The sequence below is a fragment of the Takifugu flavidus genome, chromosome 1 (genome assembly GCF_003711565.1).
Source record: "Takifugu flavidus isolate HTHZ2018 chromosome 1, ASM371156v2, whole genome shotgun sequence".
Taxonomy (NCBI): Eukaryota; Metazoa; Chordata; class Actinopteri; order Tetraodontiformes; family Tetraodontidae; genus Takifugu; species Takifugu flavidus.
Window position 1 is genome coordinate 26,066,967 of NC_079520.1, and position 138,464 is coordinate 26,205,430.

Genomic DNA, 138,464 nt, shown 5'->3' on the forward strand with positions numbered 1-138,464 from the left:
GTTCATCATTAATTCATTCATTCGATTCAGTTATTTTTAATATCCTCTGCAGAGAACACCCATCATTCACTGACTGCAGGGTTTGGATTTGACCTTCGGGTTATGTTGCCTTTTTTAGACTTAGCGAACCGATGAGCTACAAGAGGGCTGATCAAGTGAAGAATGAAGGCCGTGCAGAGCCCAAAGATCTGTCCTCAGGTCATGAATCCTGCTCCGGTTAGTAGATCCGTACGACCAAGTGAGCGAGTGAGCTACAAAGATCATGACTGAGATACACCAGAACCAAAAATGTCAGATAAAAATACTTCTGATTCTACCACGAGGAAGAAAAAACCTGGCAGCAATATCAACAGAAATACTGAGTCTCTTAAATAAACTCTAATTTATCCCTTTAAGTTATTTTTATTTTATTTTTTTAACCAGAAATTAATGTTCAAATAACAAATCAAAGCTAACTGCAAACTTGGTCTGGGATGCTAAATGTTGGCTAACTGAGAAGGCTAAAGCTCTCTTCCTCTTTTGAGCGGTTTAGACCAAACTTATATGTTATTATTATATATTATATAGTGTCAAAAACATTTAATCATATAAACCGAAGCATTTTTGATCAAAACCTGTCAAACTGCAATTCAAATAGCTGGACCAGTTATCACTGCTCACATTTAATTCCCAGATATATATTTTAAAAATTCTGTATGAATGTAGAATATGTTTATTAAAACCAACAACTCACACAACTTTCATAAACATGTTTTATTTACTGTCCGTTCTTTTAAAAAACAAACATCTTTAGAGATTCACAAACATCCGTGAAATGATCTTAATGAATCCATCATGGTTGAGTATTATTACTAATGACCCCCGCTGGTAATAAAGGTCATTTCTGGGGGGGTAAACAGCGCGTGGGGGCAGGTTTCCCGCAGCAAACAGGTTGCAGTTGTTTGGCGCCCCCCCCCGCTGCAGGGAGCAGGAGCCGCCTGCAGGGGGCGCAGCGGAGCCGGAAATACAGCCTCCTGGTGACAGGTGACCTTTGTCACAGCGCGCCTCTCAGGGCAGCAGGGGGCAGATCCCAGATCAGATCCCAGAGGTCCACTGGGACGGTGCTGGAGGCCACCTCACCTGCCGCCCCGTCACCACCGAAGAAGACGATAAATATTAAACGCAGATGATATCGCCAAACGCTCGCCGAGCAACGTGAACGGCTCCAATTACAGTGAAACAAATGGTTGTTGAGAGCAGGAAACCGTGAAGCTCCGCCTCCTCCTCGCTCTCTCCCGGTTACCTTTCCTGGATTAATCATTCATCCGCAGGTTTGCAGCAGGCCCGGGGACGACGATGTTCCCTTCAAATAATAATAGGAGGACGTGTCCAGAGTCTCACAGGCCTACGTGGAGACACCCGTGGTCCCCCTCGGGGCAGATGTCAGGTGGAGTTGCCCAGAAAACGTCTGAATCCGGGATTTATCGTCCCTGAATCAAAGAATCCCATTCAAGCTTGGAAACAAGGCTTCCTGCTTTGTTCTCCTCATCTGAGCTGCAGAGGATGCAGCAATGAGATGCAGATTCACCTCCAGGCGCCGGTTCTGCAGCACGCAGAAGACGTTTCGCCTCCTAAAACAGACGGGAGGCGGCGTGTTTTATTTAAGAGCGTGATTAACATGGAGATTAGGGAGTGGGCGGGGCTTCTGGGGACGACGGGAAGAAGAAAGATCAGCCAAGAAAGATCAAAAACCAGGAAATACAGTGAAGATCAAAGCAGCTGATGAGGTCCCTCAGTTTGGGCCTGTGTTGGACATGGTTGGACCCAAACATCTGCGTCGCCCCCTGGTGGACAGCTGCAGCTCACAGATTACTCACAGATTGCCTCCATATGAATTATGGCCCCCCAGGAGGTCCCCATAGGACTATATAACCAATCCAAGGCAGCGGTCGGGCGTGTTTGGCCCCGGTCGTCTCCGTCCACCTTTGTCCTCGCGGCGTCCACTTCCGGCGTGCGTCCGGTCCCCTGTCCGGGGCTCCGGCCCGCTGCGACTCCATCCTCATCTCTAATGGCTCCTGGAGCTGAGAAACTGTCCGGCTGACATTTACGCGGAACAACAAGCTCCGAGTCGGTGCGTGATAATTAATACGTGAGGAGCCCGCACCCCCCCGCACCCCCACCCCCCCGCGTCTCGGCGAGGCGCCTGCTGGGCCCGTTTTATTTTTAGCGGCTTGGTCTTTGATTAAAATACGACTCTCCTGCTGACCTTCATACCTGCAGCTCTGCCGGGTCCTCGGGAGCGTCGCCGCCTGATAAATAAAGACCTGCCAGCAGAACCGCTGACAAGACATAATCAATTCTGCTCATAACGGGCCAGAACCTGCCGCTGGGGGGGGGGGGCGCGCTTCCTCCACAAATCCGTCCTCCACCACCGCGTCGGCGCCAGGAGGAACCCAAGCGACGGTCTTGACTTTGCCAGTCCTCTAAGACCACGTTGTTGCCGGGAGGAGGGTCGTTTCAAGCTCCTCGACATCTCCAGCATCCGCGGATTCGGTACAAAATATCCAAACGCGTTGGAAGTCCCTAAAGCGGCACGGAAAAGGGCCCGAAATTCCCGAATTCCGACCACAATCGGGACTTTTCTGGCCTCGCGGCTCACGACGGGCTGTTTTTTCGTTGTTATGGGTTACAAAAAGGAGGATTTCAGAAATGTTATTGATCCGTGCAGGCGGATTAAGGACAGCTGACGGATGACAGGGGACGGGGACGGGAGGGGGGTGACGGGGGTGGGGGGGTGTTGACCAGGCCGGAGGAGCGCCAGGCGACCACGGCCGGCGCTTCATTACTGGAATGGATGAAGGCGGCGGAAACGTGACAAAGGTCATTTTTATTCCCGCTGGATGACGAGCGCTCATCCCCCCCCCCCCGTCCCCCCGTCCCGCGCTTCCATCGTTCATTCTGTCAGTGTGGGATTCTTTTACACGTCTCCGGCGTCTCCAATGTCCCGTCGCCATGGAGGCGTGTGTCCGTCCCTCGGGTAAACCTGGAAATCTGACGGGAATGCCTGTCAAATCTCCGGCCTCTGATTGCGTTTTCGCTCCCTCACACACTCGCCTGCGCTCCGTTGTCATCGGCGACCATATCATGATGTAATTCAAATGTCCTCCCTCCAAATATGACTGACAGGAAGTGGTCCCCCCCCCCCCAAGAGGACTAGAGATGAAGCGCTGTATAATTCCACACCCTTCATTGAAGAATGCTCCAGTGTGATCACATAACAATAATCCTGCAGGACCCTCTGGCCTCTGCCCCCCCCCCACACACACACACACACTCACACAGGACAGAAAATGTCACAGCTCTTCACATGTATGAGGGCTATGCTAATGAGGCCACTCCACTTGAATTAGGTGTAAATGAACCCAGAAAGGTTAGCGTGTAGCGGCGAGTCTTTGTCCGGCAGCCTCGTTAGCATGCGCGCGGCTCTCTCCTGCTCCGCAGGTGCATCCCGCTCCATCACGTAATCAATACCTCATCCACCGAAGTCGTCATTAATAACTGGGACGGGCTATTGGGGCCGTCGTTCTGCTCGAGGGCCGACGCCTGTTGTTGTTTACAGCATCGGTTGCGTCTTTGTTTACTCCTCACACATCTGTCCTCGTGTGTGTGTGTGTGTGTTCACATTTACCACATACTGAGCACCAAACTCTTCATTCTACTAGCTAAGTAGGACCATCTTGATGCTCCTCACAACTTCAAAGGACTGTTTGAGGGTAAATCATCTTTCCTATAAGTTCCCGTAATCCTTTTTTTGGCATTTGGACCGGACGGGAAGGGGGGGGGGGGCTTATCCCTCAGCATAGGAACCCTTTAGTACATCTCATGATTTCCACCCAGGGTAGCCATCGTCTCTCTTAATCTTTAAACACAGCCGTTCTAATTCCTGTAATACCTGTTGTTTCCATCAGATGAAGCCTCGGTCTTGGACGCCATCTGTTCAAGGCTGTTCAAAATCTGACTTTGTCTTCTGACTTTTCCTGCCTCTTCATTCAACATCAGAAAAATCGATCCCAACCCAGCAGAAACCCGACCGCTGGTGCCAGTCGCGGCGATGTGGTGAAGCTGCGTCGGGGGGGTCCGGAGTGCGGCGGTGCGTCAAGGCCGCTGCTGCCGGTGGAGCTCCACTGGCTGGGCTCTAGATGGATCTGGTCCCTCTTCACTCCTTCTCCTCAAATCTCCACTCTTGATTGTGTCTCTCACTGTAAGTCATTAGGTGGATGGAAGTCCCCAAACAGATAGGAATGTGAGGATGTGTGTGTGTGTGTGTGTGTGCGCGTGTGTGTGTGTGTGTGTGTGTGTGTTGCTCTTGTTTTGAGTTGTTGCCACACCTGTGCACTGTGTTTTACTGGCACGTTCATAGCAACACATGAAGCGCTTCCAACAATAGCAAACACCAGGCTGCTTAATGCACACACACAACCACACACACACACACAACCACACACACACACACCCAACCACACACACACACACACACACACGCTGCATTTTTCTAGGTCACCATATCGCTGAGTGACTTGACAAGTTTTCCTATCTCAGAAAGCTTTTAAAGTTTTTTTTAATGTGGCGACTGAATTGAGGATTATGCAAGTTTCCCTGCTGACAATTCGAGGACTTTAAAATTGCTTTAGTAAAAAAGGAAAACAACCCAAAATAAAAAAAACAACAACAACAAAACCAACCACCAGAAACAATTTCACCTCCACATCTCCGTGATGCTGGCTCGTGTAGGGCTGCGGAGGTGCTCGCATCCTTCCTCAAAGCCAACAAATGGGAGCTTGAACAGAAACTGGATGGAAACTCTGGAGTTTCCTCACGTTAGCGCCTCCGTGGTCGCGGGCTAACACCTGCTACGCTAATTGCCCTGATTCCGCACATGCTACTTAGCGCACCAGATTCATACGACTCTTCACATCTGGAGCGGAAAGCTCTCAGCCATCAAAGGAATCACACGACCCAAATGTTTCCCGTCACCCCTGACACAGATCAAAGCAGATCAAAGCGGTCCTGCGCTGACCGTTGATCTTTAAACCAGGGTTTCGGGTTTTCGTTTCCTATATTTTAGTGGCGAGGAGGCTCCAGGAGAGCCGAGCCGTCCTGTCCCTGTGCACCTGTTCCTGACATTAATCCCGGGCCTCCTGGACGCCCAACGCCAGATTGTTCTACGGGCCAAGTGGCAGCATATGGCCGCATCCCTCCTGCGACGCTTCTGTTTCACCCTCACGCAGGACTCGCCACTTTCAGCCGACGCCAGCTCCCAATGCTCAGAGAGAACACGATCCTCATTTCCGTTGCCAGAACCCTCCGACCTACCTCGGTTTAAACACCTTAAAACCTGTCATTTTCCTCGGATTCGGCTCCAAATTCAGCGGAAGATGCGGAAAATTGAGGCGTTGTAGGTGCGGCAGGACAACGTTGTCACCTTTTTCTGAGGTTTGGGGACGTTTTCTTGGGTCAATCCATCTCAAAAATTCTGCTTGGGATGCCTCCTCGTGTCCAACTGGGAAAAGACACATGGCAGATTCAGCAGGGGATTATGTTGGAAGGATTATGCATCCCATCTGGCCTGGGAACACCTCTGGATCCCCCAGGAGGACCTGGAACAGGCTGCAAGGAAGAGGGAGGTCCAGATCCCCCTCTGGGCTTCACCCGACGGGAGAGCGGAAAACGGAGGCTGGATGAGGAATTCTCAGTTCCAGCCTCTGAAATCCATAATCAATAACAGATGTTTCACCTTACAAACTGTGTGTCTGAGCAGGTTAGCGAGCTAAGCTAAGGCTAAGTCAGGGGTCGGCAACCCAAAATGCTGGAAGAGCCATGCTGGACCAAAAAAAACAAACAAATCTGTCTGGAGCCGCCTTATATTGGGCTCATAATGAAGGCAACACATGCTGTAAGTGTCTGTATTAGTGGTATTAGCCTACTTTCCAAATGATAAGTGGGCTACAGATACATAATGAGCATTCATGACTGTAGCTACACTGGTCCAATGAAATAATGGCCACATCATACAGATGTCTTTTTAAAAGTTTTACTCCCAACTCTCGCTCTGTTACTGCACCGCCTGACCCACGATGCCACGGGTGCGACCTCTGAACCCTACACGCGACCTATGACTCTATCAAAGGAAACAGACATAAAGAACAACGCATTTTTAAGCCATTTCGATTTGAGACATTCAATGACCGTTTTAAATATGTAAAATAAATATTGACTGAATTTTTCAATTAACATGTCTCTCCGATAGTTACACTGATGAAATGTTTATTTTCCCTACAGCACATCCTGGAGAGAATGACGCCCCATGTGACCACTCTGCTGTACGATGGCGCTTTAAGTTTAACTTCCATTATAATGAGGTGTTGAAATTAAATATTTATTATTCACATTTTTACAGCAGTGGAAACTTGTTTGTCACGTTTTTCCTCCTACAGAAATTATATTAAAACAATTTCCACTTTTTTTCCAGAGCCGCGGTTTGCCGACCCCTGGGCTAAGTTAAAAGGCCTTCTGATGCTAACGCTAATTGCCGGTGTCCTGTCGACACCGGTCGACGGTCAGTTTTCTTTAAACTAGCTTAAATAAATATATGAATATATCCACTTCTCCCTCACACAGACTTAAATATTATCAATTCATGAACACAAACCGCTGCGCTAAAGCTATTTCGGAGCCACTGACCTACAAAGAAGCATTATTTAATCAGACGTGACAAGGCGACGCCCAGGCAGAACGTCAGCGGATCAAAGAAAACGGCTAGGCTAATATGCTAATGCTAATAACCCGAGGAAAAGTTGTATCACGTGCATCTGTGGACTCGATGAGTCGGCGTGGCGCCATCAAAACTGGAGCGGCTGGAGGGGAAGGACGACTGGAGCCGAGGACGCCACCATTCCGATCGGGGAGGCCCTCAGGTGATCCCGCCAAAGGCGACGGAGGGGCGGGCCCTTCTTTTAGGCGCGGCGCCGGAGTCGTGCTAGCATCAGCCGCCTCGTTCATGCTTCACGACAGCTCGCACGTTGATCCGCAGCGGCCAGATGACGACTTGTGCGCTCGCAGTCCCGCAGATGGACGCCGCTCGCGTGACGAGGCGACCGCAGATCCTCCGCAAACATCCGCGCTCCTGCCGGGCCCCCCGCCGCTCCAGTCACGACGAGGCGCGGCCACGACACCCGAGCCGCTGACAGATGGCGTGCATCGATCATCTCGCTGCTCCGCTCTATTCTGCTGGGAAACGCTGGATTCCGGCATGTGTGCGAAGTTCCCCGACCCGTGAAACCCACTCAGCCGTGGTCACGGTCACGCCACTGACACAGACGGGATGATTGGCACCTCGCCACTCGCCCCTGCTGTGCTAACGCGGCGCTGGCGGATCGTCTGAAATCATCTGCATGCGCAGAAAAGACACTTCAAACGGCGCCACGGCTGTTTACGGCCCCAGCTTCCCTGGACGCCGCATCTGTCTCTGCATCTGCCTCCGGGTTGTTACGGCAACGCTGCGGTGACATTCAGGCTAACCCGGCGCTAACCTAGGCCGCTAATTGGTGTTTGCGCTCCGCTTTTGTGAGGGCCCCTGTGTCACACCTGTGTCACCGCCGCTCCTGGCGCTTGTCACGCCCAAATCTGGTGGCGGTGGTTCCGGTGGTGGTTCTGGTTCTGGTCAGGCGGCGTGCACCGACCTGGCCTTTAAACTCCGGGGATAAATGAGTTCTCCTCGAGCGGGTCCGTCCACGTGTTCCGTCGCTCCTCTCCTCACTTCACCTGTCAGCCGCGTTAGCCTCGCGGCTGATGGCGGCGCGTGTTGCGGGCCGTGATGGCTGGAATCTTCCGTATTTAGACGCGTTCCCCCGGAGCTCCACCTTCGGGGGCCCGGGGGCCTCGGGGGCCGCGGGCCCGCTAATGCGGAACGACAGGTTTTATCTAATGGGCCTTCAGAACGTGACGTTAATTAAAACGCATCGGTTCAATTATCGCGCAAACATTTGCTGAGGTTCCTCCGGAAGACGGCCATAACGTTGCGTTTAAATCCACCGCCCACCCACCCACCCACGCACACACACACACACACACACCCACACCCAACCCCCCAGGAAGAAGAACAAAGATCTTGTCTCTTCCTGTTCGTGCCTGCGTTGTCCTCAGGCCTGTGGAGACGTCTCCAGCTCCATCGGCCCTGCACGTGTGGGCAGAAGGTAAATTGAGCCTGGGATTAGAGGGGGGGGGGGTGAGGAGGTGTGTGTGTGTGTGTGTGTGGGGGGGGGGGGGGGGCGCGATGGACAGCTCCTACGGCTGCAGGAAAGATTAGAATGAACATCCAACACAACCATGAAGACCAAAACGAATGGTTCCACCGCAGCATGCAGGGTGAGCAGCACCTGTGCCCCCCCCCCCCCCCCCACCCCACCCCACCCCCACAAACACACACACACACACACACGGACAGGTGAGCCTGCGAGTGGGAACACTGTGTCCTGCACGGTTCACACTAATGATACAAATCAGCATATAAACCGGTTGTCCACAGCCTGTCGCCACTGCTGAGCCTCTATGGGGGGTGGGGGGGGGGTTAGGGTGTGTGTATGTGTGTGTGTGTGTTGGGGGGGGCACTGTCACTTTGGGTTAAAGCATCTGCTGAATAATGCCTCCTTGTATGTCAGTGACTCTGGAGAGCTCCAGTACAGAAGCACCCAAAGACTTGGCAGCACTGTATGTGGACATGAGCCCCCACCCCACCCCCAACCTGCTGGTGAGGGAATATCATGTCATGTTGGCGTAACGTGTACCATAAAATATTGAGTAGGATTTAAACAAGAGGAGCGGGACTCGTCCCGTAGATCATTCTCATCACGCATTCATGAGCGGATGAATTTTTCAAACCCTCGGGACAGAAAATAAATGAAATAAATCTCATCAAAATAAGGCAAAGGATCTGAATCTGAATCAAACGATCGAAGCCGAGCGGTCCGGACCTCGCCGAGGGCCGCTCATCGCTCAGGGAAGGCCAAAATAAAAATCAAAAAATCAAATCAAATCAAATATTCCACGGTTTTATCGCAGAAGTTAAACAACCTGTGATCAATAGTGTTTCCGATGATTCCGCTGAGACTAAAGTCGCCTTCTTTTGGTTTTTTAATCAAGAGGATCCTGCAGAGCCAACAGCAGCTAAAATCCAGCTATTGATCCCCCGTCTCCCATTAAATCGCCTGTTATTGAAGCAGCTGCAGCACTAAAATGATGATTTACGGAGGCGTTTGTCCTCCGCTTCCCCGTAAATCACAGGAAAAGTGGCGCTCCGCTCGGCTCCGCGTCGCCCTGCCGAAATCACCACTTATAATGTGGTTAAATGACGCTTCGGGGTAATAATTGACACATCGGAGAGCAGCCAGATCATATCTCAAATCAACAGACGTGCACGGAGGAACGGAAACGCGGGGCAGGAAGTGCAGATCCGCCAAACTTCCCCCATTCTGACAACTGGGCCGACATCTGCTTTGATCCAGTTTCTTTCATTTCTAACGGGGAGGGGGGAAAGTTAGGGACAACGCCGGCTGACCGGGATCTTCCACGTGGTCAGAGATCAATAAGGCTCCTTGGGACATGACGGATGGAGCAATAAACCGTCTGATATACGCTCCGCGTGTCTGCAGCCATCTTCGGCTGTTTTAACCATTTTCCCCCCGTTTTCATGCAGTTGGCGTAAGAGAATTGTTAGTCTGACCTCTACTAGGTGCACTCGTGACCCCGGAGAGGACCATGACCCCCCGGTTGTAAATTAGTAACCTGGCGGGTGACTTTGGTCTGATTTATTTAACCATCTAAGTCAGGACGTCTGTGTGGGAGCATGTGGTTTGGCTTTTATAATTAAATATATATATAAAAAGCTGTGTGGATGGGAAATTGTTAACCCACTAGGACCCATCTGTCCTCCGGAGCCCGGAGCCAGATCTGTTTCTGTGGCCTCAGCACTCATCCAGCTGAAAACGCGGACGCGCCTTCCGACGCCTCTTTTTTTTACGCGCTGATCCCGCAGGCATCCATCTCCCCCCCAGGTCACAGATGAACTTTCTCCTGGAAAAGGACGTTTAGATCGCGGATGGAGGACATCGTTGCGTAATTAACTTCGCGCTGAGGAATCGAGGAGTTGCTCGTCGCGTCGGAGTGGCCCAACGTGGGCGGCGCGTCGGGGAGGGAGGCGCAGACCGCAGCGGCGGCGCGCTGGAGTCAGAGGCTGGACGTGAAGCGGCGGGGCACGGCGGGGAAGCTGCGGGAGCAAGCGCGCACCTAGACACGTTCTGCGTGCTGGGTCGGGGCCAAAATCGAAAGGGGAGCGTCCGTAGGATGGTGCGCGTCCTTCCGGAGGAGGGTTCGGTTCCCAGTAGCGCAAAGTGACTTCGCTGGAGAGACCGCGCGGGGAGCTCATCACCTGCAGCCCGGCTGACACATCTGCGGTCCCGGACGCACCATCTGATGATCCCGCCGGATCCTTGATCCCTGAAATTACCCGGACCGCTCGGACCTGCTGTCGGGATCTGGCTGCGCGCCCTCGGCTGTTGACGGAAAGTGACAAATCCCAACAGAAAAGACAGTTTGCGCCCCCCCCTCACGGCTCTCCTGCCGCTGCGAGTTTGATTTCCACGCTTGTTCTGGACGGACCGTCCGCGGAGTGAGACCACATTAAAATACCGGAAAATTATGTAAAAGGGGGAAAAATCCGGAGATGCGTCGCACACGCTTCTGCCTTCTCCAGGTGAGTCCTCCAGAGGCGCGCGCGTCCAATTAAAACAGCTGCATGTGATCAGCGTCATTCCCGCGGGTTCCAGATGACTTTTAATCGCGACGGGAGGGGGATTAACCCCGTCACCTCCCCTCAGATGTCACTTCGGACATTGTCTCAGTCTCGCAGCTATTTAAAGAAATATCTGCTCGGATGACGGATTAGAAGCGGGGCTGTAATCTGAGAGAGATTTAGCGTCCGCAATCTCCATCCTGTCAGTTTGGGAGTCTTTCTTGAAGAATCCCAGAGGAAATGATTCTCCTGCTGTCAGGAGGCTCAGCTCCAGATCCTGTCAATGGGGGGGGGGTGGATTTAAGACCGTGGAGATTAAAAAAATGTTCAACGTTCAGGGAAGTGACCAAATGTTCTCCGAGATGAGTCATCTGCTGCACCCCGACTGGATCTGATAGACGCACAAAAGTGTCGAAATATCCCAAAAATCCGCGTCTCCCGTCGTTTCCGGACCTTTTCCGCACGCTCGGGTTTGAAAAATGGGACTTTGTCCCTCAGGATCACAAGATTCAAGAAATCTGGCTCCGGGTTTTTCCCACGACGACATCATCTTCATTGATAAATTCAAAGCTGAGCTGGTTCAGAACCCCCCCCCCCCCCCCAATCCCCGCTGGACACCCGTCCAGGATCTGATCCGTCTCGCTTCTTGGAACGTCTTTCCGGTCCTTTTGAAAGCCAACAAACAGCAGAAGGCCAACAGCAAAGCTAGCATTAGCATCCTCAAAATGTTGCCGAGGGAGTTTCGCTGGGGGAAAATCACCCCCCCCCCCCCAGAAAGACAGTTTGTTATTGGCCAGGATGCATTGAACAGCTAATGTGAACCAGGGACGAAAGGACAGAGGCGCTGACCTCTGACCCCAGTCAGAGAAAAGATGACATTTGAAAAGAGTAGCGTCAGGAGATTCGGGGGACCTGAGCATCGGGGACAGCCGGGGTGGGGGGGGGGGGGGGGGGGGGGGGCACTTCAGACGGCACTTTGTTGGCTTTAAAGGGGGGGGGGGGCACATTTGTCTACAGGAAGGAAACACTCGTGCGGCTGCTGCTGAGTCACTTAAAGAATTTATTGCTCTCGGTCCTGAGGCCGGGCATTTTAGAGGGTATTTTACCCCCCCACCCCCCCATCCCCCCACCACCATCATAGAAGCCACTGGTGGGTTCCTCGTTACTATGGCCTCCTGCGTCGCAGCTCCCGGAGACGCGGACGCCAACAGTGCGTTCCCTTGGATAAACATTCCATCTGCGGTGTTGACGCTCGTCATTATCCTAATTATTCCTGTATTCTCACGTTGGCAGAGGTTCTCCGGCGACACGCAGGAGCCGCCCCCTTTCTGGTTTGGACGCTCTCCAGCTGTTTGCTCAGGCGAGAGGAATCCGGTTGAGAAAATAGTGCAGATGAAACATTCACACGTGATGAGGTTTAATGGCAACCGGGGATCCTCGCCTGGGTCCTGTCCCGGCACAAACAAACACAAACGCCGTTTGGCCGACCGCATCGGGGCGCGCCGGAGTTTCGTCTGAGCGTTATTTGAACTCTCCCTCCGCCGACTCGCCTGTAAATTGGGTTGACTTCACACATTCACACGCAGACACAATCCCCACCTCCTCGCACCCCTTTGTGTTTTATCGAAAAAAGCCTTTATCCGCAATCATGAAAGGGTGTGAAAAAGGGACGGGGAAATGATTCCAGGCTGCAAAGTGCTCTGAATTAGCATTCCGCCCGAGGCCAGAGCGGCGGCGCGCACTGTTCAAACGCTAGCATGAGCCTGGACTTTGATTCCCGGGTAACGTCTGACCTTTTCTCCGTGCAGGTGTGCGCCCTCGTGAGCCTGCTGCCGCCCGGCTCCTTAGCCAACCTGACGTGCGAGGCTCTGCTCATGCTATCGGGGAACGTTTCGCGTAAGTAGAAGACAAAACGCAGCTGCGACGCGCGAATCCCTCGAACAACGTTTCACTCTTAAGACACTCGGGAGGACGGATTGATTTTCAGTCTCCTCCACTTGGTGCCCGCTGAATGTCAAACTTTAGCCTCCCGGCGGACCTCTCAGACGCCGGTTGTTGGTTATTATTACTACACACGCCCAGAAAACACACACAAACAAGCGTGCACACGGATATCCTCGTTGGTAATTAAAGCGCACTGCTAACTGCGGCCTTTGTGCGCTGTGATGACACGATTGTGCAATTCGTTGCATCAGGCGTTAGCAAGAATTGTGCGCTGCTGTTTGCGAAGGTTCCATGTTTTCATTTACAATTAATTGTCACTCCTACGCTGTCATGGCGGCGGCGGCGCCTTTTAGGCCCAAGCAAACAGCAGCGCTTCCATCTCCGTTGGGTTCAATTAAAGTCACCCCCCCCCCCTCCATGTTGAGGCGTCAGGACGCTGATTAGAAGACCACCAGAAACGTGTTAGCCTGCAGCGCGTAACCTCCTTATTTCCGCCTTTCATCCAAATCCTGTAGTTATGGTAGAAGTAGCGCGCTGACCCCCCCACCGGGGGGCACGTCTCTGGTCATATTTGCCAGGGGCGGCCGGTTATTGCCTGGGGAAAGGTCTGTCGCCGCTGTTTACCGTTGCCCTTTATTGGTCACCTCTTGTAGCCGTTAAGAGGAATGTAATGGGGGTTTTTGCTAACGCGCGAAGGTTCCTGACCGTCGTCTCCTTCCTGATTGCAGTTCAGTCTCTGGCCGCCGCCTGGAACCAGAGCCTGATGAACGCCACCAGCACGTGGAGCGGTGAGTGGTGATAACTACCCCCCCCCCTTTCGCTGAGATCCGCGAAACAACACCAATGCTTCTGAATGGATGTGCTCATTATCTAAACACAAGTAGAGCATGAACAGAGGAATTCGCCAGCATGACGTGATTTACGCTCAACATCTGCTTTAGGTTCTGGTTCAACGCCTGGTCAGACGCGTATATCTGCCTTTTGATGGTTAGAGTCCCTCGACCATCGTAGCTAATCCACAACTGGCCGGCGGTTAATCCGATCAAACAGCTGTAATATTAATCTGATGTTTCTGACTGTTTCTAATTATGCGTTTAACGTTGCGAAATGTGCGACAATTTGGGCGTTTTGTAGGAGCCTGTAAGCTCGGACGCTCGGCGTTTTGTACGATTTTTTTTAAATTCTGAGCTGCTCGAGACAAGAGAAAACACGCGTCGCTTTTTTTTTTTTTTTTTTTGTTGAAAAACCCTCTGTTGAAGATCATTTCAAGGTTTAACCGTGTCAAAAACAAACGAGCTGAGAGGAAAATCAACAACTTTTGAGTAAAAACCCAAAAGAACGGAGCAGTTGTCAGTAGCTAATTAAACCACGCTGTTCTAATTACCGCCCAGAAATCCAATTAATCAAAAACACTGAGCAACCGAGCCATGAGGACGAACCCGGTGCTTGGTGCCGTGTTTAGGCCCGACAGCGTAAACTCCGAGGACGCTCGTCCCTGCTGGCGCAGCAGCTGGAACGATGAGCGATGCGGGTTTGATTTGAACCCAGATTAGAGGAGGAACATCAAAGACGAAAAACAATGCTGGAAATAGACTTGGCACGGCGCTCGAAGACGGCGCTCGGCGCGGGAGCAACCGCTGAGGAGCGCGCTCGCCGTCGCCGCGCTCCTGCTCGGGAGCATTGTCGGGATTTCACCGCGGCTAAATGTGGTCCGGAACGTTCCCAGGAATGTGTGTGAGTGTGTGAGTGTGTCCTTTCTGTCCAGGCTCCGGACTCTACTGCGAGACCTCCATCGACGGCATCGGCACCTGCTGGCCCCGGAGCGCCGCCGGTCACATGGTGTCGCGACCCTGCCCGGAGATGTTCTACGGCGTTCGGTACAACACCACCAGTAAGTGCGACGCCGGCAGCTCCTGCCAGAGAGAACAATAGATTCAAAACAAGATTTAATTTACCCCCAAAGGGCGGATCGTGTTTGCGTATTTGTGAAATTAGCATGGGCGAATAAATTAGCCGGAGAGGCGGCAGCAGGTTTACACAACGCGGGACTGAAGAGAATAAATCAGCGTTAGAAGAAAGGACGCGCACCCCCCTCCGCTAACCCACCCCACCGATGAAAAATGGTATTTGTGTCAGGACGTAAATGGAGGGAGAAAAACGAGGACGGGCTGTGGAGGGAGGCCCCGATCGAAGGCGTCTCTGAAGGCAACGAGAGTTTGGGGGCGAGACGCGGCCTCAGATTTGAAGTCGCACCGACAGCGAGACGATATTTATCCTCCGCGGGAAGAATCCTCAGAATGTTCCGTATTTTTAGCAGCTCTGGTGGGAAAAGCGAAGGCTGCTGCTCGTGCTTCCACCAGCATCGCGTTCGTCTGGGGAGGGTCGATCGCGCTGGTCGCTACCCGACACTCGGCGTGCTCGGTCTGACCACACCCACAAGCAGGTTTAAGTCACCCGAACGTCCGATTGATAACGACGAGAATCGATCAATAAACGTGATTCAGGGGGGTTGATTTCGCTTGTGGTCGTGAGGGAAACTGAGTCGACACCATCAGGGAACTTTAGGAGATAAAAGCAAATGTGTTTCTTGGTAGTTTTGGATCCACAACCCCCACAGGAGCTCGAGGAGCTGAGCACAGACAGCTGGATCGGGCTCATGAACGGACAGGACGGGGGATTAACGTAATCTCATAATAATCTCTATTCACGCAGCCTAAAAACACGACGCCTGTCAGATGATGTCCACAGCAAAAGTTCTAACAGGAACAGCGCAGGTCCCAGCAGGAACAGCGCAGGTCCCGACAGGAACAGCGCAGGTCCCAACAGGAACAGCGCAGGTCCCAACAGGAACAGCGCAGGTCCCAGCAGGAACAGCGCAGGTCCCAACAGGAACAGCGCAGGTCCCAACAGAAACAGCGCAGGTCCCAACAGGAACATCGCAAGTCCCAACAGGAACAGCGCAGGTCCCAGCAGGAACAGCGCAGGTCCCAACAGGAACAGCGCAGGTCCCACAGGAACAGCGCAGGTCCCAACAGGAACAGCGCAGGTCACAACAGGAACAGCGCAGGTCCCAACAGGAACAGTGCAGGTTCCAACAGGAACAGCGCAGGTCCCAACAGGAACAGCGCAGGTCCCAACAGGAACAGCAAAAGTTCTAACAGGAACAGCGCAGGTCCCGACAGGAACAGCGCAGGTCCCGACAGGAACAGCGCAGGTTCCGACAGGAACAGCGCAGGTCCCGACAGGAACAGCGCAGGTCCCGACAGGAACAGCGCAGGTTCCGACAGGAACAGCGCAGGTTCCGACAGGAACAGCGCAGGTCCCAACAGGAACAGCGCAGGTCCCAACAGGAACAGCGCAGGTCCCAACAGGAACAGCGCAGGTTACAACAGGAACAGCGCAGGTCCCAACAGGAACAGCACAGGTCCCAACAGGAACAGCACAGGTCCCAACAGGAACAGCAAAGGTTCCAACAGGAACAGCAAAGGTTCCAAGTTCCTGAAGTTAGAACCTTTGAAGGCTGAACATCCAGGCAGGCAGTCGTATGTGAATCACGCTCCGACGATTTTCCTGGATTAAGAAGACACAAAAGAAGAAACGTGCCTGATGAGTCAAGCGAAGAGCTCGCTGGTGTTTCTGTTCCAAAATAAAACCGCTTCATCTTGGAAGGCGACAATAGCTCATCTTCATCGGTGCGAGTCCTGCGCCGCTTCGGCTCTGACTCACGTCAGCACAAGGACGTTTCTTTCACTGTCAGGTTCTTCAACAATTGGCACCGTTTATCACTGAAAGCAACATTTTCTCAGCCTTGGCTAATGCGCCACACTTGGGGATAATCTATTCCACACATAATTGTCGGTTAGCAACAGCTACCGCGGAGCTAAATAAACCAGTCACACTCGAAATCGAGAGGCCTGACGTGCATAGATGATAATTGGCACGTATGGCGTTCGCTGTCGCTGATCGAGTAGCGTCACGACATATATCATCAGCTGCTAGCGTCGCCCGGTGACATTATCCGAGTCTGACAAGCCCATCTCTGGCTTTGACAGACGTTTGTGCAGAAACGGAGCGAAATCGGCGGCCTTTGCGAGTCAACGATCAGAACCGTAGGCGCCGCTAACGGGGCAGAAATCGATGTTCCTGTGGCTCAGGAAGTTGAGGGAAACGTTGCTGGTTCAGGCTCGATCACGCAAGGTCCTGCTCCACGGGTCCTCAGAAGAGTCTTTCTGGGCTCTTTTGAAGTTCTACCTTAACGTTCTTCATTCTTTTGTGATTTCGCTTTTTTTTTCTGTGAATTTGAGTCACGAAACGCCTTTGAGGAACAATAAGTCAGGATTTGCAACAACACTCTAAAGTCATCAAAACGCTGCTGTCCTTTAAACACAAGGTTTCAGAAGCACTCAGAAGTACTTGGAGTGTGTGTGTGTGTGTGTGTGTGTGTGTGTGTGTGTGTGTGTGTGTGTGTGTGTGTGTGTGTGTGTGTGTTTGTTTCGGCAGTGATAAGTGGTTTTCGGTGCTGAGTTTGTTATTAAAAGCCTGAGCGGATGAAACCGTGGACCCGCGGGGACGTTACCTCGGCTCTGCCGGGATCAGGAACCTTCCTGCGGTCCGCTCCTGGCAGGAAGATGGACTGAGGCAGAGCGGAGGGAGCGGGCGTGGCTCCGCTGTGGGTGAGATGGCGTGAGGTTGACCTGGACCCGTTATCCTCCTCCTCCTGACACACAAAACTTTATTAACAGCAGGGGATTTACAGCAGGCAGGTTAAAGGTGAAAGCCGGGGCAGCTACAAGCTTTGTGAGTGATGAACGTGCCGTAGGGGGGTTATAAATAAACCGCCAGTGCCGGCGCCGCCGCCGCCGTCAACGCTGAACCATCCGCTGTGTGAAACAACAGCACGATGAAGCTGTGCTGCTCTGAAACAGCTGCGCTGTCATCAATAGCGCGTCAGACTCTAAACTATTAGCCCACTAATGACAGTTTGGGTCAAATTAACTGGTAATATTTACACATTAGGAGCTAATGACATCCCATAAACTTGAATAATGAAATCGTGTTTCACACGTGTGGCGTATTATTTCTCCCTTTAACGACCTGTTCCATGTTGATGTTCTGCTATCGCTAATGTGTGATGCTAAAGCTAACGATGCAGAGGATAATTACCGTCAAACTTTGCTGCATTATTGTTTCCCGTTTCCTCGGTTTCATACTTTTTTTGGCAGCAGAATATCTAAAATTATCAGCTATTTGCTACATTTATGTAAAAACTCTCTCTTATCTTTTCACGCAATGATTAAAAACTGACTGGCCGCCTTTAATCGAACTAATTAGAGCCGTCAACGTGTGCTAATCATGCAAATCGGCGTAGGCCCGTCTGTGTATCCCATAATAAGTGTGTTGTTCAGCATATGGGCGCTGAGGGATGACAGACATCCAGGGGGCGCTGTCCACACCACTCAGCTGCTGATTGGTGACATCCGCCCGTGGCGCCGTGCGCCCTCCTCGGCGTCTCTGACTCAGCTATCCTTGTCGCCCATTGTGCATTTGTCCACCCAGAACCCCCAACCTTGACCCCACCCCCACCCCCCCACCGTCACTCCCCGGAGGCTGCGTTTCTGTGGGTTTCGTGCATGTGGAGGAGCGCACGTGTGGGGAGGCTCATCACCAGTTGCTGCGAGGGATGTGGGGGTCATTTAGAGTCGTTCTGCTCCCGCTGGCAGGGAACGCACCCCCGCTGATGAGCTTTTTCTCAAATATGCACTCGTGCTGAACAGATGATGTGATAATAATTTTCCGGTCTTTCGGAAGTTTGGGCGGCGTGAATCTGCGACGCCGCTGCGGCGTTTTCGCGTGTTCGCTACAGGGGAACATTTATTTCCAGTCACGTTTGGCCCGCGGCCTCAGGGTTTATTCGGCCATATTTGCATTCACTTGAGACCAAAGCAAGTCACGTGCGCGCTCTCCTCACGTAACGCACGACAATTACACTCCAGAGTTTGAACGCCGGCGCGCCCGGATGAAACTAGCAGGGTTAGCTTAGCTTCTTTAACTGCAGGAACCCGGAGGTTGAGCTACGACTTAAACCAGCGGTGCGTTCAGGGACATCAGCCCTGTCGGACGATCTGCCGTCGTCTCCACAAGATGGTGGGAGAGAGTAAACAAGAAAACACATCATTGTCGCTGCAGCCGTTAGACGTTTTTAAGTGGTTTGTTGGTGGAAGAGAATGAAGGTTTTCTGCTCTTCGTCCGTAAACGCGGCTATAAAATGAGACCGCGCCTAAGTAGTATAGTTATATATAACGTCAACGTGACAAAATAAAGGTCATTATATTTAAACGAGCTTTAGCGGCGGTCATAAAGCCTCCGCGCTGGCACGCGTGTGAGGTTCTCACCGATTACCCGACAGTAAAAAGAAAAATGGAGTTTAAAGCAGCAGGAGCTGGAGGACCGGATGAGACCAGCTTCCACCTGCAGCAGAGGCGCCATCGGAGGCAGAACCGGCTCCGTGGCGCTTCCTCCCGCGGATGTTGTCTCCTAATTACAGCTCTGCTAGCTGCAGAGGAGGAGCCGCTGATCCGCCGGCTCTCTGCTAAGCAACCGTGACTAAATTTGGGTCAGCGTGTTTGCGTGCGCAGGGGTGGACAAATAAGACACGTTTCTCTGAGGGGAACCCAGCTGCGGGCTGGAGGACTCCAGCGGGTCCGTCCCAGCTGCTGGTTTGGTCCTGAGAACAATGGTGGACCCCTGAGCCCCCGATCCAGGCCCAGGGTGCTGAACGGTCCTCCGCCGCGCCAACCTGGGCGCCGTTAACAGAACTGCTGGCAGATCACCAGTTTGGCTGCACTTCCGAAATTAAATCAGGAGTTATTTTAGGGAACTTAAGCCGGTGACCCGCGTGGCCCAGGTTTTATGATGCTTTCAGAGGATCACTGCAGGAGAATGTTAATAAAGGCGCTCCACTGCGGTACGAGTCCAGATACAGCAGAGAGCTGCAGGACGAGTGGAGCCTCAACGCCTGGTTCTGAGCAGGTACCCGGGGGTCTGGGAGGGCCGTCCCCCCTGGGACACGTCCTGACAGCCTTTCCAGGCCGGCTCCAAACACGTGTCCGATCCAGTTAGTGGGAACTCTTCAGATTCTGGGAATTTATCGTGAACAAGAAGGAAAAACCGACTTGTTTTTAAGCAAGTGGAGGGATTACACGAGGAATTAAAGGTGGGGAAATGCTGGTGGACGACGTACGGAGGCGAACGTCAATAAACGGCGTCAACACGAGCTACAGTAAAGATAAACGTTAGCGGTGGCGTGCTGGCAGACACAAGGGATTGTGGGAAACGATGTCCCCTAATTATGTGCAGTGTCCTTCTCTCAACCGCTGGTGAATCCAGCCGCTAACAAGCGCCGCTAACGATCCTGGCCATCTGTGTGACGGCAGGAAGTCGCAGACCGGAAACACGTGACATCGCAGCGCTAAACGCTAACGAGGCGGCTTCGCCGGGGCTCCGAACAACCTTCTGTGAGCACAACGAGCATCGACAGATGACTTAACTTAAGGAAACGTCTTCAAAGCCATTGTGACGGAGCGTGAGGACAGCCATAAATCCTCTGTAGTCCGGTGCCAGGAAGAATTTAGCTCCGATCTGAAGGCTGCAGCGAGAATTCCTTTAAGCTTAGGGCTTAAACTTTTGCTCAGAGACATAAATGTGCCCTTTCAAAATAAAGCCACCTAATTGCTTTGACTGTGGGATAAACCGGGTGAATTTCCCAGCCCGATTGGACCCAAGGAGTTGGGCTAAAGAGCCAAGACGTCCCACATCCATTATTGAAGGCGGCGCCGCTGAACTTTCACTCTCAGCTTCTGACGTTGACACAGTCCTCCACAGATTTTAAAGCCCACCTGGACGCTGCAGTCGGGGTTTCAGGACGATCACATGGTAACGCTGATGGGGGGTGACAGTCCCCTTACACCATCAACATGCTATTTTTAGACGGCTCATTGCACATTTTTGCCCCCAGGCGACCCAATTGCACTCCGTCGCTTATCCTCCCCGAAATTTCTCATTATCCAAACAAGCGTTCCGGGTTATCAGCCAGCATCTCCGTCCTGATGACGAGGATGGTGTTTATTTATCCCCAGCGCTGGGGGATTAAATCTGCAAGGAGGATTAAAACATCCATTTGGTGTCATTATGTCAATGAGCAAATTACAGAAAGAGAAAAATCAACTCTTAAACGGTTGGATGCGGCCTCGTTTCGCGCCCTGTCTGAAGCAAAAAGCCCCAAAAATCCGCTAGCTAGCTCGCTGGCGTGAGAGTCTAATGCTGAGTCATGTCGAAATGTAAATATGAGACAGGACAATAACAGAACACGTAATTAGATGGAATTAGAATGAGTGACAAGCTGCTGCATGTGGCTAAAAATGAGCGACGATAGCTCCGAATGACGATTGTAGCTACCAGCTAACGTTATTCAAGAAACTTCCCTTTTCCTTCACATGGGAGTGAACTCCGGAGCTGTGTTGGCTCTCTGGAAACCGCTCAGCTGTCACTGGGAACGGTGTCCGAGGACCTGAATCCACCGGCTTCCGGGTTGCCGCGTGCGCCGTCCTAATTAGGCGGCCATTAACTGGCCGATGCACCCGTACATGCTCGCGCTGCTGATTCCGAAGCCGGACCGGGCCGAGCTAATGTGAGCTGCGCGTTTTTGCTAAACGACCCCGGAGTGTCGCCGCCTCCCCGTCGCCTCCTGCTGCCAGCACTTCTGACGGACTCATTTGCGTTTTCTTTCACCTTCATCGTGTCCTGTTTGATCTCCCCGTTTCCTTCATCTCCCAGTGATAAATGTGACGTGACAAAATGTGAAATTTGTTACAGATTATGTTATTTCTGTCCTGCCGGCGCGTCTGCGGGGCTCGGCCGGAAAATTACAATTTCCACCGTCACTTACCGAAGGCCTGCCGGCGACACCCCCCGCCGCCAGAGCGCTGGAGGTTTTCCATCAGGCTTCTGCCCCGTCTCGGATCTTTCTATCGCTATCAGACTCAAACGCTTACGATTTCCATTTAGCTAGCGCCCGCCGTAATTAAACATTTATGTGAAGCCCATTTCTCTCTGCAGTTCAGGTTTTTCTGGCTCCGAGGTGATGAAGCGCAGACCGGACAGGAAATCTGGGCTGAATGTGACATGAGGAAAAAAAAAAAAAAAGCTAACGACAGCACACGTGTGAAAAATCGCAGCTCATCAGGCCTCTGCTAATGATATCCCCCCATTAGCCTGGAAAGCGGGAAAGGTCACAGCGCTGCGAGGACTCAGACGAAAACCTTATTCATCCTCTTCTCTCTCTGTTTGCAGATAACGTTTATAGGAAATGCCTGGCGAACGGCACGTGGGCGCTGAAGGGGAATTACTCCATGTGCAAGGCCATACTCCACGAGGAGGTGAGTGTTGGCGAGCGGCGGCGGCGGCGGCGGCGGCGGCGCTTCGGCCGTGCGCTTATTTATTGTAAAATATGGATTCGGTGCCGGTTGTGGCTGCAGGCTCAGAGGGACGTTAAGAGTCAACGAAAGGGTAAAAATATCCCAGCTTTCTGTGCAAATCGGCCGCCAGCGTCGCCGCGGAAACACAATGGCTGTTTTGCATTGCATACATGCAGCTTTAATGGCCTCTCACACACACACACAGACACACACACACACACACACACTTCGAATTTGGGTTGATGCAAAGGAAAAGGCGCCGTTTGCCCCGACCGACTCGACCTAAAGGCGAACCCTGGCTGCTCCGGCTGCTTCCGCTGTCCCCGACTTTTATTTCCCAACCGCCGCTAATTTTAGACGACAGCACACGTTTAGACGTGGATTCAAAGCTCGTCTTCCTCGCTGCTTCCTTATCACTTCAATAATTAGCTGATTAGCTGCGACTCAAATAACAAATGAAGCTCTTTGGCCTCTATTTCTTTGGTTTAATATCCCCAAAGTCCCAGTGACCTTCGGTAATCTAAACAGTCAATTTAGCTTTAGTTGTAAACTCCCTCTTACCAGGAAGAAACCTTGAGCAGGACCCACCTGGTGATGGACCGCCGGGTTTCCACAATGTGACGAACATGGTTGTTGTAAAGTTGTTGAGCTTTTGTGGGTCTTTGTCACAGGTTTTTACAGTTCCTGAAGCACGGATATTGATTTTCGCCCCTGCGAAGCGGGTTGCTGCGATTAGCTTCCTTTCGAGTCAGCCCGTATGTTGTCACTGATCCGGGCTCGCTGTTGCTGAGGTCACCTTGTATGGTGCTGCAGTCGGAGCTGGGTTAGCTTAGCATAGCGCCTGGAATGTGTGGGAAAGGACGAGCTTGTCCGAAGAGACCGCGTGAGTTGGGCGTCCAGTTTAAAGTAGAGCCAGAATACTCCTGATTTCGTGGGCGGTGGGAGCTCGGTCCGTTGGGGACCGGGCTGAGCTGCGGAGGGTTGGCGGTTCAAGCCCCAAAGCTGGCAAAACATGGAACGTGTTCTGGCCCCTTCCCCCTACTACCGCAGCACTGCCCTTGAGCAAGGCTTCAAACCTACAAATGCCCTCTCCTCGGCTTCAGACGCTCTTTTTCCAGCGTTTCAGGGGTGCGATCAATCCCTGCCGGAGCCGAGCGTAGCCCGCCTGACCTTTAAATAAAAGCGTTTGATTCTTCCCTCCCTTCCTCTCGCGGTGGGAGGAATCACCAGCGTGACGGACGCTGTCGAAAACGAGCGTAGGAGGCAGCACCTGGGTAAGGTTGGGACTTCACCGAGGCGGATATTCACGGGTGCCACCGGGGAGAGAGGCTGCGGATCAAAAGCTGATCAGAAAGTTTGTTTAAAGGGGGGGAAAATTCTCTTTTTGCTGGAAGGTTCTCAGAGTGAGATAAGTGTCTTTGTTTGAGGGAAGAGAGTGAGTCAGAGTTGGTTCCTTCAGCCCACACGTTCTGTTGAACCTGAGGCTAGTGGTGGGCGGGTCTTAGAACACACACACACACACACACACACACACACACACTGGCTCTGATGGGCCACAGGAGCCTGATTCATGCTTTCGCAGGAACATTTGCTCATGTGCTCGTCGATCATTCGCCGCCGACACGATCCCGACTCTCCGCCGGGAGACGAATCCGCGTCGCTCACTGGGAAAATGTGAAAATGGGTTTGAGGGAGGGGAGACAATGACAGGACGCGTGGGATCCAGAATATATACAGGCTGGCTCGCTTAGCGTGTGCGTTAATAACACGCGTGTGGCCCCCCAGAGAGCGCGTGTTGCTATTTATAGTCTTGGATTTTACCTGTTTTCGGTGGGACTGAAATTTGATTCTTTGATGCTTTGATTCAGCACCTGCACTGCGTTGAGATTTAAAAATCTGTACACTCGTTTTAATGTGTGTAAAAAAAATACTATGATAACGATGATTAGATCAAAATCATTTTTTAATCAACCTTTTTGTTCCTCTGCAGCCACCGTAGCTCCATTGCAATGAAAATTCAGTGGGTTCAGTGACAAATCAGGGGTTTGGGATCACACCTTGAGAATCTGCTGATCACAGTGGGGGATTCTCGCTGTCCTGACCCAATTAAACCCAGACTCAGACAAAACCAGAACGCTGACGTCCTCATCTCTCCAACGCCGATGAAGGTTTAGCTGCTGCATCAAAACGGCCCAACGGGGGGGGGGGCTGAGATTAAACACATTTACTCTGGAGGAGACACATAAATCTATTCACAGCTCAGATTACTGCTGGTACACCGAGAAAATCCCATCGCCATGGCGATATGAACTGCTGACAATGACTCAAGAGGAGACGGTGCTGGCACTGTATAAGTTCTGGTATTGTAGAGGTACTGGTACTGTAGAGGGTCTGGTACTGTAGAGGTACTCGTACTGTAGAGGTTCTGGTACTGTAGAGGTACTGGTACTATATGTTCTGGTACTGTAGAGGGACTCTTACTGTAGAGGTTCTGGTACTGTAGAGGTACTCGTACTGTAGAGGTTCTGGTACTGTAGAGGTGCTGGTACTGTAGAGGTACTGGTACTGTAGAGGGACTGGTACTGTATAGGTTCTGGTACTGTAGAGGTGCTGGTACTGTAGAGGTACTGGTACTGTAGAGGTATTCGTACTGTATAGCTTCTGGTACTGTGGAGGTATTTGTACTGTAGAGGTTCTGGTACTGTAGAGAGACTGGTACTGTATAGGTTCTGGTACTGTAGAGGTGCTGGTACTGTAGAGGTACTGGTACTGTAGAGGGACTGGTACTGTATAGGTTCTGGTACTGTAGAGGTATTCGTACTGTAGAGGTTCTGGTACTGTAGAGGGACTGGTACTGTACAGGTTCTGGTACTGTACAGGTTCTGGTACTGTAGAGGGACGGGTACTGTAGAGGTGGTGGTACTGTACAGGTGCTGGTACTGCAGAGGTGCTGGTACTGTAGAGGTGCTGGTACTGTAGAGGTGCTGGTACTGTACAGGTGCTGGTACTGTAGAGGTGCTGGTACCGCAGAGGTGCTGGTATCAAGAGTTGATGACAAACAACAGGAGACAAAAGACCAAATAAAACAACTGAAGAGATGAAATAATCAGTGAGAACAAATGACTAAAAAAGATGAAAAACAATTACAAACAAATTAAAGAAAATACAAAATAAAAACTAAAAATACAAAAACCAAAGACGTAATAAAAGAGTAGCAAGAGAAAAATATGAGGGAAAGATGTAAAAATGTCCACAGACAGAGATGAGGACTTCAAAAAGAGACAAAGACAACAAAGAGATAGAAACAACAAAGAGATAAAGACAACAAAGAGAAAAAGACAACAAAGAGATAAAGACAACAAAGAGACAAAAACAACAGAGATAAAGACAACAAAGAGACAAAAACAACAGAGATAAAGACAACAGAGATAAAGACAACAAAGATAAAGACAACAAAAAGACAAAGACAACAAAGAGATAAAAACAACAAAGAGATAAAGACAACAAAGAGACATAGAAAAAAAGAGATAAAAACAAAAAGAGACCAATACAACAAATAGATAAAGACAACAAAGAGATAAAGAAAAAAAGAGATAAAAACAAAGATACAAAAACAACAAAGAGATAAAGACAACAAAGAGACAAAAACAACAAAGACATAAAGACAACAAAGAGACAGAGACAACAAAGAGACAAAGACAACAAAGAGATGAAGAACATTAAAACAGGAACATGAAACGTGATTATTAACAAACACCAATATGTGAATGCAAACATCATCCACAGGAACTTTAATACAGGAGGGGAGGTGGACAGGGGACAGGTGGGACGGGGGGGACCGGGGGGACGGGGGGGGGGTCGCCTCCTCCGAACAGCCGTCCTAAACGATCCTAAACACCGGAGGACTCAGGGATGTTTTCCTCTCTGCAGAAAAAAGGGAAGATGCACTACCAGATCGCTGTCATCATCAACTTCCTGGGCCACTGCATCTCCATGGTGGCCCTGCTCGTCGCCTTCTTCCTCTTCCTGTGTCTGAGGTAAGTGGCGGCCTCGCCGCCGTGGTAATCCCAGAGACGTCCGTGACGTGACAGGAGCGTCAGATCCTCCGTTCAAAGCCCCTCATTCTCATTCCAAAGTAGTTTGGTCATGGGAGGGAACGCTTCCTATCTCAACCCCACAGACGTGGAAGGCTTTAGACATTAGCAATATTGATAAAAAAGAAAGAGAGGGAGAAAACTAGGGCACGTTTCCTGCCTACAAACGGGAATAATAAAGCCATCAGCGGGCTTCAGACAGAGGCCTGCTGGGACAGTCGGTGGAGGTGGAGGGAGGTTCTTCACACCCTTCAGGATCGATCACCCCGGGGGTGAGAAAAGCGTGAAAGGACACCGGGAGGTCCGATTAATAAACCTTTTACAGACCAGCGCTTATGCACTACCCGTGTTTGTGGACCGGTCGGGTGAGGAGGGGGGGAGAGGAGCTAAAAACCACACCGGGAGCGTCTAGTCCTGCCCTCTGCAAGACAGATGTAAAAGAATCTTAAGGAAATGACATCATGAACCAACCAGGAAGTAGCAGGAAGTGGCGCTAGGCACTAGCATACACTCGCCGCGTGCTAACGTGTGCGATGGTTTGTGTAAAGTATCACATCAGGAAATGTGTGAGATGAAAAGAACTGACACAAAACAGGAAAATCTGGAATTTTCATCGCTTTTTTTAGGGTTTGTCAGTCAGATTCTGATGTTTTGTGTGTTGGACGATCAAAGAGGAACCCAGTCGCCGCTCTGATAATACAACCACAAACGCCACTGCCAGCGGCGCGTGAGAAAATAGTCCCTGGCTTTTCCTTTAAAAGCATGTCCGTGGGGCTCTTTTCTCTTAATTAGAACACGTCAGGCCTCGGCTAACCTGCCGGCAGGGCGCCGCGGGCATCGAGGTCACAAGTAGAGATGAATATTCCTGTTGGAAAACATGGCGTTGCCTCGGTGACACCAGCATCGGTGCTCCAGCATCACCGTGGGCCCGCTGACCACACACTACTGCACGTGTTCCCAAACCCCAAATATCCTTTTTCTACTTCTTTACGACATTGTTGGTGTGTTTTAGTTCGCTCTTCGGTGCCGCCGCGTGTTTTAAATCTCCTGGCGAATTCATCTGCGTCTGCTGCGTCAGCACAAAGGCAGCACGACGGGCACCTATTAAAGATTGATGCACGCTTAAGCATACATCACGCCGCGTGTGTGTGTGTGTGTGTGTGTATGGGGGGGGAGTTAGCTGCAGAGTTGGTGTTTTTTGTCCACTCACTCGTCTATTTTCAGCCGTGGCTCTGAGGACATTAAGCAGACAGGTTTTAATTGTGCCCCCCAGCCAATTTATTTACAGGATTAAAGAGTTGAAGGGCAACAAACGGGTGCGTCCCATTATGTCCACATGTGTAGTTACCAGTTAGTTACGTCCTGCGATTTAGAAATAATTCCTGTTAATTTACCAGCCCATCTCTCCCCTCCGGCCCAGTATAACCAGCCCGTCTCTCCCCTCCAGCCCAGTATAACCAGCCCATCTCTCCTCTGTCCCAGTATAACCAGCCCATCTCTCCTCTGTCCCAGTACAACCAGCCCATCTATCCCCTCTGTCCCAGTACAACCAGCCCATCTATCCCCTCTGTCCCAGTATAACCAGCCCATCTCTCCTCTGTCCCAGTATAACCAGCCCATCTATCCCCTCTGTCCCAGTATAACCAGCCCATCTATCCCCTCTGTCCCAGTATAACCAGTCCTTCTCTCCTCTGTCCCAGTATAACCAGCTCATCTCTCCTCTGTCCCAGTATAACCAGCCCATCTATCCCCTCTGTCCCAGTATAACCAGTCCATCTCTCCTCTGTCCCAGTATAACCAGCTCATCTCTCCTCTCTGTCCCAGTATAACCAGCTCGTCTCTCCTCTGTCCAGTATAACCAGCCATCTCTCCTCTGTCCCAGTATAACCAGCCCATCTATCCCCTCTGTCCCAGTATAACCAGCCCATCTCTCCTCTGTCCCAGTATAACCAGCCCATCTCTCCTCTGTCCCAGTATAACCAGCCCATCTATCCTCTCTGTCCCAGTATAACCAGCCCATCTCTCCTCTGTCCCAGTATAACCAGCCCATCTCTCCTCCGTCCCAGTATAACCAGTCTGTCTCTGGTCTCCCAGGAGCATCCGCTGTCTGAGGAACATCATCCACTGGAACCTGATCACCGCCTTCATCCTGAGGAACGCCACCTGGTTCATCGTGCAGCTCACCATGAGTCCAGAGGTGCACGAGAGCAACGTGGTGAGACGATCCGCCACCTTCCCCGTCCACACGCGTCTCAGCTCATGCTTGTCTTTGCCGTCCTCGCGGTCCAAAGTCCGGGGTTCTGGCGGATGATCCTGGTTTGGTCTTGCAGGTGTGGTGCCGCCTGGTCACCGCCTCCTTCAACTACTTCCACTCCACCAACTTCTTCTGGATGTTCGGCGAGGGCTGCTACCTCCACACCGCCATCGTCCTCACCTACTCCACCGACAAGCTGCGCAAGTGGATGTTCATCTGCATCGGCTGGTGTGAGCGTCCTCGTGGCGTTAGCCAAAAGGGGACGGTCGTGGATTAGCTCCGCCCCCTGATGGTGCTGGGATTAGACATTGAGGGCCGAAAAAAAAGCGCTCTGATGCTAACTAACGCTAGAATTGGCGCTAATCCTCCTCCGAGTGGTTGTTTCGACCCCGGTAGCGACAGAAAGGAGGGCGTTAGATTCCAAACTGCTGGATTAGCTCCAGTCAGTTTGGCTTCGTCTCCTTTCAGGCTAAATAAACTGGAGGTTCGATGTGCCAACAATGGCGGCGGCGGCAGGCGACTCGAAGGCGCTGGCAGGATGTCCTCTGGCATCTGGGCGTGGACGTCGCTAACACCCCGTTTTCACACTGTCAAACCGCGCTACGCGCCGCTCAGATTGGGGCTATTGTGCCAGCTGGATTGCATTTCCCCCTGGGCGGCACGAAGCCTCGGCGTGAAGACGCCGCGGCGGCGCGTCTCGGGGAAATAAACAAATAAACGCCATCCGAATTCATTCGCTTCCCTTAGCTGTGATTCAGGCTCCCCGGGAGCAGATTGATGCGGACAAATTGCATTTTTCTGACGCTCGGCGGCGGCGGGCGGGTTCGTTTTTCACCCCCGCTAATAACTCGCCGATGAAGTGGAAAGGTTCCAGGGACGTATGCGGGCGGCGTGGCAGCTGGCGAGGTCTGCGCGGTCCTCTTAGTGTCATTTAGATGTAAGTCAAGCCTGTTTGTCTGGCGAATTAGCCGCCCGTAAGTCACTGAGCCAGAAGATCTCTCCGCATTACCGTCAAAGGATGTCCAGCTCTCCATCTATCCACGGAGGAGGTGGCGCTTCCTGGCCTGCTGCTGCAGATCAGGGCCCCCCATCACCATCGGGGCTGACAGGGCTTGGCAGGCGCTGGTGCCACCTTGAAGATTAAAAAAGAAAAGCTCAGAGGGGGAGGGGGGGGCTGTCTGGAATATCCTGAGGGTGACTTTCCTCTCTTTTCCCGCTCAGGTATTCCGTTCCCCATCATCGTGGCGTGGGCCATCGGGAAGCTGTACTATGACAACGAAAAGTAAGGGAAAACACGTCCATCTTGGTCACGTGACGGGCGGAAAAGGGAATAATTGCCGGGGCTGAAAATATCTGGTGGTCCTCGATGTGATTTGCATAATCTTCTGGGGACAATAATGGCCACAGGAACCAGTGAGATCCTGTTTGAGAAGATCCAGATCTTCCAGTGAATGAAGGCAGTATTCAGGGTTTCAGTAATCTCTCCCAACGACTCTTCTTCGCTCGCAAAAATTAGCTTCAGCGCGCTAAAGAACAAGCGTTTTATTTTAATGAAGATTTGAATAGTTTTGTGTTTCTGACACGACTTTTATGTTGTGAAGTCGCATTTGTGGTTGCACAAATGCGACGGAGCACCGACTCAGCAATATTAAACCACCGAGGAAGATTAATTAACAGTCTAACCTTTAGCTTGCATTAACATTAGCTTTAGCTAATGCTCTTGTTGCATTAGCTAATAACAATTAACGAACACTTATTGTAAATTACACACGCTGTTTTACGTGGGTGTCTGAAGGCAACGGGACTTTTTAAGGCGGCGTGTCTCCCGTTTTGAGGAGGCTTAAGGAGCCGCCGCCTGGGACCCGCTCCGACCCCGACGTGCACCGTGCACGTGTCGGCGCGCGGTGCAACACCTTTGGCTGTTATTTCTCTGCTAATTTTAGAGCGATCGATCAGAGAAGGCTGCCAATACAAACAATGGCACGAGGATATTTGACCTTTGAATGATGTTTCTTCAAAGGCTGATGCCAGATGGGGGAGAACGCACAGAACAGGCCCACAGAACCTTTGATAGAACCGGTTAAAGTCTTCTGAAATGTCTTCTTGAACCTCTGAAACTCAGGTGCTGGTTTGGGAAACGGGCCGGCGTCTACACCGACTACATCTATCAAGGCCCCATGATCCTGGTGTTGGTGGTAAGTCTTCCTCTGTGGTGTTTGTCCTTGGGCGGCGGTGTTTTACATCCCGCCGCGCTCGTCTTTATGACTTTTTAAGCGGCTGACGGGGGTGAAATGTTGGAGCCTGCGCACATTTTTCACCTGAGCAGACAAGAATGTGGCGCTCTGACTCTTAAGCCCGCCCACGTGGAACTTTTAAATCTGCGGTGCCGCTCGTGCGAACCGACGCCTGAGAATCTGCAGCAGGTTTCCATCATCCTGTTTTGTACCAATCTGAGAGGTTGTCACGTTGGAGGTCACCGGAGCTTTTCATGCCTTTTTTCCATTTTATCGCCACACAGTTGGAGCTTGTTTCCTGCTCTTTATTCAGGAGCTAAAAAACTACAAAACATGATCCCTTCTGAGCAACAACAATTGTTAGTTTATTTCTATGATTTTTGAAATGTTAAGGGGTTCATTTGTTCATTTGGCTTTGTTTGGAATCATAGCCTGCAATTTTAAACATATATTTGGCTAAGCTAGCTAAATTGTGGAGTCGTCCAGGGCTCATTTTAAGGCCCCGTTGGGCTCTTTACTGATTTATTTGCCGTTAAAAACAAACTCAGATTCTTTGGAGGCCATTCTAAACTCTATAAAGAGGCGTAAATGTCTGGAAGGAACCTCATATTAGCCTTTTTAAATAAACTTTGATTTTGATCTAATAGGCAATTAAAGGGCAGCTACGTTCTCCTTGGTGACGATCTGCTTTTAGCGCAACGGCTGGGAGTTAGCTTCACCGTGCTAACCGCGGCGCTGGCAACAGTCACGCCGCAGATCTCGGGACCGTCCGGGGACTCGGTTCTGGGCTGCTGAGCTCCCTCCTGGCTGCGTTCATCCGACGCTTCCCCTTCCTGAAGTTCTCGCTGTGGACATTTGGCCATTTTTCCGCCGTCAGGGAGCGACCTTCCCTCCCTGTCACAACCAGTCCGCTCCTCGTCCTCGCTAGCACAACTCCGGACGCCCAGACAGCTCCTGTCGACTCTCCCGCCGGCTGCTCGACCACCGTATCTTCGGTGTCGGTGACAGACCGGTGAACCTCGACGAGCTTCCGAAAACCGCCGACGTCAGCAGGGTTACGGGGAGGGCGGCCCAGTCCTGAAAGAGTGCCGTGCCTCTGCTCGGGCCAAGGTCGGGTCATCTGGCGCTGGAAAATATTCCTGCGGCTATTTTTGCCCGCGAGCTACATCAACGTCTCCCTGCTATCGATCTGGTGGGAACAGACTCCGACCAGCACTTTTAATCAAGAAATCGTCCGCCGTGTTTATAAATGATCAGCGAGGTGGAGAAGAACCGGCCTGAATTATCCCTCCGACTCCCTGCCAACTCCTCGGCAGCACCCTGGAGTCGTCCCTCTTTAGAATAAATCTAAAATAATGTTTAAGCACCGCCGTTAATCGGGTGGATTGATTTTCTGACCTTTTGTTTCGTCCGGGCTTTTTATTTGGTGTGAAATTGGTTTTAGATTTGTCACAAAGTCAACTGAAAGTAAATTCTTTTTTTTTTTCCCCCAGCAGCCAGAACAAAGAAACATATGACAAGTGGAAAAGAGTGGGCGGGGCTTAATCCCCTTTCTGGCTCTGCCTGTTTGGATCTGAGAGTTTTCCAAGAATTTTCCTCCGGTAGTTCCCCCCCAATGGTCACGGACAACTGCAGGGATTAGAGATTGGAGCGGAGATTAGTGTAGATTAGATCGAATTACCGTAGTATCCTCCTTCCACTCCGGATTCGGATTACGCAATCCACGCACGTAAAGCCGCCGCGCTGCGGCGCTGTTCAGGTCGAATTGGTGACGCCGCTGCTCACGGTGCCCTCTGACCCTCAGATTAACTTCATCTTCCTCTTCAACATCGTGAGGATCCTGATGACCAAGCTGCGCGCCTCCACCACCTCGGAGACCATCCAGTACCGGTAGGTTAGCGCCCGTGTGTGTGTGTGTGTGTGTGTGTGTGTGTGTGTGTGTGTGTGTGTGTGTGTGTGTGTGTGTGTGTGTGCGCCCTCCCGTCACGCCGTTCCTCTCCACAGGAAAGCGGTGAAGGCCACGCTGGTCCTGCTGCCCCTCCTGGGCATCACCTACATGCTGTTCTTCGTCAACCCGGGCGAGGACGAGATCTCCCAGGTCGTCTTCATATATTTCAACTCCTTCCTGGAGTCCTTTCAGGTGCGTTGGCGCTTCATCCGTGCCGAGCCGGCGCGCCAAGCTGTCATTCCTGACGCTCCCTCCTCTTCCTCGCAGGGCTTCTTCGTCTCGGTGTTTTACTGCTTCCTGAACAGCGAGGTAAGCGCAGCTCTCCCCCCCCCCCGGTTGCTTTGTTGCTTCTCTGAATTGAGCTGTAAAGCTGGAGGCATTCGTATTTAGGGCGCAATTAGGCCTTGTCATGTTCCGACATAAGTGACAAGGCTTTCTACGCTTTATGACAGTGTCAGCCTTCATTTGGTTCCGTGGAGAAATGAGGTGTGAAACCGTCCCAGAATAGCTCAGAAATATTAATATGCATGCGCGCAGAAACGCCGCCTGGTGCTTAATGCGCGGCGCGCCGCTGCTTAAGGTGGCGCGCACCACCGGGGCGCTAATAGACTTTTTTTATTTGTTTTTGCTTTTCCCCACTTTTGCTCCGGTGTCGTGAGCTTTGACTCGGTTCGTTCTCCTGCTCGCCGCTCCATCCTGAGCCACGTGCGGGGTTGGTTCCCTACCCTGGGCGACCACCAGCCCGCCTCTGCTGAGCAGACTCGGGACATTTATCTTCTATTTAAGGTTTTGGATAATTCCGACGTTCATGATTCATACTTCCTTTGTTTTTCTCCTCCGCTCCAACTTCACTGAGGGTTCTTTCTGCTTGCGTTCATAAATCTTCTCTTAATTGTCTCCAAATGTTTGCGCAGGGCTAACGGGAACGATGCGTTTTTAGAAGCGTCTGGGTCTCGTGGCGTTTGAATGTCAGGGAGGCGAGATTCTCCATCAGGGATTATTCCCCCGGAGGTCATGGCTGCTTCACAGTAATCTGACCATCTGACTCTGCCTCTGAGCAGCTAACGCAGTTAAAAAGAGAAAAAAAACACTTTGTGATGAAGTAAGAAGTCAGGGCAGCATTTGGGAAGGCCCCGTTGTAATACCGATGTGTGCCACTAGAGGCGCCACCTTTGACGTTAACGCAAACCTCTCATATACGCGTTAACCTCGAATGTCTTCTTTCTTCAATCATTTGTCTGTTTATTTCATGAATAAAACAGCATATTTATCCTAGCTACATTTCCGGCTAACATCCAGGCTAATAGTTGCTTTATTGAAAATAATTACCATATTTTTCACCATTAAAAAAATAACCTGATGACGAAAATATGTTTTAAGGGCCATTAGATTTGCCTCTCTACTCCATCATTTTCAAACTGACAACATTTGCTGTTCAAAGTTTCCATCGGTTCCTGCTAACGTCATTAAATTGGCACTAATAGCACAAAATGAGTCCAGAAAATCGCATCGCTCGACCTTTTCAGCGTGATAATATGTCAAGTGTTGAGGTTTAATGGTGATAACAGACTGATGAATCAGATGAATCGGCTAACTTCCAAAGCTAGCCAGCAGTTAGCCCGGATGACGGATGAGGAGAAGTGCTGAAGACCCAGCAGGGCCTTTAATTAGCATGTGGATCTTGCAGAGTATTGATTTGGTGTTTTGTTTCTTGCTCCGAAAAAGCAGAAAAGCGGAGATGAGAAGTGATGAAACACCGAAGGTCACATTTCCAAAACTGAAAAACACTCAATGCTAAAATGTCCAGACAGGGTTCGTTTACTCTGGCCAAGAAAACACTCAAATATGGATTTGCTTGGAAAAGCCGGCGTTCTCCTCATTTCTCTTTAAGATATCAAAACAAATTCGTCAGTGTAAACAATTAAAAGGCCAGTGTTCCATTCAAAGCCTTGACTTGACACTCAATGCAAAAAATGATATTAGAAATTGTAAAACTAATGAAGTTAGCATGCTAATCCTCTAGCTGACGCGGGTCCCTGTTCAGATTAAGGTCGGTCGGACTGTAATCGGGTGTTCAGATGTCAAATTCCATCCCAAAATCACAGGAAAATGGAAGGTTTGGAAGTTCAGAAAAAGAATTCCTCCGTGTTGACGCCACGGACGTTTGGAGGAAAAACAGGAAGATATAAATAAATGAGGATCTGCCCCAGAGGCTTCCTCGACTCGCTATACATCGGAACATTCCCGTAATGAATACGACAGATACGTTTATCTTCATCTGCAGTAAATTATTCATTTGTTTTTTTTATTTATGAGCTGCGATTATGGAATTTACGGTTAATTATTCATTCGGTCACCTGATCTTTGCCTCTCCTGGTGAAATCTTCCCGAGTCCATTATAGGAAAATGGTCATTTGTAGTGTATTTGTGTTCTAACCTGACATGGATTTTCCCATAAATCAACATAAAGCCCATATGAAACCAGGAGTGGATATTAGGACCCACAGCGCAGCACCCTGACACTGATCCATCACCTGTCTACCAGGTGCGCTCGGCCGTGAGGAAGCGCTTCCACCGATGGCAGGAGCAGCACTCCATCCGGGCCCGGATGACCCAGGCCATGTCCATCCCCACTTCCCCTTCACGGGTCAGCTTCCACAGCATCAAGCAGTCCACCTCCCTATGAGAGCCGGGGGACGGGACGGACTCATCCGACTGCACCACCTCGCCGGAGCGGACTAAGACACCCTGGGATGAGGTGTGTGTGTGTGTGTGTGGGGGGGGGGGGGGGGGGTGTTGGCGACGTCAGGGTCGAAACCTCAGGACGTCCCTCCACAGACGTCAATGGGAACGGGTTGAGGTCAGGGATGAAGGACGCCGCGGAGGCGGTGAAATGAGAGGTTAGCGGATCAATAGGTGATTGTGACCGAGCGGAGATTGGATCTCTCTGACATTGGGGGTGGGGGTGAAGCTCCCTGGTGGGAAGTGTCGTTTTCCCGCTTGCACACTTTTATGTTTGCTATGTTGATGGCCACTTTGGGGGGGGACGTAACCGGAGCAGCAGACGCTGGAACGCTGGAAGTCCTCCAGCGGCGGGAACAAAGTTCACACCCATCTCGTCAGGCTTCTTTTGTGGCCGTCTCAGTCGCACGTTCCTCGCGTCCCTTCACTCCGTTTCGTGATTTATTCCCAGCCAGAACCATCTTGGTTTCACCAGAAACACATTCTGCCTGAAGAGTTTTGTTCCAGAACAGGCGTAAGGCTGTTCCTTAGCTCGGGTGTGTTAGCATCGCAATGCTATCGTGCTAACCGAGCTCAGGCAGGTGTGCTCTTTTTATTAAACCGTCCCAGCATCTTCACAATGTCCTCACTGCGGTGAGTCCCAGATGCTACGACGTTAGCGGATGTTAGCACCAGCAGAGTAGCTTTCTAACATTTCAGCTGAAATGTAGCTTTTGTCTCGTTTGTCACATTAATGTCGGTGATAATTCAGGTTTGCCGAGAGTCTAAAACGCGACTCGACAGTTTCGCGCCTCTCGTTGGGATCTTTACGTTCGTCCGTTCGCGTTGTGGAACGAAACTCTTCAGCTGAACAAGAGATGTAAACACTGTTGCCTCCGCACCAGCACGCCAGAAACGGGGTCTCTGTAAATATATAAATACACTGGTTCATCACAGGTACCGACCAAAAAAAAACAAACAAGAGAAGCAAGACCTCACTGTGAAACATCTGGACAGATGTGATCAGCTAACTCACGGTCCACATTCCTGCTATACCGATATGCCTCACGCGTTTTTTATCGTCCAAGTACGAACTTCTTCATCCTTACGGCCTTTTTGCTGAGCTACCGCAACAGTTTCAGGGTATTTCCGGTCCCGGCGGGATGTGTTTTGGTCCCGTATCGATGGGGATGAGGGCTGAGCCACATCAACTCTCCCGTGCGAGGTTCTATCACCACCAAGACCAGCTCCTCCACGACCAAAGGCGGCGGTATCCATGCCGACGAGAAGCTAACATCCTACATTTGTTTCTGACTACCTTTCTCTTGTGTTTTGTGTCCACTGTCCTCTAAATTCTTTGGTGTTGCCTTCATGGAGCTTTTCTTTTTCGGTGTTTGTGTGCGACAAGACACGCACAGCGTTTTATTTTTAGCGATTTATGTGTCGCAGAAGAGGATTAGGAGCTCATTATGTCACAATCCTGACATGGAATTCCCACTTTAATCTCCCCAACCTTGAGATTAAAGAGGTTTCTGCTCGGGAAAATAACGGGAAAATGTGTGACAGCAAAACATCAAACAATACAGAAGCCTCTGATTGTGTTCAGGGATTAGGAATAAACCAAAATATTGATTTTACATTGGAATGAAGGTGGGAAATGTTGGAATTCCTCCATTAAATTGAGGAAAACTGAAAGAATGTCGAACCTGTCAAGGTTACAGATTTTTAGGAAAACAGATTTTTTTCTCAAGGAGGAAAGTTAGAAATTTATTCAAAGTGGGGGGGGGGGACTTTTTACGATTTATGAGATGAAAAAGCAAATCTATAGATCAGCAAAGAACAACTCAGCTAAAAATAAAGAATATTTTAACTGAAAAAGTGATTTTCTGGCATCCCGATGCTCTTCTGTACGTTTAAATTATAGATATTTAGTTGCACTCAGATAACATAAACCATATTTTCACGTCAAACTGCCGACAAGTTAAACCATTTTCACTCCCGCGTCAGGAAGAAAAACACGCACCAGGTGGAATGTACAGAGGTCAGGAAGTCATATTGATGTTATTTATTTTCTGCTTTGTTATTTTCATACTTGAAAAGATGTGAAGAGATAATAAAGTGTGTGTTGCATTTGACCTGCTGAATAATTGAAGCTGTGGCTGAGATGTCGGCTTTATTTATAGAGGAAACCACAGGAAAACATCCCGTACGTGCACGTCCCACCCGCTGTTAAAGGCTCCGGATGGCGCTGCCATTTGTCTCCACGCTCTCCAGAGAGACGGCCTAACAAAAACTACATCTCCAGCATCGTGACTCCTTTTAAGATGAGTGTGTTGGAGTCTCGGAGGGACGAGTGGCTCAAAACATCGGCTTTTAAACGGGGAGCGAACCCTCGCCATTCTCCGCGTCCCCGTGAGCCCAGAGCGGAGGAAAGAATCCGCTGCTCAGCGGTTCAAATCACTACAGGAGGCTGTGATTGGAGCTTTTACCCAGTCACATGACACCAAACAGGGTGTGAAGGTTTGTGGAAACACCAGTAAGCCATTAAGGTTTGGGTTGCCGCGGGAACCGCTTCAGGCGAACCAGCCGACATTTAGACTTGTGGCGTTTCAGTCGCTTGTCGTCATGGTTACCGGGCTGTCATCGCAGTGACATAATACTTGATTTAATCGGTTTAGGGGTTTGGCCACGATGAGGATGATAATGAAGATGAGGAGGATGATGATGATGATGATGCTGTCGTGGCCGAAAAACTGCAGCAAAATCATTCGAAATTAATTTAAAATGTACAAAAAAAGGTTTGTCAATCTGAAAGAATTCAGATCACATTTTGAAGTTTGTTACTACCTATACATCATGTAGCTATACAACACAGATATTTAAAACATCAAATAATAAGAATAAATGTGTAAAAAGACCGAATTTACTTCCTAATCCTCTTCCCTGCACAGTCACCGGTGTTTTCCCTCTAAATATTTGACATAAACCAGCAAAAAACGGTAAATTTACCAGATTCTACAACATAAAGGTTTGAGTAAATTTTAGTGCACACGCCCGCACGCACGGAGACCCTAAGCCTGTCCGTCCGAGGGTCAAGTGCTGAAGTTCCGGAGGTCACCTCCAGAGGCCGCTGTCGTGACGTTGATCCTCAATGAGGCGCGAGCCTCAGGCTCCTGAAGCGTTACCGCCGTGAACAGACCGCGTGAGCGCCGTTGCCCCGGTAACCAACATTAGCATAGCGTTAGCGGAGAACAAACTCTGTTGATTTAATGAAAAGCGACTTCTTTATTTTTATTTTAATGATCTGCGAAGCGCAAATAACACAACAAGACTTTTGTTTTACTTCACCTCTAATTAGATGGTTTTCCACGAAAAGAGGACAAACCCGGAAGAGCAAATGAACACATTTAACTAAATTTTCCTGAAAACAATCCAACTGCCGTTAAAACAAACTTCGGCTAGTGTTAGACTATTAATCCAGGAAAACGAATAATATGGAAAGTAGAAAAGTAGTATATAAAGTAGATAATGACCAATCGCGCAGCTCGGATCAAATGAAAAACAGTGGTTTTAAGATAGTGTGTAAATGTGCGGTTCTAAAGTTCAGGGTTCTGAAGGTTCTAAACAGGGTTCTGCAGATTCTGCTTTAAAACAGGGAATGACTGAATTAACGCGATGTTATACCACCACCTAGCGGCAGTTTCTTAAAACTACACGGATGCTCTAAATGACACTTTTAATGTACCAAATCAAAACGACACTTTTATAAAGAACACTTGGAAAAGTCCTAAGATTTAAGGCCGCCTGAACGAGGGCACGCCTGCCTGAGGAAGAGGAAGAGAGGCAACCTGATGATGAAGGACGTGCAGGTCTTTGATCCTTGATCTATAAAAGACTCGAGCCCTGGCTTTGATCACCGCCTACTACGCTGAGCCACGCCCACTCTCCCTTTGTTTATATTAACTATTATTAATGCGATATCTTGCAGACCATAGAAACCTTAAGATTACCTTTGAAACCTGTAAGGCATCAAGCTCCCTGTGTGAATAAAACCCAGAAAACCCATTTGATCCTTCGAGTTCATCCCCCAAATCCCGTCAGACCAATTCAGATCCTCAAAGCACTTTGATTCTCGAGAATCAGCTAATAATCTGCCGACTCAAGCAGCAGTCCTTGTCGAGTCTTGCTCTCGAACATTTCATTTGATTTTTACTGATAGATAATAACAGCATTCTAAATTATGGATGACTTGAGGCGGGTCCTGGAGAGATGATGAAGGGCTGAGTGGACCAGTCTGGAAAAGCCAAACTGGTCTATTTTTAGCTAGTCTGGCAGCTGCACACACTGCAGCTAGAATGACGAGAGTTCTTAGAAAGAGCATCAATAATGCAGCAAGGACATATTAGATTCACACAATGTTTTAGAGACGGAAAAGGATGGAAAGATTTGTCACTTTTGGACGTTCCAGGTTTCTGTCCCAGCCTGGACTAAAGGCTTCGTGGATCTGGACCTGGTCCCAGCAGTGATGTTCGTGTCATCTGACGCGTTTTAGTGTTCAACTCAACATTTTGATTTATTTTTATCCACCCTCGCCCCTTCTCCACCGACTTCCCATATAAGATGACGTACCCCCAACTTTCAAAGTTCTGATTAAGTTAATTTATTCATATTTTGCAAATGTTCAATTTCAACAAAGTCGCACAGTTAAATCAGCATAAACATTTTCATTTTTAAATCTAAATAATTTTAATGCATTTCAGTTTTGATTTTATTCTCCAGCATAGAATCCTTCATGGGGCCCCTGAAGCAGTTGGGGCCTAAAAACCTTTTATTAAGCCCTCTCCTCAACAATAATAATAATAATAATAACACTGTTCATAGGTATATAAACACCTTCCAATGCTCCTGCTGCATGAAACACACCCTGTTTGACACAATAAAAAGTGACCCCATGATCCTTTTCATCAGAATTCATATCATTACATCCAAACATGGAGCTATTTAATGGAAAGGGAAGAGAGAGCAGGTTGCATTGTTGAATACTCGGGCTGCAATATTGCCACAGTAGTTCTCAGAAGAACCTCTGAGGACCGTCCTGCTGCAGAACCGGATATTACTCTGCTTACTGTACCAGTAGCTCAATAATGGCTGACTAATTTTAATTCACAGCACACACTCGGGGCCTTACAGGGATTTGTTACACCGGCTCCTGTTAAACTGAAGTCACTGGCGTGTTTTGTGTCGCCCAGATCGTCCAAATTTGACTGATCCCGCAGCATCTGCTTGCATTTGCTGCAGGAATTAAACTCAAATTAGGTAGATTGAACTAACTTAATCGCTGTCAGGTGCAAAGAGCGACTTTGATGCGTACCCTGGTGCGAAAATCCGAGGTTTATCTCGAGGTTACGCTGATAAAACGGCATTAAATTAGTTTAATGAGCATGAATACATCATGCTGGACAGTGAGTAGCTAGCATGCGTGCGGTCCAAGCAACACACGTGTGACGCTGCTGGAAGAAGAGGCGTTTGTGCATGACGCACTTTGTGCTAGACCCACTTCTACGTTTCCAAATGTTCATGTTATTTTTATGAAATTAAGTTTTGGGGCTATGAACTTTCGTTCACATTTCCGCTGTACGGGTATTTAGCGTTGACTGACAGCCGCATCAGCCAATAGGAAGCCTCGGAACGTAACACGGACCAATAGGAACGCGTGGGCAGGTTGTTATCAAGTCGTAAACGGTTAGTAACAGGACGGGCAGGTAAGTAAGATTTTCTGCTGTTATTTTCTCCAAATAGATTCAGGTTTGGCTCGGGACGGCGGGGGAAAAACCCTCCTATTGTTCAGGTTGGTTTTTCCTCCAGCGCGTTTCTGTCATTCGTGCAAAAACCGCAGCCATTGAAAAGTCAGTGTGGGATCGGGAGAAAACAAGCTAGCGAGCGTTAGCTTAGCTCGCTAGCAAAGTTGTCGGCTATTGGACGTTAGCTGTGTACATCGGTACACCTCAGTCTCGGGCGATAGCATGGCTAACATTAGCATCCCATCTTCCAAACTACTGATATTTGTATCGGCAAAAATCCACCGCGGGTTATTCTGTCCCACGGTAACCCATTAAAAAGTTGACGTGCATCCGAGCGGGCAATTTTCCGAGCTCGTCCCTGAGATCATTCAACACCCTAAACTTTTTCATCATAAATGTGCAGTGATAACGTTCATGTAGGAAATATTTGGCCAGCTAGCGCTAGCCTGCAAGTGGACGGATCTTTGGAGGGTCGAACTGACGCTTGACAACTTTATATACAGGTTTGCTTTTTCCTTAATTCAACTCATTTGTTTGTCTCTTTTCAACTTCAGGTGGTTGGTGAATTTAGCTGCAGAAACTGAAAACCATGGCAGCTTGGATTTCTGAAAGGAGCCTTACGCTGCGGCTGCTAAAGGTATTTCTAAGTAGCGTTTATTGTTGTTATTGTGGGTGATTTGGGTCGCAACCGGACGGCGACGCTCTCGTCGTTTTTAAAAAAAAAAAAACCTGGGTAAAGTTGTGCAAGGGCCCATGCGGAGGGGGGTGGAGATGTATGGGACAGATGCATCGCTGTGGAGGAATTTTGCACCAGAAGAACTAATGCATTGATTGCAGAGGAGGACCCATAGCCTGTTGTAGTTCTGACCCAAGAAGAAGGAAGGATGGATAGATGCAGCTCTCTGGGCTGTCAAAGTACTTCATCCCCTTATGGGAGCACAAACTGGATCTAATTTTTAAAATTAGCTGATTGTCCCTGTTGGGCATATTGATAATTACTCATTTGTTATGCTAGTAGATGCTTGGGGGCATAGTGGGCCCATTGCAGACAAATGGTGCGTGCACTTCTGGAATGTATTCCATCTTAAAAAAGATAAGTGGCGCCATTACATGCAGATGTGTGTTACTTCTCAGGAGTTGTAACACCTGGAAGTGTTTCTGGTGATGAAGAAGTAATTTTAAAAATCTACAAATGAATTAAAGTCAATTCATCATTTACACATACTGAGCGCGCACAAATACTGTGGAATTCCCATTCAAAAAAAATGGTCATTTAAAAAAAAAATCAAAGTTTGAATCGTTTGTTTTGCAACTACCAAAACTATTCCCTTTGGTTTGTTGTTCCAGATGAGTGGAGCTTGGATCCATCTCCCGCTGATTAATCAGCCGGATGATTTTGTTGCCTTTTGTTGTTTGTTTATCTATTTAGCTGGTTTTCCCCGTTTGTTCTGTGGTTCAGTCCGTTGGCCTGAATCGCGCCACCAGAGCGCAATGGCTCCCCCTTGTGGCCGCTGACTGCCACTACAGGAGCTCGCTGCTCCCCGTACAAGTAGCAGAAACCCACTCGGTTAAAAGTGGGGTTAAAAACACGCGCGCGCACGCGGCTACAGCAGATTCGTTTGATGCCGCTTCTGTTTTTTTTATTTTATTTTTTTAAACTGGATTATTTGTCGGTGTTTATCCAAACAGGTGGCTCCACGCGTGTGACCGGAACGCGGTATAACGCGGGTGCCGCGCTGGAGCCGCCGTGTGCTCGGCGACAGGAGCTCCAAAGCTGTCAAACTAGCGCGCACGGACCGGGCGTGTGTTGTGGAGACAATGCCCTCCCGTGGCTTCTCCTTTCGAGCTTTTATGTCGTTTCTTATCGGCCCCTTTTTTGCCCCCTAGTGGTGAGAATGAGAAGCGTCTCCCGCCTACCAGTAGCGCGCGCGCGCGCGCCGGCGCGCTCACACACACACACTCACTCACACACACACACACACACACAGCCCTTCTATGTTTGTCAGACTCAAATCCGAGGGAGAGGAGCTAGCCGCCATTTTCTAAGCGTCTCTCCCTAAAACGAGAGAAAAAGCCTCACGACAAACTGGCCTCTGGACTACCTCCCGCGCACCGGGAATCGGGTTTTGTGTCGGACTGCGGCGGATTTCCACGCGCTCGGAGCGGTTTTGGCGGAGGAAAGGACCGTTTCACGGCCTGGTCTTATATTCGCCGTAGCGGCGAGGCGAGCTAGCTGGCGAGCAAGGTGTAGATCGTTGATTCGCCCATTGCGCGAATCCGGAACGTAACCCCAGCGGCTCTGGAAAGCGGGCCATTTTGGCAGTCCGGGGGCATTTTTGTTGGCCCGGTTCATGGCAGAGTGACCGACAGAAGCCGTCCTTTTGTGTTAGCACGCCTTGGTTTTTTTCCACCGTAACTGCAGGGGATTGTTGCCGAAATTCCCTCGGATAGTGCAACCTCGTCACGTGGTAGGTTCCTCCTTTTTCTTTGTTAGCGAGCTAGCTCGACAGGCAGGGTCTACTCCCAACTGCCCAGCTTTTGACATATGTCCGCGGACGCGACGCCGCGCGCGGTTCCCCGGGCCGCCCCACGCCGGGCGGAGGGCGTCCGCCACAGTTTGCATCCGCCTGCTTGTTTTTATTTCCTTGTAATTGCGACGCCAGCCGCGCTCGCACTCTGGTGGCTTCGACGGGCTTTTTAACTAAGTTGTGATGCAGAACCAGCGGGGAGGTTTCCCCCCCCTCCCTCCGTCGGAGCCGAACCACGGCCTGTCATGTTTAAAGGGCTGGATCGAACCCTGACGCCAACATTATTGCCGCCCTGGCTCTGAAAAACATCACGCACATCGCTGCCTGCTGTTGACGTGAAACCACCAACGGCGGCTACGTAGTTCGGGTCCATATCGGCCGCTCGTCGGACCACTTTGCGTAACGATGCCGCGTTCCCCCCCTCGTCCACGGAGCTGTTGGCGATCGTTTGAGCCTTTTGGAGGAGTTTTGAAGGGATGGCTGCAGCTCGATAGCGTTTCCACTGCAGTTGCTCCGGGGGCTGCACGCTAGCTTACAGCAGGTTGTGTTTCTTACATCAGCAGCTTCTCTTCTCCACCAAACCAGCCCGTCCGGACCCAATTAAGTGCCGTGTTTAAGGAGGAAGGGACCTTTATTTGTTGTGTATTTATTCGGGTAAACGGGGGGGTTTATTTTTATTTAATTAATTAATTTTTTTTGCAGACATGCATTGGTGCCTAACGTGCATTCATGAATATTAAAAAGACGCGCCGATCAAAGCTGCTAAAGTGTTTTGCTGAACAATCGGGAGACATTTTGGCCGTCGCGTTCTGCTTGGCTCCAAATCTGATGTGCACATTTTGTCGCATCTCCAGCGAGGCAGAAATCGGCGTTTTCACCTTCTATTTTTTTTTTTTTTTCCGTCAGGTTCTAAAACTGCTGAGGTTCGATGCTCGGCGTTCGTGCTCGCGGCGCGGGGTCGGTTCCGTGCGTTTGGATCGGAACGGCCAGGTTTAGCCAGATGAATTGCATTGCATAATCTGCTTCGGAAATACCAACATGGCGTAGTGCGCGCTGACTAGAAACTGCGGTGAAATACTGAGCCCTCATTCATCTGAGCCTGCAGACGGTGCACGGACGTGCAGCTCCCTTTATCTCCCATTTGAAGGCTCCTTTCCACCAAATTTAGGCCACCCGGGCTCTAGGTGTGGAGGCTGCGCTACCAACTGTAGTCAGACCCGAATTTAATCTCCTTATTTACTCGCCGCGTGTTCGTTTCCGTCCTCAGGAGCGTTTTGCTGTGGTGATTATTTTGCGGAAAATAAGACAATTTAATGGGATCAGATGGAATTGACAGAGGGGCAAAGGCAGGATGACATCATGCACCGTGCACTAATGCTGGGGCCTAAATCCACCTACTTAGGGCCTGCATGGAACCCTGTTGTGCACGGACTTGCCAGGGCATATGTAGGGCAGTGGGGTTTGGAACATTTGCATGAGCTTTTCCTGCTTTTGTCTGATCAGAATTTCCAATGCTTGTTCTTTAAAAGCCAGCCTTGTAAGTAAACAACAATGACTGCTTGTGGGTGGCGGCATGGGTGTAGTGGGAATTTTTATTGGCCCGATGGGAGACTCGTGGAGCCGTCAAGACCGGCACGCAGCATCAAAAGGCTCACATTGTCACCAGCAACTGATCACAATCACCAGTTGGGATTTAGGTTGGAACACGTGGGCCAAGTGATCCGTGCATGTTTCCTTTTAGTGTGGGATGGTGGTAGAGAAATCTAGTTTCCCATAGCTCTGATGGACACGGTAAACAGTGTGTGTTTTATTCAATATTCTCAGGACTCGGTGTACTTAAATCCCTCTGACTGGTGTTTATATGTAAACTACAGGAAGTTCCCACTCGTGATTTGTGTTCGGTCACTTGTGAGTTTTGTGATATTTCTGCCAAAAAGAACTGAGTAGTAATTTTTATTGATGCACAAATTGAACTTGTCTTCACTATTTCTTGTTTCCCATCCGCCCCCCCCCCCCCCCCCCCCCCTTCCCTGTGTTGCTCCTAGGCTGTCCTCAGGTGGGGCAGTAAGCGGGTGGAGTGGAGCAGGCCGCGGTGCCCGTCCCTCTGCACTGCATGGCTGCGATGGCGCCCGCTCTCACCGACGCCCCAGCCGAAGCTCACCACATCCGCTTCAAACTGGCTGCCCCATCCTCAAGTCTGTCACCGGCCAGTGCAGAGAACAACAGTAACGCCAGCAACATCATTATCCACAGCAGCGGCCCTGCCAAGTGCAAGGCCTCCTCAGACGAGTGCCCTCTTGACTTCTGCGGCGGAGACCAGGATCAGCAACAGCAGCAGTCCCAGGCAGACACTGTGGCCCAGGCCTCGGCCCTGGGCAAGCTTCAGCCCCTGGTGGCTTCTTACCTGTGCTCTGATGTGACATCTGTCCCTTCCAACAATAAGGAATCGATTAAGCTGCAAGGAGTCCTCATCAAACAGTCTGTGTTGAAAAGCCACAGGATACTGCCCGGCTCCCTGCTCAACGGAGGAGGAGACTTCCTGTTGAGGAAGCGTCAGGCGATAGAACTCTCTGGCAGCCAGCTCAAAAGCCTTATGAGTGGCAGCACCAACGGCGGTGGCCAGCCCCTGGCACCTGTTAATGGTCTGGCCAAGAAGCTGGCCACCATGTCTGGCTCTGGGTGTGTGGTGGCGGTGAACGGTGACAAGCCTTCATCCGTGACCGACGCGCAGGCCCAGAACGTGCCCTTGGACACTGAGACCTTGACTACTACGTTATCAGGGTATATTCCTCTGAAAGGAACCCTAAAGCAGAAGCCTTCCTCTGAGCTTTCTCTAAATACGGATGGAAATAACCTTGAACAGCCAGTGCTTCAATCTGCTGCACTTCACCCCTTTATCCACCAAACCCCAAACCCCACAGAACAAGCTAATCCGGAGGAGGTGGACGCACGCGGGTCCCTCCGCCAGCACCAGGGCTCGGATGGAGAGAGACCAGGTAGCAGCCAACAGGGCTCCCCATCCTGTACCCCTACACCGCAGCCTCCTTTACCCTGTAGCTCCTCTTCGGACAGCCTGGATGCCCACGTAAAGGAGCGCACCCTTCTCAACAGCAGCCGCCAAGCCGAGATCGAAAGCCGCCTACGCCGCCTGCGCAAGCGTCTCCAGGTCGTGCAGGCCAAGCAGGTGGAGCGGCACCTTCATCAGCAGCTGGGTGGATTTTTGGACTCGGCCCTCAGTCGGCTCGCGGCGGGCAACCGCAAATCGGAGATGTCGACCCCGACGGCGGCGTGGAGGACCGGGCGCCACTCCTCTACAAACAGCAGAGACGGCCTGCGTCGCTTCCTGAAAAGCGGCACCATGCCCTTGGAGCTGGAGAGGCTGTATCTGAGCGGGTCGGCCAACCTCCACTCGGCAGAAAGGGCCTTTGACTCGGATGTAACAGAAAGCAGCTCCGGAGGGGACTCCGACCTGGAGGAGGAGGAGCTGGCCCGGGCGGACATTGAACAGCGACACGTTAAAATGTAAGTAGACGTGTCCGCCGAGGTTGGTGTCCACAGAGGCTGCGACCGTGAGAAGTCCTGTTGGAAAGAGCCACACGTTGCCCAGAGCTCTTGAACTCTGTATTTTCTGTCTTCTGTAATTGGCGTCCAGGCCCCACAGGTGCTAATGACAATCATTACTGCCTGGGCGCCTCAGTAGTGGTGGGGTCATACTCCAGGGAGGGGTAGCAGATACCAGTGGATCAGAGAGCGCGCGCAGTCACGCGGGCGGTGTCGTCCACTACACGGCGCCGAGGCTGCGAGGAGAGTTCTCCCGTCTCGGAGCTTCTCGGAACGCTGTGTTTATCCGTAGAGGGAATGGGCGACCCCCCCCACAGAGCCAGGCTACCTGTAGGGCTGCAGGGGCGACGGGCTTCATGTTTCCAGACCTTCCAGAAGGCCGTTGCATCATAGATGTTGAGGGAGTAAATGGGGCGGTGGGGTCAGCAGGTTAATGTCTTACCGAACTGTCTAGCTTTGGTAGATCATTAACTGTCCCGCTAAGAATGCAGCTTTTTATTGTCCTGCAGTGTTGACTTTAGACCTTTGACCTAAATTCATATAAAACACGACATGATTCGGGGGCGTGTGTGTGGGGCCGAGTGTGTTTGGAGACATGATTCGAGAGGAAACCTTTTTGCAATGAATTAGTAATTTAGTTTGTAGTTAGATAGCTGCCATTTTTTTGGTTGAGTCTCTGGATATGTAACATCCGACAGGTCTGTTATGTCACATAGTTCCCAGAATTCTGACCCCTATCAGGAGTTTTGGTTTCTCTCTGAAGGCTTTTGAGTAATAATCTGAATAATTAACGCAAAGACTGAAATAAAAAGCCAAATTATTTCCATCACTCTTGGTTTCGGGTACAAATTGAGTTATTGTGATGATGAAAGTAAACATAATTTAACTTTTAACTTAACTGGCTATCTCAAGGCCTGACGGCTGAATCCTACAGAAGCATGTACACGTGCACACACCTTAAAATGGATTTAGCTTCCTTATCTCCCTCTCCTTCCGCTTGTGTTCATGTAAAACACTGCATTAACCAACATAGATTAGAATCTGCCATTGACATTAAAGCCCGAAATAAATGTAGTTGATTTGTGTTTTTAAAATAACCTCGAGCCCGTGCGTGCGTGCGTGCGTGCGTGCGTGTGTGTGTTATAAGGGTCACTGGTGTTACAGAGGTGTTGAAGATGAGCTCAGCCGTGTGAGAGTGTGTTGCCGTGTTTCCTGAGGTAACTTCTGTGGTCGGGTGGTTGAACGCCGGTGACTAACCTCCTGAGATGATGTCATGTTGTTGTTGGGCCCAACCTTTTTAGAATCCTCCTTTTAAACACTTTCCATTCTCTAATTGTGCGCATGTTCTGGGCGCAGATAAAAGCGCCGCCCGTCCCTGCTTGGTTCGAATTTATATGATCACATTTTTGGAGGCGAATAATCACATTTTGGGCGATCGCCGCTCAGATAAAACGGCTGCATTTCTCGTCTCCGCCGTCATCGCTTTATCTCAGGACGGTGGCACAAAGCCAGAAAATATTTCCCAAGAGCTCTAGAAAATCATGTTTTTAAATTAAAAGGCGATTCTTACTTCACGTGTCCATGTTATCGTGTCATCAGCTTATCAAGTAGAGGTTCTGCATGGGTTTGGCTGTGGTATTGTAAATATCTGTGCAAGCAGCAAGTTCCACTGCACAGGTGCGCTGTAACACTATTGTGCTGTCCATACCTGTCAGCAGGAGAGCGCCACCCACAGGAAAGGGCCCGGTATTGCAGCAGAATCACTGAATACCCAGATGACATAAACCTGCGTGTTGTCCTGCTGCTAATCAAGTGCAGGGAATGAGTTAAAACATGGTTCTTATAAAGGTGTATAATGGAGTGGGTGGGGGGGGCTTCTAATGGTGACCCGGTCCTGAGCTGAGGTGATAACCAGCACATGAGTGAATGGGTCCTGATGCAGCTGAAGCAGCCATCTGTGAGCTCTCAGGCATCACCACGGGCGCCCGTTACAGGTCCTTCAATGTTTGCAAAGTGGCAGCACATGGAAGTCTAACGGGGTCGGGGTCGGCGCGCCGGAGCTGCCATGGAAACCAAGAGCCGTCCACCTCAAACGCAGTCGCCTCTCACGTGTTCTGTCAGCGCCAGTCCGGCTTGATCCCATCCCTGACCCCCCCTGTAGCTCTGTAATGACCCAGACTGGGGAAATAACATTTCCTCTCCTAACAGATGTGTTGCAGCCTCGTACCGTTGCTTTAGCAGCTGACTTTTCTACCCTGTGGAAAATTAAATATTTTAAATGGGTGCAGCTCTCGGGTTGTTGTCTGAAACTAATCCCCTCCTTCCAAATGAGGCTGTTTCTCAGGAGCCGGGGGGGTCGGAAGCCTTAGACTGGTTGTGCGTTAGCCGCTGTCTGACTGTGAAGTCCATAAAGGCCTCGGCCCGGAGTATGCGCTGGCTTTTTTTTAGCGTGACTCTGACAGTTGATTACATTAGAATAAGACATCCACAGGAAGTCTGCTCTTTGGATGTGAGGCGGTCCGCGCGGATTTCTTCTGTCGAGAAGCGAGTGGGCCCCGTTTTCTTGTTTCTGAAGCAACAAAAATGCCCGTCAGGAAACCTTCCGCTTACATAACGGCCAGTAGAAAGAACAATGAAAGCGTTTCTTTGGTTATCTGACCGGCCGCAGCCACGCCGGCGTGTCATGGCGAAGGAATCGGCGGCTGCTCAGAGAGCACGTTTGTCTGAAAAATGTGGTCGGCGTGCGATCGAGGGTAACCGGCTCGGCTGAGACGGCGGCGTCGCTCCGCAGGCTGAGCGGCTGAGCCGTCTTTTCACCTCCTTCCACTTCCTGTTTGAGCCGTGTACAGTAAGATTCTGTCACATTTGACGCATCTGGATGCGTTTAGCTGAAGATCTAAACACGAGCCCACAGTCATTACGTAACCCCCCTTCTTTATGTAATGCCTGCTGCAGCACTCTGGCTGAATTTGCCCTCTCCGGGCTTTCTGCCCCACGCCCTCGTCGCCCCGACTCGTTACACCGACACACCGCTTGTCTTTTGAAGCCTGGAAAAGAAATGAATTGAATTTGATGAATATTTAGTTGTTTTTCTCTTTGACTCTCGGATGAAAGGGAACCCAAGCTGCTTTAGGGTTAGTAGATTCATTACATTGATTGTATTATTATTATTATTATTTCTCTTTAATCACAGGGCAGCTTCGCCAGGATTTAAGGGATTTATGGTCGAGCTGTCTCACCTTTTGCACTTAAACATGCAGAATTGGATCGGATCGATCACTTTAGCAGGTTTCCAGCTGCAGAAGCAACATTTGGGCCCGTGAAGCGCGCGGGCAGGGGCGGTTTGGACCGGACACGCGTGTGCAACGCAGCACTAACCCCCTAACCCTAACCCTAACCTTTAGGTAAAAGCCCGTATGGAGTTGTTCTGGTAAACATTAAACACACAGACAGCTGCAGCTCTCAGTGGCGGTTAAACTGGCGATCTGATCTGGGGTACCGGCAGGGGCGGGGCTTGTCTGAGAGCGCCATTGGCGGGTTTTTTGTTTTTTTTTACACGTCCTCAGTCCAGACTACAAAATTTGTGGCAGCTGGTTGACTCGCCTAAGCAGTTGTTTTAAATTAGCACGTGCACTGTAGCGATGATGACGATGGATTAACCCCTGCTGACGTTTCAGATCTCTAAAACCAGCCAGCGATCAGACCTAATGACATCAGGTTGTTTTTGCAGTTTAATTTCCACACGTGCACGCCCCGACCCCGTCCAGTTGTTGCTCATTTGGGGGCCGATAGCTGGTGTAAGGCGCCGTGTCATAAAGAGACGCGAACAAGGTCGTCTGGCTGGTTACAGCAAAATAAACTGATAAACAGAGTCGGGTTTAATCTGTCTGAGAAGCGAGTGCAGCCTCGTCACCGTCAACTCGGTGTTTTAGACACGCCGAGCGTCTAGAACTGACCGAAATCCTTCTCCTATAGAGACACGAGTCTCCTGCCCACCGAGTCGCTGTGCTTTTGTCCGACATTTGCGTCTTGGGGGCACTTCCCTGGGGGCTGTACGGCTCCATGCAACACGTGTGCTGCATCCAGAGAGGCACCACAGTGGGGAAACCTGCTGACGGCCAGAAAACAGCAGCTCCTATTGCCATTGATGCTCTGTGTGTGGGGGGGGGGGTCTGCCCCCGGTAAAGGTGGGCAGAGCTCCTTGCTGTTGGTGGGAGGGGGGCTATCTCAACGTTAAGTGGACCCCTCACCCTCAATTTAATATCACCTGATTTTTGTGACATTAACATGGAGAATTTTGCTCCTTTCTGCCACCATTTCTGTGGTTTCACTCTTCATTTGTCACATTATCAATAAGCAGGCGATTATTTATTATTGTTTAGGTTTAATTCTCCACGCCACAGTCTCGGTTCACGTGCGCTTGTGCATGTCACTGCTGTGGCAGACGGCTTTAGGGCTGCTGTGTGTGAAATGACTTCAGTCTATGGATCACTGCCCCTATTGATAAACCTGCTCCCTCAATAAAGCCCTTGTAAATGTTGAAGGGTGTAAGCCAACGTCCTGTTCAGGTCTGACCTGCCCGGGGTGGATCGCCCTCCTCTCATCAGATCTCATTGATCTGATCTAGCGGCCACAGGTGTGTTCGGGGCCGTCTGTGTGAACAATAGGTGTTTGTTTACCTGCGAGGAGCAGGCCGGCGCCTGTGGGGAGCGTTGTGGGCAGGTGAGGGTGCAGCTGCGTCTGCACCGGAGCCACGGGAGCGCTTCTGCGCCACAAAACGGATTTCAGTGGATTATTAGTTTGGTTATTTCAGCGCCATCCACCCCCTCCAGCATTGCTGTGGCCCCTACACTGGCTCTAAAGGCCGTCTGTTCCTCCCCAGGCTGCGGGTTTCCAGGCCCTTGTTGTCCCCCTTTTCTTCCCTGTCTCTCTCCTCCTTCCTCTTCTTTTCTTTGTCGTGCTCTCAACTGTAGCTTTCACAACTTCCTTCATCCTGCTGGGGCTCTCAGGAATGAAAAGAGAGAGGACGTGGACAAGAACAAACACAGGGAGTGTAAGATCTATCCTGGGCTGCCACCTGACTCCTTTTCTTCATTGTTGGTCTCTGCAGCCCTTCATTGTGTTGAAACGGCGCCCCCTCTGGCCGCTGCCGCGCACTGCCAGAGCAGACATTTTCCTCCTCTGAAATGTCCATTCTGTATGTCATACTGGGGAAAATGGAGTACTCTGCTGTCTGTCCACAGAGTTTAGTGGCCTGAGTGTTGGAACTCCCCTTCAAGAGTCTCTCACATTTGTTAGACATGCTTGAACATTTTTGGGTGGGGTGTTTTCACGGTGACTGCCGTTGCCTTTGCTGGGAGCTTTTTACCATTTTAATTTACTGACCTCTACAGTTGGAGAGGGAAAGTGCTTCAAGGTTCAGTTGGATATCGCTGAAACACAACATTGAATTGCACCATTCCTGTTGTGAGGAAACTTTTATTGGTGTTTTGACATTTTAAGTGAGAGAATTAATGTATTCATCTAGATTGCATGTAGAACACATGCTAGGTTTTACATTAGCCCTGTAGTTGATGCTGTAGGAAATTGACAGTTTCATTTTGATATTTGCGACATATTTTCCACGGCATTTCCTGTGATTGCTCATTGAAGCAGTTAAGAGAACCAGTTTTATCATCAGGAGCTGGAGCAGCAGCAGTAGAAGCTGCTCCGTCCAGAACCTCTGACCGACGATGACAGAAATATTCAAGACTTCCTTCTTTCCACGGCGACGCGCTCGCAGCATCAAGCTTTCTGACAGGCTTCGCCTTTCCTGTCGCACAGATGGAAGCGAGCAGAGAGCCGTTACACAGTGGAGCGAGCCGCCATCATCAGCCACTGGAACTGGCTCCAGGCCCACATCTCGGACCTGGAGTACCGAATTCGCCAGCAGACGGACATTTACCGGCAGATCCGCGCCAGCAAGGTCAGTCGCCGATCGGTACCGGTATTTGCTTTGCTGCGAGTTTCCTTGGAGACTAACGGTGACGTCTTGGATCTGCAGGGGTCAGTCGAGCTGGGAGGAGTTCCCCCCAGTTCCTTGTCCGCAGGTGGGACAGAAGTCAAGTCAGAGCACGTTAGCACTCAGGTGAGTGTTTTGGGATTGGACGACCAGTCTTGGCTAAAACGCTAAAATAAAAGAGCGGGTTTTGAAGTTTAAGCATGTTTATTTTCAGCAAAAATGGGTCGTTCCTTCATTGAGTTTTGACTAGAAACATCAAACCAGTTGAACCAGTACAGCCGCAGGAGTGGCTGGGTTTCAACTGTTCTCTGAGTCACGCACTGGTAGTTTCCCCCCGGCTTTTGCTAAGTTTTGTCTCCATCTCACGGCTGGTCTAAAGACTCCTCTGGGAGCAGTTACGATCAAGCATAAAGTGTTGATTTTGAAACTGGTTCACAAAATGCTCCCAAATTCAACATATCCGATATGTTTGCTCATCCTGTGGACACTCACCTGTTGACCTTGGCCTCAGGTTGACCTTGCGTTTGTCCCCTCCCCTTTAAACGTCACCTAAGCTGGCTGCTGCCATCTTATCTGTCTGTGCAGGACGTTGATTCGGAACAGGCGGAGCACACAGGCCCCGCCCACCTCGCCAACACGGACGTCGGCCTTCTGAAGGGTCAAAATGTGCAGCCGGTGAACGGCGTCATCAGCAGGTACTGATCACGGCGGCCTCCTCAGATCACTTCCCGAGACACCGAAGGAACTTTTGAATTGATTTGACGAGATTAGCGAGCGTCGCTTTAAGCCTCTTTTTGGTTTTCAAAAGTGTTTTACATCCTGCTGCTGGTGTTTAAGTCCCTTCTTGTGCGGTAGGATGGCGGAGAGTGCAGACACGAAGCACCAGCAGCCGCTGGCTCACGACAGCACGTGCGTGGCTGCGCGCACACGGCCACTCCTCAGCTGTCGGCGACGGCGGCTCATCCAGCCCAACACTGTGACCAACCTGAACGGGAAGGTGGGCGCCGTTGCAGATGACTCGAACCCCGTTTTTAATTTTGCGCTTGCAGCGGAACTGGTTAAAACTTGGAATTGGCTCTCGGGCTCATTTTGGGGAGCAGCTTTGGAACCGACACGTCTGCTTTGTGGTCCACAGGCCCAGAGAGGTGGGGTTCAGTGCGCCTGCAGGGTGAACTCCAGCTGTGTGATGTGCAGTGGCCGGCCCACACCCAGAGAAGACCCTCAGTACGAGCTGCCCACCCTGGAGCGCCTGTCAAAGCTGGATCTTGGCGTCCACCCCATCCTCTCCTTCCCTGACGGTCAGTGCTGCACAAGTCTGTTTATGCAGCTATTTCCTGTTTTACATTCAGAGGGGAAGACAAACAAGGCGGGGCCACAGACGGCCTCCTTACAGGAAGTTGATGAGGCACTTTATTAACAGTTATGCTCTTTCTGTGCTGGCCGCCTTGTTTATGCTCAATCTCACAAATCAAACCAAAAGAAGCTAGTTAGAAAATCTGTGACGTGGTGAGACGACGACCTCGATCTATGGACGCGTCAGAACTGACCTTGTCGTGCTAAAGTCGAGCCTTCTGGTTGTGCAGATGTGTGCGTAGGCCTCCGCCTGCAGCAGGTGATGAAGAGTCAGTGGCAGAGCAAGTCGCTGGAGCGAAGTAAACCGCTGAAGAAGCTTTCACTCAAAAACAAACTGTCTTCATCCAAAGAGAAGCACAAGTTCGCCAACTCGCTCATGGCAGTCAGTGAGTACACACACATGAAAACGCTCCCAACAACCAGCAAGCTGGGAGCACCAAACTAAAACGGATTCAAATGTGAAGAAAGCTTCAGCCCATCCTCCAGGTCAGGTGTTTTTAAACATATGAGCATCTGCGTCACCAAGATTGGTTGTTCTCTGCAGGGCTTGGTCACTATAAGAACCGTGCAGAGAAGCAGAGGATGATGGACGGTGGCGTGAGCAGCAGCACTTCTGTTCTGCACACACCTCGCTCGGAGGGTCAGAGTTTGTGTAAGGCCGAGCGCCTACAGGCGCTGAACACGCCGTTAGGCCCCTACGACAGGAGCTACAGCCGCAAGAGGTTAAGAGAGCACTCGCTGGAGAGGACGGACTGTGAGTTCCTGAGACGCGGGACCGTAACGCAGAAATCTGTCGCATATCAAAGTCTGACCGTCCTCTCATGTTCTGCAGCCTCTCCCAAAATCTTCCTGGACTCCAGCACCCCCTGCCCGACACTGACCAACATGCACTCTGCACTTCACAGTCCCCTCCCTCGCCAACTCTCCACGTCTTCAGAGAACGCCATGCCTCTGGGTGCTGGCAGCCAGGGCATCTCAAGCACACCCGTACGGAAGCCATTTTTTAAACCCGCAGGGTTACGAGCCGATGCCCCGAGTCATTGAATCAGTCTGTAAATCCAGGTCGATGTTTCGTATAAACTCCTCTTTGTCCCCCGACAGCAGCCTATCAAGAGGCGGCGAGGTGAGAGCTCCTTCGATATAAACAATATTGTCATCCCCATGTCTGTGGCCGCCACCACCCGGGTGGAGAAGCTGCAGTACAAAGAGATTCTCACACCCAGGTAACAGCAGACGGGTCGACTCCTTGTGCTCTTGCCCTTCCCAGTCCCTTTACTGGTTTCCTGAAGTCACCTCTCATGTGTGTTTTCTCAGTTGGCGAGCCGTGGACGTCTTCTCCCAGTCAATAACAGAGGAGGAAGATGAGCGGGAGGTGAGCGTTCTCTGGGAAACAGCGACACCTGCTGGCCAAACTGCCCAGAATTCCTCTGCTCAGGCAGCCATGTTTTCATGTCGTCATTAACAGTTGAATTAGTTTAGCGAATTAACTGAAATGAGATTTGCGTAAAGTTTAACAAAAAAAATGTGAGATTTTATGTTACGTAAAGTTAGAAGCATTAATAAATAATTAAATGTAAATATACTCTGCACCACTTAACACAGCCCCACACACCTGTCTTCTTTTGTTCATCAATCTGTTGATTAGCATATTGATTGAATTATTTAGCCATGAAAATTGTTAAACCCTTAGAACCAATCAAATTAAATTTTCCAGTAAAGAAACGCCTTTGATGTTGCTCTGACGTCATCCTTTTCTGACTGATGTCTGTCATCATCAGGTGGAGGATCTGTCGGACGCCGCCTTCACGCAGCTCCATCAGCCGTACGAGGACCAGGAGCGTTCCCGCTGGACCTGGATGGCTCTGGCACCCGCTAAGAGGAGAGGCAGCAGGTGAGTCCCACACACGTGCACACACACACACACACGTACGCTTAGCATGCAGCTCCTGGTATTAACGTGTCCACACCCACTCAGGTCGTACAAGTCTGTGGACGGTCGAACAACCCCGCTGCTGTGCGGGACCAACCCTCCCACTCCTCAGCCCGCCTCGCCAGACCCGGGTCACTGCCCCATACTGCACGACTACAGCTACGTGCCATCGCCCATGAGTCCCGCCAGCCCAGACACCACCTCCAACCCCCACACGCCGTGCTCCAGGGACTCCCATCGACTGCTGTCCAGCGAGGACACGAGGTGCTCGACGCCGGACTTCACCTTTGAAGAGCGGGTACGCTGGCTTCATCGGGGCCGACCTTGTTTGTGCGGTCGTGCACAAAACACGTGGAAACATTGGGCTTCATTTGTGGAACGTGGAGCCCAGTTTGACTTTTCTCTGTTTGCAGACGGTAGCGCCGTGGGAGCGCCGCGGCTTCCCCCTGGCAGAGGACCCGGAGCCTGAGCCCGAGGTGGAGCACCACGTCAGGCCCAGAATGAGAAGCATCTCAGGCTGCCGAGCGGCGGTGTACGGCCGCCTTGACTCTGACGACGCGGAGCCGCAGTGCGACGAAGACATCGGTCCCAAAAACAAGGGCCCCGCTCACCGATGAACGGCTGACAGACTGAGGTCCCTCCCAACTCCCAACGTCACCGTCTGGCATTAACAAGCAGAACCTCGAAGCAGATTAAGATATGAAAATGGGTTCCTGTTGTTTGATATTCAAACATCAGTCTGATATTTTTCACAGTTTTTAGTGAACATTACAGAGATAGAAGCCTTTTCCCCACATTTGTTTTTTTTGTCACAGCAAAAAAGGATAAATTTAAAAAAAAAAGGAAAAAAAAAGTGTAAAACAACACCGTACAAAAATGTTTTCTGTAGTAGGCTAAACAATGTACATGGGAGCTTAGTGGTGTTTCATATGTCGCGTGTACACTCGTAGCGCACTATGTAGCGGACTGCTCAACATACGGCCAAAGGGTGTTTTCTTTTTCTTTTTTTTTTTTTTCCTTTTTGATTTAGTTTGCTTGTAATTCCCATGTACATTTTTAGTGGCGTTACAAATAACAAAACAATTTAAAAATAATAAAAAAAAGCCCCCGGCACCCCACCGATCCTCATAAGCAGGTACATTTCAGATGTGGCCCCTCCTCAATCACCTGAGCACTTCTTTTTTTTGTTTGTTTTTCATTCCTGGTGTCTTCGTCTTTTCCAGTGTGACACTTTTTTTTTGGTCTATAAGTGAGTCATTCCTTTACCGTCAGTCTTGAAGAGGCTCAGTCTCGACCCGTGGTTCTGTTTGGTTCTGTTCTGTTGGAAGCGTCCAACAGAACTTGCCGCAGCAGGAGAGCGTCTGGCGTCGACAGCAGGTTTCCTTTCATCGAGAACCCAACAGGTGACAGGCACCATCGCACAATCTGCCCTTTTAATTTCACTGCTATGTTGCCGCCACTTAACAAGAAATGTGGTCAAGTCAAACTCTAACCCAGCCGGTTCCCCGGTCAGGCCCCCCCCTCGGCTCCTGCCCTCAGATGTAGCAGCTCTGTCAGTTCGAGCTCAGGTTTATTTACGTAAGGGACGTTTTTCTGCTGTTTAACTCTGATCACCTCTACACTATTCTCCCCCTCTCCCCACCACCATCATAACTGCACCATCTGCCCCCAAATAAACTAATCGCTATGCAAAAAAATAAAGTCTATGGTTTCATTTTACACCTTTTTATGCCACAGCTGTTCAGTTTGTTTCTTTTGTAGTTAAGCGAGATGTCGATGTACCTGTTTGATTGTTGCAGCAGTTAATCTAATCAAAAAACAGAATTGTTTTTCCTTTTTGTAAATAGTACCATTAAAACATTTATGTTTAATCAGTGTTTTTTGTTCTGGATTCTTCATTCGGTGTCTGAATTCAGAGGGAGAAGAAATAAATTATTGCGGACTTAATGATTCGTCTCATGGAATAAAATGCATTTAATAGAAAGTCAAGTTCTGCGGGTAATTAGTTTAGTTTGGGAGTTTTGCAACAACAGCGTGGAAATGTTTTTCATAATGTGGGCGGAGTCAAGTCGTTGAAGGTGACGGTTACTTCCGTAAACAAGTGACTTCGGCCTCGCGGCGGTGTTTCCGCGCCGCCGCAGTAACATCTTTTTTTTTTTAAGAATTTGTTTTCCGAAGGCTTCCTCGCTGCAGTGACGTCATATAACTTGTCATTTCGATGTAATATTGAAAATATTAAAATATATCGAAAACGGGTTCCGCAGCGATGATTACGATCACTTAAAATATTTTAAAAAATGTACGATCTGAAGCTGCGTAGCCTTGATGTTTTCCGCCGCTCGTGGCTCCAGCTCCGCGAGACAAACAAATGACTCCGCCCCCGCGGCGGTTTGTGGGCGTGGTTTGTAGAGTCCGCAGCAGTGAGGAGTGCGGTTTCCAACAAAGCGGTTGGGCGCCCTGGGGGCGTGGCTGACAGTTGACTTTTATTATCCCTGTTTTTTGGGGGACTTCTTGCTAACGTTAGAAAAGATCGAATGTAGTAATAATTAGCCGCGAAGATCAAAATGATCGGGTAATAAAAAACAAAATCCCGATATTCAAGCAGTCCGACTAAAACCGTATTTATAATGGAGAAAAGTGATTTTATCCAGAGATGTTTCAGGATAAAGCTAAAAGCTAGCATCAAGACTTTAGCATCGGCATTCAGGCTGGGTGGCGGCGGAAGTAGTGGCTCCATGTGTTAGGGGCCGAGGCTGTTCCTAACCCAGAAATGGCCACATAAGTGATGCACCCCAACGAACCCCCAAGCAAAGGTGCTACTCAGCATGGTGACTCAATAGCATTTATTTTCAAATACACATATACAGCAACAAGAATCATCATAAACCAGTTATCAGTAAAATGCACAAGACCAAGACCAATCACATTTCCACAACTGTACAACATCAGAAGTAACTGAAAAGAAGGTGATGGTGCTTTGTTACCACAGAAACCTCTGACTTCCTCCTCCTCCCCCTCCATCCCCCAGCATCATGTCCATCCCACACATCCACACAGATGTGGTCAACTAGAAGAAAAGAACTTAGCATGCAGGTATGCAAGAACATCCTTCTTAAGTGGAGAAGACTATTTTACACACTCACGCAGCAGCAGCAGCAGGACCAGACATCTGCGACCTGCTCAGAACTAGAACCGAGCGCAGGAGAGCACAAACTGAGGGGAGGAAACAAAGCAGACGAGTGTGGCTTCATCAGGAGCTGCATGCAACAAGCTGCTTCACCTCTGCTCAAGGTGATCCAGGACCAGAAGCACTGATCAGTGAACATCGTGGTGGGAGGTTTTCAGAGAGGCTGGTTTGAGGGAAATGGGTCAGTTCGACTCCAGCCAGTTAAAACGAGGAAGATTAATACTTAACTAAATGGATAAAAGTGTGTGGACACCTCTGACTTTATTTTTTTGAATTAAAAAAAGCAAGATTTTGAAGCATTCATACTGTGTTGCGCTACATTTTTACTTCTATAAAGCAGACAGGCGCGATTCTCTGTTGTTGCAACAACTATTACAATTCAAACTTGATATATATTGTAAATTTATGGTGATTCCAAGGTTAAATCAGACAGCTGGTCACTACTCAGTCTGTCGCAACCAAGTATGGACTTCAAAGTTTTAATACTCTGCTAAAACGTGCTGAAATGAATCAAGAGAAACTATCTAGAAGGCTAAAAAACTACATTAACACCTGAAAACCCTTAGGAAAGACAATTTGGAGGAGGAGGAGGAGACACTCAGGTGTCCACAAACTTTTGTCCATTAATGACAAGCTGACAGCCGCCTCCCAACAAATGTGCACATCACAGTTAATCAGCAACACAAAATCCTGGCCCATCCATCCATCATCCATCCATCCTCTTCATTCCTGTCGAGCGAATGTTTTTAACTTCTAATTTGAGATGACGTCGGGAGACCAGGCTCGTTAGCATTTTAGCATATTTTGCAGTGGCCTCTGGCTTGAAGCGTCAATCTTGCCTTAACCTGTTTAGCAGGTTAACCACAGCATCACCCTCCTCTCTGAAGTTTGGCCATTTTAACTCCAAAAGTTAATTTTCTTCTTCAGAGCAGTAAAAAAAAAAAGAAAGAAAGAATAACACTGACAGCAGCAGGCACGATACAAATGTTTCGTCATATCAAATACATGTCATATATCCACAGAGTACGATTATAAAACTGTGCCCAACACGATCCAAACGTTTCTACGCTAGCGGTTATTTTAATCGGGGCTCCTCCCCTACGGTGGCCGGAGGTGCAGCGCAAGTCGAGACTACGCGAAGCAAAAACAGCACTTTTTTTTTTTTCCCTTTCTGCAGTTTTCTTCCGTTTTCCTGACACCAGACACCAGAACGGCTCTTTTTCATATCGAGCTAAATCAGTGAAAGAAAACAAAGGCGGCGGTTGCTGATGTGACGGGAAACCGAATCTAAGACGGTAATTAGTCGGATTAACGGGAGAATTTATACTCAGACTTACAAAAGGTAAAAATAAAGAGACCCCGGAGTGCGAACCAATCGGGTTGGCCTCTTTTTTATCTCGATAATTTATGCCTGGGACAGTTTTGAAGGTTAGTGAAGGGTAAACGGTGATGTAGCTAAAAAAGTCCAGTGAAATAACCAGGAAGGCATCACAACTCCTCTACAGGTGGTTGAGGTGGAGGCGGAGTCAGGGCAGCCGGGGTGGGAGGGGCTTCACAAGCCCTGCTTGGCCAGAGAGGCGGAGACTTGGTCGGCCAGCGTGGACAGCTGAGGGGAGTCGGCCATGTTGATGCTGCCGGAGGACGACACGGTGCTGAGCTGATGGGGGGAGTCTTCCAAAGAGACGATCTCGGCGCCGTGGTCGGTGCGGGCCTTGGCCGTCTCACGGAAGGTCAGTTTGTGGCTCTCAATCTGGGCACGGACCACAGGAGCAGGTTAGGGGAGATTACAGCGCCCCCTTCTGGAGGAACCGCGTAACTCTTGTAATTGAAATCATTTTTAATTTGATAAATGTGTTCCTGTTCTAATAAAGATGGCCTGTCGGTTTTATAATGTCACTGGAAGTGTTGCCCCGTTTGCCCTTCATACGTCCTTGATCAAGAAAAGAAGCATGAAAGCAGCTGAAACGAGTCAGCCTCCATCTTTAACTCCTAGAAAGTGCTGAACTCTAATAAATAATCAATTTTCAAACCTGGAATAAGATCACAAACGCGCGTTCGCGCTGCCGTTGGGGCGGACGGGTACTTACGGGAGTCCTCGATCTTTATGAGGGGGTTCGTCAAGATGGGGGTGATGGAAGCTGAGGGGACAGTCTGAGGTGACTGGGGGGGGGTGAGAGCGGGGGAGGGGAGAGAGGGGCTGTCTGAGGCGCTCCCCCCAGCTTCCTTCCCCTTCTCCCTCTACAGACGAGGGAAAACAACACGACATGGAACGAAAACACACGATGGCGTCAACAGAACTCAAAACAATGAGGGAAAACAAATCAATCAATAAATAAATAAACGATGGCAAACAGAAGATCCAAATCATAGATGAACGCTGAAGGAGGAGCGCTGAGGTCGCGGGATGTGGGGGGGGGCAAAATGAACGCACGAAACTACCGCAGACGTGGCCTTAACGTGTGATGCATTGTGGGTAAGGGGTCAAATCTGGGGTCACTAACTTCATTTCCTGCCTTTTTAAAAGATTTAAACGTAGAAACGTGTCTGCTGGGTAATGTTGGGAAGGATTTTATCTTTTAAGCCACCAGGAGGACACAGATGTACACTCTGCCTGGCAGGAAACACCCCTACAAAATAAGAGTCAGGAAACGGACGCTGCCGTTGAGCAACAGGGAGCTTTAGGAAGAGGTCGGGGTCAACCTAGGGGTCAACGCCGGTGCCACGGCCGTACCTTTTTCACTCCCCCTCCGGGAACGTGGGTGATGTTGCCCAGAGAGCCGACCTTGGACTGGGCTCTGAACTCCACCTTCTCGTTTTTGATCTCCACGTTTCCACCGCCTGGGGAGGAGCCGGGGTCAAAGGTGAGCGGGGAGCCAAACAAGAGCAGCAAAGAGACAATCGAGAGCAGGAACCTGGCTTATGGTGAATGTTGACTTTGGATCCGCATTTGGACGTCACGTTGCTCAGGTCGATCTTCTTGTGCACGATCTGGACCTGTGAACACAGGCGCGGGCGCGTTAGCGGGTGGGCGTGACGCTGCGGCGAGGTTTTCATGCAGCGACAGGCGAACTGATCCCACAGTCTGTTAGTCCCCGGGAAACGTTGTCAGAGGTTAAAGGAGGAACCCGAAGGGCAGAAAGGAGGCAGGTGGGGAGGTGTGAGCGTCATCGCGCCCGTCGCGGAGGGTGCCCTCATCCGTGACCTCATCCGTGACCTCATCCGTGACCTCATCTCGGCCTCCCCCGTCGCCGCCGACCGTCCGTCCACACAAAGCCGCTCAGTGGCGCCGGGGCTGAGGTCACCTCGGGGCCGCCAGGCGAGGACACACACCCTTTGTTCCCGCTCAGAGTCCTCGATCCGTTCGCGTTTATCACTCCGACCAGCGGAAGGTTACAGATTCTAGATTTTCTTTGTTACCTGAGATCAGTCGGAGGACAACAGGAAACCACACACGGGGTTCATGCAGGTTGTTTTAGGGGCCGGTTTGGGTGGTTTTGAACACGGATCACAAACTGACGCACAGGGTTAACAGATCTACCCAGCTTACGGTGGAGCGCGAGCATTGCGCAACGCCGACGCCATCCGTCCGCCACCAATTAGATTTCTTTATGGAACGTCTGTGACCCCGCCCCCTCCTGTCAATCATCCCAGCCTTTAAACTCTTCAATCAGAAGGCGTCTTTGTTCAGCTCTTTCGATACATAATACCTACATAGCAACCTAAATGGCCACGCCCACTGCTTCATTGACCTTTAGCATTGACCAGCGACCAGAGAAAACTAGAAAAGTGGCGTCAAAGCGGCTAAAATGAGCCTAAATTTGGGTTACGCAGCAGTCCGACCCTTGAGCGCCCGGCGCCGCTCTGCTCTCCACCTTAAGCTGAAGGATAAAACTGTTAATGGAGGTGTTAACAGTGTCGGGAGCGCGGAGGCTTCACACAGGTGGGAGCTTTCGTGCACGCTCGCAACCTTCTCCGTCGTAAAGGTGCATTCAGGAGAATCCGCCACAGAGCGGGCTCCCGTGCTACTCACGTTTCCACCTCCGGGTACATGTTTTATATTATCTTTGGAGCCACAGCGGGACTGCACATTGCTCAAGTCCAGCTTCTGATCAAGAATTTGTACCTGGAAAGTTGATACGTGAGGAAAGAAGACCGTTACCCTGCAGAAGCAACAGCTGCAAACCAGGAGAGAAACGTCAGGGACTCCAGGGCTCCGAGGGAGCGAGAGGTGGGCAGGAGAAAACGGCTGATTCAGGCGTTTTTGGAGGAGCCAAAAGCCCGACAGCAGCGACAGGAAGTCAGCTGTGTGACAGCAAATGATGCTGCGAGCACTAAAATCAAATGGCATTTTTAGAAAGGGCTCATTAAACCGTGCGCTGATCCGTTGTCTTAAAGGGGCGGGAAGGGTTGATCAGCTGTAGTGCAACCAACCACTAGGGGGCAAAAGCAGTTATTCCTCAATAAAAGGGTGTAAAGTGAGTCCTCACCTTGCCTCCACCAGGCGTGTGTTTCAAGTTGTCTTTAGAGCCACAGCGAGCCTGGATGTTGGAAAAGTCCACCTTCTTGTCCAGGATCTGGACCTGCAGGGTGCGAGACGGAAGAGAGGAAAAGGTCTTCAGGAAGGACAAGGAGAGGCGGCGGAGGAGGGGGCGAGCCCAAAGGGAGGAGGACAGGTCTTCTCGTGTATCATTAGAGCTGCCATCCATACAGACATCGCTGAACTAATCAGATTTTACTTTGGTGCAATCAGATTAGTCGCTAATCAGATTCTCCTTTCCAGAAAAGAACTGATGGAAACGCACCAGAGCTCCTGACATCTTCTAAATCTAAGTCCATTTAACGTTAATATTTTCTGTTGGACGTATCACAAGCGTGTCGGCACGTTTCCCCCTGCGCGTGTTGTCCTACTAAGAGCTTTACAGATGCCAGCTTTAATGCATCAGAGCTTCTGCTCTGGACAAACACCTAAGAAGTCATTTGAAAGAACGCCTGGGAGTGTGCAGGGATCCATCTGGTGACCACCTAGTTCACCACAGACCAGAGGACCAGCTTCCTTCAGCAACAGGTCGGTTTGGATGATCATAACTGCAGAGATACTCAAGAGTCGGGTGTTGAGTTCATCCCTCAGTTACTCACATTGCCTCCCCCGGGTACATGTTTGATATTGCCCTTGGAGCCACACTTTGACTGGACATTACTAAAATCCACCTTCTGATCAAGGATTTGTACCTGGAAAAGTGAAAATGTCAGCTTTTAGAGTTTGATCGTCGCTTTGATAGAAACAGACGGTCTAATCAGGAGTGGAAGGACTTTATCATGTTTGTGGGGGGGGGGGACGAGCAGCTGGGGGCATATTTACAGGATGGAGGTCAGGATTAATTAATGACAAGGAGGAAAGCCCACAAGGCGCCCCCTGCTGGCTGGCACAGGCGACACACCTTCCTTCTCCTGATTAGACTGCCTGGTCAGAGGTTCACGTCACCACATGCACGTGGAGAAGGAAACCATGCAGAAATCCCCCCCCCCCCCCACTCCCCACGGCTGCGCTTATTTCACTTTGATCCAAAAATATCACAAAACAAGAGACGCGTGACGGCGTCACAATTAGACCAAAGACGTCTAAACTGGGCGCCGACACATCAGACCGCAGACTGGAGATTTACGTCAACGCAGGTATTCATTAAATTTAGTGGGGGAACCAAGAACCCCCCCCCCCCCCCCCCCCCACCCACCCAGTAAATCTCTCTCTGTTTTTGCCATGCTAACAGCATGAGCGCTGTTAGCATTCAGAAGATATAAACCTCCAATCTACAAGTTCTAATCCAGGAGTCAGAGTCGGGTACCTTTCCACCTCCGGGCTGGTGCTTTATGTTCTCTGTGGACCCGATCTTTGACCGGATGTTCTTCAGGTCCGGCATGGGTGCCGCCGCGGCCAGCGGGGCCCGGGGGTTCTTCAGAGAACCCGGGGATTTGGGCGAGGAGCGCACAACCGCCACCTTCTTCACTTTGTTGACCTCGGCCCCAGCCTTCCCAGTGGGAGTCTGGCTGGAGGGGGACTTGGGGGTCCCGGGGCTGCTCTGTCCACTGTGTTCACCTGAAACGGGTCGGAGACGCCGCAGTGTAAAAAGCATGAAGCGGGTCACAGCGGGTGGGTCAACAACACAGGCGGAGACAAAACAAACAAAGCTGGTTTGATCCGGTCTGGATCCAGACGGATCAAACGGCGGTTAAGCCGGACGTAAAGAGCGCTCTAGTTATCGGTGCTGGGCTCTCTTCTTTTTACCTTTCTCGTTTTTGGGACTGGGGGGTTTCTTGGCGCTAGCTGCATCACAAACATATGACAGGTCAAGCTCAAACGGCTCCTGACAGAGGACGAGCAAATGGAACGAGCAGAAACACAAAGAGGGAAACTCCCGGGTCCGTACCTGTCTGAGCTGGAGCTCTGGCTTTGGCGCCGGCCGGCGGGGCCTTCGCAGCCTGCGGAGCGACAACACAAGGTTAAAGGTCACCGGTTTCAGCGGAGGAAGTGACATCACCGCGAGGGAAAGAAGAACAAAGTGGAGCCGGTGATGAAGGGATGATTTGATGAATGAAAGTCTGGGATGGGTTCACACTTCAGGTCCAGCCTGAGCTCAGTTCTGCTCCAAAGACCCGGACTTACTCCAGGCTGCCGGGGCCCCGGGCTGCTGGTTTTAACTGGGATGGAGCTGGGCCCGTTCCGGGAGGAGGCGCCCTTGGGGACTGAGGATGCTCTTTTAAGGGAGGAAGTTGGCTCGGTGGCACTGGGAGTCTTTTTACATGAAACGGGAAAAATGAATACAAAGCAAACAATCGGATGACAAAAAAAATGATGGAAACAAAAGGATTCGGCAAATGATGGAGTGAATGCAAACACGGGGGGGGGGGGGGGCGCCTTTAAAGACCACCTACCTTATCTGCAGAGCCGTTGTCCATCTTAGCTGGAGCTGCAGGAAAGAGGAAACCACAAACTTTATAAACTTTATGCGGATTTCTGGACCCATCGATTCTCCTTTCAGTGCTCTTTAGTGAGAAAGGTGCCAGGTGAGTGCCCACACCCCCCCCCCCCACACACACACACACACACACGTCTCTCGGTGATGCAGCATGCACTGGTGAGGCGGGGGGCTGCATAACCAGCGGTGAGGCAAAGATGGAAACCAAAAGCTGGAGTGGGGAGGGAGGACAACAAGCTCCTCCTCGGATCGTTCCCTCCGGAGGCAGAATTTGGAGGGAGAGTGCAGCAGAACTCGGGCAGAAGCTGCGTTTAAACGAAATTAGTGGCGGGAGTTAGCGGAGGAGGACTCGGGGACAGACCTTTGAGGACGGGGACCAGAGACTTCCTGCTCGGAGAGCTCTGAGGGCTCTGAACCGCGGCGCTCGGCGTGCCCGAGTCATCCCGAATGTGGGGCTGTGAGCGGCTGCCTGTTTGTGAGGGCGACTCAACGCCGCCGCCTTCGGCCGCCGCCCCAGACGGCGCCGGGGCGAGAGGCCCGTCCCTCTCGGAACCCTTCCCTTCGGCCTCTGCGTGGGGAACATCTGGCGGAGAGTCCGAGCTGCCGGTGAAGGCCGCCTCCGCCTCTGCCGGGTTCACCCAGGAGCTTCTGTCATCGACCCGCGTCAGGTCCTCCAGAGCGGCGCTCCGGACCAGAGCCTGGTTGCTCATCTCCGCCGCGGACTCGGAGGCGTCCAGGCTGATGGCCCTCTGAGAGTCCGCCGGCCCGGCCCACTCAGGGCTCCCCCTGCTGGCCACTTCTTCCTGCCTCATGTTGGAGCTGGAGCTGAGGTCCTCAGAGGCCCACAAGGAGTCGTTCAGCCTTTTCCCACATTCCTCCACCCCCTCACTTCCTGGGTCCAGGGAGCAGGACGCTCCCATGGAGTCAACGTCCTCCGGGGCGGCGCCATTTTCAGCAGGCTCGGACTCACCGCCTGCCCCTCCAGCGGGCTTCTCTAATTATTTTGGAAAGCATGATTAATGAGGACATTCACAGCACTTGTTCTCCGTCTCCCCGTTTAAAGGAAAGAAACAGGATAAATAACTGGAATGTCCATGAGAAAAGAAAAAAAAAGATGGAAAAGGACGTCGAATGCATCACACAGGGGAGACAAACGACACGTGATGCATTCAGTGAACACCGACACACCGACACCAGGCCGCTGGATCCAGAACCTAAATCAATCAAACTCAGATCAGCTGGTCCCCCCCCCCCCCCCACCCAAAGACGGAAGCGCCCATTTTGTAGTCGTTGAATCCAGTTTCCGTCTGGTCGCCAGGAGCTTTAAATGTTTCTGGGGAGTTTTCTTCGGATGCTTCGGCTCCAGACCGTGGAGGAAATTCAATCTTCTGCCGTCTCCAACCTTTAAAACAGGTCTGCAGAGACGCTCCCACCGGGGGGGGGGGGCAGGAGCCCCACGTTGGCACCATCAGAGGCTCTGAAGTCCTCTTTAGTTCCTGGGGCTGAACTCTGCAGAGGCCCATCTGCAGCAGTCGTGGGTGTGGTGGGGGCCTCCTCCCTCCCTCCCTCGTCTCCTTCCGGTGGGGCGTCGCTCCACGAGTCGCAAATTGAGTTCCATTTTTCACTAATGGACGAGAGGCACGATAGAGCGGCAGCTTTGGGTTCGACCTCCCCCCCCCCGCCAAAATAAGGCGTGCGGCCTCCGGAGCGGCTCTGGTGGGTCAGCTGACCACCGGTGGCGTCGCCACGATCGTAGCGAAGCATTTAGCAGCTACTAGCGACTATCGATCCCCAGGACCGAAGCTTCCTGAACTGATAAATAATTCATCTTATATATAAATCATGACATTTGATGCCTCTCGGTGTATAAATCAGACGTTATCGCTGCAGCTCCCCCCCCTGAGGGGGTTATTCCACATCCTGAGTGCTCACCTGTGGACGCGGCTCCTCCCGCTGCCGGTGGGAACATGCGGAGACAGATTGAAAAGGTATTAGAACAGCGGCGGGAATCACTTCCTGCCATTCACGGCTGATTAATACACACACTCGCTGCAAAGGGAAATCAATGCAAAGCCCAGCGGCGGCGCGGCGGAAGCGTGAAAGATGTGGTCCGAACGCACAAGCGGGAGGGGGGGGGGGGGCAGGGGGGGGCAGGGTGGGCAGACCGGCTGTTTTTATCGTTATTCTGGTCCCATCTGCTCAACAGATCCCAGCGCTCTTAAATCTCACTGCGGTTTGGCTCAGGACGCCGCTCCGAAATAGCCAGGATGCAACCGGCTTTACGTTTTAGAGAAAGAGGCGCTCGAGCCTGCTTCACGTCACACACACACACACACACACACACACACACACACACACACCACACACACACACACACCCCGAAAAATAAAGAAGAGGAGCGAAGCAGCGGGACAAGCACAAGAAAGAAGGCTGAGCTCTACTTTACATGCAGATCCTGCTTCCGTAATGGGAACAAAGAGGAATAAATCTGGAATATTTGGGGAACATTTTTGCGGCGAGTTCCTGGAGCCCACTGATGCCTCAGGTATGATTCAGCCAGCAGCATCTGCTTCCTGCCTCTGGCTCCTCAGTGGCATCTTTTCTTTTCATCAGTACCAAACTACAGTATTAAAAATAGTGTGTTGGTTTTATGCTATTTTTAAGCTGCCATTTGTCAAACCAGACAAAAGGAAGTCGTTCCCAGTAACGCGGTAGAAACCACTACTGACCCCCCCCCCAACGCTGTGTAAACTACGAGATACAACACGTTAACGCCTGTGTTGAGGCGTTTTTATCCACAGGAAAACCTGTTGACACTACCAACATGACATGTTTACACATGAAACACTGAAGCTAGCTAAGCTAACAGCGCCTGCGGTCACATCCCAAGCTAAGCTAACAGCACCTGTCACATCTGTCATCTTCATGTTCATCAAGAACAATAATGCAGTTTTTATTGCGGCACAACGCTGTTAGCTTGTAGCGTAGCGTCCCGCTCTACAGGTGCAGGTCATGTGACTCTGAATATGCCTTAAAGCGAGCGGAACAACTGAAACAAGCAGCAGGAAGCAGGACGGCCGGCGTACCCAGCGGCCCCTCCTCTTCGGCCGAGGCGCGTTCCACCTGCGGCGACTCGGCGCGGACGCCGCCTTTCTCTGCGGACGCCTCCGCTGCGGAATAAAGGTCAAAACAGAAGTCGTTCACCCCTGAATCCAAAGACGACACGTTTAGCTCAGTTTAGCTCTTCCACGTTGTAACTTTGCATTTAGCTCGATGTTGAAGCTGTAAATACGAGCAGCTGTCAGGCCCAGAGGAGGCGGATTAAACCAAGACGGGTTGGGGGAGGAAACTGAATGAAACAAAGGTCAAACCAAACGTCTCTGACTTTATCTGTGGCAAAAAAAAAGGCCTTGGAAGGAAATGAAGCGGCGTGCTGGGGAGGGTTAAGCTGGCGAGCGCGGGCCGTCGTACCAGGTATCAGCTCGTCCTCGTGGCTGCTCTCTGCTCCAGAGAGGTCAGACACGGGTCTCCCATTGTTCCCGCCCAGCGCCGCTTCACCTTCTGTGAATTAAAGGTAAACTGCAGGTGAGCGGCGAGCCGGAGGTGTGAGGCGGTCGGTTTCCCCGGAGACCAGCGCTCGGCCAGGACTTGAACCACATCAAAACCACAATAACGTTCAAGGTTTTCTTCTCACCCTCGGCGCCCACACAGCTAGCTAAAGGCTACCCCGGTTGTTTCTACGGCGCTACATCGTCGCGGTGATACTCACGTTGTGTTTTAGCCCGGGGAAATGGGATGTTTATCTCTGCAGGTGGACCTGACTCTGTGTCCCGCTTCCTGTTTGTGCACGAGATGATGGGAAATAGGGAGAAGGTCCGCACTAGCGAGGGCTGTAAACTGGGGAATGCTAAGCTACGTACTAATTGTACACATGGTGGACGGGGATCGGGAGGAGGAGACCCACTGTTAGCGTCTCTAAGTGTTTGTTTTCTCTCCTGCTGACAAACAAGACAACAACGCCGCCGTTTAGCACCGCCGCGTGAATCCGCCCCGTTCCAGAGTCCAACGGGATCAGGAGGGGCCTGACCCAGATGCCTGGATTACAGAGCTGCAGCTGGACATGCACAGCCAGCCGTGCGCGTCCTCTATCTGTTATGTAAAGCGGGATCAGAACGCCGCGCGGCCTCTTCTCCTCCCGCTCCACGCACGCCGCTTTTACAACGACCGAGGGGCAGCGAATCGATACAACGCTTCGTTTAATCCCAAAGTTCGGGTCCATTGCCTTCACAGACCCTTCGTCAACGCCATGGAAACGGCGGCTGAAACAAACAACTCATTCTAATCGGTAAACATTGCGCAACCCCTCTTGTTTAACAGCTGACTGAGTGACATAACCACCGGCTAACGAGCGCCGCCGTCCCCGTTACGTCACCGCCTCCCGAACACTGAGGGCACGAGGTGACGCCGCATGCTCCCGCGGCCCTGACCTTTCATTTTGGCGTCTCCGGGGCCCCTGTGTCCCATCTGGACGCCGTTCTCCTGGTGACGCTGGTCGTGGATGCTCATGTTGGCCACGGAGGCGCTCACGGCGTCTCCGGGGCCGTAGCTGTTGGACGCGTTGTAGTCCATCGCCGGTTGCAGGTCGGGCTGCGAATGGAGGACAGGACACGTCACATGACCGCCGCTCACATTTGATGACAAGTTACTAAAATTACACTTGAGTCTGTTTTAGGGATTAAATATAATGATGGCGTACCACAAACAGCCCCCGAGCCTGTGAAAAAGGGGTTATTTATACATGCTGACGGGGCGCCGGGCTTCAGGTTACAGCCGGACAGACAAAAATAGTCGCTTCTTCTGCACATGTGCGCACAAGGTGCACGTCAATAAACAACCAGCCGGCCCCAAGAGCTGGAGGATTTAGATTTTTGTTGACTTTTAACAGGGAAAAAGGTCAAAAACCAGGCAATAAGCAACAAAACAGACACAAAGCACGTCAGTCTCTCCCCGTTTGCTCCAGCAAAATCCCAGAATTCTGTTTTTTAAGGATTCCCACCACTGACACTGAAGCAGGAAGTGCCTGTGTAGGTAAATTTGCTTGTTGCTTTTATTTATTTTTTTTTACAGTGTTTCACCACAGAACAGGCGGTCGGGGAGGAAATGTGAGCTGTAAATCTTGGCTAGCATAAACACTCAGGGGATTACAGCGCAGATTAAAGCAAAAGCCTGGATGAGATCAGCACTTTTGGGGGGTTTGAAGCAGAATTTTGGAAACCAGGACCATCACACACACAAACACACACACACACACACACACACCCTCTACATATTGAGCTGCATTTATACATCTTATAACTTTTGTTTTCTGTCCTTTGCTGTGAGTAAAAGTTGGATAAATGATCACAAAAGAGCAACATAAAGACGTGTGTAAGGTAGGATGAGCTTATTACACTAAGAAGTGTTTTTATTTCCCCCACTAGGTGCCATTAAATCTGACCCAAAGCCCTTTAAAAGCGAGCGATAAATAAATAATCAGTAAATATTTAGTCCACATTCTTTCTGTAGAGTCATGTTTGGATGCATCTTCATGCATTAAAGCACTTTCCTCTGGTATTTACATAAAAGAAACATGTGCCGACGCTCGTCACAGACGCCTCTTTACGAGTGTCGACGCCTGGGCCGTTGCCGTGGTTACTCCACCCTCATACGGACACTCTGAGCTCAGCTATGTGACCTTCTACCTTTTGTGCAGCTTCACAACTTCTGACCTTGGACGTTTTTTTACGTCCAGACACAAGAGGCGACGTGCGTTCTGGAACTAAGAGCAACGCGTGAACGTCAAAAAAATACCATTATTTTGATATTAGGCACCAAAAAACGGCAGCTCAAAATGATAAAGCTCCTGAATACTTTGACTCGGACCTTCAAACGTCACATCTCAGGTTAGAAACAGCCAGAGTTCGGCCGCCAGGGTGAACTTACAGCTGCAAATGCTAAAATTCTGAAGGCTTTTCTGGCCTCTCTGAAGGCTTTTCTGGCCTCTCTGAAGGCTTTTCTGGCCTCTCTGAAGGCTTTTCTGGTCTCTCTGAAGGCTTTTCTGGCCTCTCTGAAGGCTTTTCTGGCCTCTCTGAAGGCTTTTCTGGCCTCTCTGAAGGCTTTTCTGGTCTCTCTGAAGGCTTTTCTGGCCTCTCTGAAGGCTTTTCTGCCTCTCTCTGAAGGCTTTCTTTGTTTCTGGCTTCTCTGAAGGCTTTTCTGGCCTCTCTGAAGGCTTTTCTGTTTTCTGGCTTCTCTGAAGGCTTTTCTGGCCTCTCTGAAGGCTTTTCTGGCTTCTCTGAAGGCTTTTCGGGCCTCTCTGAAGGCTTTTCTGGCCTCTCTGAAGGCTTTTCTGGTTTTCTCCTCCTGAAGGCTTTTCGGGCTCTCTGAAGGCTTTTCGGGCTTCTCTGAAGGCTTTTCGGGCTTCTCTGAAGGCTTTTCGGGCCTCTCTGAAGGCTTTTTCTGGTTTCTCTGAAGGCTTTTCTGGCCTCTCTGAAGGCTTTTCTGGCTTCTCTGAAGGCTTTTCTGGCCTCTCTGAAGGCTTTTCTGGCGCTGCAGCACAAGATCCCCATTATTAACGCTGCTCACAAAGCCCCGACCGGCCCTCGCTGGGCTCCCAAAGGCTGGAAAAAGCCAGCGACCCTGAGCCTCATCACTGAGTCACCGGAACGATCAGACATGTGAGCGGCCATTCACGGACGCACGCAGCCTGAGAGGAACACTGTTCGGGATCGGGGGTTGTTGACAATTACAGAAACCCCAGAGCCGCGCCAGCTCGGCCCTTTCAAAGTGGACAAAACTACAGTTGGAGACGGGGACGCCCGTGCGTCCTTTAGAAACCCTCATGAACAGTGGTCGCAAACAGCCCCGGGACAAACCCGCCATTGTGGCTTTACACATGACAGAATTCAAACAAGAGAGCGGCGTCCGTGCCAGCGCCGGCTCCGCGTCCTGGACCCAAGGGCCGCGCGGGGACGCGCCCGTGACGGGCGGGTCACGTGACGCCGTACGCAAACGCGACAGCTGAGCGGCGGGATCGATCAATTCAGGTTCCAGCTGCTGCACCGAGCTCCGCGCTCGTGCTAACGTACACAGACGCCATCCTGTAGTCTGAGCGCACCTGGGCCTTCACGTGCGCTCGGTGTGAAACATTAACCAGTTATATCAGTTTAGGCTTGAGTCAACAAAGGGCTGAGAGGCTCCTTAATGTATGCTGATAAGCACGTCAGAGCAAATAAACTCCTCCTGCAGCGACCACACATCTGCAACCGCCACGTTGGCCACAGCTAGCTACTGGCGGCTGCTGCGGCGCGCTACGTTATCCCTGTGCAAAGACAGGTAGTAAGGATGTAAGTAAGGCCCTGCTAATATATTCCACGATGATCCAACTCCAGCGTTCGGTTTGGCCGCTCTACCGCCCGACAAATATTATTAATTGGCCACATTAGCTTAAGCTGGCTATCGTTTGTTAATACCAAAACACCTGGTAAAGCTAGCTTTTATCGGCTCCTCCCTGCACGAGCAGCAGGCAGCAAACATCTGTCCCTATTAGCAGATTTGCACCGCGGCTTAACTAGCGTGCATCCGCCAGCGCCAACCAACCGTCGCTATTGCTAACTCGTCCCATGTCGCTAAGCGTGACGCGGCGCCCGTGTGCATGTAGCTCAGCTGAGAGACGATGATGCTGCTCTCATGCCTGGTTGATTCGGCATCTCTGACCTACTTTTCCCTCTTCGTTCCCTCTCTTTGTGCTCTCCTCCAGCCTCTGGCACAGTCTGGCTCTACCTTTCTCATGTGGGGCAGGGCCCTGCAATGAAGGGGGGGGGGGGTGTTCTGCGGTGCCCCTCATTGAATGCTGCAGGGGGAAGGATCCTGTGGGGGCAGACCGGCCCCTGGCCTCCTGCTCATCCAGCAGCCACAAGCACGTGTTTGCAGTAGCCGGGAGAGCCCATGGTCACATTTTCCACCTCTGGCTTCACACCTCCAGGATGTGAAGGAGCCTCAGGCGGGAGGGAGGGAGGGAGGGAGGGAGGGAGGGTGTGCGGTAAGGTAGCAGGGTGGGGTTCACACAGGACAAACACAGCAGGTCCGAGACACGCCTCGCATTTCTGAGGATGGCGTCCAAAGCGTGAGGATTCGGGTCGTTACTGCCGCCCTGTCGGATTCAGGCACGCAACGAGGGATGCTAGCATCTACAATGATTGCAAAGTGCCGTTAAGCTAGGTATGCTGGGAATGTTGGGCCCTCTCTCTGCACTGGTTTGATGCCCCCGCACTTAGAATACAGGCAAGACCCCCCCCAACAATAGAAGTATGGATTCTTTCTGCCAGCAAACATCCAGGACTTGTGGGAAATTACAGCCAATCCCACAAATATGAGTGTTCTGCTTATGTTGGTGCACTGTGTGTGTGTGTGTGCGCGCGCAGGTCGACCTTCAGCTCCTGCCAGAGCGCTGCAGAAATGTGCCTGTCCGACAAGCGAAGCCTCCCCAGGTCAGAGGAGTCAGCCCCCTCCTGCTCCTCTTCCACAGGCCGCAGCAGCAGGACAGAGGCGGACCGGCGGCCCGCCAACCGGCGCGCACGCCGGTGCCATCCGCGGACACGCGAGCGGCGCGTTAAGCGCCTTTGTTTTCATGTTGTTCGCAGATCGGTGAAAGGCTTCGCGCGCACCTTCTCTGACCCGGGCGGATTAGCCGCCAGCGCATATGTGTCCGATAAGAGGAGCGGCCGCTGGAGGGGCGGATGAAAACGGGCCTGGCACCAGCGCACGGCGCCGCATCCTCCCGAGCCTCCCGAACCCGCCGCCTAAATCCCGCAAGAATGGCAACGCGCACGCAAAACGACATCTGCGTTGTGTTGCGCGAAGGATGCGACGCTGGAGACCGTTTGGGCCCTCGGATGATCCAGAATAAGAGGAGGGGAGGAGAAGGGAGTCGCCAGAGGCTCCAGGGGCGCGCTCGGATCCCAATACTGACACAAGTGGCGAGCGCGACGTGGACGGCAAACGCATAAACCCGCGTTATTGTCCTCCCGGGAGCCTTTATTAATGAGATTAGAGATATGATGCGGGATTAGGGGCGCGACGTCGCGCATGTCGAGAACAATCAGGAGAGGAGAGGAGAGGAGGAGAGAGGGAGCTGCCGGAGGATGGAGGCCATTTGGGTTTTTAGGCGGCCGAAATGTGCGCGAACGCGCGGCGTCGCGGCCGTTTGCGGGGAGGTGACGGCTCCTCCGGCGCCGGAGCGCAGATGGCTGCAACAACAACGCCTTTCTGCCTTCAGCGGAGGAAGATGGAGACCGCGCGCACGCAAATCGCTGCCGTGCGCGACACAATGGTCAGCGGAGGACGGTTGCTCGGCGGCGTTAGATGCCAGAAAACGATGTATTTGCGCCATGTGCGCGCTATTCCCATATGTAAAGGCACAGAGGCCCAACCTCTCCCACCTCATGCAGAAAAATATCAAGTGACAAGAAGAAGAAATGCCGATGGACGATCGCGACGCGGCGGCCGGTCCGCGCGTCGGCCGCGGCGCGAGAGGTTCCGGCGCGTGTCCACCGGCCTCGGGGTCGTTGGGAAGCGAGAGAATGCGGGGTTTTTCCTTACCTGAGTGCGGACAGTGGTGTTGCCTTCTTCAGCGGCGGCGGTCGCTCACCGGGATCGCGCAGCTCCTCCTCGCAGTGCAGCCGTCGGCCGGAGGGGGGCGCTGCGGAGCGAGCGGCCGTCCGCGCGTCCAGAAATGCGACCTGTCTGCTTCCTGCGGCCGTCGCGCGCGCCTGAAGCCGCACCAGAACATGTTTGCGCTTACGCAATGTGCTTCCCACTTCACCCGAACCCCACCGCACAATTAAACGCCCCCATCTCCGAATCTGTCGACAAAATTAAGCGCAGGTCGGTGACAACAACAACAACAACAACAATAAAGATCAGACGGCTGTTTTTCTGTTGCCCACAAAGAAATGGTCCCATTTCAGCATTTGCTGACTCAAATATCAGACTGACCATCTCCCTGAGCTGTAATCAATAGATTAATCAGTGATTAATCAGTGTGATTAGTCCTTGGTGGGTAGAGCCACAGCCAAGATGGGGAGGGAGATGTTCCGTAGCAGGCGATCCGTCTGGTGGATCCACACAAAGGTCGAGTGTTGGCACACAGAGCGGTGGGGGCTGTCGTGGGGTGGGGGGGGGGTAACAGTAGCCCCTTGTCTCCCTCCTCCCCCCCCCCTGCCGTGGCCTCGCGCCGTCACACGCTGCCAACTTCTGCACCAGGCTGAGAAAAGGCGGGAGCGGCCGAGGGCCCGGCCCCGCAGAACCCCCGAAGGTTCCGATGTGCTGGCGTGTTGAGGCCGGTTTGGAAACGGGCCTGGAGCGGCAGCTGCCATCAGCAGGGCGGCAGGAGACGACTGGACTCAGGTCAGCGCGGGTCAGGTGCTGCCGTGGGCTCCTCCTCAGACGCTTCACTGACCGCGGGACGTTTGACGCACAGCACAGGAGCCGCAGCTCGGGTTCTACTGGAACAGGAGGTCCAACCAGCAGAAGGAAACCCAATTAACCCAATCTAACCCAACGGGGGAAGCTGTGAATGGCTAATGTGGGTTAAACCACTTTTCCCTGATCAGCAGGGAGCCGGTTATCTTTACACTCAAGCAGGAAACAAGCACGAGCTGCTGGGATGTTTCTGCAGCAGGGGTCGTGCCCCCCCCCCCCCCCCCCATGCACCTGAGTCGACAGGTTGATTCTAATCGTAGCTGGTTAGCCTGGATCAGCAGGTTAACAGGTGAGCTCACCTGCACTAAGGCCAAAGGGAAAGTACCAAATCCCCTTAAATACCACGTTGGAGCTCCTCAGCAGAGCTAATTAGTGCCACTTTTGGAGAATTTGAATTCAGAATCGTTCTTTTTATTTGCAGCAACGTTAGCTCATTAAACCAAATCCCGAGGAACAATTTTCCCGTTGTTAAACTGGATTCGTGGCTGCTCGGAGGTGTTTGGAGGAAGGAACTGCAGCTTTGGGGAGATTCTCTCGTTCTGAAATCAAAGGGGATCAATCACAGCTGCTGCCGCCTGCGTCACGGTGACGCGGCGATGCAACCGGTGATTTACATCCTCACATACGTGGCCGTCGCCATGGCTACAGTGTGCTTCCAACATGCCGAGCTAAGCTAAGCTAATTAGCTTTTGCAAAAACAATGTCAAACGTATGTACGACGGGCGGTTCGGCCAGTTCAGACGTAGATCACATCAAACACAGTTTTAGACTATTATGGGATTCGTCTTTCCTTCTAGCCTGATCCATAAACGTTAACAGCCTCAGGTGGTATATATATTAGCTTCCAACACAAGGATATTTTTGGCCTAAAGGGACATTCATGTGTCTTCCAGCTGCGTGTCTGCACAGGTTTATTTTCCCTCCAGAGTCAATCTAAAAAGCGTGTCTGCTTTTCGAAGAACCCCTGGAATCCTCAAACATACTTCCTACACTAAGAAATGAGTCTTAATTGTCCAAAATCATTTAAAAATGATTACTAAGACCCATTTATGGCAGGAAACGTTTACTGTGGTGGACCTTAAGGGTGGGATCTGTGAGTTAAATCCATCTGGGGTCCTGGTGATTCTGATAATAAGGTGCATGTGCTGCTATTTTACAGTCAAAGAGCAGAAATGTGGCATGTTGGAGCGCTCTGAGAAGCATTTTGACCACTGACAGCTGACAGACTCCAGAAAATACACCAGTCAGTAGAACTGCAATGATTTTAACAGGCTGAATAAATAAATAAAGCTGAGACAAATAGCTGAGGTTTTTGCTTCAGGAGTATGACATACATTCACCACTAGAGGGAGACATTTACCAAGTCAGCAGCAGGTTCAGTCAGTAATTAATGATGTTAAAAATAATTTAAATGTTTCTTAAAGAAGTTGGATCAAAATATTTGGTCAATTCCAGTACTGGGTCCTCTCACGGCATCTTTTTCAGCAAAATATTGCAGCAGGAGGCTTTTAAACACTGACAAAACACAAAGGAGCATCACCTGAAGCTGCTCAGGTGAGTTCACCTCTTCAGACGTGAAGCAATGAGGACCAGGAAGAGGAATATTCAAGTGGAAATTAACAGGTGTCCTCTTTTTAAAGACCGGAAAGACCCTCTTTTTAAAGATGAGGGTTTCATCTGTCTGCAGTAGGTTATGTTTTATGTGATATATAATCCAGTCTGGACAATCTCTGAGGGCTTGTATCCACCTCTCAGGTCTGGCCGACTCAGCTGGACTCTTGTTTGACTATAAAAGATGGAAGATGAGCGTAAAGTGCTCAGCGCTGAGGCATCCCGGAGCTCCAGCAGTAATGTGACCTCGGGTAACAGATGCAGGGACGAAACGTTTCATCGTTCATAAAAAGGCTTACGTCGCCGCAGCGCCGGAGTCTGAAGCATCTTTGCGCATGTAAACTTGTGGGAAATTCTAAAAATAAAAGAAGAAGGTCAAACAAAAATATGTCCTCTTGATGGTTGTGACAAAATACTAAAAACCTGTGTTGGGGGCGCCCCCTTGTGGTTAAATATTACAACTAAAACCCTGTCTTCATTTAAATATAGATTACTAAATGTATATACAAATGTATTTTAGTGATATTGTGACAGAAATGGCACCATTTCCAGCCACTACTTAATCTCATATTAGCTTCTGACATTGTCCTCACATATGTCCTTAATCGTGTCCTCAAACGTGTCCTTCACGGTCGCCATCACAGCTGTACGCTCCGAGGACGGAGTAACCCCAGCACGTGGGGACAGAGGTTCAGTCTGATCTGCCGCCTTCCTTCAGCCTAACAAGATGTAGATTTAAGTATTGTAGTTCATAAATCTGAGCTGGCAGAATCAACTACGTCACGTGGTATCGTTACGCCATCTCCCCGTCCCCTCAGAGATCTGCCTCTGGTGGTGTAGGGACCCCCTGGGTGAAACACCTGTATACAGGCAGGTGTCTCCTCAGCCGTCATGTCTTCGGTGGCGCATCGTTTCACTCTTCCTCTCTCCTCCTCGTGCGTTACATCTGTCCCCCGAACACGCTGGCATGAGGCCTCAACTCTTCCTTGAAATAGTTTCAGGCTTGTTTCCGGTAACAAATCTGCTGCGCAACTCGTGAAATTTGACGTTAGAACTGCAAAGGAGCTATTAAGAATGTGTAATGCATGAAACCAAAACAGATGCGCATCACCTTTGACACGCTCTCCATGTTTGTGGTTGTTTTCAGAAGGAATCTTCATTTAAACCAGCGCTTGATGAATAGAGACATTTGAGAAATACTATTACTGAAGTTACTGAAATTAGCTAAAAGGCTACAACATTGTGACAAAGTCATTGTAAAAATGTTTTTATCATTAAATCAATAATTAAATGGGATTGTGAGCTACAGTGCCATCTAGTGGCCGGGGGAGATATTGCATCTCCGCGCTTTCACAGTCTCATCACATTATTGTTGTTTATTCCAAACAATATACTGTAGTCATATAATTATATATTGGACATGTGTTTGTTCGTTTCTTACCTGGGTATCGGGGTACACAAGGATTGATGGTACATCAGGTTACGGCCGAACTTCGACAACTAAAATCGGCCTTCCGTTAAAATAAGCAAAACTGGGGGGAAGTCTACGATACCAGAAAATATCAGGAGGTGTTTGAATCCTACAGCAAACATGCAGTTCCCAAATACCGCAAAACCACAAGGTTGTATTAAATTTATTTATACCCGATATTTGTTTTCTTTACAGGCTACGATTTGTGTTTTAGCACTGAGGAGCGCTCGGTTTGTGGACCCAGAAACGCCGTCTCAACGAGTCAGGGTTAGTCACGCGTTAACAGCAAAACACCGCCCACCTGCGCTGCGCTGTGTTTTCAACAAACGAGCTGGACGTTCAGCGCACACCTGAGCTGCTTTCAGGGACAGGCGGAGTTCACGCTATCATTTTATTCATTTACGGACACTAGGAAAAAAACAATAATGTACGTTTTTACATAATAATATTTTAAAAATGTCTCCATGGTAGTTTTATCAACTTTGACAAAGATGTACAGAGGACAAAAACTAAAATCGATCAACACCATCTCCTTGCTTAAAGAATTGTTCTATTGTTATAAGAATTGTTAAATATATTGTAACTTTGTTGTGGCCCAAACTGTGCTTCCGTAGAAGAGCTGTAGAAGAGCTACGTTCATTTTACATTGATTATGAGGAAAACAGAGAAAGAACCTCAACTATTTAAATAATCTTTGCGCATGAAAAGACTGAAACCAGGTTGGATTTTAAACTGAACATTTTTACATTTTAAACGGACCCTTTATTAATATTTCAAATTAGCAAATGTTGAAATCTCAAGACACTGGACCTGGAAACTTTACCATTCCCGCCCCCTTCCTGGGCCCAGTTATCCTCAGGTCATATGGCAAATGTTTTTATAAGACGACCTTGTTCCCTGGATTAGTTGAGAACTCTGGTGGCTGCAGGCAGCGTTCCCTGAGCAGAGCCCTCAAGGGCCCCCGCTTACAAAAGAAACAAAGTGCAGGCATGAATGAATCTATGGCGGACTTGTGAGTGACTGTGCGATGAAACCGGTGCCGTGTTGGTGGATTTGCTGCTCTGACCACGAGAGCAACGTGAGCTCCTTGAGTCCCACGTGTGACAAAATAAAACCTATCAGCGGTTATCTTTTTTAAATAAAGTTTCTCCGCCGGGAAGACTCCAACTCAATAGCTCAACTCCCCGTCGGGGATGTGAATGGTCTGTCCCGGCGAGTAACATACCACCCTCCCCCCCAAGAGCGTGTTGTCTTTGAGTTACCCGGCTGCCATGGCTCAGTTTGGGTTTGGCCGGCACTGCTGTCACAGCGACCCAGGCAGCTCTGAAAAATGAACGGCACCACGGATGGGTTCTACCAGCAAGCTCCCAGTGAGGCCTGCTCCTTCATATTCACCTCTGAGTCTGTGGGTGAGGGGCATCCCGGTGAGTCCTCCACCACCCCGACGGCCGCTAACGCCCGCTGAAGCGTTTAGCAACGACGCGCTGAGGCGCTAAAGCCCTGGACTGATGTGTCCCCAACTTGTCTTCCAGATAAGATCTGCGACCAGATCAGCGATGCCGTCCTGGACGCTCACCTGAGCCAGGACCCTGATGCCAAAGTGGCCTGCGGTGAGTATCGCTGCCGATATTCCAGGGAGATTAGATTCTGAGTGACACCATCTCCCCTCTGGGTTGGACCAGAGACGGTGTGTAAGACTGGCCTGGTGCTCCTCTGCGGTGAAATCACGTCCCGGGCGTCCGTCGACTACCAGAAGGTGGTCAGAGACACCATCAAGCGTATCGGCTACGACAGCTCGGACAAAGGTGAACCAGGAGATTTCGCGTCCCCCCTGCCGTTCGTCTCCTTGTGTTCATGGGTTTGTTCCCCCCCCCCCCCTGCCCGTCCAGGCTTCGATTACAAAACCTGTAACATACTGGTGGCACTGGAGCAGCAGTCACCTGACATCGCACAGGGAGTTCACATCGACCGCCTGGAGAACGACATCGGAGCCGGAGACCAGGTTCTCCTGCAACACCCAAACGCAGCATTCCCATCTGGGCAGGAATGGTCATGTTTCGTGCCCCCACAGGGACTGATGTTTGGATACGCCACCGATGAGACGGAGGAGTGCATGCCGCTCACAGTCGTCCTCGCCCACAAGCTCAACGCCAAGATGGCCGAGCTGAGACGTGACGGGAGCGTCCCCTGGCTGCGTCCTGACTCCAAAACACAGGTAGAGCGTTGGACTCCCAGATGGTGAAGGTTCGGGAATCACCCATTTGTTGAGACGGACGTCGCTCTGTCCAGGTGACGGTCCAGTACGTCCAAAAGAGTGGAGCTGTGGTCCCCCAGAGGGTGGACACTGTGGTGATCTCGGTGCAGCACGACGACGGCGTCAGCCTGGAGGAGCAGAGGACGGTCCTGAGGGAGGAGGTCGTCAAGGCCGTGGTCCCTTCCAAGTACCTGGACGAGGACACCATCTACCACCTGCAGCCCAGCGGACGGTTCGTGATCGGCGGACCGCAGGTAAAGGTGCTGGCGGGTTGGTTGACGGTGGTTGACGGCGGTCCCCTCTGAAGCCCAAGTTTGAGGTCCATGTTTGTGTGACGGTTAGGGCGATGCTGGGGTGACGGGCCGGAAGATCATCGTTGACACTTACGGTGGTTGGGGAGCCCACGGGGGCGGGGCTTTCTCGGGGAAGGACTACACGAAGGTGGACCGCTCGGCCGCCTACGCCGCACGCTGGGTGGCCAAGTCTTTGGTGCAGGCCAGACTGTGCCGGAGGGTCCTGGTGCAGGTGAACCCAGTCTCTTTCATTGTGTTCTTGTCTGTCCTGAGTACGTGGACATGTCCAGGCGGGGGGACCAGAGTGGTTAACAAACGCCTCGCCTGGCTGGGTTCATAGGTGGCGTACGCGATCGGCGTCTCCCACCCGCTGTCCATCTCCCTGTTCACCTACGGCTCCTCCCAGAAGAGCCAGAAGGAGCTGCTGCAGATCGTCAACAGGAACTTTGACCTGCGGCCCGGCATAATCGTCAGGTTTCAAACTGCCTTCGCTCTCAGGTTCTTTGTTCTGTCGCGGTCGCATGTTTGACCGGTGTCTTCATTGCGCTGGCAGAGACCTGGACCTGAAGAGACCCATCTACCAGAGGACGGCCTGCTACGGACACTTCGGCAGGAAGGACTTCCCCTGGGAGGTCCCGAAGAACCTCAGCCTCTAGGCGGCACTCCTGCGGACGTCTGCCCGCCAGTTTTACGTCTGTCCCGGCACAAAGACCATCTGTCTTAAACGCGCAGATAAACCAAAAATAACCCGAGTGTCTTCTGAATGACCTGATTTCATGTTCATTTTAAGCAGTTTAAACCCCTTTACATCAAAATCGCTTCTTATCGGACCCTCAGAGGGTCTTGAATCCGTTTTGTTGAACCATAAATGCAATAAATCCTGCTTTGTTTTGGGGTTTTTTCTGGAAGAAAAACCTGTAAATAACTGACGGACACGGAAAATAAAGCACATCCTTATTTCCTTTTATTAAAAGTCTTTGGTTCTCTGCATAACTGTAGAAGATAGTTGAGACGCGATACAACAAAAATCAGGTGCAAAGTGAGACTTGGCGTTATGAGCGGTGACACGGAACATGCAGGAAAACCACACAGGAGGACATTTCACCATGACAACCACTCAGGAGCGTTAACCGTCCATCTACCGTTTGGGGGGGGGGGGGGGGGACCATTGAGGTAAAGAGATGACGCAACAGAATTTCCTGAGAACAATGTGGAGCTCCGCGTCTCGACATCAAAATAAACCGTGGTCCGCACGGCCAGAAGCTGCTTCTGAAGCCACTTCGGCGCCTTCTTAAGCAAACAAACACCAACGATGCTACGTGACGCGCGAGGCGTTGGGAAAGACCCCTTTTTTACATGAGGTTTTTTCCCGCACATTCCCTTAAATTATTAGCCATTCCTAATCTCTTATCATCTGCAGGAAAGAGAGGCTTCTGCCAGACTTCCAGCCTCTGTTGTCGACGTCTCCGGGAGCAGTTAGCACCAAATAACAAATACCAAACGGAGACCAGTTTGGTTTTAGCACAGGATCGCCAATCAAGCTAGCAGCAGCTGCAAACGGCAATAGTGACGTTAACCCGCCTCTGTGTCGGTCACCATCATCTCCTTGTCAACCCAACCCCGCCACACTCTCCCACTTCTCCTGAAAAAGCAAATACACCGTTGACATAATCGATTTAACGATTGACATAATCGTTGATAAAAAATAGCATTTTATATCAAAAATCTTACTTGTGTTGGCCTATATTAGACAAGGCTACAGCACCACGTGAGTACGGTCCATAAGACAATTTCAGCTTCAACTTGGAAATTTGTACTTTACCTGTATGTACGCCGTGGCCCACTAGGGGGCGACATAACTTTCGGCTAGCATGTCCGTGTTTTTTATACAAATAACACCTCAAGGCCGAGACAGCAGAAAACAATGATGTTTTCGATGTAAACGTGTATACTGGATGCTTTTGGTCTGTGATGTGCTCCAGGAACCACGATTCCTCCCCTCAGTCAGCGGCAACACGTGTCGTTCTCTGGTCACTGCTGATCGGATCAGCTGTGCCGTCAGACCCGTCCACATTGGCTAATGGGTCACCCATGGCGTCCTAGCCAACTACCAGCTAGCTTCCACCATCGGAAAGCCCTCCACCTGGTGGCGGTTGGAGCCCACCTCCGCCTTGTGGTCGGAGTTGAAGCTCTGGGCTGACCCTCCTCTGGACAGGACCATCAGGGTTTCTCCAGACATGTCCCCAAACTCAAAGGCAAAAGTGCCGTAGAAAAGCATGATGAGCATGCAGTAGATCCACTCAAAGATGGCGGAGGCGTGCTGCAGGACGAAGCTCTCCTGGCAGAAGAAAACGCCACCTGAAGGTTCCAGAGTTAAGGACGCCGATGGAATGTGTTATTTTAAAAGGTGCTCTTCTGTTGTAAAAGTCCTGAGATAAACAAACAAATGCATATTTGTTTATTTCAAATTCATTAGGCCTCTATATACAGTATATTTCTAAATTGGTATTTGAGTTGAACTTGAAGTAGAGCCAACACTATCAGGGCTTGTCAAACAGGCGTCGCCCAGCAGGGGGCGGTATAGCGCCGTACACGCACAGGCTATTCAATCAACAACTTGGTTCAACACTTTAAATGAAGAAGTACATCTATAAAAGCAGCATTTGCATCATCTTGGTAGGATACTGAGGACCAGGGAGATCAGGGCCAGCAGAGTCATCCCCATACGCAGGTGTCCTACCCAGTACTGCTCCTGGGTCTTGGCCAGTTTGTAGGTCAGAGCCGACTGGAGACACACGGACAGCATGCTGGAGGGGAATGCCACCCCGGCTCCGATATAGTGCAGAACTTTGGCAAAATCCACCTGAAAAAGAAAAGAAAAGGAAAATATTATGTTGTCATTTTGACCAGAGTATCCACCTGAAAAACATTCACGTTCATTCAGGGCTGTTTAGCAATTCTAGCATGCTAAATGAGCTCAAACAAACAAACATCAGGCGTTAAAAGTCCATATTAACCACTCAAAAGACTCAGTTTTGCCACTTTGACCTTCTTGTGCACGCTAGAATGGTTAGTGAAGCCTGTTAGCTTTAGCCTCAAAAACCTACAAAACGCATGAAAACAAGTTTTCTGGTGTGGCTGGACTTTCACCATCTCAACTGTACTGATTAGTGATATCACACCCACACACACACACACACACGTTACCGGTGTATCAGGCAACGTAGAGCCGATAGAAACATGTCTCACACACGCTGAGAGGCCTTTGCGATCTGTTATCTGAGCTCCTGGATCAGCTGCGACAGGCTGATTTGCACCAGGAAAAGAAAAAAAAAATGAACGAGCTGGAAGAGGAAGAACGGAAAAGAGGTCTGAATCATCCGAAACGGAGTCAGGAAGACGATTAGGGGCAAAAACTGTATCTGTTTGATACCTGAACAGCAGGTGATGGTCTCACCTGAGACGTATTATATGGATAAACTCACTTCCTCTCATGCTTGATGTGTTTTCCCTCGTCTCTGACAACGCTAAACTTAGCGTTAGCATTGGTAAGAGGGCGTTTCCCAGTGTTTAATAATTATCAGCACAAAACTTTACAACTAGAGGACACTAAAGGCACGAGGACAACCCCAGAGAGCACATCGACGGACCTCAGATGGAACAGACCTCACGTGTGTGTGTGTGTGTGTCCGTGTGTGTGTGTGAGGTTCGTCAGTATAGATCACGTTTTCTTGTTGAGTCACCGGGACCTCTTGTAACATTTAGAATATGGCAAACATTATGTAAGAAAGGTGGGGAGGGAGGGAGCCAATCAGGCGCCACAGAGGGGCCCAGCTGTTACTGGGGGAGCGGGGTGGTGGAACCAGTGGGTGAACTGGGCAGAGAGCCCGGCACTTTAGTCAGAGGGGAACGTGAGTCAGCTTTTCTCTGTCTCACACTTCAGAAACACACCCATCAAAAACTCTAACCCCAACCTTAAAAAATTAATGTCTTAACCCCTCAAACAGTCCTTTGAATTTGTGAGGGCCAGCAGAAATGTCCTCACCTCCCAAAAATACCCCCACTTTGCGCACACTCACGCACACACACACACACTCACACACACACACACTCACACAAATAAAGTAAAAGTGTCCATTCTTTTCAGTAGAATCTATTGATGAAATTTCAGAGGGTGCTAGTCGAGCACACACTCATCCCAAAAACACACTCGTTAGAGTCGAGGTCAGGTCCAACACCTGTGCCCCCCCCCCCCCCCCCCCCCGCCACGCAGGTGTGTGTCCCAACCCCGAAAAACTGATAAACCCTCTGGACACCGAGAGCTGACAGACAGGAAGAACAAACACGTCTTCAAAGGAGATTAATGGAAACTGTGTGTGTGTGTGTGGGGGGGGGGGGGGGACTTGGCATTATTCAGCCAGCAGACGCACCGATCAGAGTCTAGAACCTTCACCCCTGATTACCAGCAACAGAGTCTGACCATGGAGGCTTCAACACCGTCTCTTCACTTCTTCTTTTCTAAATTCACCTCCAAGCCTGAATTTGGAGGCCAGTGAGACCCTCTGCACCCCAGTCGCCATAGAAACAAACCATGAATCAGGTCTGAGGAAAGTTTAAGGTCTGAACAAAAGAACCGAGACTGTAACGAAAGGACAGATTAGCATTTTAGCCTCGTTCCTGCAGGAATCCAGCTCGGTGTTTTCTGAACTGTTCGGGAATGTTGGAATTCATATCTACAGATATGAGGAAGTGTCTGGGTGTGTGTGTGTGGGGGGGGGGGGGGGGTGGAGCACATGTTGCAATTGTTTTTGTCCCTGTTACCGTGATGTTTTTTTTCCAGAAACTAGAACATTATAAAAAAAACGCTGGTGTTTGGTCAAATGTTTTCGTACTGTTCTCCACAGGGACGGCGGCTGTGATTTCATCACCGCGCTAAACGTAGCAAAAACGAAATCAGGCGCCACGTCAGGAAAAATACAGATTTAATGCGAACGCGCCGATTTTATAGCGGTACCTGGAAGTTTCCCAGCAGGATCAGACCGGCAGCACAGATCCAGGCGGTGGAGAGGCCCGCCGTGTTCAGGATGCAGTTCTGGTGCTTCTCGATCACCTGAGCGTAGCGCAGCAGGCCGATTAGCATCACTGGAACGAGAGGAACCGAGGGTGAACACGTGCAGCCAGATATTCCCCAGCTACGGCACAGCTAGCAGGTCTTCTGCGACGTGTCAACGGGTTCCTCAGAGTTTGGCAGAAGTTCCATCCTGCAGTTTCATATATATCTTTCCCTGACTGACAGGTGGTGCAGTACCCCTTGAAAACCACAAGGGGCAGCCTTGAGAAGAACTGAATGGCTAATAGGCGCTAACAAGCAGCATTCCTTAGCTTCAAATGTGAGGCTGCAGCATAAAAAAAACAGGTTTTTAGCGGGGGTTCAAGCTCAGGTGATAGAAAGAAAATAAAGAATTGGAATAAAAGTTTAGCAAACTAGCTTCAAGGTTCTTGGATTCTTGGATCCACGCAGTCGTACAGCAGCAAAAACAGCCTGAGCTGAGGCTCTTCCACAGGCTTAATGGCCCAATATTCCACCCTATTTCTCTTCAAACGGACCTTCAAGAGCCAGGTGTGCTGCAGCGATTAATCCCATAAATGTCAAAGAGGCTTAAACACTTATCTCAACGTAACCAGAACATTAACCCGGAAGAAACTTGAGTCCCGTCAGACCCGTCAGAGAGAGTGAAGCCCCATCAGAACCAGGACAGCGTGGGCAGATCTTTAGATCCGGCCTTCAGATTTAAAGCATAGCGAGTCAGAGGGAGAATGCTGGGGGGGAACATGCTCATTTCAGGGCATCCAGTACAGCGGGGGGGGCTAAAGCAGACCTGTCGGAGGAGCTGCTACAGCTGGAAAAACATGTCGGGAGCACAGAGAGGCGCTTTCAGCCAGAAGCTGCGTGTAAACACGCACACGTTGGACTCACCCAAGAAGGAACCAGCGCTGCATATGAGGCTGAAGAAGCAGCTTTCAGGGGGGAGAGTTCCGCATTTGCTGCGAAAAGACGAGAGGAGGTGGGGGGGGTTAGTGCAGATCCACTCACTAGGACTCAAACTACACATCTGGGCTTTAACCGGCTCCGCTTACGGCCCAGATTCCTAAATATGAACCGCTTGTGTTTTCGTAGCGTTAGCGTCAGTTAGCAGTGGAGCTAATGGGCCACACTGGACTCTCTGACGTTTCAGGCATCTATCAGCAGTCCGAGGACACACACACACACACACACACACACACACCGTTCTCTCACACACTCGCAGTGAAGGACAGGTGAAAGTCTCAACCTGAACCAATGACCTCGAAAACCCAGCCCGGACGTGCGGAACCATCAAAATCTGACCTCTAAACCCGCGGGGGGAGGGAAATAACAGTGTAATACAGGCTATGGAGCCCAGAGACGAAGAGCATCTGGAGATTGTGTTTAGTTTGAGTGATAAAATGACGATTGTGTTCTGGAAGAGGCCGTTCTGGTTCTGGTCTTCAGATGAACGCCTTGTTTATTTAAGGGAAAAGCTGGACCACATCAGAGGAGCGGCCGTTTCCACATGGTTCTGTCTGCGGCTGCATCGCACGTGTTCCGTGTGTGTGCTCACACATGATGGACTTGTGTTATTGTGGGGGGCAGAAATAGAATCATCATTCCTCAGTAATTTACTTCAGCGGTTTCCAGACGGCACCGATGGCGGCAGCAGCTGTCTCTCCCTCTCTCTCTCTCTCACACACACACACACACACACACACACACACACACAACTCTGTGACTGACCTGATGAGTGGTATGTTGTCCAGGGTGCAGCACAGAACTGGACCGTGCTGTAATGGAAGCTGCTGCTCACAGGAGACGTTATAAAGCCTGTAAACGGACACAAACACACACACACACACACACACACACACACACACACACACACACACACGTGTTGAACACGCTAAAGGAAACGCTAAAATTCAGCAGCTACCCGCTGATGTTGTTGTCAGAGTTTCAAATTTAAAGTTCAAAGATGAAAGAGCCGCCCTTTCGTTGGCCACGTTTGTCCCCTGAACGCCACATCAGAGCTGCGCCGGGACCCTGAACGATGGCGCCAGATTTAAACTGGCGCCATCGTCACGGGTTTGACAGGGACACTCGCAACAACTGTCGAAAATTCACAGCAGATTTCATCGAAATTCCAGGGAGTGGATCCGGAGCAGTTTCCCGGTTCACTTCTCCTTCATCTTGAACGAGATCAAAACGTCCCACAGTCTTTAAATGCCTCATATTTGGTCTAAAGTCCTGAATCTCGGTCAATAACATTTGCACACTGACTGGACTAGAATTCCAGTTCTGTTTGGTTTCTGGACCAGTAACCTAAAAACCTACTTATCGTGCACGTGTGCACGGGAGTCAGCTGATATATTTCTGCTGATACAGAGTTTGAAACATCCTGATGGATGATAGATGAAGCTTTGCCGGTACCAGCTGGGGAGGTACCAGGCAGGTGTTTCTGATCCGTGTTGATCCTGATCCGTCTTCCACATACCAGAGAAGTCTTCCCCCCAAATAATATTCCTGAATTCTGTGTGTTTATTGCAGAAATCCCTGCTCAGACCCACACAGCCCTCCTCAGCTCCGACACTGGGGCTGTTTGAATGGAGACTGAGCCAGGGGAAAATATTCCATCCCAAAATAAGACCAGCGTGAATTTGCTCTTCTTGAATCTGTGTGTGTGCTCCTGTGACTTTTTGGAGGCCTGTGGCACATTTAAAGGAGAAAAAGAACCCTCTGTTACCCCACTAAAAAAGGTTAACCCACTTTACACGACCACTATCACCAGAACTCTGTGTGTGTGTGTGTGTGTGTGTGTGTGTGTGTTTCGTACCAGTTATCCACAGGACAGACATGCTGGTTGTACAAGGCCATCGCATATCTGAAAGTTAAAAGAACAAAATAATCAGTTTTCTACTCTAGAACAGAGTGTAAACGTGTGTTTATCACAAGACACAAGGTTGGTTTCCACATGTAAAACGCTGAGCACTTGAACGCACCGCGCGTGTATCCACTCACCAAACAGATGCATTCGTGCGCGGTTGTTTTTTACAGTCTCACTCCGAAATTAGCGCGTTTTAAACCACAACTGCTCTGTCTCTGTCATCGGAATACGACGGCTTTTCTGAAGCTACCGTTGATCAGGCGCTAACGCTGCTAATTCACCTGTAGTTTCCAGTGGTGATGGCAGCCTGCTACAACTACCTATAAAGATTCATGCTCCTAAACTGACCCGGACTGATCATTTCAACAGTTCCCGGACAAACTTTTCAGTTCCGACTGAAGGCGAGACGAAGTTCCCATAATTCAGATCACACTCGAGTCCCCTTTGAATTCCTTGGAGACGCAGGTTTAGCTGTAGCTAAAGCTAAATGAATAAATAATTCAGAGGGGCGCCCCCAGTGGACGTATTGCGTGGGGAAAATGGCAGAAAGTCTGAAGCAGCGATAGATCCTTCTTTTAAAATCCGCTGTAAGTGTGTTTTGTAGGTTAAATGTGGATAAAAGAGCTGTTAAACAGTGAGTTTGAAGGTGAGAAATGTAGGATACATTTTCACTTTGTGGGGCAAAAGAGGCAAAAACAAACAGCCCCACAGATAAGGGAAAATCAAAGATAGCAAGCTGACAGCAACTTTTACTGATGCACAAATGCTCGGGTCAGGAATTGATTTATTAAACAAATACTGATGAAATGTGGAGTGGAACCCCTGGTGTCTGAGTCACCTTGATTAAATAGATTTGAGCTCTGGGGAAACAAAAGTCAGTTTGGGGCAATACGGGCGACCACTGGGACATTTTGTGTTGAAACTCTGTCAAAGGTGTGAGAGTTTTCATACAAAATATCACATCGATTATCCTAGTTAGCAGTTTTATCAGCTACTGACGCCACCTGACACATAATCTAACTGTGTCGAAACCAAAAATACCCTAATAAATGACCGTGCACGTGACTTAAACTCACTTGAAGTTATTTAAACCCCCGAAATGTATCGTTGATACCAACCTAATCCGACATAATTCCAAAATGAGAAACATTTGTAAGCTAACCCGCTAACGGGAAAGGTGGCGTTTACTCACACGGCCCATATTCCGGTGATGATGACGATGGGCAGGCTGAGAGGAAGGATGGCCCACAGGGACATGATGAGCACTGTCAGGTCTCCACTGCGGACAGCATCACCAGAGCGTTACGCCAAATAAATTCAATAAATTCAATAAAACCTCACCAGCAACATCTGCGCTGCCCCCGGTGGCTGCATGCAGTATTTCTCATCAACACCTCCCACCCTGTTTAAAAATTGGCCAAACGTCTGATTGTAGCTGTGGAACTACAAAATGACTGACAGCTGACTGTAGCCCCCATTCAACAGTCCAACAGCCTCAAGTATTGATTAGGAGTGTTTATCTGATCAGGTTGTTTGAACTGGACTGCAGCTATGGAGGAGTTCACTGACCAGCTGGTTGGAGATAAGCACAACTCCCAATTAAAGTTCATATCTATTTTTAGTTTAAATACAGCAGCAATGAGCAGCGCTGATGGTCCAAATGTACAGTTGTCAGGGGCCAGATTGTCCCATTTAGCCAAGTAAGGAGATCTTTATCGGCCCAAATCGTCACTTTTCTGAGCAAAATATTGATTTTGTGGTCAGAATTTAGAGTATTAAAATCCGACAGCAATCTTCAATTACAAATTTGTCATATTTTCAGTAATCTAGCCTAAAGGAGCAAAGCACAAGTACTATTTAGCCGTAGTTAGGTGCTTAAAGTGATAATACGTCCCATCCTGCTTGAACTTGTGATGCACATTTGAGGAAAATGGACCCAAATGCTTTATTCGAGTGTCACTGAATGTGTCATCTTTCAGATTTAGCCCTCAGCCCGGGTTAAATAAAGAGTCAAAATCAAACGCTGCTTCTCACCTTTGGTCTGTAAACCTTTCAAACTCTCATCCAAACTCGGAGAAAAACTGCGGATTCCATCGCCAAACTTCCCACCAGTGAAACCAGTATCAGCCCAGACTGGTCACACCAGCAGAGGGAAGCGGGTCCTCGGGTCCTCTGGTCCCCCGGTCTGGGCTCTTTCCGATCCGCGCTGCAGGGAACAGCTGGATTCACCAACTTTAACTCCTCCTACACTCTCTAAACTCGCACTTTTGCACAGCTGTCTGGGATTTTATTCGGTTCCTCGTTTCATCCGGAGTTGAGGAACTTCTCCGAACTGGGATCGGGTGGACCCAGCTTCAGGATGTTGTTGATGTTGTTGCCGTGTTTGTCCTTCTGCCTGGTTCCTAGAAACACATGTTGCGACATTGGAGAGGAGCGTCACGTGACGTCTCGGGATTTATTAGCATGTTTTCAATTTTTCTATAAACGGCAACTGTCTGTTTCCGAGAAAATGGTGCGTTCACGTCCCGTTCGTGAAGTTTGGAGTTCGCACATGGGTCCCCGCAGTGTAACGTTTGTGATGTTAGCATAAAAAACCCCAAAGTAATTCACCATTGTTACTTAATTACGCTCATTTAACTTGTTTATCGATAGCAGATGACGAGCACAGCTGCACATTGGTGGTGGCGGCAATAATTTGTAGTTTTTAGGGCGAAAGCATTTGAATTGGAGTTAAAATTGGCGTAAGAAAGCGCTTAATAAGTTACGCGGGAAAAATTGAAGATACCATTATTTTGCACCTTTTTTGATTTTCTTTGTGAAGAAGTAATATTTTAATCGTTTTAAAAACTGATTGGTTCTCAATTGAAATGATGGTGATGATAATAATAATAAAATTAAAATGCTATCAGACAAAAACCTTCCGTTTACAAAGGAGGCAAAGTAAAAATAAAGGAGATGAAATGTAAAAGAAACGACCGGACGAGAAGAAAAAAATATTTTGAAAAACGCGGTGAAGAAAATCAAAATCTTAAATGTACATTAACAGCAGGAAATCACTAATATATAATCTTAATTTAAAACAAAAATGAAATATTGAATTTTCCTAAAGGCACATGAAGGCAACTGCACGTGTTTCCACCCGTGCCTCGTGCTACTGAGGTTCATACAGCTGCCTTGAATTTACATCATGTCGGAAATCAATAGTGCAGCAGATGCACATCTGGAATGATTTAAGAGCGCACCGGCCACCAGAGGGCGACAAAGGTCGTCACAACTGCAGAAAACCATATTTATTCCTCCTTTTTCTGAGTAGAACTGATCATTTCAACATGAGTTCATTTAAAATAGATAAAGACTTTCACAATTGTATAGTGTTGACATTTAAATGACTTTAAGCCGTTATTTTGTGCATTGCAGTTTATTGAGCAGCAGTCAGACTAAAGGCAATCAAATAAAACAGCAGCATTATCGTGCACAGTGGCTGGCTGAAAACTGTCAACGTTAAAATCAGGAAACACTGCTGACAAATTAGTATTTAATTAATTGGGAGGTTTACAAGTGGTTGTTAAAGTTAAAACTCACAGATTTCCTCTCCAGCATGAGTGTGTTTAAGTGTAAAAACTGAACTCGCAGTGGTCTCAAAGTCCTCTGCAACAAAAGGATAGTTTCACAACTGGGAATGGTGTGTTTGTGAGCAGCAGATGTTCCTCTGTGTAAATAAAACAGGAAATAATCAGTGTGTCTTCAGTGACAATGCTGTTTTGCTGTATTTCAACCTGAGCGTATCACTATTGTCCTTCCTTTTAGGCCACGACGGCCAGAAATGAGACTTGACTGCAGCTTTGTGGTGATATGCCAGATAACGTGGACGACCTTTGCCCTTTTTTTCAACGGCAGATCAAATGTCCAATAAGATGAAGACAGAAAGTGGGCGTGTCTTCGTCTACACCCATTGGCTAAAGAGGCGACACCTTATTTTGACGGTTTTTTGACACTGACGACGTCCAGTTGAGGGAACTTGAACCACCTTTAGTGCTAAAGAAGGAAGCTAGAAAAGGACTTAGCTTTAGCCCTGTGTGTTAGACAAACATCTGGGATGGCTGGTACCAGGTGTTGTTGGCACCTTCTATCCGCACACAAAAGCCCCCAAATGGCTCCTAAGTAATGTAAGAACCACCTCCTCTGTTATATGTCACAGGTCAAAATAAAATGCCCCAAACGTGCACACGTGCTGGGATTTGAGCTACAGTAATTGAATCATCTGGCATCTCAGTCTGAAGCTACTTTATGGTAAAACTGTACGTTAATTGCTGTTACCCCTCAGAAGCTAGCGTGAGGAACGCGGGGGTTACTCGCAGCTTATCGGTTGTTCTTCAGGCACAAGAAGAGCTTCTACTCTGATTTGGATCCCTTTCCTTTGGGAGATCCTTTGAGGTAGGCGTCATAAAAGAACAAGGCAAAGAGGATCAGGTAGCTCAGGTACATCAGGGAGCCCCAGGCGATGTTTTCCATGGTCGTCTGACAGCGATCCTGGTCCATCCAGCGGTGCACCAGGCCCAGGACGGTCAGGCCCATGGCCATCTGCAGGATCTGGGCGGCTGTGATCACCATGGCGCAGGGACGGGGCACGCGCAGGCCGGCCGCCTTCGCCGCGTAGTAGGAGTACATGAAGGCGTGGACCGTGTAGTTCATGGTCATGAACCAGCCCCCGCCTGCCACCTGGTCCCTGTAGGAGAACCAGGAATAGAGCAGAACGGTGATGTGGTGGTACCAGTGGAGGAAGATGAGGCGCTGCTTCCTGAGGACGATGAAGACCGTGTCCCCTGGGACAGACACACATGCTCGTGAGTATCGATGACAACAACCACAAATCCAACCTAAACAGCGAAATAACCGACTCTAAGACAACCCGACGCAACCGCTTCGTTCCGTTAAACGCTTCCTATTTGCGCCTGGGCGCTGCCGATCCAGCAGCACCGCGATGGTGGCGCCATGGCAACCAGACGGACTGGGAGCCTCCCAGAAGCGAGGCGCCGGATCAACAGGTTTAATCCAGGCCAAAACGCTCTGTACGGATTAAACCGTGAACTCGTTTGGCTTTCAAAATAAAGCGCCTCGTGCCCGCTACGGACTTCCGCGACTTCCTGGAACGTTCCTTTGACGAGTCTTTGAGGGTGAAGGTCCAGCGGGCCGGAATATGAAAGCATTCCACCCTGACCTGGCGAGCAACATTGCACCCGCGTCCCTGCCAACAAAATCCTGTTTGGCAGCATTTTAACCGCCGCCTTGAAGGCGACGCGAGGACTTTCGGGAGACTGCGAGGACGTTAAGGAGAGCCGGAGCCTCACCCAGCTCCGGAGCTTTGCTGAGCGTGAAGGCGTAGGCCCAGAGTTTGGTGATGGGGGCGCTGTAGAAGACGTTATCGCACACCGAGTCCCTGAAGCCGGCGGTTCTGATCATGTGCAGCATGTAAAACCCGGTGCGCAGGGCTCCGACGATGCTGCGGAGTAAAGACAGCTCAGTCCAACTTCCCAGTTTATCCGTGCATTGGTAAATGAGGCCTTTCTGACTCACCTGAAGACGGCCAGAGAGAGCGACCACAGCACCAACGGCCTCCGCAGGTTCAGCTTCGGTCGCTCCCTCATGAGGTGCTGACCGGCGAAGACGAAGGCGGCGTACAGGCCGCAGAACACAAACGACTTGTAGCTGCGAAGGACAAAAAAAAACTGAGTAATGCTGCACTGAAATGCACAGAAAGGTACATTTGGAGCTCCTAACACACATTATAATCGCACCGTTACCCTATGGAATACTTAGGGTTCCCCAGCTGCTATTGGGCAATCAATTATCCGTCGTTTAAGATTAAACTTAGTGTTTTTAGAATTTAAAAAAAACAGCAACCCACAAATGTCAAAAGTCTGACTGAATCTGAGTGTCTTTATACTATTGATTACGTGGGGCGTCATTGGGTTGAATATAGAGTAACAGAGTCATTCAGGGCGTTAAAATAATGTTTAAAAGCGTTCCCACAGTTGTGACACAGTTATCAGTTTGCTGGACTTTCAACAGCAGTTACGTAATAAGCCGCATTAATGGTACCGACGGAGCCCAAACTCTCCCCCGGTTCGCAGGGAAAGTTCCGGGACTTGCGCCCTCTGCAGCACCTGCCTCCCTTCGGTACCCACCAGTTCTCCTGCATCCACTCCAGAGCCCATCTCTCGTCGAACCTGCCCTCGAAGTCGTACTGCGCTGACTTCAGCAGAGCATGCAGCTCATTCCCGTTCATTTTCGGCAACTTCCGCTGAGGTTTCGAACTAGGAACCGGCCAAATAAGCCTGGATCGGCCCGGAACGGTCTGGAAGAGTGTCCCTGGTTTATCCTGGATGTAATAACTGGGCCCACAGTGCGGGAGGATGGGAGGATGCAGCGCCACCAGATGTTCCTTCCGTCACTTTCTTCACAACTGCGAAGTTAGCTGTAACAAGCTGACAAAGCGCTTCCGCTCTTGAGTTTCAAAATAAAACTCCTTCCCGCTGTGACAGGAAATGATCATTTTATGTCGGGCTATGCATTTTCGTGACACAAACTCGATGCAGTTGAAGCGTAAGAATAATCGATTCGTTCTAAAATTAAAATAGTGCAATTAAAACTGATGAGCAAGGGTAAATAAAGGAAAGAAACCTCGTTACTACAAACTGAACATAAAGGGGTTTAAGCATTGCAATAACTGAATACCCGTCTCTCCCAAACGAGTGTTACTAGTCTGTCTGGACAAGTTTTTCAGTTTATTTCAGGCAGATTATTCCAAGACATGCTCCTCGATGACAAAAACAAATGTCAATGAAAGTGATTAGTGTTTCAACATCCTAAAGTCTAATAATGCTGATTCATTTTACACTGAAAGCAACCGATAAATTGCTCATTTTCAAAGCCTTTATTGTGAAGGCGAAGCTCTCCGGGTCCCCTCCCGTTTACTGGAGCATGCTCCGTGCAGCTTAGAGGCTTTTCTTCCTCCACCTGCTCAAAGCAGCAGCGCCAGGTGAAGTGGGCGGGGCTGAACTCTGGCGTTTTCTCCCAACAGGAATCCAGCTCGCCCAGTCGGCTCTCCGGTGTCAATGTCCTGAGACTGTCACATGTCAGCTTCGTTCCAGATCCACCGTGAAATTACCCTTTTTTTTTATCTCTGATTGCTGAGTAAAGGGATTCAGTCTGTGCTCTGCAGGCGGTGAGATGTTAGAAAGATGTGAAAACATCTCAGCAGTTACGTAAGAGTCACATCTGCTGGGACGACCCTCTGCAGCATGATCGCCCACTGTGCAGGTCAAAGGTCGGCCCACTTCCAAGTTTGCTGTGTTGCAACACGTTTTTAGGTCTAAAAAAAAAAAAGGTTTAAAGCCGAATCAAAGAACACAGACGATACAGCCAGTGTAGCTAAACGCTAGCAACCGTCTGCTGCTGGAAAAACTGAAGGAAAAACTGAATAAAATGATGAGTCCCATGAATGTGGACCTGAATATTTGCTGTCCAGCTCTTCACAGGATTCCTGCTGCATGAAACGGAGGTTTTTGATGATGAGACGTTGATCTCAGCCCCACTCATGTCCGACAGCATCACCTCCGCCTCTTCGCTGAGCAACCCAATTGTATTCCTTTATTCCTCTTCAGGTAATCAGGTGTAATCCACCCCGACCTCTGCTGTGGAACATTATATTTGGCCGCCAATAATTCTCCCTCAGCCCTGGTTGAACATCGATCTCGCTGAATGATTGGTGTCACACTTGTGAACAATAATCTTTTTTATTCATTATGGTTGTAGATTGGAAGTTCTGCTGCCACCTGGTGGCCGATTCTATGTTTGCACGTTAACGCAGACAATGTTTGCGAATGATATTCGGAATAAAACGTCACACATGCTTTCTGTAACTGTTCCTCTATCCCAGAATTACCTTCATGGCTCTTCAGGCAGTAGCCATGACAACCTTCCTTGTGTCGTTCGATTTAACCAGGCATGGTGCTTTTGTCCAAATTATTAATTAATATTCAATATCTGGATGTGTTCAGGGGACATTTTTACAATATTGACATTGTTTGTAGTACCAAAATATGACCATTATGCTCTTAGCTAATTAATTCACTAATGTTAAAACATATAACCTGTAAAAAAAACCTAATAAATAACCTAATAAAAAAAAATGTTATAAATTGTAAATAGCGTTACTGTTTTCCCTTTAAATAAATAGTAAATGGACCCAGCAGGTGGTCAGAACTTTGGTGGACATGGTGTTGGTGCTAAATTTGGTTATCTGTTGCCTTTTGAGAGAACAGGACACCAGACACCGTAATTATGATGCAAAATAAGCAGTTTAATCAGGGACCTTCTCAGCTCGCTGAAATAACAACCCGCAGATTTTAATTCGGGGCTGAAGACCTCATTGAACAAATTTGATCCCGTGGGTGAATTCACGATGAGTGCATCATCCTCATTACTGGCTGAACTGTTAATTAACTCAGAATAAACACTGGCTCCTGCGGATCAGCCTGAGGAGGAAGAGGAGGAAGAGGAGGAAGAGGAGGAGGCACAACCAGCACAGCGGGAGAGGAGCGATGCTGAAGGAAAAGCGAGGAAGAGTTGTCCATTTCACAGCATCGCTCTTTCCACCTGACCACGCGCGCGCGCGCACACACACACACACACACACACACACGCACGCACGGACCGCAGTGTTTCGTTCCTCGTCGGAGGAACCATCGCTGCTGCTCCACAACAACGCAGCTTCCCCGGTGAGTAAACGTCTCATCGACGCCATCGCGTTCGTGGAAGAATGTGTGCGCGCGCGTGTGTGTGTGTGTGTGTGTGTGTGTGTGGGGGGGGGGGGGGGTCGAGGTGGCATTGCGATGTTTTGGCTGCTCCGGAGGGACGCGGTGTGCGCACGCGAGTATCCGAGACAGAAGTGTCCTGCGCCGCCTGAACGCGCTGCTGCAGGCGCGGGAGGATGCGGGGAGGCACCGCATTCAGTGTCGCCCCGAGGCTGGAAAAGTTGGGGTTTATTTTCTGCTGTAACGGAAACGTGAACGTGAGGAGATTTCTGATCTGTTGCACCTGAAGAGAAAACACACCTGGTGCACGTCTGAGCTCCGCTTCAGTTCAGATTCCCAGGTTCGCAGTCAAATCACCGGGATTTGACCGAATCAAGCCCAGATTTTCCCACGATTAAACTGTGTTTGATTAATATCAGGATTTCATTCGAATTACCACGTGAGAATTTGCCTCCGTCGGTTGACCTTTCTTCAGAACGCTCATCTAAAACCACCTTTCGTTGGCCGGGTCTTCAATATACTTGAAGTTAACAGATTTATTTGGCGCAGGGGGAAATCAGGAGCAACATTATGGAGTTGTCAGCATCAGGTTCAGGTTAGCCTGTAGGCTAACGTGATCTTGCTGATGACAAATGATACTGCAGGAAAACCGTCTGCAGCCCCCCCAATATAAGTCACAATCCCTGCAGCTGGAAACATTTTGCCTTTATTTGTTGCATTTTCATGAATTCCCCATCTGGGGCTGTCTAGACTGCAGCCAGGTTTGGGTGAATGGACGAAGGGGGGGGGGGCAAAAAAGCCTCCATTCTTCCCACCTTTCCTGCAGAGAAATAAAAACACAGGGGCGGAAACTCACGTTTACCCCACCGCATTTGTTGGGCTGCCTGCGCCCCGAGAGGTCGTCTGCCTCGGCAGAATAAAGGCTTCCTCTGTTTGTTGCGAACTTTGACCTCTCGCCTTTTCTGCAGCTGACTGGAACCTGTTAGTGAGTGAAGTGGATTAACGCCCAGAAATGGCACCCACGTGCTCGTTCGGAAACAAACGTCGCGTCGCTGCCGCCAGCAAACAGTGTTTTAAACATTGTTGAAACCGAAAAACCGTTTGATTCCAGAGTCACAGCGACCAGAGTCGCCCCCTAACGGTCTCCCGCGGTATTACACCTTTATGCATTGTGGTTTTTAAATGAAACAAATGAATCAAATGATGGATTATGATTTCAAGTGGACAAAAAAAAGAAGGTAACAAGAAGCGCGGCGGTATGAAGATGCTGGAAGATGAAGGAAGCATTTGATTGCCTGTTTCATTCAGTTTGGGCGCAGGTTCTTTCGGTTGTTCACGGCGCTGAGGAAGCAGCAGAAGAGACCAACGCGCTCATGAATTACTTTCTGTTCTTCCCGCAATCTTTTTTTACATCTTCCCACACTCTCCCACTCGCGGCAACTTTCGGCTCCGCAAGGGCCCTTTTCTGCTCACCGCCGTTCTGGGCATATTTGCAAACCTTTAATTCCCAGTAATAAAGAGCGAAAGGGTCCATTTTCTCTCGACGACACGCACTGAAGGCCGAGAATGCATTCAGGAGGTGTGTTAGTGGGAGTGTTTAGGAGGTGCGAGAGCTGGCAGTGAAAAGGGCCTTTTAGCATTTGGATAGGAGCAAGCTTGTGATGGTGATGTGGAGCGTTTCCCTTTTACAACTGTGCTGTGTGTGTGTGTGTGTGTGGTGTGTGTGTGTGTGTGTGTGTGTGTGTGCGTGTGAGCAGCGATCATCTGCTGCTTCAGCAGCTCCACAGATACGGATCCGCGTGTTGCTTGCGGTGCAGATGGAGTGTTCTGTGGTGGCCCGGATCCTCAATGATTAGCAAAAAGACCAAATCTGTTGCAGAGGCGCGTTATTCTTATGAGGCCTCGCCGGTTGCTCGGTTACCGTCGGCGTCGCTCTTGGCTACTTGATCACGTTTCATTGCCAGTAATCGATTTCTCCCCCTCGGCGCTTGACGGCTTGATGCCAAAAATCTCAGCTTCTGCTCCGATTGGAGGGGATTTTAATGGCGAAAGAGTCGGAAAATTTGCTTGACTTTGTTTCAATCGCATGGAAAATCTGCAGGGATGCAGGAACACTGGCGGCTAAATGCAGAATGACTGTTTTAGTCAAGCTAAAAATAAGCCGGCTCAGGAGCAGAAGCCGAAAAACAAGACTCTTCTTGGTGGCTTGAGGCGTTTTTCCTTCTGTGTTCTCATGTGGTGCGACAGAAAAACATCCTTTCGGCACTTTGAGCATCGCCAACTTCCTCCTCTTAATTCTCTACAAGCGAGCAGCTAATGCTCTTTAAGAATCACGATCAATTGAACAGGTGAACAGGAGCTCAGGCTCGGTCTTTTCTGACCCGTAGATGTGATTAGGACAGTCTGGGAAAGTGAGGAGTTCAGCCTCGTCCATCAATGGCCATCATTGTTGGGCCCTGGAGGGCCCCGCCCTCTCTGAGCGGGGGGACCAGCACACACCAGTGTTCCCTCTGATTGGCCTTAACGTTATTTTCCCCAAAATAGATTTTGTTTTCACCTCGGCTGCTTAACGCCCCTCAAAGACTGGTGGGAGTGCTGATGCTGCTGCTGGAGGCTGCAGGAGCAGATGCGGCTTAAAGCGAGACGGCGGCGCCCTCTTATCCCGCCGGTTTAGACTAAAGAGGGACCGGCGATCCTCCTGTCAGCGGTACTTTCAAACCTCCCGATTCTGCGAGGTATTAATATAACTAAACATAAGCGGCTTTGGCGAGGCCGGTCTGATCCGGTTTTCTGTCTTCTTAGAGGAAGTGAAGGCTGATTTCGCGAGTCAGACATGATCCTTGGTACCGGGGGAGAGTTTATGTCAAGCGCCAGACTCCTTTGGCTTCCAGTAAATGAGCTGCTCAGACGGTCGTCAAGGTCGCAGGATTAAAACGGCCCAAACAGGAAGTCGCACCGCTGCCCGCGGCGTTCGGATGAACTATCTCGCCGGTCGACCTGAAGCGAAACTGTGATGCGCTAATGTCAACGGGGCCGCCTGAAAGAAAGCAAACGAGACGGCGACAACGTCCAACGTGTTGAGCAAAGGAGACGTTGGGCCCCAACGTGACGGCTGTCGGAAATGTTCTCCACTTTTCTACTTTAGCTATCGAATATAACAGGAACGAAGCCCACGGCGGCGTGCAGAGGCCACGCGTGTGACGGAGCCTCCGTTCGGAATGGAAACCCCTGTTAAACACGTGCACGTCTGCGTGCGTCAGCCGAGATGAAAGGATGGCGGCGACGAACTGACGGGCTGTTTGTGCTTATGCGTTTGGGAGGGGGAGGGGTTCATTTCCCCCACGTTTCCATCCCGCCTGCAGGTTTCACGGTGAACAGACGCTCACCTTGTCGAGTGTCCGGAGCCTTTAAAGTCTTCATATCTCGGTCCGTGCACCCCCCCCACATACACTGACTCAGCATGCGTGTGAAAGGCAGAGGGATGGGGAAGTGGGCGGGGCTTCCAGAGGGAGGCGGGAGGAGGGAGGAGGGGGCTGATCGGACAGGTCTGCAGTGCCCCGCTCTGCTGGGGAGAAGAGAGGAGGAAGGAGGGGAAGCGAGAGGGTCGGAGCAGAGAAACGGCAGACAGGATGCGACACGGGGAGGCACGTGGGAGGTGTGAAGCCCTGCACGGATGAGACGGCGAGGAGCCGAGAGGTGAGTGAGAGGAGGAGAGGAGAGATGTTCCGGACGCCTCGGTGCGTCTGTGGTACAAACGGAGGGTCGAGCCGACGGCTCAGGGTCGAGCCGGATAAACAAGGACCGCTCAGACGGTCCAGATGTCGCCAGGTCTGACTAACTGGTGACTAAAGGGCAGGCGGGGGGGGATAGTGGGTCTCGGGGAGGCATGAATGAGAGGACGTGAGGGCAGCAAAGTCCCCACGATAGACTGTTGCTCCTCGTTGACCACATGGGTTCCAACTTTGCTGCAACGAGGTCCAGAGGGAGGAGGGAGACACGGCCGAGGCTGCCGCTGGCTTCATTCCAGGGGGGGAGAGCGGGAGGACTTTCTTGCTGCTGCGTGTGGATTCATATCAAGGCTGTCATAAACGTCTGCGTCGAGGAGTTTAGGAAGAGCAGAAATCTGTGTGCATCCTCGCACGGGCTAAAAATAGACCCCGAGTCCAGTGAGGGAGGCTCTTTGTTGTTTCAGCAGGTTCAATGTTTATTACGGATTTGTTCAAAAACGTTCATCTGTTTGCTCATTTTCAAGGCTCTCGCTCACTGCCCGGTAAAATCCATCCTTTGCTTTTAGCCCAATTTTAAAATCAAGTCAAGCAACATACAAAAGAAGCAAAAGTTGGTGCACATGGAGCCTGGGGAGGACTTAAAAACATCAGCTTTGTTCAGAGGCGGCCTCAGTTCCCCCCCTCAAAAATTTAAAATACCATTGGATACAAGGGATCGAATCAGATCTGGGCACCCAGACGCAACAACCATCTGTATGGTTGCCTTGGCGACAGCGTAGGCTTACCCACAAAGCTGTCAAAACAGGGCGCCTCATCTCGCTGTGCCATCAGTCTGTCGTACATCTCACCGAGTCGAGTCCGAAGGGCACAATAATGCTCTCGGTTCCACGCTCATTTCAGGAGGTTTGGGGAAGAAATGGACCTTTCAACCATGTCGACGCTTGATGCTAATGAAGCGAACGGCTTCTGCCTGCAGGCTTAAAACGTTAAGCTGTTCGGCTCCTGGTTCCTTGTGTCACAAACCTTGTGAGAACATCAGAAACGCGGCGGTGGCGGCTGCGGTGCTGATTGTATCCTGTCACGCACTTTCTGTTCCCCCTGCATGAGTCAGATGACTCTCCTCTTTTGTCTGAGTGCACGTTTGAAGGTGAAAGCGAAGAGGAATTTGGCTGACAACACAGCAGAGCGCTTCGCTCTATTGAGTTATATGTAGATTTAAAAAACAAACAAACAAACATTGGTTGACCTGAAAAGCTCCAGGTTTTAATTTGTAACCTGCCACATTACTGGACTCACGCTGAAGCTGTTAGGGACAGTAAACTAATAGCGCTAATATTAGCATCAGCTGGGGGGAGCTAATGATAGTGCACTGGCTGGGGTTTAATTACCTGTGTGATTTGACTCATAAATGGCTGCCAAAACTGTTTATCCACGTGCGTGCGTTTGTGTGTGTGTGTGTCAGCAACGTGAGCCCGAAGGACGCTAACACAATGAGTCATCTCAGCCTCACACAGGCGGTAGTGAGCAGAAAAAGGGTTTCTTATCTGAGGTACAGAATGTTTGTAGCTCGCTCTTAAAAAACAGCACATTATTTATGGACGTTCAGAAGGAGGTGATGGACGTTCGGCTTAATTGGTATGAACGAACGTTGTCTCCAGACAGCCTGTCCGGCCTTGGATGCATGAGCTGTTAGTGCTCGATATCTCATTTGACTGACCGACTTTCATTTCCGTCTCGGTCATGTGACCGACCGCAGCAGCGTGCCGTTTACTGTAACAGCGACTGGAAGTGGTTTAAAGTAACTCACACGGTGCTGTGGCAGATGGCGAGCGTTGATGTTCTGTTTTTATTCCTCCCGCCTGCTGCCGCAGTGACGGCTCCATCAGAGCTGGTGCCAAGCTGGACCGGCGGTCCGGGAGCCTCGAGCTCGTACTGCAGCACAGCCGTGGTGGATCAGTGAGGGGGGCATCAAGGACAAGGCTCGGGTCTTGTGTCTCACACCTAAACATCTTCAGCTGTCAAACACCTGCAGATGATTGTTGCGCTGCGTTAGCGCCCCATGCTTCCGTCATCGCTGTTTTCGTCCTGCACGTGTAGCATTTTCAAGGACGCTTTTGGACCTTCGGCCCGCCTGTTCTCAGCGACCTTCCACAGTAGAGGCGAAAGATCGACGACTGCGGCGCGACGACGCGCATCGCCACGACTTCACAACACAATAATCTGACAGGAAGCTGGGATTAAGTCCAGGATGCGCTTAGCTTGTGCGTGCTGGTGAAGAGGAGGGGACTGCTGAGGTTCGAGTCATGATAAATTCCTGACGGCAACGTGCTGATCAATCATTTTTCCTACTTAAGTGAGGGTTCGAGTGTTTCAGATGGAGACGGTGTTCCTTCCCGTAACTTTACACCAACATCACTCAAGCCCCCCCCCCTTCCTTTACATTAACGACTCGCAGCTTTTACCCTCCTCCCCTCGTCTCTCCATTTCCTTCATCTCGCCTGTCATTTTAATGTTCACATTCCAGCCGTCTCCGAGGGTCAATCGATGGATCCAAGAGGGTACAAATGAAGTTCAGGCTAATCGGCTCCTTCCGCAATCGATGCTGAGAATCGCATCTGACGACGGTCCCGTTGGGTCCATCGCTCCATCAGCGCCGCCACTTTTAAGATGAGAGCTGGGGAATTGCGTCATGCCAACAACCATTTCTTTATTGATCCCGAGCCTTCCTAAAAGATTAAAGCGTGGAGTTTCTTTTTATTTCTATCTAAATCTCAGATGCTGTTACATGTTAGCACTCATCAGGCCGGTATTTTAATCTTAAATCCTTTATCCTTATAATCTGTAAATCTTGAATCAAGCGTTGCAAACAAGGAGCCGCCTGGTCCTCCACACACCCCTGTAACATCCGGGACCCCCGTGGAGTCTCCGGCAGCTGGACAAAGGCCTTTGTTGTGGATGGCGTGACTGCGGGAACATTAGCTCCGAGGTGTGACAGTGGCAGAAAGATGCAGAACAAGTAGCTTCCAAATTAGTGGCAGCATTTGAGAAACACTCAGCGGCGCTGCAACGTCAATTTGATGCGTTTCAGTAGGAGTTCAAGGAAGAGAAAACATGGCGTCCTGGGTCCGTTGGACAGACAGAGCCAGGAAACAGAAACCTTCAGGATATTTTTAGCCCACAGGAAGCCCTCGGTATCGGCCCGGCCGTCGCTGCAATCAAATTTACTCCCGTTCATGTGGTTTTCAATGATCCATTAAAGGCTGAGCTCATTGTGACTGAAAGCTTGAGTGCCGAAATGTTTCATTAAGAATTTAGATGAACGCCATTCCTCCATTTTTACATTAACACCCTCCTTTCTTCCTGCAGCTATGAAGATCGGGGAGCTGAGGGAAGCGTCTCTCGGGCATAGTTGTCCTCTGGTCATTCAACATGTGTGTCTTGACTCAGCACACAGATGCTCTGGCAGGAAGAAGAAAGAGGCTTAAAATTAACTGATAGCACCAGCAAGACAACAGCCAACCTAGCAAATCTGTCGCAGAGGTCATGTCCCAGTCTGGAAAAGTCCTTCATTTGTATGTGGAAGTGAGGTCTGCTCCAGGCCAGAATGGAGGGAAAGAAGAAGGGGTCTCTCAGGGGCAGTGCCAGACCGCCTCCCAGGCTGCTGCCAAGACCTCTGCAGTTCACCATCTGCCGTCTCAAGCCCCCCTCAACTTCCAGCAGCCTGGCAGCTCCATCTCCCCGTCACTTACCCAGCGCTGGAGTGCGCCCTGCGATCAAGGATGCTCCCTTTCCTCCGGGAAGGTTCCCTTCCTTCAGACGCCAGCCAAACGCCCGGAGTTCGGCAAGGAGGAGGTCAGCGAGCGCATGCGGTCGGTGGTGACTTTCGGTTACATCGAGAAGCCAAACGTGAAAACGGTGAAGAGTCCACTCAACTCTTCCTGCAAAAGAGGGAGCAGAGAGGAAAGACCCACCTCTTGTCAGTTCCGTACAAGGCCGAACGACCCGGTTTGGCGCGCTAGTCCCGATTCTTCGTGCAGCTCAAGTCCCAAACTGACTTTTTCGTCTCCAGGGACTCACCAGCAGCCATTTTCTCCAGGCCTTCGTCAACCGCCCTTAGATCCCATCGGGAGAGCAGCTACGCAGAGGGCTGTTGAGGAGTTCGGCTCCCCTTTACTGAGGATTAAGCTAGCCCACGCCATGGAGCACAACTCGCACTACCACCTCCAGCCACGCTGTCAGTCCTGGGCCGGGTCGCCTGTTCAGCGTCAGAACAACACAGGCTGCCAAAACATAGCAGAGAGGATCCAGGCTATTTGCGGGCTCCCCAGGAGCCAAGCGAAGGAGCAATTTCTCCCCCAGTTCAGAAAGTATGCTCGTCCGCAGTCGTCGGTAGAGTCCCAGGGACTCGTTCAGTGTCCAGACAACGAACGGAACGCTAACAGGAGCAACTCAGCACAGGGCTCAATCCTCCAGTTTGGCAATAATTTAATTGAGGGCTTAAATCAATTAAGCGATACTAGAGGCTCCTCTCCAGCCCATCCGCCTGAAGAGGGGCTGGAGGAAGCAACGAAGGTATCGTCTATCTTCCCAGAAGCAAAAAGGTCCTCATTGCACAATTCCTTAGGTGAGGCTGTGGGCGCCTCAAACTCCGAAGATGCACAACACTCAAGGCAAATAGTCAAGATGAATATCCCTTTAAACGAACAAAACACGCCAGCACCTGAAAACACAGTCAGTCACCAGCCTAAAAGCTCTACAGCTCAGCCGCAGGAAACAAACCCCCAAAGCCGGGGGGAGGGCGCTCAGAAAGCTCCGCAGCAGAGCGGCCACCTAGCAGCATCCCAGACTTCCCCCGCCATTCCTTCACGTGTCATCCGTCCCGCTCATCCGCCCTCGGACCTCAGCTCGCCCATGAGAGACCCCAGGCAGTTCCAAGCAGAGTTCCGAGCACCAGACACACCCACTTTGCACCGCCACCAGTTTCTCCCGTACACCAGAGAGCCCTGGTCCCCCAGCCGGGACAAGAGCGGAGACCTGAGCTGTTTTGAGATTGGGAGTAGTCCGGAGCCCGATCGCGGTCTTCTTCTCAGTCGGAGCATTGAGGAGGCGCCGGTTAGCTGGACGTCACGGCAGCAGTGGGGGAACCTGACGGAGGAGGGCCCCGGGTCTGGAGTGGAGAACGGCATCGATCAAACCTCCGACGGGCGATCCGATGATGGATGCAAGCAGCTCAGTCCCACATCACAGCACAAACGGGCCGAGCAGAGGCGGAGGGAGATTCTGCTCCTGGGACCGGTGGCTCTGGACTCTCACGAGGAGGACGAGGGTTGTGAGGACGGAGAGCAAGGACCGAAGGGGACTGACGAACCTCCAGAGCAGAACGGAACGACGAGAGGAGGGTCTTCCTCCAGGAGCTCCAGCGGGGTCACGGGCAGTTTAGGGGATTGCGTGTCCCCAGAATCCAGTCAGTCCAGTCACCACAGCAACGAGACTGGGGTGGCCTCCTCAGGAATACAGGTGGGCGTTAGAAAAACCTCAACATTTTCCACCACGCTAGTTTGGTAAAGCTAAGCTAACGTGTTGCTCCATGACCCCGTCTGTTCCGTCAGATGGACAGCGGCTGTGCGGCCCCCACGCCTTCGCTCCACTGTCAGAGAATCGCCAGAGCCAAGTGGGAGTTTTTATTCGGGACCCCCGCTGAGGACGGCGCATGCAGGGGGGAGAAAGGTGAGAGCACGCCGCACGTTTGCTTCACGTCAGAGTGGATCTTCTCTTCATCTCCCCGCGTTATTCACATACTTGAGTCACTGTAGCTCGTTTAGGGGACGTTTGTTTCATCCGGTGCCATGAATAGAAGCAGGCATCGTTCCAAAGCCTGATATATCTGCTAACTTCCATGAACAACGTCTGAAAGGCTTCCATTCTTGTCAAGAAAGTTATTGAACTCTGCAGGGTTTATTCTAAATTGGGCTGTGTGTGTGTGTTTGATATGCATAGAATAATTAGTTGCAGTTTAAATTTAGCGATATCATTTTCCTAACTGCACTTTTTCAATCATGTCTAAAAATGTCGCTCCAAAACCCAGTTTTAGTTTGAGCGCATCATCCCGTTCCAGCTGGGAATAAGTAAAAGGCGACACTGGAGTTCTGATCACAGAAGATCAAAGGGTTCTAATTGTGAAGCTCTTTGTCTCCAGATTCTCTTGAAGTCTCCACGGCTCCTCCGAGTGGGACGTCCAGCGAGTCTCCCACCCCGACCCCCCCCTCCTCCCTGCCCCTGCTCTCTGCCAACCATGAGGTGCAGCACATCGAGTTAGAACTGGTCACCCCTCCTCCAGCCATCATCGGGACCTCGCCCAAAACCGGCATTATCCGGCGCACCCTGAAGTACTCAGAAACCGACTTGGACGCCGTGCCGCTGCGCTGCTACCGCGAGACGGACATCGACGAGGTGCTGCTGGCCGAACAGGACGACGCCGACTCAGCATTTGGGAGCAACCGCAGCGTGCAGGGCACCTCAGGGACGGGCAGCAGCCCGCTGGGGGGTGTGGCCGACGGGGGGGCGGCAGAGGGGATCCAAGAGGCCAGTGAAGAGGAGGAGGAAGAGGAGGAGGAAGAGGAAGAGATGGTGAGCTGGGCCAGCGTCAGGTTGCAGGGAGACAACAGGAAGCAGCAGTACGCTGCCGAAGGAGACGCAGAGGAGTTTGGCCGCCTGATGAAGAGGTGAACATGACCCCCCCCCTCCCCGTGGTTTAAATCTACAGAGTTAACTTAAAGTAGCGGTCGAGCCAAGTTGAACTCGTTCACACTCGTTCTCTCTCCTCAGACCGACGGAAACCTTTTTCGACAACCATCACCCCGCCCTCAAGTCCCCCCTCCTGGTCTCGGGTCCTCGCTGCGGTGCAGAGGACACCTTCAGCCGCCACTTTGAGAACATCATGGAATCCCACAGGGCCAAGGGTACGTCATACAACAGCCTGGACAGCGAGGAGCTGCTGACCTCCAGCACTCAGACCGTCCTGACCTTTGACCTCCCCACACTGACCCCGACCATCCACGCTCCGGTCTGTCAGACCGCCCGGCAGATCGTCCAGCTCAGTTTTGCCCCTCTAGCACACGATGAGCGTCCCTCTCTGTCCGATTCCATCTTCACCGTGACCGGAGACTCGGACGCCACCCGGGCGCCGTCCAGCGAGCGGCTGAGCAGCGGTTCGGACGACGTGCCCCCAGGAGGACACGGCCGTGCACAGCTGGGCAGCAGCTGGTGCAGCACCTTTTCCTTCTCTTTGTCCAGGTGAGATCGCGGCACATTTACTTCATCAGTGTTGTTGCCGAAGTCTTTTATTTTGAAATCTTCTGTTTCTATCTGGGACGATTCCTCTGATTGACGGAGCTTCTGTTAAAAATAAAAAAAAGTGGGGTAGAACAGCTGTTTCCAGGGGAAAATTGGGGTTACTTGTGAGGGAATTTTAAACTACTATTCCTCAAGTGGCCAGATGTCAGAACTGGAATCAAGGCTGAGTGCTTGATCCTGATTGTTGATGGTATAGTTCTCATGTGCTGCTTTCTCCTCAGCTTTTCTTCCTGCTAAATAAATCAAAAACAAGCATCATAATCTCATACACTCACCTCTGTTCAACTCTGAAGTTTAAGATTTTGACTTTTCAAGAAAGGAAAAGTCCTGATCCTTATGTATCGTCATGGATATTTTTTAAGCAGTCACAGGTTCCTATCGCTCCAATCGGCCTCCGATAAGGTCAAAACTCTCAACAGAAGGAGCTTGTTGGCAGCCTCCAGAAGATTAATGCTTATTTTGTTCCCCTCGTGCAGAACAGTACCGCAGTGCTATTCTGGATCTTAGACTGAAGGTCAGGGGAAGGCTGCCTGTAGCCCCTTTTGTGTGTGTGTGTGGGTTTGTGTGTATGAGTTCGGTGTGTGTGTGTGTGCGCGCAATAGATGACTGCAGCACCCAGGGACTCACCTTGACAGGCAGCTTCCCAATGATATCTTTGTAACTCTCCACGAGGCCCCCATTTTCAGGACTCTTTGTTTCCCTATTTAATCTCATATTGTGCGCAGAGATTATTCTTTTGGTCAAACATGTCGCAGATTTAAGTTCTTTGCTTGAAGGTAGACTGGATTTTTGAATGACACCCCAAGTTAATTATCGCAGCATTGCGGAGGTGGCACCTGCAGTTATAGTTCTTGGCCACTAGGTGGCGGAAATGGGCGTTAGTCGGGATCATAATAGTGCCATTGATCAAGATGTGTTAGGGTTAGGGTTATTTATGTGTTTATTTAGTCCACAGACCCCTAATGTGGGGGGAAATAAACAAGTGAAGCTCACCTATGAATATTAATAAACACCAGTTTCAGAAAATCTGTATACCAGAGATGAGAAAAAAAATTAAGTAATAAGAAAAGTTTTTAATGTGGAAATCTCTCAACTTCCTGTTTACATGAGGCTGATATCAGGCTTGGGTTCATCCAGGTAAATGTTTGATTTATCATCAATCACATCCTGGCTTCATAATCAGCAGTCTGAGGCAGCACCATATGTGGACTCTTGGAGGCGGACCGGTTTTCCAAAAAGCTCCATACCTTTGATAAAAGTTGGAATCCCCCCCCCCCCACTTCCTCCATTCCTCCTGTTTTCAGACACCCTCAGACAGTGGTTCATTGTACAGAGCTGCCCAGTGGATTAAAGGAAGAGTCCGACCACGTGGGGACACAGGCTGAAACCAGGAATTTCCCCAAGACCTCACAGCTTTGTGTGAGGAGCCCTTGCTACAGCGTCAACAGGTGCTGGAGCTCTGAACCGGCCTGCTGGGTTCCAGCACTCCCACCTGATGCTGTACACAAACTACAGTGGTCAAAGCTGAATGGAAACCAGTTTAAAGAGATACAGCAGATACAAGGTGGGTCACATGGACGAGAACGCGTAACTGGAGGAGTGAATGGCCCTTTGAGAGAGGCGAGGGAGGTGGATTTCCAGGAGCATTTCCGATCCAAGGTCGGCGAGAGAGAGTTTACAAAGCGGAGCAGAGAGGGAGGAGTGAATAGAAACAACAGCTAACAGGGAGAGCGATAAAGGAAGAGAGGCAAACAAGCGTTTAATGTCGGGGGAAGGAATCTGGCTGTGGAGCTCACATGACAGCAAACAGAGGGCGAGTCAGAGGTGGAGCAGGAAGGGGGGGTCCATGAAGTCTCAGTCCCAGATCATCACCGGAGACCAGCGCCAGAGGAGCCAGGCTGCTTTAGCGCCTGACAACGGGACGCGGCCGTGATGCATTCAGGTGTCCGGCCCGGCAGGAGAGGAGGGGCCGGCCGGGCGAGCGGCCGAGGTCCCGGCCGGGGGGCAGCGTCAAGGTCAAGACCGCTCTTCTGTTGCAAAGGTTCATCTGCGAAATACTCGCCGATCAAACGGTCTCCTCACAGGTACGTCCCCGCCCAGGAACCTGTCCTACCTGTCTGACATACGGGAGGGTTTGAATATCACCGTGGTTACGGGATCGTGAGGGCTAAAACCTGAGCCTTTGTGTTGGGTTACTGGTGCGGCTGTGAATGGAAGGTTCCCCCTGACTGAGTCGTCAGTCTCACCATTTACAGGTTTTGTCCTCCTATAATTTTGTTGACACGACGTCGCTGTCTGTGAAAGTCATTTTTAAAAAGGTATTTTTAAATTTTACTCCACATTTTCGTGTCAGTTTGACACGTCGGTGCCATATTTGGCCCTGCTGAGCGGCTGCTCGTCATCTCACTTATTGAGAGTTTGCAGTGTGAGGTTTACTGACCTTTAGACCTCTTTCTCACTCTCACTCAAAGCCTAAAAAGATGTTTCTTTTCCCATGAAAACGTTCTATCTGATGACATCTGGAACGTGGGCTTTCTCCCGGGACGCCTGTTATATTCAGGGTGTGTTTTTGGGTGAATGTGCGTTTGTGCGGCGTCCTGTCGCCTCCCTCGAGGCAGGTCAGGTCATCTCGCCTCGTCCTCTTCACGGCTCTGGCTGGAGTCAACCCCCCCGACCTCATCGAGGACGTGCTGCTTCAAGTCTGCTGTATCTGTGCCAGTTTATGGCTGATAATTTACATGACCCTAACTAAAATCTCCCAACCCCTTCCTCAAACACTCTCACACCTGTTTTCAGCAGGGAAAGGGCCCGGCTGGCTTCGGACCCAGAGGTGGACCGACTGGGTCTGAGCAGCAGTGACACCCTGACCAATGGCAGCCGCCACGCTGATGTGGCGGCTGCCAAACGCTTGGCTAAACGCCTCTTCAACCTGGATGGATTCAGGAAATCGGATGTCGCCCCCCACCTCAGCAAAAAGTGAGCTGTCAGGACTTGGTTCTGTCCAGTAACATTTGAACACTGTTTTACATAACTCCACAAAACCACCAGCATCATTTTCATTTAAATCTTTGGGGCAGGTTTTGTGAGTAACACATTCTACCTCTGACCGCCAGAGGGCGCCATTGCTACTTCTGTTCACTACTGATGACCAGTTTTTCTTTTTGTTTGAAGTTTAAATGAGCAATTCCTTGTTACGGCCGCATGTATAATGTTGAAAAGCGTTTCCCAGTAACTGGAGTCTCAACATTAAAAAGTGATTCATTCAACACCAACGTGAATATGGTTGTTTTTCTGCTGTATTAAATGTTTGTTACTCATCTGTGATACCTTCAGTTTCCGCTGTTTATGGTGTGTGTGTTTGTCTCTGCAGCAATGACTTCAGTCGCATGGTGGCAGAAGAATATCTGAGTTTCTTCAACTTCACGGGCCTCAGTCTGGACCAAGCTCTGCGGTGAGACACGTGAAACACCTGAGTAATCTGGAAACTGCTGATACAGGCCGCACATTATGATTCCATCATCGATGACAGAGAACTAGGGAGTGAAAATCATGACGTGGATGCAATTTTTCATTGGAATGTTTAAAATTCTAGATGGTTGTAATTTTCGCGTAACGTTTAAAAGTTCATTCAATTTAAAAACTGAGGCTTTTATTTAATTGAGTTATGTGTTCGTCCGCTAGAGGGCAGCATCACACTTCCTCTGCAGCTTCAGCAAAACGAACGTTTGGAAACAAACCTGAGCAAAAGCAAGTTGGCGTTAGCTTTCTAAAACATTACAGATGAAATAATCTAACTCAGCATTTAATTAGTTGGTCCCCTTTTGGTAATTTACTTAAAATGCATCCATTTTTACGCCATGCTGTTGTTGACGTCTCTTGACCCTCTTGGCTGCAGGACGCTCCTCGGGCAGTTTGCACTGATGGGGGAGACACAGGAGAGGGAGAGAGTCCTGTCACACTTCTCCAAGCGTTACCTGTCCTGCAACCCAAGAGTGATACCATCGGAGGGTGAGACAGATATTTTAGTACACTCTGATTAAAGGCAAATGACACATAAAATATTAGAAAACTCTGTCCGTTGTTAAATATTTAATACACTGAGGGTGGTGGCGGTGGGGGGTGGCGGTCTGATCAATATTTTATGCACTGTCGAAAATTGAAATGGTCGAGAGTTTAGAGTTTTTACTGATCCCCAGTTTATTCCGCGCTCTCGTTAGTCCACAGTTTGTGAGCTAATGTGCCGGGATGCGAAATCAGAATTCGGTCCGTTCTGGGGCGAAGATGATACTTTTGGATGAGGCTAACTGTCGGTTTCCCCCCCGTTCAGACGCCGTCCACACGCTCACCTGCGCCCTCATGCTGCTGAACACGGATCTACACGGTCAGGTGAGCCATCAAAGGTCAGGAGGCTGGGAAAGGGTTGGTGAGGCTCTTAAGTTTATCTTTGTAGCTGCAGTAATATCGGACCCCGGCTGATCTGCCTGTGCAGAGCTCCTTCCGCCATGAATCTGTTTCCTTTATAGTCGGAGCCTCCTGCAGATCTGGGCCATCAGCGGCTCTCCTCGGTGAGAGAGCAGCTCTGCAGATGAATGATTAATTAACGGGGCTACAGTGAGGACTGGGTAGAGGATCAGCTCTGCGAAGGAAGAACAGATTTGATGTCGGAAAATTGTCTGGGAAAGTTTAATTTGAGCCCAGATCATCAACACTGCCGGTTCTGACACGAATGAAGAGCCACTCAGGTGTCCTCGATGCACCTCTGACAGAACGACTAGAGCCGTCACGTTAAACGCGGAGGGTGCACGTTAAAAGTGAAGTTAAATTCTCGTTAACAGAACATCGGGAAAAGGATGTCGTGTGCACAGTTCGTCGGAAACCTGGAAGGACTGAACGACGGCCAGGATTTTCACAAGGATCTGCTCAAAGTAAGATCACTTCTGATTCAGAGGCACATCAAATAACCAGGACGGTTTGATTTTTAGGAAATAAAAGGAAATCGGAGCCTCTTAGGCCGAGTTTCCTTTGATCTCTGTGGTTGAGCAGTACTTCCTCTGAGAGAATCCGGCTATTGGAGGGAAAAAAAACACCCAAATCTGACATTTTGAACCACAACAATCACAGAAGCTGACACACATTCCCAACGCCAGCGAGCGGACTGAGCGTGCCAGCGTTGTTCAGACCAGGCTGTCTGGTCCGTGCTCACTTGCCATCTGGCGTTCACCTCGTCTCCAGAGGCCTCCGGGCTGAAGTGGCGTGCCCGGACCCGCTCGCTTCAGCCCGGAAGACCAATTATTTTGCGACGTGGGGACGAGAGGAATGAAACGCAGGACCCCCTCGGGGAGTTTCTGCTCGGCTTCAGCAGCATTTGATTAGCCTATTAGCTTAACGCGGTTGAGTTTGGTTGTAATAGATAGTGAAGCAAGAGCCGGGGTTCAGACGGAGGCCCCGGGGCCCCGCGTTGTCTCCTAATAACTCAATCAGCGCAGGACGCCCCGTCCAGCCGCGCCTAATGGTGGAGCCGCTGATACGGGCCTTGTAGAGCGGTCCGTCAACACTCCACAGGCCCCCGGGGGCCCGTCAACAGGTCGTGGCGGCGCCTTTATAATGCAGGAGAGGCGGGAGGCCCGTTTCAGAGCGGGCTCCGGAATGAAAGGCTGGAGTTTTATCGAGGGCAGGTCGGTCCGTGCCGAGGCCACGTGACCGTGATCTTAACGAGGCCGGCGGAGCGGCTGTCTCGCTGACGCTCGCGCACATCCAGAAAGAGTGGCTGTAATCAGGCCGTCCAGGCTGCTGCCGCGCCTTTATCCCCCTTCCCCTGGAGCGGCGCTCCCTTTGTGGGAGCGCTGTGGCCGCCCGCTCTTATCTTGTTCCCGTTAAGCCGCGGTGGTTTATCCCGTCTGTCTGTGGACTCCAGAGCAGAGTCACCTGTGTCTGCGTCTCCGGAGTCTCGGGGGACAGATGACCTCCAGATGGATTAACGCATAAATCGATGAATGTTTATCTGCTGATTGATGAAAACGTTACAGGAAAGAAGCATCTTGAACTGATTTAGTGATCGACGAGACAGTGGATTCATTTTTATTGATCCACATTTCTGGTGATTTTTTTTTTTAATGTAAACATTTCAGGATGTACACAATTAATATAAGATTAAATAGATGAAAGAATCCATCCATTTTGTTTCTTTATGGGGTCAATGGTTTCATACAAAGAAATATATAAATAAATCATACAAATGTTGAGGGTGTTTTAAGGCCACATTTAGATATGGAGCAGTATTTCTCGCCGTATAGATGAAAGGATTTAAATAGGTTGACTATAAAGGCAACTGGTGAACCCTCCCCTCTTTTGTTCCCCTCATTCACTTTCTTTATTATCGCGCCATCATTTCCTCTAACAAAATGATTTCCATTCCTCCCCCTCTTCCCTCATTTCCTGCTCTCCCAGTTCCTCTTTCGTCTGCTACCTTTGGTTTATATGGGCCATAAATGCATCACAAAAGGAGCCAGGAAGAAGGCGAAGATGCCAAACCTGCGCAGACATAGAGCTTCGTCATCTTTCTGTGTGTTTGTGATGGAGAATTATTTCTGTATTATACTGACACCTGGTAGAAGATTAAAAATTTGTCCCGTTTGGGGACATTTACATCTTCTGTTTATCGTTTCCTTTGGCAGTTTGGAATGTTTAGAGCGACTTCTCTTTGGGGTCTGAAGTTGTTTCCGTCTGGTTTTGTTCAGAATGGAGCAGAGCGGAAATAAATCATGATTTAACTCTCAGCCCATATGTTCCAGTAAAGAGGTAGGAAGTGAATTAAAGATGGAGGTTCATTAAATGCTCATAATATGAGAAAGGATGTCTGCGTATGGCTGCATCCCATCAGTAACAGGATGGAGTGTCCACAACAACACACGCCAGGTCAGCGACTCCTCCTTGTTTGTCTCAATCAGGCGCTTCTCTTTCCAGGGTTCATAATGAGGCAATAAACTACCCTGATGGAGTCCCGACCATCTTTTCCTCCCTCACTCACAAACTTATACTTATTAGTCAAAATAAAAGCCACAGGTAGGGAGAATGGTCAGCATCTAAGCAACAAAGCATTTATTAATGATCACATTTCTGTCATAAACACAGAAATCACTCAGAATAACTCCGTCACTCCATTCTGTCCGGATGTTCCACTTTTGGTCCGCTAGGGGGCGATATTCCTTCTTTTAGCTTGCCAGAAACGGGACTGAAATTCTTCCAGAACACTAGGGGGCAGTATCGCTTTTGCATGGTCCAGCTTGTCATTTAGAAAAAACACTTTGATTGATTAATCAGTGTATACATTTATAAATTTAAAAATCTGGTTTTGGAACTCGTCTCTGTTGGTTTTTCCTCTGAATCTTTTGCACATTTTTGGGCCGTGGTGTTTGTCTGACGGCATTAATGTTGAAACACAAGACTTCAAACGTCTTTGACTCCAAAAACTAGTTAAAAAGCTGCCTTTTTTCAAGCCAAATCACCTCCAGGCTGATGTCCGATGCATTTTCTTTACTCTGCCGCCCTTTACGGGAGCTTCCAGGACCTGTGCCGGACAGATGATTGACGTGTAAATGAGATTATGAATGACTGGAGATGGCAGCTTGCATGGAAAACACAGTTGCTGCGTATTTGCTGCGTCTCCCTGTAGAATCCAAATCTCTGGCTGCAGGCCTGAGCAAGCGCTTTGAAGGAAAACTTTATTCCTTTATCATCAGTCTCATATATGCATCCTCTGTCTCTCCCTCTGCCTTTAAAGCTTGAAGTGGGGCTAATGATGGTTAGCAGTTACAGCAGGATGCCGATTCTGCTGAAAGCCCAATGTTGTGCGGCTCCGTCCACACTCGGTGGCTCTCCTCAAACACTAATGAGGTGGACGGACGTTATTGATTACAGCGTCAATAGTGGGGGAACGGAAGACGGATTTGTTTTTAAAGGAGGGTGAAGAATTCCTTCCTGCGGGCGAAGCGCTGCTCGCCACCGTGCCCTGTCTGACGCTCGCCTGTAACGTCAGTCATTAAAGGTCCTGTTGGTTGTACAGTTGGCACCCGGACAGATGATGTCATTTTATTTTGCAGCGATTTAGCGTTTATGTTCGTTGGACAGACGGTGACCACCACCGGAATTCCCCCCTTATTTTTTTACTAAACTGAGAAAGGGTCAAGGTGACGGGCCAAGTGGAGATGAGTGATCTACTGGTGATGGTGGTGGTGAAGCTGCTGGTGATGGTGGTGGTGAAGCTGCTGGTGATGGTGGTGAAGCTGCTGGTGATGGTGGTGGTGATGGTGGTGGTGAAGCTGCTGGTGATGGTGGTGGTGATGGTGGTGGTGAAGCTGCTGGTGATGGTGGTGGTGAAGCTGCTGGTGATGGTGGTGGTGAAGCTGCTGGTGATGGTGGTGAAGCTGCTGGTGATGGTGGTGAAGCTGCTGGTGATGATGGTGGTGAAGGTGGTGGTGAAGGTGGTGGTGATGGTGGTGGTGGTGGTGATGGTGGTGGTGAAGCTGCTGGTGATGGTGGTGGTGCTACTGGTGATGGTGGTGAAGCTGCTGGTGATGGTGGTGAAGCTGCTGGTGATGGTGGTGGTGGTGCTACTGGTGATGGTGGTGTGATGGTGGTGGTGGTGGTGAAGCTGTGGTGATGGTGGTGCTGCTGGTGATGGTGGTGGTGGTGCTACTGGTGATGGTGGTGGTGGTGAAGCTGCTGGTGATGGTGGTGGTGAAGCTGCTGGTGATGGTGGTGGTGGTGCTACTGGTGATGGTGCTGCTGCTGCTGGTGATGGTGGTGGTGCTGCTGGTGGTGATGGTGGTGCTGCTGGTGATGGTGGTGGTGAAGCTGCTGGTGATGGTGGTGCTGCTGGTGGTGATGGTGGTGCTTCTGGTGATGGTGGTGGTGAAGCTGCTGGTGATGGTGGTGGTGAAGCTGCTGGTGATGGTGGTGGTGAAGCTGCTGGTGATGGTGACGGTGGTGGTGATGCTGCTATTTCTGGTGGGGCTACTGCTGGTACTTCCGTTGGTGGTGCTGGTGATGGTGGGGGTGATAGTGCTGCCTCTGGTGCTGCTGCTCATGGTGCTGCTGCTACTTCTGGTGTGGCTGCTGCTGGTGGTGGCGGTGCTGGTTCTGGTGCTGCTGCTGCTGAGTTTATTTCCACGTCTGATTCTGAAGTCAATAATTCCACCGAACGCGTCCTGAGGGAACAGACATTCATTTGTGTCCTGTAAGCGATGCTCCTGTATCGCCTCCGTTTCTCTCCTGTTTGCACTTGGCCTCATTATTACGTGATATCTTTGCTCCGCCGTCACAGATTCAGCTTTTATTGTCCCGGTAGAGATACAAGAAAGAGATTTGACTCTTTTTGTACGGTCACAAGAGGCTCCGCAGGCTTTGATTGCGGCTCAATTAATAATAATGTTATTGTTGACTACACTTCTTTGAGGCTTTTCTTTTGTTTCTTTATTCTCTGCATGAATGACTTTCTGCTTTTTCCTCACATAACGACACTCTTTGGCGACTCTTTGTTGAGGCCAGCCTCACCATCTCATGGTCAGCGTCCACCTTCGCTACAGTATTTGTTCATTTTCATCTTATCTTCACACCGGAGCCGTGAGGTGTTTTTTTTCTTCTTATCTCACCGTGTTTACAGCCTCCAGCATCATGCTCACCCCCCTCCCCCCTCAAGAACATCACCAAATAGTCCGTAATACATTTATGATGGCATGTGGAAAATAACCCCACGCATCAGCAGGAGACGTGGAAAACTGTTCCCACCAGCGGATCTACAGAACACCCGTTTACCTGTTGTTTTACATTCCTTAATTCACAACATTGCTGATTAAACACTGGAAACCTCCCGACCCGGTAACTTTGTGGAGGCCATAAGGTCGTTTGGTATTTGTGGGGACGTGTTGAATTAAATGGTTGCGATCAGGAATTCTTAAAGGGAATGATCGTGTCAGTGGTGATGAATAGACACACACACACACACACACACACACACACATTTCTGCTGTCTTTTCTTTCTCGTCTTAGTCTGTCATTCACTTGCACAAGATCCCGGATCAGTTCCTACCAGCGTTGACAGCGTGTTTGTATAAATGTCTGCAGCCTCGCCTGCATTGGTGTTTGTTGCATGGACGAGGCATTTGGGCGATTGTGATTTGACGGTGACGACTGAGGGAGGAGGAAGGGGAGGGGGGGTGAGCGGCTTTGTGGAAGGGAGAGGGAGGCGGAGAGGAGGAGAGCATCTTCGTCGCTCTGCGATTGAAGCGGAGAGCTCTCCTCTCCTCCGCATCGGCAGCAGCAGTGGGGAGAACGCGGCGCGCGAGGCGTTCAAGTACGGCTGGGATAAAGGCATCGTCAGACTGATAAAGGCAGAGATCAGCTGGTGAAGGCGCGGACGGATGGCAGTAGCCGGAGAGCTGGTTTTAACCCCCCTTCCCCCGTCCAGAAGCGCTCTGAAGGTGTGATGGAAAGAGAGTGGGAGAGCCAACGCCGGCTGGACAAGTAGATTCCTGAACCGGGAACGCGAATAACGGTGGACCGCGCACGGACAGCATCGGATAAAGGAAGAGAGGGAGTAAATCTGACAATCAGCTGATGGGATGCGTTTAGATTACGGGAGCAACAGGAGTGAGAGGCACAAACTCTCGGCTTTCTCTCGGCGTTTTTGTCCGAAATCTTTTGTGGACTTGTGAAGAAATCGAGGGCGCTCTTTGGAATTCCGGCTCTGGAGTCCGAAGACGGCTGTCCCTCCCCCTCCCCATCCTCCCTAACCTCCCACCTACCCCTCGGTATCTCCCGCTCTTGTGCGTCTCACTGTGCCTTTGGGTGCCTTTATGCGTAAAAGGGTTTTTTTTTTGCTCCTTTGTTTCCACATTTTGCACCCATCTGCTTCACGCTGGCCGTCCGCTCACACTTCTGCCAGTGTTTCGTACCATCTGTGAGCGTGTCACAGATTCACTCCTCTTGTCCGTGGCAGCGGAACAGGTGACACCTTCCGGGGGCTCATTTCCTCCAGAAAACAGGCGGAGAGGAGCTTTTGCTGGAGCAGTTGGCGAGGGAGCTGCTCCGGACTGCAGCGCCATCGCCGCTTAAACTTTGTAGGTCAGCCTGAAGCCTCCCGTTGGTTGGAAAGTGGTAGATTTCCCCCCGTTATCACCAGTTCTCACCCGCTCCCAAAGTCCTTTAATGCCACCAAAGGAGATGTTTTTGGACATACATAATACATGTGTTCTTTATTCATAATTCACCGTTAGGTGGGTCCCCTGCTGTTGCCCTGTGGGTGTTGATCAAACCTTCCAGGGTGTGTGTGTGTGTGTGTGTGTGTGTGTGTGGGGCTCTGATGCCTGCTGGTTGCACTATTTGGCCAGAGAGCGGTCGGATGACGTGTGGCTGAATCCACTTGCGGCTCTCTGAGGATTTGTTTTTGATCTTTCTGGACCCCCCCACCAAAAAAAACCCAAAACGCCGTCTCTGCAGGACTCGACAGACAAGAACTCGAATGTTTTTCAAGCGCATTTGCCTCCAAACATGATCGGCGTCAACAGTCTGCACTCGGCGGGGCGGTTCCGCTCACGCTCTCTTTGCACTGTGCGATACGGAAGGGACTTACGCATGATGGACCCGTTCCGCTATCCCAGAACTCCTCGCTCCCGTTCCCTCAAACCTCTGGTGTTCCCGGACCTGCTGGGGAAGGCTCAGGATGGACAGAACCATCCGCAGGCCAGGAAGAGGAGGAAGGTACAGAGATCTGAGCCGTGTCATCATGCCGCCGGCCGTCACCTTCATCATCAAGTTTTATAGTTATTTTCATCATTATGTGACTTTGGTGTAGTTTTTACTGCTGATTAGAACTTAAATCGAATACATGATGGATAAATACGGCTTTTAAGTGTGAACGTGATTTCTAAATTTAGATTATTTAATCGTTGTGGTTTGGAACCGCGCGCTGGTGGATTCCCACACACAAATAGGACGAATCCATTCACACATGTACAGTGTGTGAAGCCACCGCTCCGATTCGCTGCCACTCGGTGACGTCGACACAACCAGCAGGTTGACCGACATCCCACCTGGTGTCAATGGACGGGGGTGCGATCTGTTTATCCCCCACCTCCGGCCACCTCTTAAGAAATCGTTACCTCCCGCGATGTCCTGCAACGTTTAAATGCTCCCCGGCAACCAACCAACACTGCTGACGCTGCGTTTCTAAGATCTCTTTCACGGACGCTTCAAACGTTTCTTAAATTTATTCATTTTTGTCTTCCAGTTGAAATGTTTGCAGGCCTTTATTCACTGATGACTGGGTGTTAAATCCCCCCCCCAGTTCAGTTCCAAACACAGCTTGAATGTTATGATTGTGTGAAAACCGGGACTGAAGTCATACTGGTCTTGGCTGGATGGTCTTAAATATTCATGAGTCTCTTTTTGGTTCAGTCTGAGAAAACTCAGGAAATTAATGGGATTACACAGACTGAATCAAACCCTCGCTATGAGGTCACAGTACAGCAAAAGTGAGATTTTGTGCGAGGCTGGAACCTCGACGCGGCTCCGTAGATAAAGCGGTGCGTCGGTGGGTGGTTGGAGCTGAGGGTTCTCCTGCATGGCTTCGGGATGAGCTACCGGTGTCCTCTCCATCACCTCGGCTGCCTGTCGGCTCCGTGCGTCTCCGCATTCCTTCCGCCGCGGCGCTCCTCTGCCATGTTAGCGTAGCGAGAAATGGGCTTAAATACCAACTTATCCAGCAGTCACGCTCAATTACTTCTATGAAATGAAAGTTGCAGCACTAATTTCTCTACAGATCTACGTGGGAAAAGCCTCCACGCGCTCCTGAAGGTTTTTGGTTCGTTCCCCGGCTGCAGCCGGAGGTTCACTGCCATCTAAAAATGGAGCGTTCTGTTCTAGCAGCCTCTCATATTGTTCTCACCATCAGACGTGGCTTTAAGCTACAGTATGACTTCACTGGTTTTAATAAAGCCACTAATATTCCGGCGTTTTTTTCCATCATTTGTTCAACTCACATTGGCTTCGACCGTTCGCTGCCCAAATAATCTAAAGGCTCCTGATCCCAGATCAGGGCCTCAGCTGTCTCCCCTCCTGGTTTCCTTTGTACCTCTTTTTTTGTGCGAAAGCCGTAAAGTTAATTACTCCCGATCGGCTGACGCGTCGGTCTCCAGATTATTCATTGACTGATCGATTACGCGGCCCCTCCATTGACAGGCGTCGGGCCCTGCGGTTAATGGCCCCGTGACTCAGGCGGCGCTTGATTGACGGATGCGTTTGCAAAGAAAGCGAGTTAAGCTCTGACAAAGGGCGCCCGGGATCGTCTGCAGGGTTGACGTCTCTCTGAAGCGGCTGAAGGTCGCGTATCGAGCCGTTTGTACAGGAAACCGCCGACATCGCGCCGGAATGTGTGATCAAATTGTGACTCGAAGGCCGCGGAGCATTGTTGCTGTTTATTATACAACCTGAAAGGCGGTTTTTCTTTCTCTCTTTTTTTATTTTTTATTTTTATCTTACAGGCGCTGTACAACTCCATCAAGAGCCAGAAGCTGCAGTGGACACTGTAAGTCATCCCACACGGACATTTTTACTTCTGCTGCAAATCTTAAAATGTCAAAAAGAGGGGGAAAAAGAAGAAAATCATAACAGGAACACCAGCATGTGCTAAAGGAATCAATGAATAAGTGTAGAAGTTCGTCAGTCTTCCCGCTGGGAACTTTCCTCTGTCTTATAATTAAAGATTCTTCTGGTAAATAATAAATCTAATATAGGCTGACATGCAAAACCCATAAATCAGTGTAGAATCAAAGGCTTAAAAGCTACAATCAGCACTCATCACAAAATAAGAAGATGTCAATAATGTAATTAAGTCATGAGCAATGACACAAATGTATTGATTGATTTTGCCTTACACTATTTTTTACAATATTGTTATTTACTCATTTGAATTAACCTTTCGGCAAAGCTTGTATAGATTTTAGAGATATGGGGGGAAAAATTAGAAAATGGAACAAAATTAAAATGTATTGATTGGTTGATTGACGCATTGATTAACTTGTTAGCGTCCTCATTAATGACGTGCGCGCGGTCTGCCATGTTGAAAGCATCATTAGTGTGTCAAGGGTTGCTATTCTGGATCGCAGCTGAGATGACAATTAAGTCACAAGCTTTCCAGGCTTTGTTGCCATGGTTACGGCACCATGGATACGACTCCACAGCTACTGCATTGCTCTTTCCTCCCCGTGTTTGCTCGGCAGCAAAGACACGAGACGCGCGTGTACAGATCCATGCTAACAGATGGATGCGCTGCACATGCAGATGCACCCAGGAAACACATTTGCATGCGCGTGAGCACCAAAGACGGGGAAAAAAAACCAAAAACAAAAAGGGCGACCAGATGAGAACCAGAACAGTTAACCTGCATCCCATGCAAAGGTGCGACCGAAGCCTCCCACTACCTCCAAAAATAGCCGCAGCAGCGCTCCCGTAGAGGCCCGGTAAAAGTGGTCAGAGGAGCGTTTGGGGGCGGAGATCCACAGAAGGGCTGACGATCCAGTTCAACCATCTCCAACGACACAGGCGGCTATTCACACGCACCGCAGAGACCATTCAGGGATGAAAGAGACGTCATTCTTAGAGCCGTAAACACAATCCACTTCCAAACAGACCCCGGTTATGAGCCTCCGCCCCCCCCCCCATCCCCCCCCACAGTCTGGCAGTTGGCAGAAGATCCTGTCAACCGGCAAAGATGATTCAAAAGTGCGACTTTTGAAAAGCCTCGTTTGGGAGCCGAGGGTGAAGAGTCACCTTCACTGCTCTTTCGCACCATTCCGGCGCTGCTGATGCGTCCTCCATCGCACGAGTGGACATTTCTTCACTCAGCGATCTCAGCGCCGCCAGAGGCCTCGCGTCTGACTTTCAAAGGCCGTAAACACTCTCCCGGGTCGGTTCTGCTCACGTCCCCCCCGGGTCACATTCCGTTCAGCCTTGCCCCGTGACAAAGGTGCGATTATTTAGGCGGTGCCGTATATAAATCCTATATGGGGGATCTCAAGCGTGGATCTGGCTGCAGGTGTGTGTGGGGGCTCGCAGTGCGGTCCACGTGGAGAAACAACACCACTCTCAGCCATGGGTATTATTTCACACCCCCACAGAAAGCAACACGCACTCGGCCACTCTCGACGGTGCTGTTGGATGCACCCACATGTTCTTCAGTGGCGCGCGCACTCAAACACACACACACACACACATGCAGGACAGACGTATACAGCACACACGTGCTTCCTCATTCAGCAGCGGGGGTGGAGAGCTGAGCGGGGGGGGGGGGGGGGGGGGGTATTGTACAACGCAACAGGTTGGAGCTGCAGAAGTGACGCGGTGGACAGAAAGACTTGGGGAGAAGACAGAGCGGGAGATTCTCACTTTTCTTTGCCCCCTCTTCCGCCGTGGGACGCTGCTAATGTTTGCTAATGCTAGCGAGCGTTGAACTTGAATCACTATGTGTGGATTAGAAGGCGGTGGTTTTGGATCCTCTCATCCTCTTTTTCCACCATTGTTTTTAAGTTTTTCCGGGGCTCTTTCTGCTTTTACACGTATTCCTTTTCTCTCCAGCACCCCCCCCCCCCCCTCCGCTCCCCTCTCTCACTTGTGAAATGTTCCTCGATCGGGGCCGATTCATCTTTGCTTTTTCTTTTTTTTCCCTTCTGCTCTATCACTTCTCTCTCCATCCCGCCGTCCCCCACTCTCCAGCTCTTCTCCACTTTGTGTAGACTGGGATTCAGGCAGGCTGGCAGTTACCAGGCAACAGGCTACATGCTCATTGGCTCCGTCTCTGCCTCTGTTTTTCTGCCTGGCTCCTGCATGGGGTTAACTGCCGTTATGTAGGTGGTTACTCATACCTTGGTCTCGGGGCGGGGGTTTGGCTGTCGAGCTGGGGGTTCGGAGTAGAGCCATTAGTCTATTTTCAGACCAAACTTTTGCATCGCTCGATGAGGTAACAAGTGGAATCGCCGTGTGTGGCCTTAAATGCAGAGACCACAGGCGGCGCTGCCTTCAGCATCGATCACCCCTAATGTGGAAAACCACCACTAAAGTGCTCTCTGGTCTGCATTTTTAACACAATTAGCTACAACAATATTGACCTCAGAAGAAATGTAATGAAGACTTTTAAGCCAAACTGTTTTTTTTTTTTAACCTCGGTAATTATGCTTGGGTTTGTGATTTTTGGATTCAAATTGGCGGAACGATTTACTTTAAAGCTCCAATCGCATCTAAAAGAAATTTGGGTTCGAATGGCGGTGCTCAGAAACATTTGCCTTGCATTAGCTTAAACACTGAGTGAGAGGGGAAAAGCCAAACTAAAAAAGAGCTTAATAAAATATAAATGAGCTGGCGGCAGCAGCAGAAGACTAAAGGAGGCGACGTTCAGAGTCGCTCATGAGAAGATCGCTCACTGCCTCGCAGATCTGGGCCCCATCGAGCCCTTTCTCCGGGGTTTCTGGCCTGCAGAGCTGCTGAGCATCTGGGTCTCCCTCCTCTTCATAAATGTCTTACAAAAGAGGCATCGTGAGGCCTCGCCGCTGATCTTCTCAGTGATCATCAAGGGGATGAAGGAGGCCAGTGATGCGTCTGCCTGTCTGCCACCTCCCCCCCCCCCCCCCCTCGTTTATCACCTCAAAGCTGGATGGTGTCTGTGGTTTTTTTCCCTGAGATCACAGAAAGGAAACCAGCCAGACGGAGCTTCGAAGGCAACGTCAGGCAGGAGTGTTAAATAAAAAAGTAAAATTGTTTAAACTTGTCCTCTGGAACCGAGGACGTGATGCATGATGACCTGTTGGTTCTGGTCGCTTACGATACTTGACACACGAGCGTCCATCACCGCAGATTCTTGTATTTTCTGTGTTTCCATAGCGATGAGGAAGAGCTGCGGAAGTCTTTCTCGGAGCTCGGGGACAGCCTGTGCGACTCCAACGCCTCCAAGTCCACCAAGCAGGTGGGCAGCGACGAGAAGCCCCTGCCTGTCGGGTCAGAGCCCTCCGGAACGCTGCTGTACAAAAATGGATTCCTGGTCCGCAAAGTTCACGCTGACTCAGACGGCAAGAGAAGTACGGAACAGACCTTTCTAACGCTTTACCGTTGATCCGGGCAGGTAACCCAACAGGTAAAAACAGGAGAGAAGGCTTAAACCCCGCCTCCTGCGGGGGTGGAGATGTTCCTTCCTGTTTACAGCGACTCTTCCTCACAGATGAGTTCAGATAACTCTCAATCCGTCGGATACAAACTGGGAAATTACACACTCCGATGTCATTTATGTGATTTTTTTTGTTTTTTTGCTCTGCTGCCTGTGAAGAACCTAAAAACGTCTCTCCGACATGATGCACAGCCGTTTCTGCAATTAAATAAGAGCTTGACGAACCTCCTTCTTCTTTCAGCACCAAGAGGGAAGAGGGGCTGGAAAACCTTCTATGCTATCCTAAAAGGGCTAATTCTTTATCTGCAAAAGGTAAACCATAATACTAGCTGCAGTTTATATGTTATGTTATGCAGAAACTCCCCTTTAACATTGAGTCTGACCTTGTATTGTACTAAATTTTAATTTTGTTTAAACCATTTCACACTGACTTTAGCATAAATATTTATAATTTGCCGTGGAGACAAGCTCTAATATTAGTGGTGGGCGTTAGGCCCGCCGCTTCTTTATGGTTTCTCTGTAAAATTTGGTCCCTGCTACTGGCACTTTTTTTTTAGTATCACCTCGGCCCGGCGAGCCAAGGTGACATGAAAAGTCACTGCAGCCCGCTGCATTGTCAGAATCACAATAGCTGCATTCACACGTGCCACGCAGAGGCCAAACAGGCTCAGGGTGAAGGAGGAGGGTAATTTGACTAGATCTGAGCCTTTCTAATTCTCCGACCTCAGCTGGTGCTCCTGCAGAAGCCCATTTATTGTTGGGACTCCTCCCTGGTAATAGAGTCCTCCTATCTCTACTCATCACAGGGTGAATACAGACCTGATAAGCAGCTGTCGGACGAGGACCTGAAGAACGCCGTGTCCATCCATCACTCTCTGGCCATGAAGGCTTCGGACTACAGCAAGAGGCCCAACGTGTTCTACCTGCGGACGGCCGACTGGAGGGTGTATCTCTTCCAGGCACCGTAAGTGAGAGAAACAGTAGCTAACACGCACTGTTCAGCCATGTCTTCTGCCATAATTGGAGATTTGTGCGCGAGCCCTGATAGTCTAGACAGCCATAGTCTTGGCTGAGACACAGATCTGTCGGAGTTGAACTCCAACCGACTCTGGCAGGATTGCTTCCATTTTAGCCAGACTCTTGACAAAAGAACTCAAACCCAAGGACAGATGGGGATGTGGATGTCTCCACTCTCCCTCCTCTGGTAGGATGCTGATAAGAAACCTGGGTTATCGTTCTTCAGTTGGGGGAACCAGATTTGTCCTAATCCCTCTCCCAAATGAGCTTCGGCCTGTCGGAGAAAGCAAACATTAACGCGCGGCTCGGCTGGAGGGGTCCATTTTATTGTGAAAACGCCATTATGACGTATATGCACTGGATGTTGGTGACAATCTCAATATTTGTTGCTCCGTTTTGAGCAGCGCGTCTCACTGAAACAAGGGCGGATCCATTAAGGCGTCCGCAGACTTTTTGTGCGTGTGGCCGTCGGGGCCGAGCGTTCGCACATGCCAGCTGAGCACGTGGGAATACCGCGGACACACCTGGGTCAGGGCTGTGCACACTGGTGAGCAGAGTGTGTGAGACTGACGGAGAGAGCGAGAGAGATCCAGGAAGTGGCACGAGTGGCCACATGTTTCAGCTCTCAGGAGAACCAGCTCTGTGCTCCAGTTGCAGCTTACATTTGTCCCAGATACTCACCCCCCATCCCTCTCTCTCTCTCTCTCTCTCTCTCTCTGTCTCTCTCTCTCTCTCTCTCTCGTCTCATCTCTCTCTCTCTCTCTCTCTCTCTCTCTGTCTCTCTCTCTCTCTCTCTCTCTCTTCCCTAATGGGGATACACAATGATACACCTCTTGGTTCCATAGCAGTTCTGTTGGTATAAAACAGGCCCGCTCTTCCTCGACTTTAATTGGCTTCATCATCACTTCTTTGTCCACAGCAAAAGCTGTGTTCTCTGTTAATTACCATCCCTTTGAAGTCGTGTGCCGGAGATAAGAATTCCTGTGTTTATTTCCACGCGTCAGGAACGCCGAGCAAATGCAGTCCTGGATCACGCGGATCAACACGGTGTCTGCCATGTTCTCGGCTCCTCCGTTCCCAGCGGCCATCGGTTCTCAGAAGAAGTTCAGCCGACCTCTTCTTCCCGGGACCATGTCGAAACTCTCCGAGGTAACTGGGTCCACTCCGGGATCTCGGGAAGCTCCATACATCAGTCTGCCCAAATCAAAGTAATGATGTTCTGTTCTGTAGATCCAGTGGAGCTGACAGATCATTTTTCTCGACATAACGGCGCCGCCATTAGCATTAAATATTAACAAATAAACATTCGGGTTAACACAGAGGTGATGCATCGACTGGTGCTTGTGCGCTATTTTATCCAATTCCTTGTTTGATTTTAACATTTATATTCACGTCTGACATTTTAATCAGTCCCTCAATGTCTTCTCATTAGGACTGCACAAGTAATTACTGTGATTTATGACGCCGGCAGGGGGGAGAAAACAACAGTAAATGTTTCACCCCTCTGGTTACTGTAAACTGTGTCCGTTACAGGAGGAGCAGGTCCGATCCCACGAAGCCCGGTTCAAAGCTCTCTCCACGGAACTGGCTGAGCTGCGTTCCTATCCGCCGGACCGCAAGGTGAAAGGGCGCGAGCTGGAAGAGTACCGCCTCCGAGACGAGTATCTGGAGTTTGAGGTGAGGGGGGGTTAGACGAAGCCCGATGCGGCGCCGTCCGAGCCCCGGGCCTGACACGCCTTCCCGTCTGTTGCAGAAAACGCGATACGGCACCTACGCCATGCTGCTGCGCGCTAAAATCCAGAGCGGCGCGGAGGACCTGGCTGCATTCGAGTCCCACCTCCTGGACGAAAACGGGCTGCAGAGGTGCCACTCGAGTCCCACGCTGCACGACAGCAGCCAGGTGAGCCAGGCCAGCAGCACGCTGGACGGCGGCACCTGCAGCAGAGCCAGCGGCTGCAGCAGCAGCAGCACCAAGGTCCGGCAGGAGGGCCAGAGACACAGCTACCGGCAGGCCGTCAAAAAGTGAGACAGGCGCGGGGGGGGGTGCACAGCATTGCGCTGCCAGCCGGCGTGAAGCTGTATGTCTTCCTGCAGAGGCTTTCCATTTGAGATCCAGAAAGGTTTGGAGCTCCGATTTGAATGGGGGGGGCAGGGGCGGCGGTCTACTCCACGTCTTCCTCCTGGAACCACGACGCCCCCGGCACCTGGGTCTTCTCGTCTGGCAGAGGAGGGTGGGGAGGCAGCGGCCAGCATGGCGGTGCAGGGAGGATGAGACAGACCTGTAGGGACCGCTCAGACTCACCTGAGCACACATGCAGAGGACGCAGCGGACAGGGACGCCGCTTTGTCCTCTTTTGTTCTCTCTGTCCACCGTTTCTTCTTCCCCGTTTGGGACCAAACACATTTTTAGACTGCCGATTTAATCAGGATTGAGTTGAAACGCTGTGATAGATGCTAGCATTCCGGAGTCCCCTCGCATTCAAACCTGTTTTAACGTATTTGATTTCCCAGCGCCGCCGCAGCGCGTTGACGTCCACAGGAGATTACATCTTTCAGCCCTCGCATTTCCCCCGACTCCGTGGATTATTCACAAGGGCATCTCTACTTATTTTTCCCGGCGCTCTCAGCAGTCGGCGGCGTGTACGCGTCTCATCACGGTCACCTGACTTGAACAGTTGCTTTGGCTCCTGTGGTGCACGTCTGTTCCTCCTTCAGTTTCCTTGGCTGATCGTGGTTTTTCCTCCAGTGACCAGCATGCCTGGGTCCAGCTTTTTTTAGGCCTTTGCCGAGGCCTTGGGTGTGCTCATGCCGGTGCCATCGCGTACGTCTGCACATGTAACCTCTCATCCATGAACTCACCAGGCAGACCTTGAATGTCCTTGTTTATCTGATATTTTTACAGTATTTTACAGCTGTTTGTTGGTATTTCACCCGTGTGCGTCACATGTACAGAGAATTATGACGATGAAAATGTAAAAGGAAATATGTTATCCATAATATTTGTAAGCGCCCAGGATATATGTTGTATATAAGGCAGCATCGGCTTATATTGTAGGATACGAGACAGTGTATTTACAATATATTCAACATGCTATTGTGAAGGTGCATTTGGTATAATTATACATTTCTTCATCAACTATGATTTTTTTGTTAAATTTCTCTCACATGGTGGTGATATTGAGCATGAATAGTCCAGTTAAGCTTATTTACCTATCAAAGATTAGTAACGTACTGTGGAAAATCTTTTTCCAAAGACTGTTTCAGGGGATTTAATAGTGATCAGGGTGGAATATAAAAAAAGAAAAGGAATGTTAAAAAAAAAAACGGAATGTGATATTAAACCTCCTCGGGAGGAGACGGCCTGTTAAAATAACATACAATGTTTGATTTTAGCAGCCATACACACCTCACAGCTTTGATTGATTGACGTTAAAAGCCATTTTTCCCCCCACTCAGGCTTTAAAACTTGCAAGCAGCTGTCGTGTCGGCGCCCAGTCAGCAGGGGGCGCTGCCAATCCCCCCCCCCCAGTCAAACCTGCTGCACCTGCAGTGAATATGCATGGCGTCGACCCCCCCTCACCTGTTGTTGGCAGAGGGGTCCCGCAGGGCTACAATGTTGTGCTGGATGGTTGTGTGCGTTTGTGTTGTTCTATGTGGATGCTTGCGTGTGCATGCTGCGTGTGCACACCACGGAGGCCTGCGCTGTTAATAGATGATCTTAATAATATTCAGGATTAAGCGTGTCATAAATCATGTTCTGCCAGCAGTTTAGAGCTGAAACTGACCTGGTTGTGCTGTTTCGAACAAAACAAAACACAAAAAAAAATCTCTTTATTTCCATGGAATCAAAGGAAAACATCAGAATTCTCTCATGTTTTCTTGTCCTCTACTTCTCTTGTTTTGCTTCAGTCGGTTTAGTTTTCATTCCAGCGGGATTGGAACATATTTTCTGTCCTATTGACATTTCAGCTTCATATTTATTGATAAGTGTTTACATACTGTTGTTTAATCTGTGCCCTTTGTGGTTTGTTGGGGGAGTAAATGTGGGTTTTTCTTTCCAGAACAGACCTGTTTAAATCATTATTCAGCTACGTCAAACCCAGTTTTGCTTATATTTGAATCATTTTTTGATGAAATCTCGCAGCTCTCTACAGAAAACGTAGCCACATGTAGCTGAAACAATTAACCAATCCAAGAAGAATCTAAAATTAGCCTCATAATTAACCAGACTTTTCTATAAAATGCTCATTTAACATCTAAGATTGATTCTCTTGTAATTGCTCAAATGGCCGACAGCCTATTGCCACGCCCCTTACCACAAACAGATGTTAGTAACTTAATCAAGCAGACAGAATCATAGCGGTTGCTATAGCAACAGAGGCATCAGCAGTAAAAGATTACTGATATGAGCTGAGGTGTTCATTTATATCTCATTTTAAGCTTAATTTGTCTGCGGAGAGCCAACAGGTCAGGAGATCAAACCAGGTGTTACCAATTTTTATAACATCTGTACAATCAGGACCAAAATTATGCTCCAAATCAAGCGGAACGTAGAGAAAGTTTATGGTGCCTTTTGTGATGTTTTATACAAGACAACAGGTCCGACCACATTTCCCTGTATTTGTCCGCCGCCTTGTCCCCAAAGTTTTTAAAACTCGAGCAAAACCTGCTTGAAAAGATAATCAATGGAAGAATGCGATCATGTGATCCCTTGGATGAAATGTAATCTGTTTTTATTCTGAGAAACACTTGTAAACTAATATTAGATCCTGTAACAGGTCTGGTAAAGCAATTCTACATATATAAATGGATGTTGACGTCTCACATGGACATGTGGCGGAGGATGGACGGATGGGAAATGGACAGAAGCCTCCCCCTCCTCCCTCAGTGTGTCTCATCAGAGAGCAGCTGCAGCATCTCCATGGCACTGGTTAGCATGGAAATGGTTCCCTTGGCGATGGCTCCGGGTGCCGGGGTCACCGCAGACGGTTTCCATTCAAAGCCCCTTATCTGAATGTGTAGATAAAGCATGAGAAACTACAGCCTGCTTTAATTTATATATCAGAGTATTAAATGAGCGGTAACGTGAGGTCAACTTTTTAAAAATATATTTTCATGCCTTGAGCTCATGGACATTGTTCGCTTTTCTCAAAATGAATGAAGAAAATGGCTTTATTTACTGCTTTTGTGTACTATTTAACAGAGTTGAACATTCCAAACTTCTTTTTTTTTATCCACGTTAGAGGTCTTGCCTGATCCATCTTGGATTTTTTTTTTTAGTTCATTAATTTATTTTTTAATTACAGCATAAGTGATGAACATATTCATGTCACGGTGGTACATACATTCAGTAACATACATCTGTCACTGCTGTTCTTGTGCTTCTCATTTTTGTGGAGGCGTAGGGGATGAAAATAAAACTGTTTTTGGAACCATAAATGTGTCCTGCCATCAGTATGGATGTAGCTTATGTTAAATTAAAAATAGCCCTGAATGCATCTTATCTGCTGGCACAATTGAACCAGGTTTTTCATATTTTGGCTAAATGGTATTTAAAATAGATAAGTTGAAACCTACAACATAATATATTGGTCATATATATATATACAAGTAGTTCCATTTATGAATTTAAAACAAAATGTTGCAATGGGAGTATTAGATTTTGTTATGGTAATGAAACTATATTTTCTGCCGAAGATAATTAACATTTTAAGACATAATATAGAGGGGAAAATGCAGAACATTGACTAAAAATAATACAACAATGTTTGGTGTTGTAACTTGTAATCTTGTGACCTTAACACGTTCCCATTGACTGAAAGTGTAGTTGTAGTCTAGTTTTATCACCAACTAACTAATCCTTATACCTAAAAAAAAAAATCTGAATAGAACAAGCAGGCTAAATCTTAAGATATGACCAGATTCCTTAGATGCAAGAAAAGTATAGCGCTTAACGTGTAGCATATAACTAAACTTTTAATTGATAATTATTTAAAACTGTCAGAGGTTTTTCAAAGCCCATCTGCTTCATTTCCCTCTCCGGCTTATATTGAACACTTTTAGCACCTCCAAACGCTGCAGTGGGCGTTGCTCTCTTGAACGCGCCCTGGCGTCGCTGGCCAGAAACACAGCCGGGTTTTCTGGTGTCGTCATGCAGGAAAGTACACATTCTCACGGTGCTGCGCCGAACTGAAAACAAGACCGCTCACGTTTGTGCCGAAAACGGCCCGTGACACATCCACCGTAACCCGACCCGAGCTTCACGACTGGCTTCGGCAGCGGTTCGTGCCGACAGCTTTCACCGGAACGTCTCTGAAGTGTCTCCGAAGCGTTCGCTTCAGTTAGCTGCGGGCTCCGTCTACTTCCTGTAGTTTATGGGTGCTGTTATTGGTCGGCTAAACCGTGTGTAGCGTCCGCAAGCTACCAGGTAATGTAGCCAACATCGGCGACTTTCTTTCAACGTGGTTTGTTATCCTTTACTGTTATATATATTTTGACATGTCATGTTTTATTATATGCAGCGACGGAAACCGATGTGGTCCATTACGTCATTGTAATGAACCACGATATGATTTTTTTTAAACTAGCCTGGAAGCTGCTCCACGATGTAGCCGCATCCCCGAGCTTAATAGTTTGGTTTTTGTTTTGGGAAATGAGTTGATGTATTTAAAATCTGCTTCCATGTTCCGTGTCTGTGTTTTTAACCAACGCGAAGCTCCAGACTGTTACAGCGATGGAGAAACCTCCGTTCAGGCAGAACCAGAACTGCGGAGACTGGGAGCTTAAAGAGAGACTGGGAATGGGAGGTTTTGCCCATGTTTACCTCTACCAGCACCGAGTGAGTTTAGCAGGACATGTGGTGGCCCAGTAACAGATGCTGCTAGATCTATGATGCTTGCTGCTGCAAAAACCACACTCTTTAATCGTTTGAGGAGAGAATATCGACGTAAAGTTTTGCATGTTTTGCAGGAAACCAACGAGAAATTGGCTGTGAAAATGTGCCGCCTGGAGCTCACCCCGAGGAACAAGGACCGATGGAGCCGAGAGATCCAGATCATGAAAAAGTTTGTCATTTTTCGCGCCGCCCTTGATGTTGACGATGCTCCGGGGTGGGACGACCAGAATCGTTAGGCTGTAACGTCTTGTCTTCTCTCAGGTTAAATCACATCAACGTGGTGACAGCCCGAGATGTTCCGGAGGAGGTGACGCACATATCCTTAAACGATCTCCCACTGCTGGCCATGGAGTACTGCTCCAGGGGAGACCTGAGGAAGGTGAGGCTCCAGAAGCTCTCTCGTAAACATCGATTAATCGTCCTTTTAGCCCTGTTTTGCTGAACCATCTGAGCGGTTAAAGGTGCCCTCGCCGTGTCTGTAGAGTAGATGTTAAACTATAAATAGTAATCAAGGTTGCTTTGTAAACTACAACTGTTAACAGATAAAAATAGACGCAGCTTATCACTCGTGGCATTATGTAGCTTATGTAAGGGTTCTCCTGATATATAAGAGTTGTCTTTACGTGGATTCCAGATGCTGAGCAAGCCTGAAAACTGCTGCGGTCTGAAAGAGAGCGAAGTACTTTCTTTGATCAACGACGTGGGTATGTCCAGAGTCGTCCTCCTTCGCTCAGACCTGCGCCTCTCAGCGCGTTCACGCCGTAAAACGGGCTGTTTTCCGCTCCAGGCTCCGGGATCCAGTATCTGCACAAGAACAAGATCATCCACAGAGACCTCAAACCCGAGAACATCGTGCTGCAGGATATCAGTGGAAAGGTAAACTGTCACTTTGTGGTTTTTGTGCCTCACTGTTTGACTGTTTGCCTTAGAGAAACCTTCTCACGCGTACTTTCTCTCTTCACAGCTGGTTCACAAGATCATCGATTTGGGCTACGCTAAAGACCTGGACCAGGGCAGTCTGTGCACCTCTTTTGTTGGTACGCTGCAGTATCTGGTAAGCAGACAAGCACTTGTCTCAGATACGGGGCTCCACATGACACACGGCGCCTCTTCCTCCCTGTGTCGGGGGTAAAAGATGAAAGACCTGCTGCATCTTCCCCGCAGGCACCGGAGCTTTTTGAGAATAAGCCGTACACCGTTACCGTGGACTACTGGAGCTTCGGCACCATGTTGTTTGAATGCAGTTGCGGTTTCCGGCCATTTCTGCACAACCTCCAACCAGTTCAGTGGTGAGTAACCTGACCTCTCATAACATTCTGAAACGTGTGTGACGTTTTCACCCACCTCTGCTATGGAAACCGATGGTCACTGTGGTCGGCAGTGAGCTCATCATCAATGACTGTAGTCACAAAATTGGTTTAGAAACTGGAACGGAAGGCAAAAGTAGTTTATTGCGAGGTTGTTGATGTTCCGGGGCCTTTTTAAACAGGTCGAAATGAGGGTTTAAAACATGCTTTTTTTATATTAATGGGAGTGAAAATTGACCAGAATTGTGAAAATGAGTTGTGGTTTACATGACAAAGATGAGCCCTGGACCACAGTGGTGTGTGTTGGTGGAAGTGTGTGTTCTCCTTCAAGGGGCGGCAGATTCCCTGAAAATGGCGCTCCATAGTTTCCCTGGGACGCATCAACACGTAGCTGTCCTCCATAGCTGGGAGCGTGTTTGTAATATTCCTGCTGGAGGCATTAATCAGATAAGAGTCAATGTCAGTTTACAGCTGAGGTGACATTGAAGAAAAGAAGATTAATGTACGTATCAGACAACAGAATGCATCACTGGGGTCGTCGGTGTGACCAGGAGGGGCGTGTCCACCTCTAGACGGGGGTGTTCTTCCCGCTGTTGCTTTCCCAAAAAATGAAAAGTTGCAATACTCTCCGTCTCATTTTCCCGGCTTTTGTGCTTTAAGCAAACATTCCTTCCATCCTCAGGGCCAGCAAAGTGAGGAACAAAGGTCCGAAAGACATCATGGCTGTGGAGGAACTGAACGGAGAGGTCAAGTTTTCCACGCAGCTCCCCTACCCCAACAATCTGAGCAGGTTCACACCTCTACAGCGCTGTTGTTGCTCCTCCTTCATTTAAATGCCATGTGTTTAAAAACCGTATTTGGAACCCAGTCGTTTAATTCCTGTTGCTCAGAACTCTGCTGAAGCCGATGGAAGCGCTCCTGCAGCTGATGCTGAACTGGGACCCCGTGCAGCGAGGAGGTCGAGTCAGCCCCGAATCCAAGAAGCCCCTCTGCTTCGAAGTGCTGGAGCAGATCCTGAGCATGAAGGCGAGTTAGAACCTCTCATCAGTACGTTTGTCGCTCTCTCCCAACCTCACCACCCTTTGAACTCTGAAAATTTGGAAGCGGTTGTTGGAAAGTCCCCCCCAGACCTCATATCTGCTGTAGGTAACATCCACAGTGAGGTTTCAGCGACAACAGAGGCCACAAAGTAAATGATGCTCTGTG

At 50.1% G+C, this 138,464-nt stretch overlaps 8 protein-coding genes across 33 annotated transcripts in view; 5 read left to right on the forward strand and 3 right to left on the reverse strand.

The window, feature by feature from the left end:
• Window positions 1-9,599: 9,599 nt before the first annotated feature.
• Window positions 9,600-38,415, forward strand: LOC130524985 (corticotropin-releasing factor receptor 1-like). 2 transcript variants are annotated; one of them, XR_008950302.1, is made up of 15 exons: window positions 9,600-10,786; window positions 12,634-12,721; window positions 13,498-13,557; window positions 14,535-14,660; window positions 22,118-22,203; window positions 26,173-26,279; window positions 28,431-28,551; window positions 28,667-28,820; window positions 29,812-29,872; window positions 30,713-30,785; window positions 32,629-32,714; window positions 32,829-32,964; window positions 33,040-33,081; window positions 35,318-35,530; window positions 37,677-38,415. XR_008950302.1 is itself a non-coding variant. In XM_057031613.1 (14 exons), exons 1-14 carry the CDS (start codon window positions 10,757-10,759, stop codon window positions 35,456-35,458), a joined length of 1,311 nt encoding a protein of 436 aa, XP_056887593.1. In that variant the 5' UTR covers window positions 9,601-10,756; the 3' UTR covers window positions 35,459-37,628. The 2 variants fall into 2 exon arrangements, 1 of the variants encoding a protein (XP_056887593.1); XM_057031613.1 differs by lacking the exon at window positions 37,677-38,415 and having other exon boundaries at window positions 9,601-10,786; window positions 35,318-37,628.
• A 2,906-nt stretch (window positions 38,416-41,321) lies between these two features.
• LOC130524857 (KAT8 regulatory NSL complex subunit 1-like) lies at window positions 41,322-58,543 on the forward strand. 3 transcript variants are annotated; one of them, XM_057031343.1, is made up of 16 exons: window positions 41,322-41,341; window positions 41,849-41,931; window positions 45,868-47,344; window positions 53,207-53,348; window positions 53,427-53,510; window positions 53,970-54,079; window positions 54,240-54,381; window positions 54,520-54,682; window positions 54,968-55,123; window positions 55,282-55,491; window positions 55,570-55,724; window positions 55,839-55,960; window positions 56,052-56,109; window positions 56,516-56,628; window positions 56,713-56,965; window positions 57,081-58,543. In XM_057031343.1, exons 3-16 carry the CDS (start codon window positions 45,936-45,938, stop codon window positions 57,282-57,284), a joined length of 3,321 nt encoding a protein of 1,106 aa, XP_056887323.1. In that variant the 5' UTR covers window positions 41,322-41,341; window positions 41,849-41,931; window positions 45,868-45,935; the 3' UTR covers window positions 57,285-58,543. The 3 variants fall into 3 exon arrangements, with proteins under 3 accessions (XP_056887323.1, XP_056887330.1, XP_056887312.1); XM_057031350.1 differs by lacking the exons at window positions 41,322-41,341; window positions 41,849-41,931 and adding an exon at window positions 43,278-43,762 and having other exon boundaries at window positions 55,842-55,960; XM_057031332.1 differs by lacking the exons at window positions 41,322-41,341; window positions 41,849-41,931 and adding an exon at window positions 43,279-43,762.
• A 948-nt stretch (window positions 58,544-59,491) lies between these two features.
• On the reverse strand, window positions 59,492-76,993 carry LOC130524881 (microtubule-associated protein tau-like). Of its 21 annotated transcripts, XM_057031404.1 has the most exons (18): window positions 76,861-76,993; window positions 76,465-76,727; window positions 71,316-71,475; window positions 70,300-70,389; window positions 69,915-69,998; window positions 68,761-68,784; window positions 67,190-67,822; window positions 66,785-66,819; window positions 66,516-66,644; window positions 66,280-66,331; window positions 65,698-65,948; window positions 64,991-65,083; window positions 64,342-64,434; window positions 63,885-63,977; window positions 62,767-62,848; window positions 62,586-62,692; window positions 61,942-62,092; window positions 59,492-61,604 (listed from the first exon to the last, which is right to left on the reverse strand). In XM_057031404.1, exons 3-18 carry the CDS (start codon window positions 71,455-71,457, stop codon window positions 61,600-61,602), a joined length of 2,064 nt encoding a protein of 687 aa, XP_056887384.1. In that variant the 5' UTR covers window positions 71,458-71,475; window positions 76,465-76,727; window positions 76,861-76,993; the 3' UTR covers window positions 59,492-61,599. The 21 variants fall into 21 exon arrangements, with proteins under 21 accessions (XP_056887384.1, XP_056887376.1, XP_056887366.1 ...); XM_057031396.1 differs by lacking the exon at window positions 61,942-62,092 and having other exon boundaries at window positions 68,761-68,781; window positions 76,861-76,970; XM_057031386.1 differs by lacking the exon at window positions 61,942-62,092 and having other exon boundaries at window positions 76,861-76,970.
• A 4,686-nt stretch (window positions 76,994-81,679) lies between these two features.
• Window positions 81,680-83,948, forward strand: LOC130524993 (S-adenosylmethionine synthase-like). Its single transcript, XM_057031630.1, has 9 exons — window positions 81,680-81,852; window positions 81,961-82,038; window positions 82,111-82,233; window positions 82,318-82,430; window positions 82,500-82,643; window positions 82,718-82,936; window positions 83,025-83,207; window positions 83,316-83,449; window positions 83,529-83,948. The coding sequence occupies exons 1-9, from the start codon at window positions 81,759-81,761 to the stop codon at window positions 83,629-83,631; spliced, it is 1,191 nt and encodes a 396-aa protein (XP_056887610.1). The 5' UTR covers window positions 81,680-81,758; the 3' UTR covers window positions 83,632-83,948.
• Window positions 83,918-93,398, reverse strand: LOC130525000 (transmembrane protein 150A-like). The gene is made up of 8 exons (XM_057031642.1): window positions 92,968-93,398; window positions 92,126-92,212; window positions 90,883-90,930; window positions 89,790-89,876; window positions 88,953-89,020; window positions 87,990-88,117; window positions 85,661-85,838; window positions 83,918-85,333 (listed from the first exon to the last, which is right to left on the reverse strand). Exons 2-8 carry the CDS (start codon window positions 92,188-92,190, stop codon window positions 85,083-85,085), a joined length of 825 nt encoding a protein of 274 aa, XP_056887622.1. The 5' UTR covers window positions 92,191-92,212; window positions 92,968-93,398; the 3' UTR covers window positions 83,918-85,082.
• A 934-nt stretch (window positions 93,399-94,332) lies between these two features.
• Window positions 94,333-97,408, reverse strand: LOC130525007 (elongation of very long chain fatty acids protein 6-like). The gene is made up of 4 exons (XM_057031652.1): window positions 97,119-97,408; window positions 96,508-96,639; window positions 96,282-96,433; window positions 94,333-95,756 (listed from the first exon to the last, which is right to left on the reverse strand). Exons 1-4 carry the CDS (start codon window positions 97,217-97,219, stop codon window positions 95,326-95,328), a joined length of 816 nt encoding a protein of 271 aa, XP_056887632.1. The 5' UTR covers window positions 97,220-97,408; the 3' UTR covers window positions 94,333-95,325.
• Window positions 97,409-99,489: 2,081 nt separating this feature from the next.
• LOC130524841 (PH and SEC7 domain-containing protein 1-like) lies at window positions 99,490-134,495 on the forward strand. Of its 3 annotated transcripts, none has more exons than XM_057031303.1 (17): window positions 99,491-99,713; window positions 106,844-108,994; window positions 109,087-109,204; window positions 109,674-110,199; window positions 110,303-110,770; window positions 113,627-113,806; window positions 114,201-114,281; window positions 114,726-114,838; window positions 115,158-115,216; window positions 115,666-115,755; window positions 124,369-124,412; window positions 127,760-127,953; window positions 128,281-128,351; window positions 128,846-129,003; window positions 130,061-130,205; window positions 130,590-130,733; window positions 130,810-134,495. In XM_057031303.1, exons 2-17 carry the CDS (start codon window positions 107,021-107,023, stop codon window positions 131,080-131,082), a joined length of 4,638 nt encoding a protein of 1,545 aa, XP_056887283.1. In that variant the 5' UTR covers window positions 99,491-99,713; window positions 106,844-107,020; the 3' UTR covers window positions 131,083-134,495. The 3 variants fall into 3 exon arrangements, with proteins under 3 accessions (XP_056887300.1, XP_056887283.1, XP_056887292.1); XM_057031312.1 differs by lacking the exon at window positions 99,491-99,713 and adding an exon at window positions 103,291-103,445; XM_057031320.1 differs by lacking the exon at window positions 115,666-115,755 and having other exon boundaries at window positions 99,490-99,713.
• Window positions 134,496-135,179: 684 nt separating this feature from the next.
• Window positions 135,180-138,464, forward strand: part of chuk (component of inhibitor of nuclear factor kappa B kinase complex) — a 7,845-nt gene continuing 4,560 nt past the window's right edge. The window contains exons 1-10 of the mRNA XM_057055448.1: window positions 135,180-135,483; window positions 135,772-135,894; window positions 136,026-136,120; window positions 136,213-136,330; window positions 136,586-136,655; window positions 136,739-136,827; window positions 136,916-137,005; window positions 137,116-137,240; window positions 137,941-138,048; window positions 138,149-138,284. Coding sequence (XP_056911428.1) covers window positions 135,790-135,894; window positions 136,026-136,120; window positions 136,213-136,330; window positions 136,586-136,655; window positions 136,739-136,827; window positions 136,916-137,005; window positions 137,116-137,240; window positions 137,941-138,048; window positions 138,149-138,284 — 936 coding nt within the window. The 5' untranslated portion in view covers window positions 135,180-135,483; window positions 135,772-135,789. The remainder of the gene's footprint in view (window positions 135,484-135,771; window positions 135,895-136,025; window positions 136,121-136,212; window positions 136,331-136,585; window positions 136,656-136,738; window positions 136,828-136,915; window positions 137,006-137,115; window positions 137,241-137,940; window positions 138,049-138,148; window positions 138,285-138,464) is intronic.

Excerpts from the sequence above, each read along its gene's own strand:
- LOC130524841 (XM_057031303.1), top strand. The coding sequence starts at position 107,021 with ATGTCCCAGTCTGGAAAAGTCCTTCATTTGTATGTGGAAGTGAGGTCT. Across the intron at positions 108,995-109,086 it reads TGGCCTCCTCAGGAATACAG|ATGGACAGCGGCTGTGCGGC; the intron begins GTGGGCGTTAGA and ends CTGTTCCGTCAG. Across the intron at positions 127,954-128,280 it reads TGACTCAGACGGCAAGAGAA|CACCAAGAGGGAAGAGGGGC; the intron begins GTACGGAACAGA and ends TTCTTCTTTCAG.
- LOC130525007 (XM_057031652.1), bottom strand. The coding sequence starts at position 97,219 with ATGAACGGGAATGAGCTGCATGCTCTGCTGAAGTCAGCGCAGTACGAC. Across the intron at positions 96,640-97,118 it reads GAGTGGATGCAGGAGAACTG|CTACAAGTCGTTTGTGTTCT; the intron begins GTGGGTACCGAA and ends TGTCCTTCGCAG. Across the intron at positions 95,757-96,281 it reads CAGCAAAGCTCCGGAGCTGG|GGGACACGGTCTTCATCGTC; the intron begins GTGAGGCTCCGG and ends TGTCTGTCCCAG.
- LOC130524985 (XM_057031613.1), top strand. The coding sequence starts at position 10,757 with ATGCGTCGCACACGCTTCTGCCTTCTCCAG. Across the intron at positions 14,661-22,117 it reads CGTTCGGTACAACACCACCA|ATAACGTTTATAGGAAATGC; the intron begins GTAAGTGCGACG and ends CTCTGTTTGCAG. Across the intron at positions 32,965-33,039 it reads CCTTCCTGGAGTCCTTTCAG|GGCTTCTTCGTCTCGGTGTT; the intron begins GTGCGTTGGCGC and ends TCTTCCTCGCAG.
- LOC130524857 (XM_057031343.1), top strand. The coding sequence starts at position 45,936 with ATGGCTGCGATGGCGCCCGCTCTCACCGACGCCCCAGCCGAAGCTCAC. Across the intron at positions 53,511-53,969 it reads CAGAGCACGTTAGCACTCAG|GACGTTGATTCGGAACAGGC; the intron begins GTGAGTGTTTTG and ends CTGTCTGTGCAG. Across the intron at positions 54,080-54,239 it reads GTGAACGGCGTCATCAGCAG|GATGGCGGAGAGTGCAGACA; the intron begins GTACTGATCACG and ends CTTGTGCGGTAG.
- LOC130525000 (XM_057031642.1), bottom strand. The coding sequence starts at position 92,190 with ATGTCCCTGTGGGCCATCCTTCCTCTCAGCCTGCCCATCGTCATCATC. Across the intron at positions 90,931-92,125 it reads ATCACCGGAATATGGGCCGT|ATATGCGATGGCCTTGTACA; the intron begins GTGAGTAAACGC and ends TTTAACTTTCAG. Across the intron at positions 88,118-88,952 it reads CAGCGCTGGTTCCTTCTTGG|TGATGCTAATCGGCCTGCTG; the intron begins GTGAGTCCAACG and ends CTCTCGTTCCAG.
- LOC130524881 (XM_057031386.1), bottom strand. The coding sequence starts at position 71,457 with ATGGACTACAACGCGTCCAACAGCTACGGCCCCGGAGACGCCGTGAGC. Across the intron at positions 66,820-67,189 it reads TCTGGTCCCCGTCCTCAAAG|CTCCAGCTAAGATGGACAAC; the intron begins GTCTGTCCCCGA and ends TCTTTCCTGCAG. Across the intron at positions 61,605-62,585 it reads CCGGAGGGGGAGTGAAAAAG|ATTGAGAGCCACAAACTGAC; the intron begins GTACGGCCGTGG and ends GTCCGTGCCCAG.
- LOC130524993 (XM_057031630.1), top strand. The coding sequence starts at position 81,759 with ATGAACGGCACCACGGATGGGTTCTACCAGCAAGCTCCCAGTGAGGCC. Across the intron at positions 81,853-81,960 it reads TGTGGGTGAGGGGCATCCCG|ATAAGATCTGCGACCAGATC; the intron begins GTGAGTCCTCCA and ends CTTGTCTTCCAG. Across the intron at positions 82,234-82,317 it reads CTACGACAGCTCGGACAAAG|GCTTCGATTACAAAACCTGT; the intron begins GTGAACCAGGAG and ends CTGCCCGTCCAG.